This window comes from Talpa occidentalis, unplaced genomic scaffold (genome assembly GCF_014898055.3).
Source record: "Talpa occidentalis isolate TD23 unplaced genomic scaffold, MPIMG_talOcc4v2.1 talOcc4.8, whole genome shotgun sequence".
In the NCBI taxonomy this organism is placed as follows: Eukaryota; Metazoa; Chordata; class Mammalia; order Eulipotyphla; family Talpidae; genus Talpa; species Talpa occidentalis.
The window spans coordinates 5525444-5642972 of NW_023605194.1; the positions used below are offsets into that span (position 1 = coordinate 5525444).

Below are 117529 nucleotides of genomic sequence, written 5' to 3' on the forward strand. Positions count from 1 at the left end.
TCTGCAGCACCGGTTCTGCAGCGCCGGTTCGTTCCCCGGCTGCCGGCGAGGGTCCCACAAAAAAAAAAAAAAAAAAAAAATCCGAGCCACACTTACTGCCAAGATCCAAAGAAAAAAATTTATTTACAATAGAGAATTTTATTTGAAACATGCATTTTTTTTTAAAACAAATCAGCAAATGCAGATCAAGTTTACGCTCTTTAAGGCAAGAGTCCCTGTGCAAGCTGTACAAGTTCATATGAAATCCAAAAGCTGCTCACCCTGGGAACTCAGGTACAAAGGGCAAGGCCAAGGTCAGCGATGTGTCTTTTATTAGAGAATCAGACCATCTCCCTGATACAGGAACGCTGAGGTCAACTTGCTATGAATTATACTAGGAAAATGCAAACCAATAGCAAGAAATTCTGATAGTCTCCTTAGAACTGCATACAATCAAATCAACTTTATTTAGAAAGGAAATACAGTAGTGCATACGAAAAAGTGAAAAGAGAACCCGTCCGCACAACGGGCGGACAGCAGTGTGCCGACGGTCATATTGCACGCAACAGTCAAGTCCAGACATTTGGTTCAAAGTTAGCTTTTCCCCATTTTGGCAATCAGTTCGTCACAGATCTTGGTGAGTTCTTCTATCTCTTTATTCTGCAAGAAGATAAAGAAAGGCTGCTGAAATCTCCTGGTGGTTTGAAATTAAGCCAATCAGAAAAGTCATTAGATTTTTTTAGGGGTCTGGGGTCCCCCAGAACACTTGGTACCTCTGAAATGCTCTAACGCAGCGAGAGAAATGACTTAGAGATGCGCAATCTAAATCTATACCCCGCCTTGCTGTGTGACCTTGGGCAAGTTACACAGTCTCTCTGAGCTTTGATTTTGTGATCTTTAAAATGTGGATGATAACATTTGTCCCTGAGGACTAAATGAGGGCTAAAATGTAAAGTCGACCAGCACAGCGACCAGCACATGGCAGAGCGTTCACAAGCACCAGCTCCCTCCACAGCCCCGTTGTCTCGCACTGGTAACCCACTCTCTAAGGGGGACCCTAAGGGGTGACGTCCATCTGGACGGGTGGGGCTTTGCTCTCAGGAGAAAGTTCCATCTGGCTCAACAGTCAATCTCTGTGGCCCTCTCCCAGGGGGCACCAACTTTCTGGTAATCCAGGAACATTCTAGCAGCATTTTGACCTCTAGCTAGCTGGAGGTCCCCAGGGTGATGAGCCTCAACCACAAGTCTGTCCCCTGAGGCTGTACGGAGCCCCCAGAGATCTGCTCTGGCCTGGAGCCATGTGTCCCCGTTTCTGGCTGGTGCTTGGCAAGAACTGGAGTTTCTTAGGGGATGTGAAATTCATGCCTCACCTCTGTCCTGCCCTAGCCCTGACCAGCTTGCCTGAAACATGACCTTCCAGACACTATGGCTCTCAGAGGCTCCGTCCTGAGACGCTGAAATGCCCCCTGGGAGATGCAGCTCTCGAGGTACACGGCTAATCCTGAAATTACCGCTATTACCGTGACTGTCACTGCAGGGGTTGATTTTTCCCATCTTCCTGTGTGCCGCTCTCCATTCTAAACACACCCCAGGCGCTGTGGGGTCTCTCGCCTCGCAGGAGCCCCTCAGTGGCGGCCCCATTACCACCCCACTTTCCACTCAAGCCCAGAGAGGTGAAGCTTTCTGGTGCGAGCCTGTCTTTTTCAGCAGCCCTGTGTCTTTTTCAGCCCGAGAGGAATAGAGCAGGAGTGTGTCTCTGCATGGACCCCGGACAACGGGGGTGGAGCATGGGGCGCAGCCCAAGCAGGCACAGTGGCTACTCCCCAGGGGCCTCAGGAAGGTCCTTCCATGATCAGCCAGATCATTTTCCGGGCTGGGGGAGTCTTCAAGGTTTTCAGGATTAATTCTCCAACACTACAAACCCAGAAATGGGGGGAAGTGTGAGGCTTGCCTGGGGTCATCAGGGATGGTGGCGGGGGTGCAGTACCGGAGCCCCCAGGTCCCAGGGCTCAAGACACCATTGGGGGAGGTGACACGCCAATCCTGTGTCAGCACAGCCACACCACGCTGGAACCTGGCTGGAAGCAGGCCAGCCGAGGCCCACTGGGCGCTGCTGGGGTAGCAGAGACCACACAGGAGACACCCTGGCCTCCTGGCCACCCCTCCCCCCACAGTGCCCATCAGGGCCCCGGGGTGCAGCACGGCTGCCAGCCCAGGCCTCCATCTCTGACGAGCGCTCAGGGGACTCCTAGATCTAGTAGATGAACTGGAACAATGTCTGGAAACAGCTGGGGGCCTGGCCCTGCCGCCCTACACTCTTCAGACAACCCCCCCGCGCAGAAGGGGCTCTCGTTAGACACGCAGGGAGAGGCGGTTACAGACTGAGCGCTAGATGGGAGACCAGGAGACCTGGGGACAAACTGAGGGGCCTCAGCAAGATCTCCAGCCCTTCTGTCCCTGACAAGGTACAATCTCCCGGCAGTCAGCTGTCTTTGCTGGGGCCCCCTCGGGGGGACCCCACCCACTCACCAGCAGGCAGGCTGCAGGCCGGGCTAAGTGCTATGTGTCTGACACACAGCAGAGGCTTACTGGATTCTTGAATGTGGGCAAGGAATGAAAAACAGCAGTGAGTATCCCAGGCAGGAGGCCAGTCTCGGGGCTGGCTCTAAACCGTGTCTTCCGACGGGGGAGCTCCTGTCTTTGGGGGCTGCTGGGAAGCCCAGACCCCCCCACCCCATTACCTTCTGCTCCAGCGTCCTCTCCAGCGCATCTACCCGCAGCTGCTCCTTCCGCAGGCTGGCCTGGTAGGCGGCCTGCTCCTGCTGGGCCTTGCCCCGGACCTGGGCTATCTCGGCGTTGGCCCTGGTTAAATGGGGTGGGGGTAAGGAGAGCCCAGAAATGGTCAACATTTCCTACAGACACTTTCCTCCTCCCACCTCTGGCCAGGGGGAGCCCTCTGGGTCCAGCTCCCACCAACAGGGGCCTGAATACAGGGGCCCATGAGAACCCACATCCTCACGGTGCATTGAGGGGTGCCCTGGAGGGGCAACATGCATCCCTCACTTACCAAAATGAAAGCTAATTGGGAGCACAGGCTTATTGCACAGAAGAAACGCAGGACATTATCCGTCCGTCCGGAGCCAGCCTGGGGGCCCCGGGAGCTCCCAGACGCCCTTGCAGGGGCCAGGGGCCAGGGTTACCTGTCTAGCTTCTCCTCCGCGTGCACCTTCAGAGCCTGGTACCTTTGCTCTTCCTTCTTCACCCGGGACAGGTACTCCTGCGCACACTTCTTCAACACCTCTTCATTCTGACACCACAGAGGACGGGGCCGAAACCACAGAAGACACGCTGAGCGTTGGGAACCCCAAGAACTCTGATGTAGTCACATCTCTACCAGTCGAGGCCAACTTCTCAGCCAGCAAAGACAGGCTTCTGGAAGGTCCCAGCCCCGCCCAGCCTGCTCCAGCCTCTCCACCCACAGATCCAGCAGCCTGCTGAGCCCCACCTTGCGGAAGCCTTCCAAAACCTCCTTCATCTTCTCGTATCTCCTGAAGAGGTCAGCCAGGGACTTCTCCACAGAGTTCAGGTCGGCCAGGGCTTGCTCCTTCTCCAGGACCAGCTGCTGGACCGTCTGGTGGGAGACGGACTTCTCCCTCTGTTCGTCCTCTGGCAGGAGACACAACAAAACCATGCAGCCCGTGGAGTCACAAGCTGGTTTCAGGGGCCAGAGAGGCCTCGCACACCACACCGCTGACACAGGTGAGACATTTCAGACTCCCCAGCCCCTACCCCCACCCTGACTCTGCCTCTGAAGCAGCAAAACCCACAGCCAGCACCCCATACCCGGGCCCCACAGTATTAGATGGATGGAAATTAGCCCCTGTGCTTCCACCTGCTCCATGCAGCCCCTTGCAGTTGACCCTGGAGACCCCAGAGATTCTATTTGCTTTGACAGTAGGAATCTTCACTGCTGACTTTAGTGCTGAGCGAGCTTAGAAAGTGGGTGGACTGGGCTGGGAGCGGGGGTAGTTCAAGGTCTCAAGACAAAGAGATGATCTTTGGAAAAGAAAAAGGTTTCTTCATCTTTAAGCCCAAAGCCCACGTAACTGTCGTCCCTGATTCTACCGCACAAGAGACTGACAGCTCCTTGGCCACAGCAGGGATCTTGGCTCCAAGGAAAATGCAGCTATTTCTGTGCAAGTGAGTTTTTCAGTCTTGTACTAAAAGGGTGAAATTCCAGCCCCGCCCACAGTGGCTATTCTGTCCTCCACCTCCCCCACCTCGGCTGCCACAAGCCAACTCCCTCCCCAGGGGCTGGGAGACCACCTCACATTGCTGGGAAGGCGTTTCCTGCATCATAGCCCCCCCAGCCAGAGCCCTGTCCTCCCTGTGCTGAACTGTGAGTGGCCTCGGTGGGTGGGGAGGCACCCCACCTGATCTTTCTGGAGCTTTGGTGACAGAGGAGTGTATGTGTGTGGGGGGAAACCCCTGCTCAGAGTCCCTGGGGGAAGGAGCTCCACAGACTGTCCTTCCTCAGCCCCAGGTGCCCTGCGGGGGATGCCTGCTGCCCACACTGCCCAGGTGTCAGCTGCAGGATGGGGCCAGCGGGAAGTGGCACCAGCACCGGTAAGAGCAGCTTCTGGGCATGTGAACGGGGGTCTTTCATGCTGGGCCTGTCCCCAGCAGCCAGACTGACCAGAAGTAATGCCAGGTCTCTCTCTCCTGCTCAGAAGACTCCACCACGCTGGGAAGAACATGCAAGCGCCGTCCCCCCACGCGCTCTGCCCTCTCTGCTCCACCTGCCAGGCTCAGCACTGCTGTGCTGTTTGTGGGGAACACTCCAGAGCTCCCCAGGGCTCCCCTCACTCACTCAGAGGCACCTTCCCCGGGCACCTGCTTTGGGTTCTTTTCCTCAGGTTCCCGAGAAACGGTTGCCCCTGTGAAACCTGCAGTGAGACAGATCCTGGCACGGTGAGCACAGGCCAGGGCCCACCGTGGCTTCAGCTCCAGCCCTGATGCACTCGCTCAGAAGCTGACTCTCAGAGCCCCACGTTCTCAGCTCCAAAAGAAAGGGTCCTCACGTGTGAGCGTGCATCGGACACAGTGGGCGGCTTGCTCAAACACTACCTGCGCCCTACCCACTAGGTTCTGCTTCAGAACGTGAGCCCCTCATCTGTGCCAAGCTCCCCCCGGATGCTGAGGCCGCCGGCCCATGGGCCACGCTGGGAGAAGAAGGCCTGCACGATGCCCGCTGTCCCTCTAACCCTGCCTCTCAGAGCCACTGCTACTGGGCGGAGGTGAGAAACCAGGTGCCAGAGTCTGCCTGCCCAGGTTCAAACCCTGGCTCTGACACTTCCTGACTGTGACCTTAGGCCAGGGTTTTAACCTGTGTGCCTCGGTCTCCCCCTAAATTGATGTCACAGAGGGTGGCCGCTAGCACAGCGAGCGAGAACTGCCAGTGGTCAGTCCCCCAGCTGCTTCAGACCCCAAAACAGCAAGTGGGTGTCTCAACATGTCCCTGGTAACCCAGTAAGGACATGCAGGTTTTCAGCCTGCGTTTTTGCTGCTCCCTCGGCTCTCGGCGCGCGGTACGGGGCACGTCCCGGGCCTCTGTCAGGCCGTGGCCACGTGTCGCCAGCTCGGGAAAGAAGCAGAGTCCACCTGACTTCTCACTGGAGACCGGCCTGCCTCGGGTCTCCTTCCCTCCCCAGCCAACCCTTCTAAAAACACTACTTCCCGGAAGACCCAGGAGGCGAGAACACTCCGGAATTCTTATTGTAAATTACAAAGGCAGTTCGTGTCTTCAAGTCAGGAAATGAGCAGCAAACCAACAAAACAATGGCCGGGAGCTGGCTGGGCCTTACCAGGCAAAACACCATCCAGCCCGGGGGGGATGCAGCAAATACAGAAAGCAAAAGTAACAAAAATCAAAAAACAAACAAACAAGGGGTGCAGGGGGTCAAATCAGGGGAAAAGCATTTACTTACCAGGCTTGCCTGTGTGTTTTGCAAGCAAAGGGGAAGAAGCAACAGAAAATGGAAGCAAAACAGATAATCAGGGCAGTTGTTAGGAAAGCAGAAAAAAACAATCGCAACAACCTAGAATGCAGAAGCAAAGAGGTCCTTTTGCTCCGAATTCTAGATACTCAACATTTGAACCTAACGAAACAGGTTCTATTAGTAACATGTAATGAGGAGGGTGGAGGCAGCCAGGCTGGCGTGGAGCGTTTGTGAAGGTTTAAGGGAGTGCACCGAGCTAGGAGGGGCAGCAGGGTGGGTAAAAACTGGTCTGAACTTCAAAAGGCGAGCACATTCTCTCTGGTCCTGACTGCCAAGCAGCCTGGGGCTGAGCCCGCCTTTCCACGACACCGGCTGGGGCAGTGAAAGCGAGGCCATGGGGTGCAGGTGGGATGCTGGGGTGTGACTCCACACAGCGAGAGCCCCTCACCCGTCCAGGGAAGGTGCATCTGCCCATCGCCGTGTCCAGACCCGGCCAGGCCTCAGCCCCGCGTGGTGGCTGGCCAGGGCACCAGGACCTGGGGGCCATGTGGGCCTCGCCATGACCGGCAGTACTGACGTCGGTCGGCAGCCACGATGGGCGCCTGGCTGATGAGAACAGCTCGGCAAGTGGGTGATGAAAAGGACACTACGTCGCTTGTGAGGGCAGGGAGTGGACCCGGGAGAGGCCACTGAGCGAGGACACTGCTTCCAGCCAGGAGGGGTGTCAGAGCCACCGGGAAGCTCGAACATTCAAGAGGGGTTCACAGAACTTGGAGAGGGCACCCTCAGGTCAAACATGTACCAGGTCCCTGAGGGAGAGGGGCAGGCATGTCGGGTGGGGAGGAGTAAGCATGTGGGGGGGACAGGTGAGAGGTGGGCAGGTAGGTATGGGAAAGGAAGGTACGGGGGGAGGCTTGGGGGAGCAGTTGGGGGCTGTGTGACCATGATCCCTGGAAGCAGGTTTCCATAGGCTCCTCTGGAATTCAATGTGCTGTTGCAAAAAGTGTCACCTGGACAAACTGTGAGGACGCCTCAGCGAAACGACCTTGCTGAGTCGCGAGGACAGGCCCTGGAGCCAACTAGAGACTCTCACTCTTCTAGTTTTCAAGAGGGGGTGTCTGCTCATGGGGAAACACCAGCCGAGCAGTAAAAGATGGCTCTGGCAGCCTTCCCTAGGGGCATGGGCCTTGTACCCCCATTTCAACACCTGCCTAAATGTCACTGTCAACGGCAAAAGGACAAACACATGACTGAGATGCAGAAGGAAGCTTCCAGAGGAGCCGGGGAGGCCGGGCGGTGTTTTCATCTCCCGAGGCTCCAGGAGGCGAAGGGCGTGCTCAGCTCGCCAGACCCCGCACGCTGGAGACATAAATCCTTCCTCCCACAACTTTTACCAGCTGGTCCAGTTCCAAGAGGATTTCCTTTTTGGTTTACACTCCTTTTTTTAACCTCATTCATATGTTTTCATAAAGCCTGACACCAATTTAATAAAGAGGTTTCATTGCATAGAAGCACACGCCAAGTGGCCCATTCCTAGGCACACCCGGAGGTTTCTCTCTGAGCTCTGGGGACACGGCCTTCATGGTAACAAAAAGCCTGAGCTCTCTGGGCGGAGGCCTCGACTCTTGCCTCCTCACTGTCCCCCAGGTTGTTCTCATCTTTCCTGAGATGAGCACGAGGTGAGGCTTGACACCCACGTGCAGTTTGCATGGAGCTGGGGCTTTTCTCTGGGTCCTTAAAAACAAAATAATTTGAAAACCTGGCATCGTGGGCCTAGCAAATAGAGAAGCAAACACAAACGTGTCGCCCTAGTGTCCTAATGTCGTTTCTGAAAAATGATCACTAGTGTAAAAAGCCTGGATTTGAACTACAAGACCTTTTCTCATTATTAAAAGACAAAGAACAAAGCCCAGTGTGTCTCAGTTGCACTCTGAGGCCTCTGAGGCCTCTATTGCAAGCTGTCAGTACTGGCTGTCAGGGCTGCTGCAATGAGAGGGATTCTGAGGCAGGGACCATGGTCAGAGGAGCGGGCTGTGGCTGGTCAACAGCAGCTGTTGGTCACAGGAGGGAGTGGGCAGGCAGGGGGCTGCCACGCGCTCTGCTAGCCTCGCGTGGACCCTGTACAGGCCGAGTGGGACATTCTGTCACTTTGGTCTAAGTGAAATTGGAATTTAGGAATTTGGTTCCCAGTCTCTCCTATGAGCAAAAAAGCTCCCAAGCATCCAAGGAGCCAACCAAGTCTCCTCCCCTTGAGGTGGACAGTCCTGGCTGGTCATTTGGCGGCCGTGGCCTCCAACAGGCAGGAATAACGCCAAGGGACATTCTAGTGGGGGGTTCCGGGAGGTCCCCAGGCTCACTGCCTTGGGTGAAGCCACCATCTGAGCTGCTTGGGTCCCTCCCTGAAGGACCTTGTGCTCTGAGCCCCCTTCTTCAAAGCCCACCCCCCAGTTTAGAAGCCCTAGAGTGGGCCTGAGCCCCCCGAAAGTCAGGACACCCACCTATCATTTGAGCGATGGTCTTCTCGTACTCAGCCACTATCTTCCTGCAAGAGAAGTAAAAATACATTGGAACCATGACAGGGAAAGGTTTACAGTCTCACAAGGGGTTCCTGACCAGGCAGCAGAGGACACGTCTTGCTTGTCCGGGTTGGTGACTTCTACCATCTCCAACCTCAGGACTCTCTTTGCACACCAAGCAGGTTCGTTTTCCTAGTGGGTGATTCTGAACACACCACTCACCTGTGTAAAACCTTCAATGCTTCCCCACTGTCCACTGAGAAAAGCCAAGCCCTCAGCTTGGCAGTCGACACCCTTGACAACCTGGCCTGATCTCCCTTCTTCAGCATCACCTCGAGAACACAGTGGTTCAATGCGAATAAATGACTTCTTGTTTGCTCTGGGCTTTCTCACCCCACACCCCTGCCCATGTTATTCACTCCCCTCCCCATCTCTACTTCTCACAGTCTGTTTCTTCAAGGTCCAATTCAAATGCCATCTCTTCCAGGAAGCCTTCCCTGATTCCCCTCTATAGAACTTAACATTTTATCTGAATCTTCTTCCCAAACATCTCATACATATGGCATCACAGTACAAGGCCTATGGCTCCTTCTTACTACCTGCAGGTTTTTATTTTTTCGGTGGGGGGAGAAGTAGCACTTCACGGGTAGCCTCAAGGAACAGCAGCTGCACAAACCCATGCAGAACCCTTGCTTGTAAGGTGGCCTCACCGCTGCCCCCAGGGGCAAGGACCAAGGAGGGAAGAGGTCCCCCTCCAAAGTCAGTTTTCTGGAAGAACCTTCCTGGGGGTGCATCTGTATTATCTAATAATTGTTCTCCACGAGAGAACCAAGAGGTGCCAAACAACAAATCCAGGGCCCAACGACAGCTGGCCCTGCCTCCCTAGCTGTGCAGCTGGGCGAGCTGGTGATGGGCACTGGGGGTTCGTTCAGCTGCCTCCCAGGTGTAGTGAGCACTACCCCAGACTCTGACCTTCAGGGCTGCGGGGGGTGTTAACTGAGGTGAAAGGGGATTCTGCAAAAACACGTTCTGCAAAGTCAAGCAGCCTGGCAGCTGCTGGGTGTCTGCAGCTTCTCGACCATGATCCCCAGGCCAGGGCCTCACCCCAGGACAGATCCTCTAGGGTTATCTCTGAAAATGACCCCGAATGAGAAACAGGGAGGCCACACCTCTAAACCCATCGCCCCTCTGGGTCTAGAGCAGGGACAGACGTGTGCTGTCAGGATGCAGGGAGACAGGCGCCCGGAGCTAGATCAGCTCTACTGCATTTCCACCTCATCCACAGGGGTATCGGAGCGCAGGGCCATTTGGGAAACCTCCCAGGGTCCTGGGGCCACAAAGGAGCAGAGCTAGGATAGGAGTTTAGGCACTGAACTCTGGAGTCTTTGTTCATTGCCCTCAGGCTGCCTTCAGGCACTGTGCTTTACAGCCTTTTACAGAGGAGGTAAAGTAGGACCCGAGCCAGGGAACCGGCCCGGAAGCAGTCAGGCTCCAGGGGCAGGCCGGGCTGCCACTCAAGCCATGGAGATCCGTGAGCTTCATTAGTTGGTGCCTCTTGAAGCCCCACCCAGGACAAACAGCACCTCCTGGAGGCTGGCATCCCCAGGATGTCCTGCTCCCCGAAGCCACCCTGTCTCCTCCCAACCCTCCCACCGCCACCCCCAAGATAAAGAGGGGAAAAAGATTAAAAATAATGCAACTCTAGGGCCTCAGTTTGAATGTGAAGTACCACACTAAAATTAACCTCCAGAAGTGGTAAGAAAAACAGCAGCAGAAAGAGAACAAACAGGAGAACTTTCAGGAAGAAACCACTTGACCTAGAAAATGGGACAGGATTGCAGAAATAGTGTGCCTGTTACTTAGAACAGGAGGCCAGGATGCACTTGATTCTGAGGCTAGACTGGTACCTGTGTGGCACAACCCATGTGTGGTGCTTCGACCCATGTGTGGTGCTTTAAAAATCCATCCGTCCCCTTACTCCCAAACATCGAGCCTGAAAAGTGAAGTCTATCATGGATTTTCAACGGTGCCAGGTCTTCCCTCTTGCTAAGTGATTGGTTCTGTCTGGCCCACCTCTCCTCTCGCTACTGGAAGTCCCCTGAGTTAATGCAGCTCGTGCTGAAGAAGGTAGGAGTGCAACAAACTGAACTGTGGCTGCAAGAGCAGCCCTCAGATCCAGGTGTGGCCAGGGGCTGGCCAAGGAGACCAACTCAGCTGGCCAAGGTCAAGGTGAGGGCTGAAGGTGCTTTCAAAACACCAGTAACATGAAAATTTTAAAAAGCACATCCCCAGGGTAACTTCTAGAGTTGGCTTCATAGTTCTTTTGTTTTGTTTTTAAAGATTTATTTATTTTTTTACAAGAACCGGTGTACAGGCCAGATGTGCGGGAGGGTGAGAGGATTCACCCGAGACAGAGTGGGGAACAGAACAGACAGACCAACTGAAATACACTGCTGAGGGGAGCAGCAGCAGACAGGAGAGGTCTGCCCCACCATGTGGGTATCTCTGCGGTCGGCAGGGATCGAACCGGCACTGCAGAGGCTGCGGACAGCTCCACAGCTCTGCACTCAACCGCCTGCACCACCAGAGAGGTCCGGATTCTTAGTTCTTAAGATGATGAATTGAGGGAGAAAAGAAGTATCAGATGGGATGAGGAGGAGGCAGGATGCTGGGGACAGTGGGAAGAGCTTGGAGTTTGAAATCAGAAAGATGGATTCAAATTTATGTTCTTCTAAGTCGAAGCCTGAGGCCTGACTCAGCGAGTCACCCAGCCTCTCTGAGCCTCCACTACAAGCAGCCGGCGAGCCCTCCTTGCCAGCTATCGGGGGAACGGAGGCCGTGCATCTCTGGCCAGAGGCACGGCGCGTGGCACGTGGTAGGCATTTAATGCACGGCAGCCCTCCTCTTTCTATTACAAATGTAGCAAATGAAAACAAATTCATCACGGGGAAGTTGGGAGACAACCTAAATATTTATCCACTGGCACTGGAGAAATGAATATGTGAGGACTATTAGCACCAGCTAAACAATGAGGTCCAGATGTATAAAAGTCTGTCCAAGACAAGCTGTTACATTAAAAAAGAGTGCAGGATAATGTATACTTGCACGTTCCCATTTGTTTGGGGAAAAAACGAAGCTATCTAGATACAGTCACACATCTGCCTTCAGATAAGGGGAATTCTTGGAAGGAGACCCCGGAGCAGGACCTGAGGGGCGTGGAACCCTTGCTGGGGGCGACGACTGGTTTCATGTTCTATACATGTTTATTTGATTGCAGTGTTCAATTCGTGTGTGTGATGCTTTCATAACCGTAATATACCAAAGATGCTCATAGGAAAATAGGGACCGTGAGTAATTAAGAAAAGACAGCTCGCGCAGAGGAGCGCGCCCCCAGCTCCAGCTGTCGTCAAGCCACAGGGGAGCCGGTGCTTGTCACTGACCTCATTTCCATCACTTCCCGCCGGCTTTCTTCGTATTTATCTTTCCACTCTGAGACCTCTCTCTCCTTGGTTATGATCTGGTATGGGGGGAAGAAGAGAAAGGTTAGCTCCAAGGAGTGAATTTACATCTGAGCAATTTGCGGTCCAGGACCAGGAAACATGGACTAAATGTAGAATGAAAACTTCCAACACCAGCCAAGACTGTATGCTGAGAATTTCCTCTGGCAGAAGACAGCAATAAGCCAGGCGTCAGACATTCACAAAGCCCCTCTACCCCGGAGCAACTGAAAGGCATCTTCTTTTCCTTATAAACCAAATAAAGCCATAAAGGCTCATTATGCAGGACTGGGAGGGCGATGCCACTGTCCCTGCAGAGGGGGACAGTCTGTGAACCCGGGGAGGTGTGCTTGTGGGTGGGGGCAGAAGCAGATCTCAAAACAGGTCTTTCCCCAGAGCCGGCCCTCCTGAGCCCGGGGCCGCACCTCGGCTCTGGCCATCTGGAGTGCAGAGTCCAAGCTGGGTTGCTGGAACAGGAGGCTGGTGGGCTTCTCCACCTCGGAGGCCCCGATGCGGGAGTACAAGGCGCTTTTGGAGATGGAGACATCCGTCGGGTGAGCAGCCTCTCTCTGTGGAATGATTTTGCATTAAAAGAAAGAAAAAAGAAGGTTAACAGGAATCTCGCAAGAGAGGGTCACATCCACGCCCTCATGAATGGGTCACCGTATGGTTTTGAAACAAAGAACATCAGAAGTATGAAGCGATGGTGAGACTGATGAGTGGGGCGATGCTGGGCACGATGGTGGACATCTGCCCCTTGGCACCGCACGGGCAGACAGAGGGGCTGGTGGCAGAGCCCCCCAGACTCCCAGCACCGAGTCCAGTGCGTCTGGGGCCTGCTTATCACTGCCACTTATCAGACGCCAGGCTTCTGGGCCCAGCGCAGGGACCCTGGTCGCCAGCCAGCAGGCTCTACTTCAGAACAAAAGCCGGACGGCGAACACAACGTTGGATGCTTGTCTGCATCTGCCTCGTCTTTAATAACCACAGAGCTGCTCGTTTTTGTGAGTCTGTCCTCGCTTCAATTTGGGGCCATCTGGTTAGCTCCGTTTAAAAGGATACGAGCCACACAAAGTTTAAAGCCAAGCACAGTTGTCAACCAAGGTCACCTTCAACAGCTAGTTTCTGGACGCCAGCCAGCCAGAGGTGGGTCTGTCAAGTCAAAGGGAAGACTGAAAACTGGATGAGGAACGATCTTCATTTAGCTGAGAGGATGCTCAGCACAAGGCCGGATTCCCCAGCCCCACCCCAGTCCCACTGCCTCAACAGCTTTATAGCCTGAGGATGGACCCCTCCCTTCTTGAAGGAGGAGGGGTCTGCCGTCCCCTCCCCCACCAATGCACAAGATGCTCAGCAATTTCCAAGACACTCGAGATGCAGGGTTAGGAGGCCCCAGCCAGCGCAGGGGCGGTGTCTAGTTCTACCGCCAGAGAAACAGCAAACCAGCCACACTCTCAGTCCTATTCATCACCCTGCCGGTGCCGCCCTGGCCGCCAAGGGGCTGGGCATGTTCAGCTGGACGGGAAGCAGTGGTGGGTTAACTCGCAGGAAGTGGCTGCTTCTTCCTTGGGAAACGGAGAAGAAACCGAGCAGTGCCCAGAACACCACAGCGCAGTAGAAAGAGCGGGCGATTCAGGAAAAGACTGACGTGGACTCATCCTGTAAAAGGCGGCAGGTAGCGGGGCAGCGCCACTGGTAACTAGGGTGGGGGGAGTGGAGGGGGTAGGGGCGGTGGGACTTGAGGCGGATTTCTCTTTTGGGCCACAAGGCCGGGCCTGCTCGCCCACCTCCAACATCACGAAGGGGACCAGGAGGAGGGAGACGGCTCAGAAACCCTGGGCGGGGGCTAATGGATAGGACTGGAGATGAGTGAGTTAGGCCCAGTTAGTCGGACACATGCAAGCTGAACTGAGTGGTTTGCTGGTCCGGGAGCGGGCTTCTGTTGCTTGGGCCTCGCTGTCTCTGCCTGGCCTCGAGTATTTTGGCTAACTCTGAAGTGGACCCCGAATCGCTACTGCTGGGCAGAGAGGGGAGCAGCCAGACCTTGTCCAACCCTACAGACACACTCACGTGTCCAGGGGAGCCCACTCGTCATGCTCGGGTCCTAAAGGAGCCTCCACTAAAGAACATTCGGCCAGAACCACCTCCACAGTGACCTCCCAGAAGAGAGATCGCAGCCCAGCAGGTGCCTGAAGTGCCCTCGAGGGTCTCATCACTCAGAAATGTCTCAGGACAGAACTGGAAACCCATCCTGAGGCATCAAGCCTCAGCGTTTGTATTATGGAGAAAGTGCATAAAAACAAAATTCTGAAGAGGATTTTAAAAAAGCCATTCTTGCCACTTTTTAAGCAAAATAATGCATTCCTTTAAAAATTAGAATAAAATTTCAAAATGGAAAGAACACTAGACACCATCGAACTCATCCTGGACCTCCTGAAAGAAAAATGGGGGGTCTGAGAGACCCGGCAGAAAGGTTTCCAGGAACAAGGAACAAGGTTCAGTTCCCACCCAAAATAAACCAGCTCGGGCCTCCCCGGTGGTGCAGCGGTTGAGCGCTGGGTTGCGAAGCTGCCTGCAGCCTCTGCAGCGCTGGTTCGATCCCCGGCTGCTCCCAGGCCACCGGAGGAGGGTCCCACATGGCACGCAGACCTCTCCTGCCGCCCGCTGCTCCCCTCAGCAGTGTCCTTCGGTCCTTCTGCCTGCTCTGCTCCCCGCTCTGGCTCTGGTGAATTCTTTCGCCCTCCCACGCTTCTGACTGTACCCAGTGCTTGTTATATATAAATAAATAAAAATAAATCTTTAAAAAAAAATACATGATCTTTTAAAAAACAAAAACAAAAACAAAATAAACCAGCTCCCTGAAAGCACAAGAGAAAATGAATAAAATTAACTTTCTCCTTCGGGACAGAAACCAAACATGCTCAACGCAGCTTAATGCGCTTCGAGCTACTCAAGATCTTTCACAAAACAAGGAGAGAAATTGGGGGGAGGTGGGCAGTGAGAATCTTCCACGTAAATGGAAAAGGATAGGACCCTTTGCAGGGATTCCTATCACCCTCAACCCTGGCCATCTGGTGTTTCAATAAGGAACAGATGACTTCAGAATTCATCTGAACTCCTGTCGAGCATCTGCCTGCTAAATTCGAGGTACACGCCCTGGTTTTCCCTTACAACCAGAAACTGTTTTACCCGAAATGAATAGGTTTGTCTCTCATTGATTTAAGATCAAACTTAGAGATCAAGTTTTGCTTGATCACTTAATTCCCCATCTGCCACTATAAATGGGCCAAAAAGCTGCTAGAATCACAAATTCAAATGTCAAATGACAGCGACTCAGCCAGCACAGGCCTTTAGAACGAACTTCCAGCTCCTTAATTCAGTCTCCCAAGTTTCCTTTAGGAGCCAAGCCTGACGAGACGTGGCCTCCCCGCGAGGACCCTGTCACCAGGTGACACCTGCAGACCTCATGCCTGGGGTCCTTCTGACCTTGCAGTCAGGAGCTAGGGGTCCTGTCACCTGCCAGACTCAGTCTCCTTGTGACCCTGTTGCCAGGCCTCGAGGGAAGCCTGAGCCCAGGGCAGGGCCCCTGTCCCTGAGGTCCGGGCTGGGGAGAGCAGGGAGGGGTGCACAGGGCGAGGACCAAGGGCAAGGCCAGTCAGGAGGCTGTGGCCAGCGGGGCTGAGGTCACAGAGCATGGACACGGGCTAGACCAGGCAGGGGAGAGGCTTCAGCCCGGTGTGCCCCTCCAGCTGACAAGGGGTGGCTCTCAAGTCCAGGCTGGCCAAGATGAGGAGGCACCACCGGCCACACCCTCCCAAAGGGTCAAGACATGGCCTGGCCTTCTGAACAAGGCAGCAGGCGATTTCTGTTCTCGAAATAGACTCCGCCTCTGACCTCACGGCTTTGGGGAGTCTTGCTGTTCATGTAGAGTTGGGGGAGCCACGTCTGGAGGAGACAGAGCCTGTGACATCAGCCGCTGGCCAGCCGCACAGGGTGCCCATGACCTGACTCCCTTTGCCTGCTGACATACCGTCCAGGCACCCCGCTCTCTCTCGGGGACGCAGGAGGACAGACACTAGGGACGACACCCTTGCTTCCGGAAGGTGCCTGTTAGTAGCTCTTCTCTGGTCCTGAGCTTGCCATGTGTGGGGTGGTTATTCTTGCGTTATCCAGACACTTCTTCGTCCTTACGGGGGGGTCCCAACTCAGAAAGGCCAATGGTTTTGGGGACCCCCAGCAACCTCTGCTACTCATGCAAATGAAACTGATCTTCCTGGAGTCGTCCACCCTCTCGGAAGTCACACAGACAGGGCACTGGGTTCTCAGTAGCTCCTGGTTTGTGTCAGACTTCAGGCAGCTGGACCTTGCAGTGATGGGGTGATGCACCCCCAAGAGGACACAACCTGACTCAGTTTGGCCAGAAGCATGCAGGAGGAAAGCAAAGAGGAGGTAACAGCCCGCCCCCCAGCCCCGATGGGGTTCTCCTCACTTCTGCATCTCCTGACAAACGAGATGCAGGAAAGCCGTGTCCCTCCACAGCTGGCCCAGCAAGAGCAAACTGGAGACACAGCTGCTGTCTTTCTACGCGTCAGCAGTTCCAGTGCAAGGAGGGCCCTGGAGAGTCGGTGTGACCAGGATCCCACAGGCACCTGCTGAGGCTGAGCTCGAGAGCGTACCCTCGGCGGCCCGGCCTCAGGCCAGGGCAGCTGCTTCCCACGGGCCACAGTCACGGTGCTTCATAGGAAAGCAATACAAGTTAGGACCGTCGGGAAAGTGTTCCATGGCCTCAAGAAAGTCCCCACCCCCCCACCCCCCGTGCGATATTTCTTCTAACATGGCCGAGGTAGGTGGGAGGTCGCTCTGGCCCACACTCAGTCGATTCGTGTGACAATCTTTACTAAATCAAAATGGGCACACATGGCCTCAGAACAGGCTCCCAGATAGCGATCAGCTTCTGGCCAGTACGGGCCTGCCCACCGCCATCACGGAGGTGGTCTCAGAGGCAGGGCCTCTGGGCAGGCGGAACACTCTAGACTCAATCTGAAGCCCCAACACCACCTCAAATGCATGGACAGGAGTTCCCCAAATTTATAGTGGCCAAACTTCATTATCTAAAAATATCAAGAAATAAATCTAATGGGGAAAATCCTTACTGTAAATGCTTTCTAAACTGAATCTTCTCAGAAATTAAACTCAAGTCAATGGGTCGGCAATAAGAACAGGGACGGCAGCCATGTATGACGGTCTTGTCCCCGCCTGGGGCCCAGCGCTCCCCGCCTGGACATCCACGGGGAGGGCCTGTCACTGGGAGATGTCTCTGGGACAAGGCTCCCCTGCGGCTCCGAGAAACCACATGTGGGCCACCCCCCAGGGAACCCTTACCAAGGACGGGAGATGGAGAAACCACTGGGCCCTGCTCCAAGGACATGTCACTTGGGACGACAAGCCAGGGCTCCCATCTGGAGACCCAAGTTGCAGCTCCAGGCAGTGACTCCATCAGGCGTCAGGCTGGTTAGGTTCCCCCACCTGTAAAAAGCGGGGACCTCCGCCTACCGAGGAGAGATGCTGTGAGTTTCCCATTGGGCTATGTGCAAAAGTGAAGATCAGCTACCACGGCAGCTTTGTTTACGCGCCTACTGTGTGCAGCCACGGCGCTGCTCTCGGCAGATCTCCGCGGTCCAAGGAGCAACCTGCCAACTCGCTGTAGCTTCCTTCATCTCATGACGGAAAACCTGAGGCTCAGGGTGGTTTATCAACTCGTGCCCAGTCACAGAGCACACGGGGGCCCGGTTCTGGTCTGACGCTACCCTGGACCGCTGCACTTGGGGTGGGAACAAGGCAGCCCCTCGAAGCTGGCAGCCCAGAGGGCTGAGCTGAGCCTCAGGCCACACGCCATCTTGCAATTCATCGACATTGCTGAGAAGCAGCACCCCAACCTAAGAAGCCAGGAAAGGACGCCTGCCAATGTCCCTCCCCACTTGAGCACACACTGCGGTGTGTGGGCTGCGTGGCCCGCGGCCCTGTGACAGAAAAGATGTTTCACGGGAACATCCCGTGATGTTCCCTGCTCTTCTGCGTGTGTCTTTTCCAAGCTCCGGCAGCCGGTCAGCTGCTGCGACAGGGGCCATCTGGCCAGCAAAGCCCAATGACTGCCTATCTGCCCTGACAGGGAGGGGCTGGGAGCGCCGGCCCACGTGGCTTCACTGTTCACTAGTGATCAGGCTCCACCTCAGCAGGGTTAGGTGATAACTTGTAGGAATCAGAAAAGCAGCCACTCGTTTTTGTTGGGTAGAGAAGCAAGTGATTTTCTATAGAAGCCAGAAGGAAATCTCACAGGCGATGATGACCTGTTTGTCCCATCCTGACAAGTCCGTGATGGACTGTGCAATCCTAACCAGCCTCCTTTGCCCCGACCCTACACGGTTTCTTGTATTGTCCTCCCTCCAGCCAACCTGCCCATCCTGCTGGTTCCCTCATGGTGGAGTTAGGGGATCTTAGACAGGTGCTCGGTGAGGATCTATGCCCCAGGCACGCCTTTAGCTTTCTGGAACATTCCATTTTGTGGCACCCCGGCCACACCTGCCCGGTCAGCGGTTAGCAAAGCAGCTTCGGACCACACAACATTCTCAAGAGGCAGCAAACCGGTCGGTACCTGGGTGTCCTGGCGGCTGCGGGAGGCCAGGGCAATCTGCCGGGCCAGCTTCAGGGCTTCTATCCGCATGAGGGCAAACTCTAACTCCTCCTGCCCGCGGGTGGGTGGCAGGCACGCCGCAAGGGAGACGCAGCCAGACAGGAAGGGAAGGTCCCCCACAGCCGAGAAATGAAGGTGCCACGTGAATGGGCATGACAGGTACTCAGAGAAACACACGCTCCGGCTCTTTCACAACCACCTCAGCAGATCATGAAATAAGTGTTTAATTTCCTTTGCTTTTTAATGGCCCTTTGGCATGAATGCCAGGAAGTAGCAGGCAGCAGAACAGGCAATGATTTTTAAAATGGCATCAAAAATGTTGCCTGCAGAGTTTGATTGGATGGCTTTCCTTTTGTTTGTTGAAGGTAAAGACAGCTGGCAATGCCTGGGGTGCATTTGCATCTCTCTCAAATGTTAACAATCTAAGTTTTGCTCTCAACATCAGAGTCTAGAGGTTATCGAATTAAGCTGTCAAATTTAAAGCACAGAGCTGCAATTGTTCTGGTTCCAGATGCAAGAATGAGGTGTTTTCTCAAGGGGCGTCTGAGATGCCTCTAGCCTCATGGCTAGGATGACCTAATACCTCGGTTCTGTGAATAAATCACAGAAACTGCTCTGGGGGCAATCAAAACTTCTGGAAAACGACCATATTTGGGCCCAATTGCCAAACCGAAAGACAGCTGGTCTGTTCCTCAGCATCTCTGTCAGTTTGGCATCTTGGATCAAGAACGCTACGCTTCCCCGTCTTTGAGGGGAAGGAAGCTCGTTTGGAACGTTCTTGGCAATGCCTCATTAAGTCCTCACCACATTTGGGCTGCAGAGGTTCATTTTCTACTGAGGTTTTGACAAACTCCCCAAACGTCACACGTGGGCTACAAACCTGGAGTTTCTGAGCAAATACTGGGGGGTTCTTTTCTGCTAAGTCGGGTTCCAGATAGTCAAGTGCACCACAGAGAGAGGCTGGATGAGCCAGCCTGCTGAGGAGGGCGTCAGCAGAGGCCAAGGAGCCCTCGGGAGCTGTCTGAAGGCCGCAGAGGAGAACACGGAGGGAAAATAGAGGAGAGCAGAGTGATAAAGAGCCCAGGCAAGGACCCGCAGCTACCTGCTGGACATTTCTGCCTGAAGGCTAAAGAGAGTATCAGTTAGGTGCTGGCACTTCCCTGCTCGCTGGACTAGTCCTCACATGCTGAGGATGGGCCTCGTCACAGTGGCAGGCCCAGCCCCCACCCCCAAAGCACAGACTCAGGGCCCACCCCTGCCCCACCCTCCAGCCCTCACCAGTCAGCGGGAGGACAGTTACCATTTGCTTATTTATTTGAAAATCTCAGTGGGTGGAAGACAGACTAGTTGACATTTTCTAGACATAACCTAACTTGTCAACAAATACCTCCAAGAATAAATATCAAAGGAAGTAAGGTTGTGGTAAAGGTCGTTTTCTAAGACATGAGAAGGGGATTTCAAATGGAACAGTGTCTCCCTGTGGATCAGAGCGACTGCAAATCAGAAGCCAGCCCCGTGGGAGGAGACGTGCAGGACCCCTAGGTCCTGTGGGGAGGCCAGAGCACCTAGACTCTCCCTAGCATCCAACTGCCAGACACATAGTAGGCACTTCATGAGCACTCCAGTGGGGAGCTACACGAATGTTCTGCTAACACAGACTAGTGAAGTGATGACACACTAAATCAGCAACCCCAGGCCCCCCTGGGGATTGCTAGGAGGGAGGGAGAAGAAACAATAAAAGTCACCTAGAAGGATGGACCTGGGGGTGGGGGCGGGTGTCAGCTCTGGTCCAGCTGCTCTGCAAGGTCCCACACGGGGTGAGCTGCCAACTAGAGGGATTTCCCATCACCCAGGCCCAGAAAACCAACTGTTGTTCAAACAGAGAGTGTCCCCTGGTCTGCCATCCCCTGGCCTCTGCCCAGAGCAGGGACAGTGGCTGAGGGTAGCTCAGTCGCCCCCAGTGCTCAGGAGCAAAAAAGGGGACATAAATAATCCTGAAAGCAAAGAAAGCTCGTAGGGCAGAATGGAGGCTTTCTCTGGAAATTGGTCCAGAGTGGGATCTCCTAGGTGGGCTTCTGGGTCTTGGGGATGGGGTGGGGCCCCATGAGAGCACCAGGTAAGTGCTGCTGAGGGCAGGACCCCTCGTGATGGGACCCAGCGGGCCCTCCGACCCCCCTTACGGCCCCCCAACCCCCTTACGCTTTGACCCCACTCACAATTTCAATCGCTTCTGAAGTGGTGCCCAAGGCCATGGCCTCCAGTTCTTTCTGGGAGGATTTCTCTGGCACCTGCATGTGTGGCTCTTGGCTGGGGGCCAGCCCTCGTGGAACGGGATGCTGGACCGGGGCCCCGGCATTGACAAGAGCTTCTGTCTCCTCAAAACTTGACCTGAGGAAGTAAAGGCCACCTTCACTCTCCTCCTCAGAAACCTGTGGAGATGGACCAGGACAGCCCCGCTCCAGAGGGGCCCTGGACATCCAGGGCCGGGCTCTCAGGCGCCAAGGGCCCGAGGAGGGGCTGGTGCAGCCTGGCCCCAGGGCCTGCTGACATGGAGAGGTGGAGTCCCAGGCTCCACCCACCAGGGCTTGCTCCGGAACTAGGCAGAGGCCAGGCTTGGCTGTGTGCCCCAGGGGAAGTGACCAGGTGTGTGCCTCAGCCCTTGTCTGTAAGGTGGAGACGACACACCTTGTGAAGAGCAAGTGAGATACCGCGTGTGAAGGACTCAGCTTGGCCCATCACACAGGCTGCTTCTGTGAGGACACCCTGTCCCTCATCCTCCTGGGCAGATTCTGGAGTAAGTTAGGGAAGTCAGAGCAAGAGTCCCACTCCTGCACTGTGGGAGGGACAGGCAGGAGAGGACAGGAAGGCCCCAACTCAGGGACACTTCACCGCACAGAGGTGGCCCTAAGGGCTCGTATTCACCCCCCAATTAATCACAAGTGTCTCTCGGGCACATTATGTGCATCAGGTCCCGGGACAAGCGCTTTGCTCATAGCATCTCAGTTTACCCTTCAATGGTTTCAGAGGACCGGTACCCCGAGCCCAGCACACAGCTGTGGGGTATCAACGAGAGCCCCATTTAACTGTCATGAAATCCCTACAGGGTTGGTTTATTTTGACCCTTAGTCTACACAGGAGGAAACTGCAGCCCGGGAGGGTTAGGTGACTGGCATCAGCTCACACAGCCAGGAAGGGCTGGGGTGGGTTCTGGGGCTCAGTGAACATCACATGTCGGGGGCCTGCAGAGGGGCTCTTGGCTGAGAAAGGTGTTCTCCTTAGTCCAAAGGGCCGTGGATACCAGAGCCCTGGATGTGTGTCCACTGCTCGGGCTGCCTGGGCATGTGCTTGGACTGGGGTCAGGACAGCGGGCCAGGGCCCGGGGGGACAGCTGACCCGCTCTGAAACCCTCCCATTACGGAAGCCGTACCCTGAACATGGCGTCGGGGACTCGGACATCCGCACAGGGGGAGACTTGACCGGGCTCTCCTGAGAAGTGTCAAACATAAGGTACAAGGCCTGCTTCTTCGGGGCGTCATCGTCCTGCTGCAGGGATCAAAGTCACACGTCAGCTTGGCCACGGCTGGCCTGAACCTGCCACCGAGGGGAAACCAGAGCATTCTGCAGGGGCCAACAGCTTATCAGGGACAAGCGGGCCCTTCTCGCGAGCCACCCAGAAGAGGAGAAAGTGGAGTGGGCTGGGGAGGAACAGCAGGAGGAGGTCTTGGAGAAGGATGCTTATGGGCACTGGTGAGCTGTGTGCCGCTCATCTATCCGGGTTGCTGAGGATGAAGAGGGTCAGGCAAGGTCAAGTTCGGGTGTTGCCCAGTCAAATGGGGAGGCTGAGCACCGTGGCTCGGCGGTATGAAGGGCACAGTCATTGGGGGTTGCTAACATCCAGCAAACAGTGGTTGAAGCAGCAATGCAGCAGCCACCACCAATGAAAAGAAAGATAAAGGTAAGAGCCCAAGTTCAGCGCCATCTGATGTTCTGGCAAGGCCTTCGGGCACTCCGCGCCTCAGGGGCATCACTGGGCAGCGGCACAGCACAGAGGAACCAAATGCCCGGTGGCAGCGGATATGAAGCCAGGGAGACAGCTGCCCGTCTTGACCACTCAAAATGTAAAGGGGCGGGGAAGCTCACTGCCTGAAGAGACAGCCTCAGTTACTAAAGCAACTGATTTGAGGAACACAGATTATGGTTCACCTGAAAATCAACCAAATTAGTTCTTCCCACCTTTTTCACAGAAAACTCTGACTTCTTTATCAATCTAGGGAATGAGGTCTGCAGGAAGCCAAAATGCATCTAGCATCTTCTCCCAGAAAATGCCACCAAAGTGGACTGAGTGCAAACCCTCTCCCTCCCGGTTCCTCTCAGTGCCCATCCAGAATGCTGCAGGCACGGGGAACTCCGGATTCAGGCCTGAGCTCCCAGGAGCACTGCACACCGCAGGAGGACAGCGCCTGTTTCCAGAACAAAGGACAGGGAGGGAAAGCAAGTGTCCTACAGGCCCCAGGCAAAAGACTTACAGGTAAGGAGGAGCCGATTTTCTCCATATATTCAATTTCATAGGAGTTTCTGTAATCCAACTCTGCAGAAGAAATAAAAGGAAAGGTCAGCCAGAGACAAAGACGAAAAGGTTTGGGCTGGGCAGGGTGGGGCCTGGGACAAGGCTCTAAGCCTTGTGAGAATGTGCACCAACTAGAAGGTGCTGGGAATTGAGGAGGTGCCATGCAGCTATTTTCAGACAACCGGTCAACCTCTGGCTGCCGAGGGGCTTCTGCTGTCTGGGAGCACGTGAGGTCAAGGAGTGAAATGTCAGGCCACGCACAGGTTTGACGGGGGACGGCTTGGGGCCTTCTGTGCCCAGTTTTCAGGTTGGAGCGTAACCTGGGGTTAGTTTTCTCTGGCAGTCTGCTGTGCGACACAAGCATATCTCCCCACGTCCCAATGAAACCTTGGTGCTGGGCCATGGTAGCCCCTTTGAGAATTCAGCTCCAGCTCTACTCAGAAGCAAGGGAAGCCCAGCTACTGCGCCTGCGCTGGTCAGAGGAGCTTCGTGGGTCACCTGGACCCTTTCCTAAAATTCCAACAGTGCTGACAGGACAGGCCAGTCCAAGTCATTTCCAGATACCAAGACTACTAAAGTCCGACTGGGTGGAGAAAGGGCCTCTTTCAAAATTTTTGTTGACATAAAAATAAATAGCAGTTCTGATTTAAAGCCCTTCTGTTTCTACATACTGTTGAAGACAACCCTTAGGAAATTTAGGAAATCTTCTTTAAGCGAACTGTAGAATGAGATCCTTCCTGGAAGACTGTCTCAAAGTCTGCAGGGCATGTGTGGTGGTGGCTGGATCAACTCTAGCCTGACCCAGGCGGGCAACTTCCAGCAGTCTCTGCTCCTCCTGGTGAAGCAGACATATCCCTCTAGCGGGCACAGCCTGATGGCATGAATAAAAGTATGAATATGTATGAATAACTAGAAAGATCTTGGGTGTCTGGACAGTTCAGGCCCAACTCACGCATCACTCCAGAAGGACAGAGACTAGAGCACATGCTGCCCATGTGGGACCGGAGTCCAGTGGGTCTGCAGCTGTCATGTGGGCCTGTCCCAACTTAAGACACAGAAGCAATTGTTTATAAAAACTTAATTTCCTCGCACCTTAAAAATGAGAAGTAGGAGAGGGCCAGTAATGGACACACTGATTTCTAGGGCCTTTTCCAGATATATCTCTATCAGATCTATTATTTTATTGTCCTACAAAGACTGTATGTGAGGCAGTAACAATGAATCAGCTGCCTCCTTCTCCAAAGAATCATTATTATTGCCAAGTCCCTACTTAACCCCAAAGCATACTCCATCACGGATGCACCAAATAAGCTAAGGAGCACTGTCCAGTTTCTGGGAGACCCTGGGGCCTTGATTAAGTGCCCGGCTTTGGTTACCACCTCACCCTAGCAAAATCCCTCACATGGAACCTTAGCTGGTTTCCTGGCAGATGAATCTGGGTGAGTCTGAGGTCAATGAGCTCACTTATCCGCCTTCTTCCAGCTGCCCCAGTGCCCCCACAAAAGGCAGCATGGACAGTGCAACAGTGAGGAGGTCTGGGGCCTTCCAGAGAAGCATCTGCATCAGCTCCACGCAGGTGCTTCAATGCCAGGGAGCTGACCCTGCTGAATTTGACCTGCAACTTCCCATCAGAGTCACTCGGGGTCTCATTTATAATTTACAAAATGGCCCGGACAGATGTGCAGAAAAACAAAGGCCTCTGCTTATCATCTAGGTGATCACCAGTACTTTGAGGAAACATCTGCGTGAACTTGGTTTTCAAAAATCTCACTCAACTGCCTAAATCCTAAGCTCAACGGGATGGCTTGGAGGGGGGAGCCCCATTCTTTACACCACACCCCCTGCAGTTGGCAGGCCAGGAAGTGGCACTGTCCCCACTTCTAAGAGAGGTGGCCACTCGACAGAGAAGGTACAGTCAAGCTGAAGGGCCCAGGGTTGCTCTGTTGTTGGTGATAACTTTATATGGGGCACCGCAGGGAGAGGGCTGGACAGCCACACTCATCTGATTCTGGTTGCTAGTTTTTGGGGGACCAGATGCTAGTTTTCTGGGGTACCAGAAGGAGCCCTGGGAGAAGCCAGGAGGAGGTAGCTGAAACCAGATCATGATTCCCAGGACGGGGAGCCAACCCACTGTCCTCTCCACACCTCCTGACTGATCTAGAAGGGAGTTCAGATGCCTGTGCTCTGCAAGAGGAAATGGACGACGACGTAAGGTAAAAGCCCCACCTCACGTAAAGGTAAGAGGTTGCGACCAGGTCCATCACTGCTCGTTGCTAGCATATGTGTAACTTTTAACCTAAGTGGTGAGGAAAGAAGAGCCTTCCGGAAGGAGACAGGGGACTGTCCAACACCCTCTGAATGTCTGTACCCCAGGGGCAGCGCCAGCCAAGTCCCAGGTTAGGTGATGCATCCAGTGGGGCTCCAGTTCCAGATGTGTGCACAGAGGCAAAAAGGTGGGCGGAAGAAAGGTTGAAGCCAAGTCCCGTGACTCCGGGGTCAGGATGGAGTGAGAAGGTCACTGTGTCTCCTAAAGGCCCCAGCCACAGGGCTGACCCGAGAGCCCACCAAGGGCTCCCTTGTGGGGGACGCACAGCCCACGCTTCCACCATGTGGATCATCTTTTCATCTTCCAACCGTGGACAATCATCTGGACTCCCGCAGAGCATGAACTGGATCCTACTGACCACTCAGAAACCTCATGGGCACCAAGTACACCCCCGAGAGGCCTGACCATGGAAGCCCCCACAGAGGACGCATCCCAAGTGGACGATGAGACGATCTGGACCTCAGTTACTTCACTGCCCTCCCGGTCGGGGCGGAAGCTCCTCTCATGGACCTTATGGTCCCCGATTCGAAGCAAAGAAGTGGACATGAGGTCTCCACGCGTGACCGTCCTCATCCAGATTGCCACTCAATTGTGTTTAGTTGCCAGAAATCAACATGTTGGAAAGGGAAACAGAACTGTCCCAGTCCAGAGTGCTGGACCGATGGCCCGGTTCTGGGTCACGGCTGGAGACGGGCCAAAGGGAAGGGCCAGGAGGGGGCGTCAGAGCACCAAAGGGTCAGGCATGGGGCTCATCCCCCCAGGAAAGGCTCTAGTCATGCTCATCAGCTTTCTGAATGAGAGAAAAGACAGGCGGATGAAAATGCACAGCTTCGGAGAAATCAGGGTTAGTGTAAAAAGTAACACTTTTAAATATCTTAGTTAGCCGAGCCTTGCTGGGCTGCTTAAGCCACAGGTCAGGTGGAGAGCTAAGAACAGACACCCAGAGGATGAAGATACTCAAGGAAAGCAACGTGCGGGGGCTGGTCCTCCTGTGAGCAAGCTGGGGTGATCCTTGGGCTGGCACGCAGTGTGGCCACCCTGGGAACCAGTCTTAGGGCTGATGATGGGGGGCGGCACCAAGAGATCCGGCGCGGTGCCCTCCTCCAAGTGCTGGGCTTGAATGATCCACCCTTGGAGCTGTTCTTTAAAATCGTGGGGGACACGAGTCACAGACAGCCCAGGAAGAGCGTGCCCAGTGACGCATCTACACGGCTGCTCTCAGCTGGTCAAAGACAACCGGTTTCAGGCCCAGCAGCCTCAGGGGGTGCTCTGGGGGATGGCACCACAGCACAGTTGGCTGGCTCGGTCGCTTCTTCCCCGGCCCTGGGCTCCCTAGGGGCAGTGGTGGCAAGGCAGGGTGGGGGTCTGGCCGGGCATGGGGTTGCTTACCCTCCGAGGGGGAACTGAACTTGGTCTCGTTCACGAAGGTGGACAGGTCCGAGGGCTGCGGGTAGTCCTGCTTGTCGGCCTCCAGGTCCACCGTCATGCACGCCCACTTCTGGCTGGTGACGGCCAGCTTCTCCTCGTCGGTGGCGTGCACCACGGCCGAGATCACCGGCGGCGCTTCCGGGGTTGCCGCTGGCGTGGGGTCCTGCAAGGAAAAGGGAAGCCGTCTCTTTTTTCAACCAGTCCATGTCTGAAACTGCACTGCCCCCCACGAGCCCGGGCCCCTCTCGCCAGGGCAGCTCCCTGCCCAAACCCCAGACTCTGTTCACCAGGGCCCCAAGAAAACCTATTCTTTGCCTGCACGAATGTCCTTTGCTGCTGTGTTGTTTTTTTTTTCCCCAGGCAGTGACCATGGGTTTAAAAACAACCAGAATCTTACGTCTTGTTTACTTTTGAAAAAAAACAAGGACATTTTGGCCACTGGTACTCTCATGGCTGCGGCTGCTTGTTAAGCCCACGCCGTGCTTCGGGGTCACCTGTGAACATCCAGACAAGCCTCACACCTGCCGCTGGAGGGGGAGACAGGGGCTCGTCTCCATTGGCACAGAGGGTGTGCGGCGGAGCAGGGCAGAGACTGGAGCCCCAGGCCCCCTCCCCGGCCGATGGCGCCTTCTCTGCAGCACCCACTAGGGCTGGCTGGGGCTTCGCTGGCTCAGATGGGAGGTGGGAGGCGCGCCTGCTTTACGACCTGGCACCCACACTGGGGAACCACCTTCCGTGGTTCGCAGAGGCTGGACACACGGCATATATTTGGTCGAGGAAGCAGTAAGAGGGAGACAAGGACACACAGGAGAGCCCAGGACGCTCCTCCTCAGGGAAGGGACTTCCTTCATCTCCCCACCCCGACGTGGGTTACAGCCTCCAGCGCTCTCGACGGTCAGCTCTTTCTGCTTTATAGCCACTTATCTCAACTCTCCCTCAACTTGACATTCGTGAACATCCTCAGCAGGATGGCTGGGCAGAGGGGACCAGCCTGGTTCCTACTGCATCGTTTTATCTGGATACACCCTGATCTTCCCCAGAGCGAAGTGTCTCGCACACATGGAGGGATCCCCTCATGTGGGAGGCAGGAGAGGGGGCTGTCCATGGTGAGCAGAAAGGAAAGTCCCTCAAGGAGTGGGGAATAAAACCACCCAACCCCGGTGGGCGATGAAGTAATAAATCCCACGGGAGCATCATACCTGAGAAGGCGGATCAGACAGAGGAGACCGTTTTGGCGACTTTTTCACCCTAAATGTGTCACTGGAAACAAAACGGAGAGTGTAAACACAACAAACAGGTACAGAACATTCCAGAAGCATAGAGCAGATGGCAGCCACAGCCCCTGCTGAGGGCCTGCACCCTTCACCACCCCACAACCTGAGGACATGTGCAGACAGCCCAGCCTGGCGCTATGGCGTCCCCAGGGAGAGCTTCGGTGGCGGGAGGAGATGCCATTTTGGAGAGCTGACCCAGAGAATGAGGCTGTTTAGCCAGATGTCCCTGTTTTAAAAGGAAATGTTTTGGCGTGCACAATCACGTATCGGGATTCACCCAGGAACGTCTGAACCAGCTAAGGCGAAGGAGGGAGTGAGGTTCTCGACCCCCATGAACAGGATACAGTGACACAGAAGTTAACGATGGAGGAACCCAGCAGAACGGGAAGGAAAGTTCTGGTAGCTTCCTCCCCCTCAGGGGTCCAGCCCTCTGAACATCTCGGTGGGATTCTGACCAAAGGCAGGGCCGGGGACGGTTCTGAAACTAGGGTAGAACGCAGCCCATGGCGCGGAGTTTGCCACGGCGACCGTCTTTAAGTGTGGATCCAGTGTGCAAGCACACGTGGGCAGCGTCTCAGAACTTTTCAGGGAAGAGGGTGTTTTTTTCTCTTCTCCTGACCACAGTTAACACTTTTCACCTCTCAAAGACCATTGCTGAAAACAGTGACTAATGAATGTTTCAAAAAATAAGACAACTGGATCCTGAAGGGCAGGGTGGAATTGAATACAAGAATCAATAGACTCGGTGACTCAGTGGACGCCCCTTCAGGGGAAGCTTCTGGAAGAAGGTAGTGGCGTCATCCGTCCAGTATGGAAACAGCAGAGATGGACTCCCGCTCAGGGCGTTTCCATAGCCGGAGAGAAAGAAACCTCTGTGCTGCCTTGTTCTGGAACCAAACAGATGGGATTCACGACCCTTTTATCCCTTTATCTTTCACACAAATAATGGTGGGGCTGGGAGGGCAGGAAGGATGTCAGGCCAGACCCCCGGCAGGTCAGAAGGGGCTTGTAGTACAGGTGGTTCCATTCAGCTGGCTGGGCGGTCAGGGCTCACCCTACCTGCCACCTGGCCCCTGCTTGGGTCGGGATCCTCTGTGGGATGGCTCTGCCCCCCAAAAGAAGGGTCTGGGGGAGCCCCTTACCTTAGATCCCACTACCTCCCTGCTCTAGACATAGGCCAATCTGGCCCTCAAGCTCCTTCCTCATGTTTTCTCACACAAAGCACCCCAACAATGGCATCGGTCGTGGAAATACCCTAAGTGGTTATTTACAGCGTCGATGGCATTTGCCATCTGAACCGTGCGATCACAGCTTGCAGCATACATTTATTCATGCATATTAATATATAAATGTGTATTTTTAGCTTTGTTCATGAGTCTAAAATAATTGAAGACATCCCTGGGGCAGAAGTGAGCCTGAGAGAGTCAGCCCTCACCCGGGTCTGCGGGTGCCTGCGACCAGGTCAGTTTCCCTGTAAGAAGCAGGGGCAGAGAAAGGGCCACCCATGAGGACCCCTGGGAGCTGCCCATGAGGTCCCTCCTCCTGGGGGGCAAGGCACAAAAGTGGCCCCCTACTTCCACCCACAGCTGACAGGCCAGTACCCAGTCTGATCCTGAGCTCCACTTTGGGGTGACCCTGCATTTCAGGGGTCTCCCAAGAGATTCCCTTAGGGGCAGCCCGCATAGGTCTGCTACGCACATTTGCAAGGACAAGCCACGCAGACACCACGGGTGGACAGACGGGGGGGGTGTTTCATGCAAAGCCACAGCACTGCTGAAAGCTACTGCCCAGGAGTCCAATTTAAAATGCAAGAATGGAGTGAGCGCTTAAAAAAAAAAGGTGGTTTGGGACGAAGACACCCAATACGGAAGGGGGGGTGTTCCATTCCGGGCCGGCAGGCAGAGTTCACGGCCACATTCTCCCAGCCAAGCGGTTGCACGTATGCTAATGGCTAGAAACAGGAGAAGCCTCGGCTCCTGGGAAGCCCCACGCCTGTCTTTCCCAGCCCGCCACAGAAAATGTGAGTAGCAGCCGTGGAGAGGAAATGAAAAGAAGGCGAAAACCAAACAAAAGGGCAGGATAAAGCACATGGAGCGTGAGAGGCAGAGCCCATTAAATTTACTTACAACAGAGAACACACAGACATCACATCTTCAACCATCCTAAGACAAGAAGACAAAGAAAAAGAGAGACAGACAGAAGGAACTGACAAAATAGATACATCTGCAGGCATCTGGTTATTGTGGGTTAGGATACAGCAGCCGTCCACAGGGGTGGTCAGGGCAACAGCCCAACGGCTGGCACCTTCCTCTCTTGGTTCCATCACCCCATGGAGTGCTGGCGCTCAAAGAGCCTTTAGGGGTCCAAGCCAGCAGCGCTGGAGGGGAGACCTCCTCCTCCTGTCCTCCACGAGCTCTAATGAGAGAAAGGGCTGCACAGGCCTCTGTGGGGAGGGTGTGGGGAGTGGCTACAAGTTAACTTTCACCCCCAAAACGGAATCTTTGCGCTCTGGGTGTTTCAGATTTTTTCTTTGAACCTTAAAACCTTAAATAGATTCTAGTCTGGCCCACAGTTTGGGGCCCTCCACAGGCCCCCAGGCAGCGGCAGGGTGGCTTAAAGCACCTCTCCTCAGGAACCCCAGTACCTCTCAATGTGAAATGCTCCAGGGACCCCAGAACGGGAGATAAGCAGGCCGCCCTGAGTCCACTCCCGCCAAGTCGTGGCAGGGGGCCCGGCAGCCGTCGGCTCTGCTGAGAGGCCCAGGAAGTCGGGCGTCCAAAGGCGTGTTAAATGCTGACTACATTTAGTCACGTGAGAGTGAGGGCAAAGTCTTCAGGCATCTGGGGAGCAAAGTCCCGAGGCGGCCCTGAGCCCTACAAGTCAGAGCTGGGGGTGGGAGTGGACGCTGGCGTTTAAGGACAGTCTCTTCGCAAGCGTCTGTGGACCACAGACCCGACTGTGGACGACCCCCGGGGGGCTGTAGGGTTAGCCTCTCCTTTTCCCTTCCACTGACCTCTGCTGGACCAAGAGAACCTGTGGGCTCCTGTCTGCAGAGATAACTAGAGAACAGGGTGCGGACAAGCGGGTGTTTCTCCGGCACTGGGGCCCAGGCAGCCAGGGGCCCAGGCTGGACCTGCCGATCACTGGGGTCGCCTTCTGGGAGGCTGTGTCGTCCATGGGCAGAAACCACGGCTATGCATCTGACACGATTTTAAAGGGCTTATCTCCTAGCTTCTAGGCCATTCTGAAAGGCAATTCTTTTGCGAATCAGGGGCAAAAGTGAGGGGCCAATAGGGAAGCTGGCCCTTTTTTATGGCCTTGTCCACACTTCCCTGGAGCTGAGTGTCAGGTCTTTAGCTAAACGAAAAGCTTTACACCAGTGACCTACTTAGGCAAAAGGCCAAGGATTCTAGGCCCAAGGGTCATGTGGGTGGGGAGATGCCCCCATGAGGGCCTCAGAGAAGGAGAGCAGGTGTCTGGCCTGCGTGGGACTGGCCAGACATGTCGTCACAGTAAGTGGGGGGTGGTTAGGGTGGCCCAGGCTGTCCAGGCCCTGGAGTGAGGGTTACCATTTGCACCCCTGAACTTACGTCTTTAGGGGCGTCTTCTTCTTCTTGGCAGGCTTGCTCAGCCCATCCCCATCCACTCCGCTGGCGTCCGCGGCGCTGGCTGGGATCTCAAAGGAGGCTGGGGATTTGGAAGGTGAGCTGGGGGTCTTAGAGGGTGTCTTAAAGGGCTCCACGGACTCATCACAGGCGTCCGGGTCAAAGCTGTACGACTGTTGGGGCAGTTTGGGGGACTCCTGCATTTTTGAGGTGGAAGAAAAGGGGTTAAAATTGGGGTCGTCCCACTTGTCAATATCAAAGGTATAGGTACCTTTAGCCATAGGGGTGTCGTTGGGCTCGGCAGGGGAGCCGGTGGGGGAGGCAGGAGTGTTGTCCAGTTTCTCGGGTGTTTTTTTCATCTTTGGCCTCCGCAAGGGCATTTTGGCCACCGGCTTCTTGCCTGGCTTTTTGGTAGGTGGGGGGTTTTCCTGCTGGGTGTCCCAACTGCCCTTGTCCTCAGAATAGTCAAACTCCAGCCTCACCGAAAGCCCTTTGGCTGGGGAGTCCTCCTGCCCCCCGCTATCGGATGGGGGCACCTCCACTGCCTCCGGGGCCGTGTCCAGAGGCAACGCTTTCCTCCCAATGGGGGGTGAGTTCTGCACGGCGCCACCTCCAGAGGCCGGGGGGACGGCCTCTTCCGCAGCTTCTGAGTCCGGAGGGCAGGCAGCCTGGGGCACGGTGGCAGGCTCGAGGGCAGCCTCCTCCGACGAGGCGGGTCCAGAACCTTCCGCTTTAGCTGACTCTGCTTTTGTCTCGGGTGCTAGGGCGTCCTCGCTGGGAGGGGGGCTCTCCTCGGCTGGCTCCTGGTGTGTCTCCTGCACAGGGGGTGTTTCTGGGGGCTTCTTGGTGGTCTGTTTCTTTTTTAAGGAAGGCGGCCTGGGTTTTTTAGTTCGCTTAAGGGTGCTGGAAGCGCTGCTCGAGCCCGTGCCGTACGCGTCCGGGGCCGGGGCCGCGGCATCCGTGTGGCCTGAGCAAGAAGCACCATCAAAGTCGCTGGCCTGCAGGCTGAGCGAGCGGGACAAGGCGGACTTGGAGATGGGCACGGAGTCCGTGGACTTCCTCCGCGCGCTCGCTTTGCGCTCCTGGCTCTTAGAGTCCGAGGGGCGAGGCTCCAAGGTCTGAAAGGTGTCGACCAGCTCGATGCTGTCAAAGTCCAAGTTGTAAGTGCCGCTGCTGGCTATGGGCTTGTCTTCATCGAAGACGGCAGAGAAGGAGTGCGAGGGGGGCCGGAAAGGGCTTCCTTCCAGGGAGCGGCTCTGTGGGCCATCGGGGACGGGGACGGGCTCAGGAGCGCATCCTGAGGAGAGGGAGACAGAGCCGTCACTCAAGGACACGGGACGCTGGAGCTCGGCTCACTGCATGCTGGAAGGTTCCCCTCTAAACTGGGCACCCCAGCCCAGCCCTGGCCGGCACGCTGCTCCCACCATTCTTAGTGCCAGACCCTGCGCGGGCTTCACCCTCGGTCGCCCCCACTGGAGAAGGGGAGCCTTAAGGGCCATTTAAGGAAGAGCTCAGGTCATCCTGTCATCAAACACCATTTGCCAGGGGCCCAATGGGGACCAGGGACTATTATGGCCGCTGGGGATTCAACAATGAAACCAGAGACAGGACCCTTGCCCTCCTGGACGTGAGTCCCTCAGGGAAGAAGAAGATCCAGGAGCAAGCGCTAAACATCAGGTGGGCTGAGGAAGTCAGGGGAGGGAGCGTCACAATTTTAAAATAAGGTGATTTGGGCCAGGTCCTCCAAGGAGAAGCCATCTCAGCAAGACCAGAAACAAAGTCAAGGGTGAGCCTGGAGGACAGCTGCGTGGAAGCGTCCTTAGCAGAGAGAACAGCAAGAGCAAAGGTCCTGGGGTAAAAAGTGGCCTGGAGGCTACAGAAATGTCGAATGGCCGGTGCAGCTAAAGCAAGGGAGAGGGGCAGGGGACACAGATGGAGAAAATCCAAGTAAAGCATCATAAGCCTGCGCTTCCTATTCGCTACATCATCACCAAGCCTGCTCTGGGCCACTGTGAGGAATGAGGGGGAGCTGCCACCCCCAACCCCCAGCCGCAGCCTGGAGTCCCTCCCTCCAGCCCTGCCTGCCCCTCCCCTTCTCATCTTGTCTCACTTTGCTGCCTCCTCCCAACTTCTCTCTGTCTCCAAGGCCTCTGCCCACCCAGGAACCACTCCCTCTCCCAACCCCTGCAGAGATTCCAGGAGCTGGCCAAACCTCATCCACCACCCCTGACCCCACCCGCTCCGGGCCCCTGTGCACCAGGGGTGGCCTGCACGCATTTCTGGGTTCGCAGCTGTCCCAGGGAGTTAGCATGTCGGACAGAGACTGGCCAGTCAACCAAAAACATGTTGCTAGCAGAGGAGGCCAAACGCCCCAGAGCAGCCCGCAGGCCTTCGCGCAGGAGAACGAGGGACAAGGATGCGTGTGTCCCTGGGGACAGTTCCCAAAGTGGGTAACGTGGACAGGAGTTAACCCCCCACCCCCACCCCACGGCTACAGTCGCCAGATGCAAAGGCCACTCCCTGAAATGTGAATCTCAGAGAAATGAATCTGCTTTTTAGGATGAGTATGTCCCAATTCCCAGTGATTTGTCGTTTATCTGCGATTCAAGTTTAACCAGGCGTCCTGTCTTTTTAGTTGCTGAGCCTGGCAGCCCCATTCTTAATTCCCAAACCAAACAAGGTTTGGGAAATAATCAAACCCAATCTGGCTTCTCCCTGGAGTTTCTCTCAGGGAGGCCCATGCCACCATTGCAAATCGCAGGTGGTGGGTATTTTGTGTGGCTCTTTCCAAACTTTGCCTGAAGCCCTGGGCAGAGGATTCCTGTCCACGAAGAGCTACCAGGTGATGCCCATACCAGGGAACTCCAGGCCTCCTGAGCTCGGGGGCTGGCCTGGTTTGCCCTTGTGCTGGATGTGCCACAACTCTTGCAGGCTCCATAAACACCCCTGTCACTGACACCCCCTTCTGGAAGTGCATCTATTGGCCAGTCGTTATCGAGCCTTCCTCTCCCTTTGCACCCAGTGCCACCAAGCCCCACTGGGAGCAGATGGCCCAGAAGATGGCGCTCTGCCCTGAAGGTCTCAGCTTTGCTTGTAGCTCTTTCTCCACGAAACGATTCCTTCATCGTCTCCAAGGCCCTCTTGCTTCCCTCCCAACTCAAAAGAAGGGGTGTCCCCCCTTCTTGTTAAAATCAACTGCTTTCCTATTCCCTCATGAACCCCCTCCTCCATCAACAGTTCCTGGTCTCCCTGCCCGAGACATGGCAGACGGGCACGGAAGGACCAGGGATGCAGAGGCCCAGGTGCCCTCAGTGGGCCTTGCAGGAAGAGGGGCCTCAGCCCAGCCCGGTGTTTCCAAGCCCACAGCCCCCTCTGCCAAGCTGCTCCGGGCCTCCACCGCCCAGAAGGAACCTGGGGCCTCAATGTCAGGCGCCCTGGAAAGGTGCAGCCTCAGCAGATCCTCAGCTTAACCATCTGCTCACTGTCTCCCCAGAAGAAAAGCTCTCTGCCTGCTCAACGCGCCTTTCCACTTTAGAACTGACGTCTCCTAATTAAATCATCGTGGGCCAGGAAACCCGATCTCACTGTTTCTTAACCTCCAAACTACGGCCGTGCAGACCTAGTAACTAGCGCCACCCTGGCTCCAGCTTCTAGTCAATCTGATGCCAAATTCAGCATCCTGGGTCCACGAAATGCAAAGCTTAACTAGGAGGTTCCTGGCTGTGTTAGTTGCTGGGGTTACCAAACAAGCAGACAAACCCCGGGCTTAGATAACTGACAGACATGGCTCTGTCCCAGCTCTGCAGCTCTAAGACCACAGCATCCACAGGGCTGACCTCTCTGGAGGTCTCTCTCCTGGGCTTGCAGAGAACCATGTGTCCACGCGGGCACATCCTGGAGTCTCCTCCTCTTCTCACGGGAACACCAGTTCCATCAGATTAGGGCCCCACCCCCATCACCCCGTTTCATCTTAGTTGCTCTTTAAAGGTGTCTTCAAACACAGTCACCCGAGGGTTAAGCTTCATCATATGAACTGGGGAAGACCTCCAGGCTGCCCACAACACTAGCACTAGCTGTAACATTCCCAAGCTAAGAAAACTGAGGGGTTTGGAAAGAGGAGGACTTTTTAAGCAAAGGGAGAAAGCCAAAAAGGGGGCAGCTGATGCCACCCAACGTCTGTCACCCCCTTCTTGAGGGCTACAGCACTTAGCCGTGCCAGGCTGTGTCGAACTGGAGGCTTCTGCTGTGTCGGTGCCTCCCCCCACCTCCTCCCTCAATGAGCTCACCCTGGGCAGGGACCCAGGGCCCAGAGGCCCAAAGGTGTCACGGCAGGCGCCCAGCACCTCCGCCTTAAACCAATATGTAAGGGGAGGCACAGCCTCCACCCTCTGTGCAATGAATAACCAACGGCAGCCGATCATGTTTATTCTGGAAAAGGTCTTCGTTTTAATTAGCTCACAATACAAATGAGGCGTCACCTCCATCCTCATGTGGCATTCTGCGGACAGCACAGAGCGAGCCCCCGATGAATCCAACACTTCCCTAACTTGCCCATCTAAGACACACCTCACTCCTCCTGGCGTGGGGCTCCGAACCCCCATTTTCCCAGGTGCCACAGAGGGCTTCAGGAGCAGGGAAATCAGGACTGGGTTGCTTACCTCACCCACCTCCTGTCAGATCCTATCCTACTTCTTAAAATCTCCAGGGGATGGTTTTAATATTTGGCCACAGAAATGATTTGGAGGGTGAATGTGGGTTGGCTTGGCTGAGCTTCGATTACCTGTGTCCGCAAGGTGGAGGTGGGTGGATGTGGCAGGCAGGAAGTCCAGGTGGGCCCTCAGCCCCAACGGGACCAGCCTCAGGGGCTGGAGGTCTTTGTGAAGGTGGCGTCACCCACCCCAGACCCAGATTTTCTTAAACATCCTGCTGGGCCCAGGCCCCGAGCCTGGTGGGTCAGTGCCCGGTGCTTCCTGGGCACCTGCTCTTCTCTCACCTGTCTGTGCTCTCAACCCGCCACTCAGCTCCCGATGGCTAAGGAGGGCCCTGCGCTGTGTGGGTGCCGTCAGCCATCGAGCACGGAGACCCCTCAGAGGCGGACACATCCTCTATGAAAACATGTTCTCCCACCGGAACCCATGGATGGGGCAGCCGGAGGAGGGCTTTGTGGGGAGGCAGAATGTGACGTCACCCAGGAGTAAAGCTGGAGCGTGTGCCGGGTCCTGACGGGCCTCTGGCACCCCAAATGCCACCTCTCTGTGCTGCTTTGTTAACTCTTGCTCCCCGTCCCTCACATCCTCGCTGTCCTGCCTGGGGACCCCGCAGCAGCACGAAGGCTCCCCATTCAGAAGTGGTGGGGAGAGGGACACGCTGGGGTCATGGGTAAACATGCTGTGATGGGGACCCCAACCCAGCCTTTCAGCTTCTGTGTTCTCATCGTCCTTGTTCCCCCTGCAACATCACTGTGAGCACAAAAAGGGCAGTTCAGGGAAAGAGCTGAAGAAGACAGCGTGGAGACAGAGGACCGGCGTGACCGCGCTGCCCCAGGCCCAGCTCAGAGGTCAGGGCCAGACAAAAGCGGCTGAGACCTTGGCTTGATCAGCTCGGCGACTTTGACCGAAGTTCCTTAACCGGTCACCACCCGAGCACCCCCTTCCCAGTTACTACGGAATGAGAGGCATGGCCTCCAGTGGTGCCCATGGCAAAGAAAATGCTGCCAAGTGGTGCCCTTGTCTGTTCTTGTTATCAAAAGTCAGCTATAACAGGCCAGCACTGGGGTCTGCGCTAGCCCCCTGTCCTCCCTGGGGTAACAGGCCCTAAGCCGTGTAATGTGGGGTGCCAGCAGCCTGGGATAGTGTCAGGGCTCGCTGAGCTTACTGCTGAATGCAGCGAGGTCCCCAAGCTTGACCAGAGGGTCCAGAGGGCCCGGGTGCTGGGCTGGGCACCTTGGGTGGGGACATGGAGAATCTGGCAGCTGCCCATAAAAGAAAACACTCTCCTACGCACAAAAACGGACAGTTTATTCACAACTACATTTGACCTAGGGGCCACGATGAATTTGTCATTTGGCCACTTTCCATGAAAAACAAAGGGCAAAATTTTCACAATGATACAGGAAAGGAATTTTTTTGATGCTCTGTTACCAGAAAGAAAGTGGGATTACAAAGCTTTCTGAAAAATGGAAGCAGCCCTGACTTCTTCACCTTTTTCAAACCAAATAAATTCCAGTAATTACTTCTCAGAGCCTAGCACCTAGACTGCTGTGCCGTGTGGGCCTCCAGGCTGGTGGCGGCCAGGCGTCGCCCCAGCAAAGGCAGCTGCTCCCCCTAAACACAGGCCCGTTCTTTCTTCCCAGTCCCAGGGGTCATCTCTGCTGAGCCATACAGTCCCGGGAGTGTCAACCCTTCCCAAAACAATGGTCTATTTAGAGTCAGGGCAGGTGAAAAAGAATGCCACCCATTTCTTTCTAAAACCAACATGGGGCCTCCCCAGTGGCGCAGCGGTTGAGCGCTGGGTTGCAAAGCTGCCTGCAGCCTCTGCAGCACCAGTTTGATCCCCGGCTGCTCCCCGGCCACCGGGGAGGGTCCCGCATGGCGCGCAGACCTCTCCTGCCGCCCACTGCTCCCCTCAGCAGTGTACTTCGGTCCTTCTGCCTGCTCTGCTCCCCGCTCTGGCTCTGGTGAATTCTCTCACCCTCCCGCGCTTCTGACTGTACCCAGTGCTTGTATAAATAAATAAAAAAATAAATCTTTAGGGGGAAAAAAAAAAAAAAAGGCAGTGCTTAAAACCAACATGAAGGTCAAAGTGTTATTTTATTTTATAGTCACCCTGGCTCCTGGCCAGGTCCAGTACAAATAGAGGCCCGGCCTTCCACCTGCTCCTTCTCCTCCCACCCAAGCTCCACCCCTCACCTGCGCTGCCTCAAGCACAGGTATGTGGACACCCACCTGAAGGTCCTGACCCTGTTCTTGACTCCCTGTCCTCAGCTCAGGGTGCAAACCTGGGCACGGTCAACCTGGGGAGATGGACCAGGAAAGGGCCAGGCCTGGGACATGGCTGCTCCAAGTTAACCAGAGTGTGATCTTGCAGAACAGCTCTGCACCCCACCATGGAGCTGTGCATCCCACTATGGAGTCATGGCTATGACCTGTGGGAGGCTGGTGCATGGGCACCACCCACCCCTAACTGGCCATTTCGAGCAGCTCCATCTCCTTGCAGGCCTGCGGTGGCCTTCCACACTAGGGCAGTCTGCACAGGAGGCTGCACGCTGAGAGCAGCAGCCAGGTGGGTGCCTGGACTTGGGGGACAGATCTGTCCCACCCTCCAAGCCCTCCCACCACCTGTCATCACTGCTTCTGAAAGGGACAGAAAGGCCTGTGTTTTATGTCACACTGGAGGAGAAAGGATGTGGGAAACAGAAAGGAAATCAGGTAACTGGAGCTTGATGAGGAATAAGCGAACCTTCCCCGCACAGACTTGGCTCGCTGGCCATCCGGTCCAGTTACACAATATCTACATGCCCAAGCCACGGGGGGATGTTCTTTATTAAAAATGCAGGTCCACCCGGGCTGGCCAGATGCAGGGTTCTCACAGGCGGGAACCAAGGGGCAAAATATTAGAATCCAAGATAGAACCTTCCAGCACCCACTTCCCACTCAACACTGCTTCTGAGTGTCAAGCAAAGACAGCTCGAGCTAAAGGAGTGGTTTCTGCAGAGGACTCCCCCAAATTTCTGCAAAACAAAAGAGACTCTCAGCTGTACCTGGCTGCACCTGCTGACCAGCAGCTTGCACCCACATCAGCCCCAGCCCCCTCGGGCGGGACCCTCCCACCCCAGGAGTCCCTCTGAGCCAAGGGCTGCTCTGGGCCTCCGCCATTCCGCACCGAGGCCTGACCCTGGGGTACCTGGGTTTCCTGGTTCTTCCGGGGGAGGCTGTACGCTGACCTCAGGTTCTGGGATGACTTCGGGGGGCGGTGGGGGTGGGGCTGGCGGAGCTTTGACAGGGGTCGTGGACTCCGGGGTCTCAAACGCTTCTTCAGAGTCAGAGCTCCTGGAGGAGAGAGAGGGGGAAAGAGAAGGTGAGGAGGGCCAGGGCTGCCTCTGCCCAGGGCTCAAAGCCCAGGTTCCTCAGTGGTGTGGATGCGACCCTGCCTGGGCCAGGGCATCAGGCTCGCGACCCTGCTGGGGGCAGAAGACAGACACAGGGAAGGCCATTCCACAGCCTGGTTCCCCAGCGTGAGTCTCACGATCCCCAGCTTTGTGCCCAAAAGATCTGTTCTCAAAACACACATCTCTGGCCTCAGTGGCAAATGCAGCGGAATCTTCTGGAAAACTCTGGCACACATTATTTGGCTCCCATTCTGCCAAACGGCTGTGGAGGCACTGCAGGGAGCTCTTTGCAGTCTGGGGTCCCAACACCCCCACAGGATCCCCACTGGGTGGGACTGAGCCTCATGGGGCTCCTCCACCTTTCTCCCACGATGCCGCCCCTTCCCCTTCCCTGGGCTTGTCATTATAGACAGCCACTTTCTAATCGTGGCATCTTTTTCCTGCACGGAGGCCAGCGGCCCTTTTCATCACGGCCTCCCAAGCCCGCACCCGCAGGCGGGGCATGAAGGAGGGAACCAGTCGGCTGGAGGACGTGCCAGGCCAGGGCACGCTGGCTGGTCACCCCCGGCACTGAGACAGCCCTCACTGGGCTGCTCTCCAGGGTGCTCTTCACCCAGAAAAGAGGCCCAAAGCTCCCCCCAGAGGACACCACACCCAGGAATAAGGGGAGGCTGCTCCCCAAACTGAAGCCCTGATCTGGGCTCAGGAAACCCAGAGCAGACAGCTCTGTCGCCCTCTCTGGGGCCTCCATCTTAAGCCAGATCAATGAGGCCTCCCCAGATCACCAGGCCCAGGTTGTGTCCTCAGGCCAGCAGGCTTGAGATGCCCATTGCATGGTCCTGGCCCAAACCTGCTCTGAGGAGCCCAGATGCAGAGACACAGCAGCAAATGCCTCGAAGAAGGTAATTCTCGAGGGTGGCAGGGGAGCTCTGCTGGCAGAGCACCCAGTGGGCAAAACCCAGGTGAGGTCGTATATTCAGAAGGTGTGTGTCAGGGGAGTATGGAGTGGAAACACTCACACTGCCGAGTCCCCCAGGGTCAAAGGACCAGCATCTTCCAAAGCCCCTCTGCCAGCCAGTGGTGAGACCCGGGATGCAAGCTGTGCCACCACCCCAGCCAGGCCTGAGGAAGAAGCCGCTAGAGGATGCTTTGGAAAGTCAACATCGATGCTGCTTTTACCACCGGTGTGTCAGTGACTCACACCATCAATGCCAAAGACCGCATGCCTACCCCCTAACCCAGGACCTTGGCCACAAAGCCCCCCAGGGGACCAAAGAGGCGGACAGAGATACCAGAGCTGCCTCCAACAGGATCCAATGCGCTGAAACCTACACACGATCAAATTTCATGCGTCAAGACTAATTCATGCAGACACCACGGGGGCCACGCTGACTTCTCACAGACTCGCTTTAATATTAAAGGCCATCGCTTGGCTCCAGGGGGAGAACTGAACCCCCACTCAAATGACAAGAGATCTGGGTACCTGAAGTTTTGCAAAGTCTGCTTACCGGTATGAAAAACCCAAGAAATTACACAGAACAAGAGGCTGGATCAGCCAGACTGGGAAGCGACAAGGAGCCCACTTGCCTTTCTCCATTGCTCTCCTGGACGAGCAGATTGGGGTCCCCGCTGCTGGTCACCGTGGTCCACATCCACCGGGCCCATTCCACCGGAGCCCACATTCTCCAGGAGGCAAAAGCCATCTCCGGGGAAGAACAGCTTCTCCTCCCCTCCCCCCAACTCCAACCCCTAACTCCTCTGTTAGTATCTCTGGGATCTAAATCTTCTGATGTCCCAAAAAAGTTAGCAGCATCACCAGCCAGGGAGGGCGTGAGCTCGCCAGCATCCGGCAGAGAGATGGAGGGGAGGCTGCAGGCTAGTTCTAGTCCGGAGGTTTCTGCAACCCTGGGCCCCACGATGCGCCGCTTTAGTGCACAAAGGGCCCCTGCTCCTTCCCAGCAGCACAAGCAAGCGACAGGGAGGGCCGGATGTCCCCGGGTTCAAGCTGCTGAATTCCAATGAGGTCTCCCCTGCTGCAGCTGCCCGGGGCACACCTGCTCCAGTGCGGAAGGGACCACCATTCACACCCCCACCCCTGCCCCCTGGGGGAGGCAGCGCCAGGGAGGGGGAGGGCACACCAGGCGCCTTTGTGGGTCTCTGCGTGTTTACTAGGAACCACTGCTGCGTCAAAACATCGTGGACCCCAAGAACACCATTCACTTCCGGCGCTGCACGCACTGTTTCCTAGTTCCACACCCTCTCCCAGGAGTGGAGAGCAAGTTAATTAGAGGAGGCGGAGGGCAGCTTTTTTAATTAGCTCCTTTTCCCCTATGGAGTTTCCCGGGGGCTTAAAAACACTTCCAAGAGCGGGGATGTCTGCCGTCCACCCACAAAGAGCCCACACATCAATCCAAAGCAGCATTTTGAAGTCCGATGCATGAAAGCAGTTCCCATTGGCTGCCGCCTTTGTATTTTTTTTCTACAACAAAACAACTATAAGACACTAAGGCCCCCACACGCTTTCAAAAGGAATGAAAAGGAAATGAATTCCATTTGCTACAAAGATGTATCCACAAGAGAAATGTGTCTCTGCAGTCAGCTAAAATACTCTCAGTAGCTGAAAAAATTATTTACCAGGACACGCATGTGCTCCACTCACCAGCTCAGTAAATACGCAATTAGATGCAAGACAGTGAAACACACGCGTGTCCAAAGCATGAAGAGATTGCTCGTAAGGGTGTTGAGCATGGCGCCCTCATTCTCAGCCTGAATAGCATTAAAATAAGTGCCCCATGTTGACCTGTTGTCGCGTGTCAGACACTGAGCTAGGCCCCCTGGACACCTCTGTGGTGTCCACTTCATGCTGGCTGGACAGCAACCTGGGCAGAGGGCACCGTGACAGCTGGAGAGGCGGGTGACCGCTGGCCACACTCAGGCAGCAAGGGCAGCTGGGTTCCCATGTCCAGGGTAGGTCCCTAAAATCTGTGCCCTTTTCATTGACATCAGTGGCTTCCACACATTTTTTGCAACCGAACTGTGTTTCCAAATGTACCTTATATGAAATTGCTACGCTTTGGAAGAAGGACTTTCATTTTGTTTAGATGCTCAATGTATCACAGACTCGTTAAAAAGTCCATCCTTGAGGGGGCTTCCCTGGTGGCGCAAGGGGTTAAGACACAACCTATGAAGCTATCTGCAGCCTCTGCAGCATGAGTTTGATCCCGGGCCAGGGAGCTACCCACATGGCGCAGCAGACCTCTCCTGACTCGCCCGCTGCTCCCCTTAGCAGTGTACTTGAGTCAATCTGCCTGTTCTGCTCCCCACTCTGTCTCTGGTGAATCCTCTCACCTCCCACACCTCTGGCCTGTACCCCAGCTCTTGTATGCATAAATAAATAAATCTTACAAAAAAAAAAAGAAAAAGACCAAAACTTAAAAAAAAAAGTCTATTGTTGAGAACAACTTAGGTCTTTGGAAGAACTGGAAAATCCACGCGAGGGTCGGGGAGGGGGGTGCTGGCCAACTCCCTCCTGGCCGCAAGCTGTCGGGAAAGTCCTGGCACCCAGCAGGGAGTCACGGCCACAGCGCCTGCATCTCAGGGGCTGTCCTGGGCTCAGGGGACCGTCCAGGGGGCCGAGAGCGGCCTACCCCACAACTAGATGGATGTGCTAGCACGAGGCTGTGCTGCTGGGGCCCCATGTGGGCCACGGAGAGAAGGAAGACAGAAACGGGCCCGGGGCACCGAAATCCAAGCAACCCCACCCGCCCAGGAAAACTTAAAAATTTTTTTTTTAAACTTTTTCTTGGTTTTCAGAATCTCTATAAGCTATGAAGTTTGAAAACCTCTTTCTGTGCCCTGCAATGAGGAAGGCGAACCCCTCACGGATGACAAGCTGTGTCACAGGAGGGAATTTGATGGAAACTGTCCCCAAGGATAGACATTTTAGCAGGAAAATGTGGCCAGCCAGGCCCTGTTAATCTGTGGTTTGGGTTTTGTTTAAATATGAGCATCTATGGACAACAAAATAGTGTGAGATCAGCACCCACAAGTACATCATATGATGACACACAATATAGTTCAACAGTGTTAAGTATACAGTAAAACTCGTAAAACAGACACACATATGTATCTGCATGCTTTATGAACAACAAGAAAGTCACACATGCTCACACACGCACACACACACACTCGCCTGAGCACACGCCTCCTGCTTAAAACAATTTCACCAGGCTGCTCACTTTTTCGAGCTGACCGCAAAGGGTCAGGCTTGAACTGACCCACCCTGGACACAGCACAGGAAGCTGCTCCACTGCTCCAGTTAAAGGGGAGGAGGGGATTTCAATTCCGCTGACGGCCGAGACGCTGCATGGACGTCAGGTGACCCAGAGTCCCCATCAGGAGCTGTCATCTGTGGACAACAGCAAGGAGAGCAGCAGGCCAGGCTGCTAGAATTTGCCAGCTGACACCTTAGGGAAAGTCAAAGCAGATGACAGCGCACTTAGCCCAAGACTCCCAGCACCAGAGTCTGTCGGGTTTGGGGGCAAGTCCTATTTTCAGCGCTGAGCAGCTGTCCACAGAGGCCAGGCTGAGAAGTCGCCAACTCAATGGCCACCCACAACTGGCCGCCTTGAGGCTAGGCCACCCCCTGCAGGTGAAGGGGGAGACACACACAGCTTGAAGAGTCCTGCTGAGCCACTGCAGAGCGAACAAAATTACAAACGGGAACCAATGCTGGGCAGCCACAGCACATGGACTTTATTGAGGGGCTGTGGAGGCTGAGGACCAGGGTTGAGGACACAGCTGGGAGCATCCGGTGAGGCCATCTCTTAGTCAGAGGAGGGGAGGGAAACCTAATAAATAAGCAACTCACCCAGAAGCACCAGAATGGGGGAGACAGAATTCCCCCGAAAGGCAATCAGAAGGTGGCTGCATGAGAGGGGGTCCTCGAGCAGAGAATGGCCATCTCAGACCCCCTCCCTGATCTAACCACGAGAGCTCGGGCACATCACAGGAGCTTGGGCGTATCATGGGACCTGCGGGCTCTCAGCGTGACCAACGTGGGGATGACAGCAACCGTCAGGAGTTGCTGTCCCTTCCCTGCAGCCCCGGAGAAGGCGGTGCTCCCAGTCATGCTGGGCTGGACGGCCTCCATCCTGATGCCCCACAGGGGAGTGGTCCAGAATGGGGAGGCTGCTGGGGCACGTGCAAGCGGGGGGCACATGGAGGTGCATGCGTAGATGCCCCATGAGATGCCCCCATCCTCCCAGTTCTGAGAAGGACTGTTGACCATTGCACAGGCGTTTAGCAAAAGAGAAGCGGCTCCTCAGCGGCTGAGGATCTCCCTGGCTGCGGGTCTCACTGTGGACAGTGAAGCACCAGCACCCGTGTCCACCATCCCACCGACGTGGCCCCTGTTCTGCCTCTCCAGAGTAAAACCAGGCGGTGACTCTGCAAGCCCGACTCCTTGCATGAGTAACTTCCACTGAGACCTTTAACCTCAGATTCTTGAAAATCTAACTAGAAATAAAATATTTATGGATGCTAGTGAAAAAAAATATAACACATGGTTGGGCCTCCCCGGTGGCGCAGCGGTTGAGCGCTGGGTTGCGAAGCTGCCCGCAGCCTCTGCAGCGCCGGCTCGATCCCCGGCTGCTCCCCGGCCACCGGAGGAGGGTCCCGCATGGCGCGCAGACCTCTCCTGCCGCCCGCTGCTCCCCTCAGCAGTGTACTTCGGTCCTTCTGCCTGCTCTGCTCCCCGCTCTGGCTCTGGTGAATTCTCTCACCGTCCCGCACTTCTGACTGTACCCAGTGCTTGTATAAATAAATAAATAAATCTTAAAAAAAAAAAAAATATATATATATAAAACACATGGGCTCGAGAAAGACACCAGGAGGCGACTCCGACCGGCAGTCGTCAGAAGTCCTCTCTCCTCCAGGCCCTGCTGCGTTCTAAGCCACGGGACAGGCACACCTTGGCCTGCCAGGTGAGACACGGCCAGCCCTGACTACAAGTGTCTCTGTCCAGCCAAGGCAGGGGACTCAGGCTTTGCTGAAGTTCCTGCTCTTCTGCACTGATCTGCAGACCCACGAGGCGCATCGCAGCAGGCCCGTGTGGACCAAATCTCTGCGTCCCCTCAGATCCACGCGTTGAAGCCCAGGGCCCAGCAGACGACCCTGAGCCGGCGGGGCCTCTGCAGGGGTCAGGCCGGGAGAGCAGGGCTCTCGTGTCTCCTGCGTCTGTGCCCGAGACCTGCCCTGTCCCTCCCGCCCCGGGAGGTCACGGGAAGAAGGACTGACAAGGAGGCTGCCAGAGGACGGCCCCGGTCCAGGGCAGGGCACTGCTGTCCTCCCCTGCGTGTCTGTCTCTTTTGTGTTTATCTCTGTGTGTCTCTGACTCTGAGTCTCTCTCAACCCCATCTGTCCCCGAGCCTGAGCATCTGTTTGTTCCCTCCCCGCCGAGTGTGTGCACGCATGTGCTTGTATGTGTGCACGCGTGTGCTTGTATGTGTGCACGCGCGCTCTCCTCGCTTCTCTCGGTCTCTCTGTTCTCGCCCCCTCCAGTCAAAAAGAGGGAAAAGGTACATTTGGAGGCTGCCCTGCTAACTTGAATCCTGCACGTTCCATCAATAATTAAAGCTCATCTGCTCTGACTTTATAATTCATCATTTACAATTTTGCCTTTAAAGTGCTCCTTCAGAGGCTTGCAAATTATTATTAATAACAGCACTGGAGAAAGGCTCGGCGGGCTCTCCCTGCTCCCTACACTCATCTCCTTTTAATGTTTCAACTCAGCATAAATACCTTCCTCATACAGGCAGAAAAGTCATGGTTTTTAACAAATAAACCCACACCTTGCACAGGCTGCAGCCAGCTTGCTAAAGCCCTTGTGAGCTCCAAGCAGCTGCGCTTACCCATCACAGGGTCTGACCCCCCCGGGCCAGGACGCTGACCTTGAGGGAGGCTACGGAGATCCCGAGGTTCTGCAGGCTGAGAACATGCTTCTTTGTTTTTGCTTTTATTTCATTTATCTGAAAATCGGTCCTTCTTGAGGCCTGGAGTACCGAGAGATGCCCCAGCTGGAACTCCCACAGGCGAGCTCCCCAGCAAACCTCTTTCCCAACTTGCTGAGTAAAAGCCAACATGTACCCACAGTGGGTCTCAATGAGTTTCAGTCACGACTGTGGATCTTTTTAAAAAAGATTTATCTAAAAATTTATTTATTTAAAAATCTTTTAAAATTTATTTTTATTTTTTCATTCATTTAAAAATCTTTAAAAAAAAAGACTCAGGCGTGGGCCTCCCCAGTGGCGCAGCAGTTGAGCGCTGGGCTGCAAAGCTGCCCGCAGCCTCTGCAGCGCCAGTTTGATCCCCGGGTCCCCGGCGAGGGTCCCACATGGCGCTCAGACCTCTCCTGCCGCCCGCTGCTCCCCTCAGCAGTGTACTTCGGTCCTTCTGCCTGTTCTGCTCCCCGCTCTGGCTCTGGTGAATTCTCTCACCCTCCTGCGCTTCTGACTGTACCCGGGGCTTGTATAAATAAATAAAACTTAGGGGCCTCCCCGGTGGCTCAGTGGTTGAGCACTGGGTTGCAAAGCTGCCCGCGGCCTCTGCAGCGCCGGTTCGATCCCCGGCTGCTCCCCGGCCACCGGCGAGGGTCCCACATGGCGCGCAGACCTCTCCTGCCGCCCGCTGCTCCCCTCAGCAGTGTACTTCGGTCCTTCTGCCTGCTCTGCTCCCTGCTCTGGCTCTGGTGAATTCTCTCACCCTCCCGCGCTTCTGACTGTACCCAGTGTTTGTAATAAACAAACAAACAAACAAACAAATAAATAAAACATGCCTCTATAAAAAATAAAATTAAAAATAAATAAATAAATAAATAAAACTTAAAAAAAAAAAAAAAAAAAAAGACCCAGGCGGAAGTTGGATGGGGAAGCGTGAAAGCTTTGCTTTTAAAGCTTGAAGTCTAGGGCCTCCCTGGTGGCGAAGGGGTTAAACACCGCACTGTGAAGCAATCTGCAGCCTCTGCAGCAAAGGTTTGATCCCCAGCCCGCCAGGGAGCAGCCCACATGGCGCAGCAGACCTCTCCTGCCTCGTCCGCTGCTCCTACTTTGATCAGTCTGCCTGTTCCCCACTGTCTCTGGTGAAGCCTCTCACCCCCACACCATCTCTGGCCTGTACCCCAGCTCTTGTATGCATAAATAAATAAATCTTTTAAAAAAACATAAAAGCTTGAAGGCTAGAAAATCTTTAAAGCTCAATTTCTACCAATGTTGGAAACAGTACTTTTTTAACTAGGTAAGCCTTTATATATATATATATATAAATTTCATTATAAGCAGCTTTAGATTTACCAGAATTGCAAAGATGTCCCTATATTGCACACTCAATTTTACAGATGATTACCATCTGACATTAACATGCACATTTGTTTTAACTGATGAACCAATACTGACACATTTAATTCACTTCAGTCCATACTTTATTTAGATTTCCTTAAATTGAATTCTGTCCTTTTTGGGCCCTAATATTCTATTCAAATACAAATTAAACCTATGGCTCAAGTCTCCTTAGGCCCCTGGGTCATGGCAATTTGTCAGACTTTCCTTGTTTTTGAGATGTTGACATTTTGGGGAGTCTGGTCCCTATTTTACAGATTATCGCTCAAGTGGGGCTGTCTGTACAATAAAGCAGGGAGCTTACACCTGTGGTCCCTTCTTGCACTCTCTTCACAGGAGCAAAAGGAAAACAATGGCTTGTAAACACAGGCTAATTGCAGGGAAAATGTGCTCCACTCTCAAGGCCCCCCTTCTTCCTGGGCACATGTTCACACCATTCTCTCATACATAATGCAGCAACTTAGCCTTTGACCCACTTATTAAAAATTCTGAGCTGATATAGTCTGAATTAAAGCACTTTCTTCACGAGTAACACGTGAGCGCTATTAGCCGGGTCCCCTTGCAGAAGCAGCCAGCACAGCAGTCACCAAATATAAAGATAAGTCTCAACAGATCTGGCTCCAAAATTCATGATCTGCCACTTGTGAGGGGGCAACTTTGGACGGGTTTCTTATTTTCCCTGGGCCTCAGTTTCCTTGCCTCTGGAGTTGGCAGCGGGGACAGAACCACGTGGGGCTGCCTGGCACTGGGAAGATGTTCACTGTCTCTGTCCTTAAGCCGTTCAGGTTCTGCAGTGCCAGTCGGAGAGCCTTTCTCCTTAACAGGATCGCAGCACAGCCTGCTCACACTTTCCCAAGTGGCCCCTTTGACAGGACAATCATAGCACTGATTTTGGCGTTGACTGAGCAATGGAAAAAGAATGTGATTTTCTGGCTCTTCCCACACATGCAGCACCCCCATCCTGGCACACAGGCACGCCTGGGCTTGCAAGAGCACACGCACACATGCGCACACACACACACACACACACACACACACACAGAGCTAAGACGGCTGTGGGTGAGGAATAGTGAAATTAAGCAATAAATTCACTCGAATATTTCCTGAATTAATCCCCAGCCACGCAGAAACTACAATCAGCACAACAGAAGACGTGCTGACACGCGGAGCTGCAGGCTGGGAGCACGTGGACTTGCTGCTGCGCCTCCCTGGAAAGGAGGATGCTCGGGGAGGAGCCTGAAGGAAGGACCTAGCAGGCCCCGAGGTGGGCAAGAAGGCTGCCATGGGAGCTCTGCAAGGTGAAGAACCCAGGGCTGGAAGGAGGGACTGGATGTCAGGCCCCCAGGGAGGGCAAAGTGGGCCAGGAGAGAGCCTTCCACGGGCTGGCACAGGGATAGGCTCACCTTCTACAAGGTGGTCAGTCTGGCCTGGAGGCAGGAGGGTGTGTTGGAGGGCTCAGGCGGAGATGGTCAGACCAGCAAGGAGCTGCTGAGTCCAGAAGGAGCTTCAGACCAGCTGGGCGGGACTGAAGAGGTAAGAAGGGGCCTGACCCGAGAGGCCAGCAGAAGGCCCCGCAGATGCGTGTCCTAGGATGAGCTGAGCTCCCGGGGGTCACTCAACACGTTCTGGCAAAAATAAGCATGTTTTTGTTTTGTTTGTGTGCATACAGGTCTTGTGTGTGTTCAGGGAGCTTGTGTGACGAGTGTGGAAACACACAATTCAGGTATCGCTTAGCGATCGGGAAACATTCTGAGAAATGCAGCGTGAGGCTATTTCTAGGATGTGTGAAGGTCATCAGTGTAATTACACTGACCTGCTACCCACCAAGGCCACAGGGAGCCACGGGGCCACCACCCAGGCCTGCCATGGACCAAACAGCCTGCTTGGTACCTGCCAGGGTGGGAGGGACAGGTCCCCAAGAGCTCAGCTCAAACCAAACCCAAACAACACCCACTTGGAAGCAGTTCTTCCCTTTTTTCTTTTTAAAGGTTTATTTATTTATGCATACAAGAACTGGGGTACAGGCAAGAGTTGCGGGTAGATGAGAATATTCACCAGCGACAGAGTGGGGAGCAGAACAGGCAGGCTGACTGAAATCCACTGCTGAGGGGAGCAGCGGGGAGACAAGAGAGGTCTGCCGCGCCATGTGGGTAGCTCCTTGGCTGGGTATCGAACTTGTGCTGCAGTGGCTGCGCACAGCTTCATAGTGCTGAGACTTAACTCCTGCACCACCAGGGAAGCAGTTATTTTCACTTGCACTATGACTGATACCAGGAATAAAGTCGGTTTTTTCAACTCCAAGAGGCTGAACCGTCTTTTATTCTGACTGACTCAATAAAAACAAAAGTATCGGAACTTATATATGCAAGGCTGATAAGCAACCTCAGATTTCAGTTATACCTCACAGAGCTCCAAAGAACAGATACAGTTTCCCACATCAAACAGGCAAATTGTCTCAAGGTTAAGGGTTTTGTGACAATAACCCAGTTGAGTTACAGTAGAGTCTCAGAGCTGACCTTGTCAAGAACTACTGAATTCTATGATCAAAGGACAAGAACAAGGAATAAATCCCACAATAGGCACCTGGCTATTTATATCCCTCATGCCTTCACGCCCTCCGGCTTACAAACATTCTTTCTTATTTTTAGGACGAGATGTTAAAGGTCAGCTTTGTGCTTTGATTTTTTTTTCCCAAATCTCTTGCATCAAAGTTTTCCATTATCTCCAGGTTCCTGCTATTTAAAAGTCATGCTTTTGGTTTTAGCCCGAGTTTTAATGTTTAAGTTCAATGAAATAAGTAGAAGCTGATCTCCTCTGTCGTCACACGGTGTGTTGATGGGCTGAGCATTAGAAATAAGAGGAAACAATCAAGGGTTGCACCTGGGTTTTGGCTCCTGGACTTCGGGGAGGGGGCCTGGTGCACACAGGCGCCCTCAGGAGGAACATCCAATTCTCTCCAAAACAAAGATGGGAAAGTTCTGCCTCTTGCCAGCTCCCCTGCAGTTCCGTCAAGAGCCAGCCCCGGGGTTCCCCTGCTCCGCATAGTGGGGGATGCTACTCAGCAGCCAACGCTGCCAACCGGCCAGCTCAACACCAGGCTCCAGATGAAAACCCAGCAACCAAATCCCCACCCCAGCCTCGAAACTCAAGAAAATCAACATCTTACAACAAAGATGTCCGTGATGGAAAATAGTGAAGGAGCTAAAAGTTGCTCAGATCAAGAAAATAATCAGACCCTCAAGTACCACTTCCAGACAGAGGTCCCCAGGCGTAGGCCCCATCTTCACCCCAGGACTGGAAAGCAATGCCTGAGGAGGAGATGGAAGGAGAGGAGACTGCGGGGCAAGGAGTCTCAGCAGTCGTGGGGGCCTGTGTGGGGGGCGGCAGGGGCGAGCTCACCCACCATCAGCTCAGCCCTTCCCAGATCCCAGACAAGAGAAACCGTGGACTTGCTCCTGCTCCCCACGTGGGCCCGCAGAACTCGCCTTGCAAGTTAAAGCTGCTCTTCCACTTCACAGGCCTTTCAGGTTTTCCTGTTATAAATAGTCAGCCCAGGGATAAGGTTTCCTTCCACGCAAGCTACCAGCATTTCAGGGCTTCCTTCAATAGACTTCACTGGAAATTCTGCTATATTTTTCAAAAAATGATGATCGCATTTCAGGAAAATTTCATGTATCATTTCTTTCCCTTATCCTTGACTCAAGCAGAATTCTTCTACAACAGAGAGGGGAGGGGGGAGCCCCATTTCATGGATGTCATAACAGCAGCTCCAAAAGCTGACGGTTCCAAGTGCAGGGGGCGCTGGCGATGCCACGTGCCCAGAGCCTCAGCCGGCCTGGTGCGGGGCGGGTGCCTTTGTCCATGAGCCATTTTCATGGTGTGATCTGTCCTTAGCCAAGGGGGGCGTTGGTTAGTGCTGATCTGGGCTCATGACCCCTCTTGATCGCCCATTCACAGGCACCCCCTCCGTCTCCATGCCACCTGCCTCCCTGGTCTGTGTAAAACACGCAGGTCACAGACATGGCCCCAGAGTCGCACCAGATAAAGAGGAAACGGAGGACTTCAGCAGGCAAGGCCAGGGTGCAAGGGATAGTCACGCGGGAGGGCAGACATGAGGGCAGAAAAATGGGAGGGAAAATAGCCGTGCCGGCCGCAGCCTCAGCCCAGCCCCGGCCCACTGTCCTTCTCACTGTCGTGGGCCTTGGAGTCTGGGGGCAGCCCCACGACTGAGCTGTCGGGCAGGTGGGAAGAGCTCCGCCCCATGGGGGCCAGGGTTGTGGTGTGTGGCCCACAGAGCTGGCTCGGACACGCTCTTCCCTCACCTGTTACTAGAACAGTAGGTCGCCAGGCACCGGGAGAACAAACCCCTCTCCACTTCCCCCGTGCCCGCCTTCCGCCAGGCCGGGCTGTCCCTTACCTGGTGCTCTTTCCCACAGACCTCGCCGCTGTTCAGGCTCCAGGGCCCGAGCGGCCAGGCTCCCGGGGAACAGCGCAGAAGCTTCCAGCCCCGCGTGGCCGCCTCTTCCTTCCCTTCCCGGTCCCTGACCCCAGGGCTCTTCTCTCAAGCTCTGCCTGCTTCCTGAAGGCCCTGATACTCAGAATTGTGTCAGGAGCAGCCTCGCCTCCCGCGACACCCCAGTTAGGGCAGGAGACACAGCTGAGCGGGGCTCCGGGGCGGTGAGACAGCACCAGAGGCCCACTCGGGGCGCCAGGAGGTTACGAGGGACAGCCCCAGGAGCCAGCGCCCGTGGTAGATCAAAGGTGATTTTAAAAGCCACGAAATCCAAAGCTTCAGGTTTTTGCCCCCAGGCTTTGTTCTGGGTGTGTATGTGTGGGGAGACCTTGTTCTGAAGCTACCTGACAGTGAGCCCTGAAGGAACCGCTCAGCCACCGAGATATCCTCCTCTCCGGGTCAGATCACTTCCAATGAAGTGGCCGGCTCAGGCCACAGGAGAACGTTCTGGGGGCTGCTCTGCCCAGGGATAGCCCCCTGGACCCCAGCTCTTTGTCCCAAGACATGCCTGCTTGGCGCACACAAACCCCACCCATTGTCACCCCACTCCGGCGGGTGCGCCCAAGAGACCGGTGGCCCCATGCACGCCCATCCCCGCCTCATACCCCTGCCCACACTTCTGCCTTTCCCTTTCCCCCACAAAACAGGCGTCCTGAGAGGCTGATTCTCTGAGCAACCCCGCCCCCCAGGAAATCATCTTGGGGACCACTCTTTCTCCCCTGGAGCATGCCAGGAAAAGAAGTGTCACAGGATCCTCTTCTGAACAGGGCTGGGTCGGGAAATTCCATGCATGACCTGCAATGAGTACAGATGTTTTCCCCAAAGTAAAGCCAGCCTCTCCCTCATTCCTGGAGGGAAAATACTTCCAGACAGTTCTAGGCGTGTCCCTTTAATGCAGAACAATGTACAATTAGCAACTTCCACCAGGGCCCCATGAAAGGCCAGGAGGGGCAGTGCTCAGAAGCCGGGCCCCCTTTGATCCAGGCTTGGCCTAAAGTGCCAAACACCCAGGTCTGATCCCCATCAGAAATGGCTCCTGCACGGGGACTGCAGAGCACAAGCTCCTGGCACAGGCACCGTGACCAGGCTGGCAACTCCCACGGGGACAGTCTCGCCCTGCAGGGCACAGAGAGCAGCTCCATGTGCTCTAAGTGTCAAGCTCCAATCTAGACACATGTATGCTGTCACCACGGCTGGAGCATGAGAGTAAGACCCTGGGGCACCAGTCACCACTGTGGTGGCATTCCAGGGCCACTATGCTGGAGCTTGGGGCGCTTGAACCCAGGAAGTCTCACCAGGCATCAGCTACTTAAATGCCAGGGGTTGTCCAGCTGCTGCTGAGCTTGCTGGTCCTCAAGTGGGATCAGCTCTTTCTTGGTCTTTTCTCACCCAGGATCAACTAATGTCCACCACCTGCCGCCTTGGAGAGGGAACTCTCAGAGCACCTTGGGAAGATGGAAGGAATCAGAAGGGACACCATGGAGCAAAGATGCCAGCTAAGACTCAAGGAGACCTGGGCCAAGGATCACTGTCGGTCATTTTTTATCCCTAAATAAACTATACACTCCACTTCCCAAAGAGACGGAGAATATGCAGACGATGCTATGTCACTGCCCAGGGAGGATGCCTCCGGTCGACGCTTACCAATGATCAAGTCCACGCTGACAAAAGGTCTCAGCAAATTGAAAGTTAAAGGGAAGCCTGACTTGGAATAAGGACTAGCTGGAAAGATCTGGGCCATATTCACGAGTGATGTGTGTGTGTGATGTCAGGCAACCTGATAAAAAAGGCCTCTGCGGTTTCTGATGTCTCCAGTTCTAAGATTCTCAGACTCTGAAACTCCACAAACACGTGCATTAAGGGTGACTGGGTGCTGGTAGCACGCTGGGTCTGGCCATTGCCTGAGTTGTCAGCCTCATCAGGACACAGAGCTACGGTGACCTGCCTCTTACCAGGCTCCAGGGCCACCTCCCTCCATCCCCCATCACCAGCCCACACAGCTCTGCCCCGGAGCCAGCGGCTGCCTTGCCGCTTCCATTTAAGGAAAACACAGAGGACACAGTGAAAGCAGCAAACCCACAAGCCCTTCTAAATCAGGAGGGTTGGCAGGTACAAAACCTGCGGGAAATCAGCCATTCCACAGGCCATTTGCTGCTCAGCCACAGGGTGCACCGGGCGGAAGACCCACCTTCCCTGCCCCAGGAGTAGTTAGTTGTCCTTTGCGGAGATTGCAAACATGGGAATAAAGGTAGTTTACTGTTCCCAGTCCCACCCCTGCCCCACTGGAAGCCTATGCAGTGCTGGCAGCTGCTCCTCAGCCAGCAGATGAAGGTGGGAAGAGACCAGCCAAGAGATGAACCGAGAGGAGCTGAGGGCAGAGGGGACAGGAAGAGGGGAGCTAGCAGGGGAGAGGCTTCAACTGTCCCCAGAGTGACCCGCTGATGGCCTGCACTGCTTCTTTCTGGGGACACTCCCATAAGAGCACCCAGACGGGGGCTGCTTCCTTTAACCAGCGGCACAGGCAGGACTCCAGGGGCCGAACGGTGCTGACAGCAGGCAGGGTGCTGAGCCAGCAGGCTTTGAGCCAGGGCCACAGAACCTTAATGCCCGAGGTCCAGCCAAGCGAGCCTCCCTTGCCCCTCTGAGCTCCCCCAAAGTAGGGCTGCTCAGCACTGTGCAGGATGGGTGGTAAGATGTGTCTTTTTGCTATAAGACATTCATTCAACAAATTGTCAAGTACCTACCATGTGCCAGTCACGGTGCTGGATGAGGACATGTGCACACCTAGCAGAACACTTCTGCAGGTGGTTTACATTCTGGTGAGAACAGTTATGCAACAACCATTCAATAAACACTATTTGTGCCAAGTTTTACAAAGAATTCAAATAAGAGAACACTACAGAGTCGGGATGTCCCACAACAGCCACTCGCCATGTGTGGCTCTTTAAATTTAAATTAAACTAAAATTAAAATTCTGTTTCTTGAATATAGCACCTACATTCTGAGTGCTCAATAAGCACATATGGTGAGTGGCTACCATTCTGGACAGGGCAGACTGCAGGACCTTTCCACTGAAGATCCCAGTGGACAGCCCTGAAAAATAAAGGCAGGAAGGGGCCTCCCCGGTGGCGCAGTGGTTGAGCGCTGGGTTGCGAAGCTGCCGGCGACCTCTGCAGCACCGGTTCGATCCCTGGCTGCTCCCCGGCCACCTGAGGAGGGTCCCACATGGCGCGCAGACCTCTCCTGCCGCCCGCTGCTCCCCTCAGCAGTGTGCTTCGGTCCTTCTGCCTGCTCTGCTCCCCGCTCTGGCTCTGGTGAATTCTCCCACCCTCCCGTGCTTCTGACTGTACCCAGTGCATGTATAAACAAAACAAACAAACAAATAAATAAATAAAAAAAAAAGCATGCCTCTATTAAAAAAAAAAAAATTAACAAAACAAACAAACAAATAAATAAATAAATAAAACATGCCTCTATTAAAAAAAAATTAAAAAAAATAAAAAATAAAAATAAAGGCAGGAAAACCTGCCAAGAATCTAAACTGGAGGAGTCAGTCGAGCCAGCAAAGAGCAGGTGTTTCCTAGCTGGTTGATAGCATGTGCAAAGGCCCTGGGGCAGGCAGGTATTGCATGTTCAGGTGACCAGTGGCTGAGAACTGCAGCTCAGTGGAGGAGAGGCAGGGGCCAGACCTGAGTCCATGAATCCCAACGGGGGGTGGGGGTGGGGGGACAGTTTAGACTAAAAGCAATGAGGGCCTCCCCGGTGGTGCAGCAGGTTGAGTGCAGCGCTGTGGAGGTGTCTGCAGCCTCTGCAGCGTGGGTTCAATCCCAGCCAGCCAGGAAGAAACAAAGACAGAGGCCCAGGCGGACAGCTCAAGGGCACTTGTGTTGATAAAGGGTCATGAGGTCTTGCGGGTCGGGCTCCAAGCCCAATACCAACCTGCTGTACAACTGTGTCAGCAAAACCCAATCCCCACCTACCTTTGTAAATAAAGTTTTACTGGAACATGGTCTTTGAGTTGTCAATGCTGCTGCAGACAGCAGTTGTTGCAGCAAAGACCATGTGCCTGCAAAGTTTACAATATTTACTCTCTGGCCCTTTACCTAAAAAATTGTCTAAGCCCTTGCCATAAGTCATCTAGAGGTGCTGGTCTCCCCAACCATAAAATGGGGTAGACGTCCCAGCCTGGTAGGATGATGGAACATAAAATCATAATAGGACACACCTGTCACACAAAATCTTCTGCTGAATCTAAGTCTACTCAGCCAGGCTCAGAGGAAAAGCGTCCCCTCCTAGCTCCGACACTGCAGCAGCCAGGTCCGAGTCCATCTTTGGTGATGGCAAACAGGACAGCTACAGAAACAACCGCTGAAGGGAGTGTGGCAATGAACAGAACCAGCGCCATCGGAGCCGGGCGCAGGATGACTGGACTCCAGCTATTCAGACCAAGTCAGTTCCCTGTGGCCAACCCGTCTCCCCCAGACTCTTGTCCACCCCAAGACAAAGGCATCAGCCTGTGAGCAATTGCTTTTCACAGAACAATTGTTTGCACTGCCTAACTCCTCATCATTAATCTTAAGGGGAAAGGATGGAATTGTTCAACATCTTTTGCTTACCCCGGAACACTGCCCCGGCTCAGGCAATCCATCTGGCAAGAACAGCCAGTCATATTTCAGGCTAAAGTGGTTCCTAGGCAACCAAAGATAGAGAGCCACAGATCGTGGAAAGAAACCTGGCGATGGGGACAGGGTGGCCCGCTGACCTGGATGGAAGGTTCTCCCACAGCAGCTCAGTCAACATCCCAGTCCCAGCTGCTCACCTAGCCTGAACCAGTGCCTTGTCCCAGTGCCTCAGCAGGGAGGGGGGGCACTCCCTGTTGGACAAGGGGTAGCTACAAGGTCTCAGAACATCGGGCCCTGGGCTTGCCTTAGAGAAAGCCTGCAGGTGAGTCAAAAAGAAGGGAGTGAGGGGCCAGGATCTCTCTAGAACAGACACCTGGCTATATGCAGGTCACAGCAGTGATAGCTGAGGAATGAGTACCTGCTATGGACTCAGTGGCTGTGTAAGAGGAACAGTGAGGAACAACCTCCAGGCCAGTGGGTAGTGCTCATTGCCAACTCAATGGTAGAAGATGGAGCTTTCTGGACTCCACCCCCGAGGTGGGGGGGCTAATGGTAAATAAGGACAGCGCTGAGGCTTTTTACCAATGAAACTTCAGGGGCAATGGAACAGTTAGATTGCTGGCTTTTTGCAGATGAATTATTGGTACTTTGGCAATTGTATACAGCTGGGGTTTTGGCAGTTAAGCCACTGGTGAGGAGGGGTGTGTGTGCAGAAGCTGCCTCTTACCATGTGCGGTTTCGGTTTGGACCTTGGTCTCTGCTCAGCAGATGCTATCCGGGGCAGGACAGACTGTCTCTGGCCATGTGCCAGCCTGTAAATATCTCTCTTTTTCTCACTCCCTGTGTAAATAAGTCCTCTTATTGTTGTTTCACACTGTGTCTGGTTTTTGGTTGTCCTGTAGTCTTAACTGTGGATGGGTCAGGCCCCTGGGTTGGCTTGGTTTCAGCTGTGCCCCTCACCCCAGATTTACACACTAAAACTCTAATCCCCACTGTGATGGTATTAGGAGGGGGGCCTTTGAGAGGTAATTAGGTCCCGAAGGTAGAGCCCTCTCCTATAAGAAGAGACAGGAAAAAGCTTTCTCTCTTCCTCTCTTTCTCCCCCATGTGAGGACATTGCAAGAAGGGGGTCACCTGTAGATTAGGAAGTGATTTTTTCACCAAAAATCAGATCTGCCAGCACCTTGATCTCGGACATCTCAGCTGTGGGAAACAACTGTCTATTGCTTAAGCCCCCCAGTCTGGGTATTACTGTAACAAACTGATTCAGACAGCAGCCAGGAGGTTCCTTTGGGACTCAGGCAACTGCTCTTCTACAGATAACTCTGCAGCTTGTTCAGTTTTAGAGGGGAAAAAAACTACTAATTTTGCCCAGAGATATTATCAAAGTGATATCCTTTTTCAGGAACTCTGACGTTGTCTGCAGCTCCTTAAGTGACAGGAACACCATCTTTGGATTGTTGCAGATATGGCACCTCACCCCTGAGAAACCCTATAAAGCAAGTGGGGTAAAAACAGTCACCAGACTGTCCCAACAGCTCCCAAACCGGAGGAGAGGTAGGGGAGGGTGGGAAGAACCACATACCCCACAGTCTAATCTGTGATGGCAGATTTGGGGAATGTACCAGCCCCCAGAGAACCACTCATCCTAGGGGCTAATGCCAAAGATTTCCCCCTAGTCCTGGTCTTGCAGCTACAATTCTGAGTCCACCTGCTTTTCAAGTCCCAGACCAAAGGCAGCGGCTCCGCCCCAAATGTGCTCCCAATTCAATGTCCTGGTCATTGCCAATTTCAGACCTTTCTCTCAGTCACTGGTTGGAATGTCCCCAACTTTGCATTTGCCACTGTTGTCAAGCTTCTCCTACCTCCCCCATCATCAGGGTCTCCAGCTTCATCCTTCTTCACGTCTCTCCATTCATCCTGGCCCTTCTTCCATGCTGAGCCTCACAGTCCATGGTGGCAGAGGTCTCCCTATTTACAATTTGTCTTTTAAAGCTGAAGACGTGAGGAGTGCCACAGAGGGCGCTAACAGCCCAGCTGCCTGTCAGTGGAGGCTGTGGGTCTGGGAGAAGCTGAGGGAGCCAAGGGAATGGGTCTCGAACGACACAAAGGGAAAAGTACTTAATGTTACTTGGCTTAGCAGAAGCTGAGCCACAGAGGATGCTGGGAAGGCAGGAAGAGCAGGTCTAATCAATAGGCACAGAGCACGCCCACCCAGCCTCTTCCTGTGTGCACAGCCCACCTATCGGTGCAGACGAGTATGAGTTTTCTGCAAGAGAACTCGCTCCCTGCCACCCTTTCTCTATTTGGAACAATGGTTTCTGTTGTTCTCAGAACTTCACCCTAGGCCAGAAAAGGCAGGCAGCTGGAAGTGGTTCCTCGTGGCCCAGGATGAAGACCTGGCCGGCTCAAGGCTTCTCATAGCTTTTGTCTACAAATCACTGGTTTTAAATGGAGCTTCTGAGCCAGTCAGTCTGGGGCCTGAGATCTTGCATTTCTAGCAAGCCCTTAGGGGAAGCTGCTGAAAGGGGACCTCCCTGAGGGGTAGAAGGGGCATGTCCACGCCTGAACCGCCATCCCCTGTCCTAGGTCCCCAGGTCCCACATGCCTTCCAGCTCCTCCAGCTGCTAGACTTCTATTCCCCACAGGGGAGATACAGGATCTCCATCTCCCTGCCTCCTTATCTCAGTAAGCTCCTGTGCAGGATGAAGCCAGCAGCCTTGGCTACAAAAGCTGCCCCAGGGATCCCAAGCCTGAAATCTGAAGAAGTCCTAAAACTAAAAAATCTCCCGCAGACACTTCTGAATCCTGCCCACCTTCTAGCTTTCAGTTTTTCTCTTCCCAAGGCCCTCCCTGAGCCCCTGGGGAAAGGCAGGCATGTCCGCTTTTGATTCCAGTGGGCTGTACCCCAGCACACATGTGCACCCTGAGCTCATCTCCAGCCTTGCTGCCCTGACAGCATCCTCTTCCCAACAGTTTTGTGCCATGGACCACGCATAGTATCCATGTGCACGTGTTCTCAGGTGCATGGAAATACACAGAATCACAAAAGACTTGCGCCATGTAGAAAGAGGTTCTCTTAATAGAAATTTTCAAATCCTCTAGACAGGAAATGAACAAATCTGTTATAGCCCATCAAGTCCCAACAATCCAGAAGCGGAGATGGAATTTCAGAGAACGGTTGCTAGGAAGGGCACCTGCCCCGAACAGTTCTCTCCATTTTTGAAAATGGAAAATGTTAGGGATGGAACGTGGACTTTGTGAATGAGTAAGTCTGCAACCCTAAAGATCTATGTGTAGGAACATTTCGGAAGTGGTAGTTCCAGGGAGAGAAGCCTCTGACTGGGGCATTCGGACCAACCCAGTGGTGCAATATTAGACAAGCCACTGGCATCACAACGTGACCCTTCAGCCTGAAGTTTTATTTAAACGCGAGAACCGACTGCATAGGGCTGAGCCCTGGCAGCTTGCATCAGACAGCACCTCTCCAAACTCACGTCACAACTTGGCGAGAGGTGGAGAGTGGGGGGCTTGGAGAGCTGAATCTCCAATTGCCCAAAAACACAGTCTCCCACATTAGGCAGGTTGACAGGTTGGAGGCAGGACAGCAAGCCAACTAGTGCCAAGCTCTGATGAACTGACTTCCAGCTCACAGACTTAGAAAATGGGTTAAAACTGTTCTTTTCCGCTCGGGCTTGCATCCTTCATGGAGTCCATGTGTTCACACACCGAACAATACTACTACACGTGAACAAAAACGGGGCAGGCGGGGTGCGAGGCTCACGTCACCACAGATAAAATCCTCAACCACGCCCGCCGCGTCTCCATTGTAAGATGGTGCTTTCTCCCGCTCCAGGGGTGACGACAAATGATTGGGGCACACCTGCTCCTAAGTGTGGTTTGCTGCCACAGAGTAGGAGGCTGGACAGCCCGAGGCTCAGCCTCAAATTACATCAGCGCCTCATTGAAGCCCAGCGCGGGGATGAGGGAGGAAGCCCCACATGGCACCCCAGCCCTACTACAGCGCGCAGACCAATCCCTGGGAGCGTGTAATCTACACATCAGTGACTCATGAACCTGCCACATTACCACCCCCACCCCAAATCCCCGGAAAATACTCTTCTCAGAAACATTCTTCTCTTTGGGAAGGAGAGCAGGTAAGGCTGGGATGTGGGGGCGCAGGCTGGACGCAAGCCCGACTTACTGAAATACGATCCGGCAGCCAGATCTATTCAATAAGTCCCATCCCCCAAAACAAGCCTGGGGAGGTAATGCAGACCACCATCCAGAAATGGCCATTCTAACAAACACCCATCCGGGATAAAGGCCACTTCGGGAGCTCATTAGCTCTGTGGTTTAGAGAAAAGATCCAATTCCTGGATCAATGCTTAGCCCCATCCTGTGTGGACCAACGGACCTGGACAAGAGGGTTCGGCTGGTTTTACTAATAGCGAGAGGCCCTGCTGGCCGGGGCTCAGCAGGGAGTATATGGACACTCACACTGACCAGACCCAGCGTCCACCAGCAACGCTCCGCGCCATCTGCCAGGACATGCCGGGCTCTGCCCCCCAACTGCTGTCTCCATGGGCGCCAAGCTGCCACTCTAGGGCTCTTCTCGAGAGGCCGCTGTTGATGCCTGGCCCTTGCAGGAAATACCACTGTGCCAGGGGGTGCAGAGTTAAGATGCTGAAGGCAGGTGAAGCCCGCAACAACCATGCACCAGGTTGCTGAGCCATTGAAACCGAATTCTTTGCAGGGGGTCCTTTCTGCCCTGGACAGTATTATCCTACGACTCCAGGTGTTCATTCCAGAGGGGCCCTGCGATGCTAGAAGCAGCAGCCACCAGGTAAAGCATGCAAGGCTGCCCACCTCCCCAGGCCAGCCCTGGTGCCAGGCTGCACGGGCATCCGGAGAGGCCACACTAACAAAGCCCGCGGCCCTCCTCCTCCGGGGGCTCCGGGCTGCCCCGCGGCGCACTTACATGGCCTCGGAAGCCTCCAGGCTCAGGTCGCTGGCGGGGACTGGCTGCAGGGACTGCGACCCTCCCATCCTCGCTGCGCCCGGGCGAGCCGCCTAGCCGCGAGCCGGGCCAGCGTCCTGGCGCGATTCCTCCCGCGGGCGCCCGGGGCGGGCCGGCCGGCGGCCGGGGCTGCTGCACTGCGGAGGGGCGCCGCTGCGGGCATCCGTGGCGGCGGCGCGGGGACTGGGGCTCGCGGCCCGAGCCGGGGCCCGGGGCGCGCGCGCGCGCGGCGTGGGCGCGCGTGGAGCCGGCGCGCGCGGGGGGAGCGCAGGCGGGCGCGGCGCGGTCCCAGCGGCGCTTCTCTTCGCTCAAAGCCCCCGGCAGCCCGGCCCCCGGGTGCTCCGCGGTGATGTCATCGCCGCCGAGCAGCCCCGCGCCCCGCTCCACAAAGCTCCGCGCCGGCTCCGGAAACCCGGCGGGGAGGGCGCGCTAAGACCCTCCCTCCGCCGCCCGCCGCCGCCCCCAGCCGCGCCCAGGCCGCCCGCATTGTGCGGCTGCGAGATGCAAATGCACTGCGGGAGGGGGGCCCCGCCCGGGAGGGGGGCGCACGGGGTCTCCGAGGTGCTGACCGAGGAGGGAGTGGGGTCTGCGCAGCGCGCCTGGCTCTGCCCCTCCAGGAGGAGGAGAATGGGCTCCCCCGCCCGCCCGGGTCAGGGGAACGGGGCGCGTCTCTCCGCTGTCCACCTCTGCCTCCCTCAGGCCGCGCGCCAAGCCCTGGAGCAGGCCCAGCCCTGTACCGGGGAGATGCCACGACCGACCTCGTGCCCCCGACTGCCAGCCAGGCGGCCAGCAAGGCCCTGCTGCCCACACAATGGGGCCGGGGATGGGACTAGCCGGGAAAGACGCCCAGGCCCGGCTACCAGGTCTGCAACACCATCTCTGGCCACTAGATGAGTTTTCCAGAAGCCCTGTGCGGGGTGTTCACCCTAAACACAGAGGCCAGGCAGACCGAGAGCCGCTGTCGGGTTCCCAGGTCACCTCCAGGTGTACAGGGAAAAGGCAGCTTGTGGGACACGCCATCAAGAGCCCAGCTCCATGGTTCTGAACACTGGGGGGGCCTGGAGGAATTTGCATGCACCCCCCTCCCCGCTGGATGCTGGTTCCCTGAAGGGCACCAAGCCGGACAGCTGGGTCCCCACCTGACCTCTGGCTGGCTCAGAAATCTGCTCCCCACTCTGTCTCTGGTGAATCCTCTCACACCCCACCCCCACACCTCTGGCCTGTACCCCAGTTCTCAGATGCATAAATAAAATAAATCTTTAAAAAAGAAAGGAAAGAAAGAAAGAAAGACACCCTTAGGGCTCCTGGCCTTCTCACTGATTTCATCTCCTTACAGGTTCAAGAGGTTTGGGGGCACACCTGGGAACCCAGCCACCCGCTCCTGTTCCCCAGACACTGCAGCTACAGCGGAAGCTCCAAACTGGCTCGTGTCTGCATTAAAGTGTGAAGACAGCGTGTGAGGGGCAAGCTGAAGACGCTGCCACAGTTCCCCAGGGCTGCTTTACCCTGCAGTGCAGGAAGCCTACGAGGCATCGCAAGTGTAGACAAAGGGCAAATAAAATAAAAACAAAACAGCTCAAAACATGTTGAAATGTCCTCCGATGTTCCGAGTCTTTCCTAAAAGCTGTGGCCAGGACGGGGGACGGGCGCTCGGGGGCTGTGGCTCTCCACACCAGGACAGTCCTAGAGCCTCCTGGGGCTGACGTCTCCTATCCGTGTCAAACAAGGTCAGAAAATCAAAACTCTCTCCCAGGGTCTCTACCACATGAGGCTTCTAGGACATAGGATGTTTCCTTCTGCATTTGAAAGCTATGAAAATAGCTCATGCTGGTGTCAGTCTCACAGGGAAGGTGATGTCAGGAGCTGGCCCCAGAGGCCTGCTCGGAAGCGCCCTTGGGGAGCCATCACTCACTGCCAACCTGGGTGCCTCCTGTCTCTGGGCACCGGCTCCTGGGGTTTGTCGGAAAGCAGCCCCCTGGGGCCCCTCTGTGATTAGGAGCCCAAGGAGTCCCATGTACCCACGGAGCTGAAAAATTCTTAATTTTTGGGGGAAAGAGACCCCTTCCCTGGGTCCGGGGATGGCCTGCAGCCAAGCGTGACACTAGGAATGTGGATGGGAACAAAATGAGGACCCACCCTTAGCGGGCAGGGGGTGTAGCCCCAGGGAAGGCTCTGCAGTGGGACCGGGAGCCTAATTGGTGTTTAAGCAGCACTGATTTTCTCTCCTCCTTCTCCAGAGGCTTTCCCCCCAAGGACGGGACTGTCAAGGAAGCCAGGAGGTGGTACAGGAAGTACTTGCACTTAGAATGCCAACGAGCAACAATTTAGGGCCAGTGATGGCGGGGCACCATCTCACCGGTGTTGAGGTGACCAAGAAAGAACACAGGAGACAGACCATCTGAGAACCTGGGCGGTGATGGAAAGACGATCCACACGTGGCAGGTGTGGGGCATCTGCTGATGCAAGACCCCGCCCCCCACGCAGACCTCAGGGTTCTTGCTTTACACACAACTCCAATAAACCTGGTTATCTAGAAATTCAGCCACAGAAAAGGGAAAGCTAAAAACGTGGGGAGGCAGGCTGGCTGGGGCAGGAGGGCTGAGCTAGGGACTGAATCCCCAGGGCTCCGTTACTGAGGCCAACGGGGCCTGAACACTGATGAGCAACAAGATTAGAGACCAGAGCCTCCCCCGGGGCGCAGCGGGTTGAGCGCAGTGCTGTGAAGCTGTCCACAGCCTCTGCAGCGCGGGTTCTATTCCCAGCAGCTGGCCAGGGAGATACCCACATGGTGCGGCAGACCTCTCCTGCCTCGCCCGCTGCTCCCCTCAGCAGTGTTTTCTGTCGTCTGCCTATTCTGTTCCTCGCTCTGTCTCTGGTGAATCCTCTCACCCCCCGCACCGCTGGCCTGTACCCCAGCTCTTGCATAAATAAATAAATCTAAAAAAAAAAAGATTAGAGACCGTGTTCCCGTGACTTACTGCAGCACGCGTTGGAATTGCTCTATTTCATTATTATGGTGGTTAATTTAACCTGCATTGTTCCTACTTTATAAATTAAACTTTATTATCCCGGAGGATGTAGGTATGGACAGGAAGAAACATGGTGGGTATGTAGGTAGGAGGGTAGGTAGATAGACAGACAGATAGGGTTTTTGTACTATGCAAGGGTTTAGGCATTCATGGGGGTCTTGGCATGTATCCCCCCAGATAAGGAGGGGCTGCTGTAATTAGGGTTACATTAGGTCACAAGATTCCCTCACACTGGGCATCAGCCCTTATAATAAGAGACACACAGCCCGGCCCCCTCCCCTGCCTGTGAGCACACAGGAGGGGGCCATCAGCAGGCCAGGAATAAGGCCTCCTCTGGGAACCCAGCCAGGCCGGCCACCCAGCGTGCAGATCTCCAGCTTCTAGAGTGTGAGAAAGAGTTTGTCGTCTGAGCCCCCAGTCTACCGTGTATTTGTTACAGCAGCTGGAGCTGACCAAGCCAGGCTGCGAAAAGGGGAAAGACAGGAAACTAGCCACATCAGACCGAGAACGCCCCAGACAACAGCAGCCCCCCCGCCACCCCAACACACTGCTAATTAGCCCAGCACACATGCGCAAGGAAAGTAGGTCAAATCAGACACCTCCATCGCAGGCTCTAAGACTGGGAGGCGGCGGGAGCACAGGGCCTGGGTGGCGTCCTGCTTCTCCAAGCCGCCGGACTCGAGGACCACGAAGCACACCCTGAGGATGACTGTGGGCAGGGAGGGCGGCAACCATCCCACCTGCTCTTTGGGGCGTCCCTGTGGGCCCTGGTGGTGTTATCACCACACGCTGCACACCTGGCCCTCCTCTGAGGAAGTCCAGCCCCACTAAGTCACACACCGCGTCACACACCCTGCGTGGCACGGCCTGAACAGCCCCACGCTGAGGCAGGCTCACTGCCCACCCTCATCCCCTGCGAGCCGGGAGCTCTCTTGTTGGTCCCAGCTCAGCAGCCACACGTGACAGGAGCCGAGAACAGCAAAGCCGACCGGCCAGGGACTGGCTGCCAGCGAGGGCGGGGGTGGGGCTGGCACTGTCTCCACCCCGGCCTCACAGCCAGATCCTCTTCATGACCCTCAACCTTGCTGCCGAAGCTCCAAAAGTTGCCTGCTGTCTTCCAGGACATTCTCGGCTCCCTGGGCTGGCCTTGATGGTGTCACCTGCTCCATCCTACATTCCAGTAGGACTAGGGTCTCGCTGTCCCCTCACTGCCCTTCTCCAACCTCGCCAGTGCTCTCAGTTCCTCCCTGAACCAAGCACCTGCCCCACTGGCTCCGGAAAGGGGTCAGCAGGCTTCTCCCTGCTCTGCCCACTGTTTGGGGAGCTGACATCAGGGGTTTCCTGCTCTCCCTCCCATGTTACAGCTTCACTTTCCCTCGAGTCTTGTCTGGTATCTCTGCCCTCCAGCATGCACGTGCCCTCCACGCAGCCTGGGCTCTGAGACAAAGAGAAAGGGCAAGGCTTGCTGGGATCCCCCATCTAGGCCACAGGTGCTCTGTTCTTTCCTCTGACACCCCACTGCTCACCCTGGGATGGCTGAGGGGGTCTCGTGGGCAAAGGACAAACTCAGACAGAATCCCATCTTTTCCAGAAGATTCTCTTGCTCTCTCCTTGGAAATGGTAGTCTATGTCTTCCTCACCATGTTTATATGAGCTCTTTCAAGTTCCTCCCAATCAAAGACAGACCAAAGGCTGCTTTTCATGCAAAAAAAAAAAAAAAAAAAAAAAAAAATCCTTTCTAGCCTGTTATGATAGAAGATGAAAGTTGAGGATTTTAATTTAGACCCAGGAAGTCCGCCCAAAATGTGCTAGAGAAGAAGTTAGTAAAGAGAGATGAGATTCACTTTGATTTTAAAATTAAGAATTCAGGATACATTTTTAATCTGGGATGGGAGGGAGGGAGGGAGAGAGACAAAGGGAGGTTCTGAAAGTGCCAGAACCTCCCAAAAGTGAGTGTTGAGAAATCTCATCACACATGAAAAAGAAATCAGTAACAGAAACATCATGTTCAAGAGTAAATAAGATACTCAAAATCCTTCTTTCTTTACCAACTTCAGTTCTTTTGAGATGGAAATGATAGGAGACACTCTTGGGATAAATTCACAGAAAATCTCAAGAAGAATGTAAGCTTTCAATTCAAAACAGTAAAAGGAAATCTGGATAGAAAATGTGTGTAAAAGCCAGAGGGGGTGAGGTTAGCCTGGAAGCATCTACCTACGCCTTTGCTGGGGTGGCTTGCAAACCTGGCTCTATGTCTCCTGGCAGCCAAAGCAAAAGGGGAAGCAACTATGGTCAGTTACCTGACTCATAAAATCCAGCATGTTAAAAAACAAACAAACAAACAAAATGCAATTCCTCAGATGAGCAGCTATTCCTGGACACATCTTTAATGTGCACCTGTTCCTCTGCGAGGCCACGGTGTATCGGTGGGTGAGGTCTTCCTCTATGTCTTGCCACCAGCACAACATCCAATTTCTTATGATGACTTCGGCGAGCAGATCAGCAGCTGCTCAGCATCTCCAGCAATCAGAAAGCTGGGGCTGGACTTAAGAGTTGCCCCTTACAGCAACTTCCCAGGGTAACAAGGTTTCTAGAGGGGAAGCCAAGTCAGCACCAGGAAGATGTCCTTCAACAAAGCGGCCATGTGTGGCCTCAGCCCTCCTTCAAATACCCTTCATGGCCTCATGGTCCATGCCAACTGGCTCTCACTGATTACTGGGCAAATATAGGAAGCTGCCGCCACCACCCCCTAAGGCAAAAACCACAAACTTCGGGGAAATTCAGGATCCTGTGACGTCAATGAAACTAATCCTGAGGAATTGCTCAAAACCACTTTGAAGTCGCTGAGAAATGTCACTTCACAAGGAGGAAGAAGGCAGCTGCCAAGGTCCCAGAACTAAGAGGTCTTCCAGAAAAAGCTGTCAGCCCTTGTGTATTTACAGAAGGTGACTTCCTACCTGAACACTGGCAGAAAAATATGGCCAGAATTCCTTGTTCATCCCAAGCTTTAACATACGGTTAGCATTTAAGTCTACAGTTTGTTAAATATAAAATAAATCACTTTCTTATTTTTTGATATCCTTTTTCAAGGTTAAACCCTATTTCACAAAATGTTGATTCATTAAGTGGATTCACTGTAAAGGGCCTTTTATCAAATGGGTTTAGAACAAAGACAAAAACCAGCAGGGTGGTTCAAGGCAGACATTTGGCCAAATAAAACTCCAGCCTCCCAAGCACAGGCTCATACTTAGAAATAAAGTCAAGATTCACTCACACCTGGGAAGAGAGCCCAGCCGACTCACCGGGGTCAGGGAACTGCTTCTGTCCAGGATCAAAAGCACAACCTGTGTGATCCATCTTCCTTCTCAGGGAATGATTTCCAAGAACAGAAAATTCCATGAACATTAAGAAAAGATTTCAGTCCTTTCTAAAGAGCTTAACCATGATGCTTAGTTTGGAAGCTGATGTGCGACTCCACTGAGCTCCTCCACAGCGGAAGTTTACTGGTTAGAGGCCGTTTTATACCAGGGATCAGAGGCCCTTTAAGGAGAACACGCAGGTGAAAAATCAGGCAGGTTTCTGAGGCCGAACTGGAGAAACAGGTTGAGAACTGCAGGTTCCACCCAGCTGCAGCGGGACAGCGGGGGCCCCAAAGAGACCCCAAAGAGGCCCTGCAGGTGGGAATGCTTCCAGGTGAAAATGCAAACAAGCAAATTCAGAATCTTGTTTTGGTCCCTCCTTCACTGAAGCTGAGAGTGCGGTCCGGGTGACATCCCCTCGGCCCTTGGTCTGGGGTGAACTGCCCCCAGCTGACCAGTAGTGACCCAGAGCCTGGCGCGAGGCTGCCCTACTTGGGAGCAGGCAGTGGAAACCAGGGGAGGCCCGGAACCGCTGAGTCAAGGCTCCGTGACAGAGCAGAAATCCAGAACAGTTGGGCCAGAAATAGCAGCCCGGAGCAACTATTGATAGCATCGTCAGCATCGAGTCTGAGGGAACGAGTGTGTGTGTGTGTGTGTGTGTGTGTGTGTATACGCCTGTGTGTGCACACGTGTGTGCTCCAGGGGCCCCCGAACATTTCCCTACTTTTATACATTCCCGAGGCCTGGTCTGTGTGCTCCCCCCACACCCCCCTGAATCACCCCAGCATGCAGTCAGCTCATGACTGCATCTGAGGATAAGGAATGATTTCCCCCAAATGTTCAGGGACAAATGTTCTTGTCCAGGGCCTCCCTGCTGGCGCAGCAGTTGAGCGCTGGGTTGCGAAGCTGCCCGCAGCCTCTGCAGCGCCGGTTCCATCCCCGGCTGCTCCCCGACCACCAGAGGAGGGTCCCACATGGCGCGCAGACCTCTCCTGCCGCCCGCTGCTCCCCTCAGCAGTGTACTTTGGTCCTTCTGCCTGTTCTGCTCCCCGCTCTGGCTCTGGTGAATTCTCTCACCCTCCCGCGCTTCTGACTGTACCCAGTGCTTGTATAAATAAATAAATATTTAAAAAAAAAAATGTTCTTGTCCATACGAAGACGATCTGATCCGATGGCCGCCTCATCCCGCTGACGTACAGAAGTGTTCACAGGACATTACCAGGCTCCTAAGAGCTTTCAGAGGCTGGTCATTTATACAAAGTTGGGTACAGAATAAATGCACGATAAGTGCATATTTTGGGCTCTTCAAGCGATGAATCCAGAATGAGATGAAGGTTCCACTTGACGTGAGCATTTCTGCAGGACGGTGACCACGGCCTGGGGATGACCCTACGGCGACCCTCAGGGGGACAAGGCTCCTGTGTTTCCAGAAGGCTGACATCTCTCCGCTCTGGAAGACTCCCCCTTTCAATTTCATTTGCCTGTTTCTTTGCTTTAATGTCTCCACGGACCAGCTGGGGTTCCCATCCCTCCCAAGAAGTGATGCGTTTTGTCCATTAACTGAACCTGAGAAAGGCCACCAGGCCCTGTGGTTCGGTGAGGTGGGTTGAGACAGAGGCAGCAGCAGGGGCACAAGGAGGACAAGTCCACCCCTCCTCTGGCCTCTTAGCCAGGAGGAAACACGCATCTGGGAGGAGCCCCGAGGGAACTGCACCCCTCCCACCTGAGCCCAGCCTGGGCAGCTAGGGGGAGCAGGGATACAGGGCCCAGGGGCTGGGGGGGCGCTGCGCACGGTTTGTGTGTACGGATTGTGGACTGCACTTCATGGAGTCATCCACTCTGTAAACATCCAGTATTCTTTATCTTGTTGTTCTGACTTGATTTGCTCTCATAATCCCCTTGAAGTCCCTCCATTTTGCTATAAATGGCAACATTTCATCTCTCCTTTAGGCTGAATAGCATCTCACGGTGTGGCCAGACCACATCTCTGGATCCAGCCCTCCATCCAGGGCGCTCAGGCTGCTCCGCATCCGCGCTGGCCTCAGCCACGCCGCCGTGAGTACCGGAACACGGAGGTTTTAGAGAGGATGTTTCCATCTTCTTCGGGGAGATGCCGAGAGGACTGCCGGGCTGTTGGGCATTTCCATTATTTGTTTAAATTCAGACCACTTTCAAGGTCAGCCTTTGAAACAGAGAGAAAGGCCCCAACCCCACCCACAAAATTAACTGCTGAGCTGCCACTGGACTTGACAACGGCTGAGAGTGAGGGTGTGCATGATTTTCAAGGGGTTCATTTCTCTGATTTGGGTGGGTGTAGGGTAAGTAAAGCATCAGGCTTTTCTGCCCTCCCACCCTCAGGATAGATGACGGATCCCTGCAGTCCTGAATGCATGCCTGATGGCGGCACCTGGAGCAGGGTGTGGGCCTAGGGAGATGGGATTCACCTGGGCTAAGACTGGGCTTGTAAGGGCGGCGTCACGGGGACGCCAGCAGAACAAACGGAAGAACCACAAGAGCAGCAGAGCCCGGAGTAAGTGAAGACTTGCTGGGGGCTGGGAGACCTGCCAGCCTCTCAGCTCCCCAGCACCCCTGCCTGCCGCGTGCCTGGTAAATCCCAATAAAAGCCTGCAAAAGCCACCGAGGGCTCCAGGACTCCTCCTCCTTTACCCCGTCTGCTCGGGTCCTAGAGATCCTGCCCGTGTCCTCCTGCCCCTACCGGGGGGAAACCGAGCTAGGTCTCTGCTCTTTCTCTCCTACCAGGAAAGGCCCTAGCTCCTGAGAGAGGTGTTCAGAAGAGGTGGGAGCAACCCAGGGGTGCACACAGCACGCAGTGCAGGTATGTCTCACCAGCAACCACGTGAACCAGGGCAGCTGACCTCCCTCGGGTCCGGCTGCAGTTCAGGGGTCCCTGCTCGGGGTCCTGGGCAGAGCTCCCCCATGGGCACCAAGGAATCAGCTTCCTCATGTGCTTCTCCTCTCTCATCCCTCCTGGATCTCAGGCAGCTTCAGCCACGGTTCCTCGTTCCCAGTCCCGAGGGCTAGCTGTCCCCAGTAGACAGAGGGGTGTCAGCTCTGAACAGGGATGTTTGCGCAAGCTCATGCCCTGCCTGCCCCAAGTGCCAACACACCAGGCTCTTTGCCATGAGTCCCGGAGGGTCCAAAAACCCACAGTCGGCTGGGCTGCTTAGACTGAGTGAGGGCTTTTCCACTCACGTTCCTGGAAATTCTATGTCATCAGATCCCCAACCTGGCTCCAGCCTCTTAGAGCTCAATCCATCAATCACTGACAAATGCTCTCCCGACAGCGCGGGTGGGGCCGGGTGTCTGCGAGGCGTGGGGGCTGCCGACGGGCCAAGCTGGAGAGGGAAGGTCTGAAGAAGCCTGGCCACCGAGTGGACAGTCCCTCCCAGACAGGCTCTTCGCTCCTCCCCACGGCCTCCCTCAAAGTGACCTCTGCTCTCCCTGAGGCTTGCTGCCCCTGGTTGCCGAGGGGCGGGGAGAGGGGGCCTTGGCGCTGGAGACGGGGGAGGTGCCACCATCCCTACCGCAGCCTGAGCAGGCGCCGCGGGAAGCCAACCGCATGTTTGCAAGAACAGAACATCTGTTGACTCCACAAGAAGTCGTGCCTGGGGATTTCTTTGTCAAGACACCAGGCCCCACTGCCCCAGTGCTCCCCTCGAGGGCCTGAGAGGGTTAGACAAAAGCACAGATTGGGGTGGGGGTGCAGGGACAGCTGCCTGTGCCTTGAACACACAGAGGCTGCTGCTCTGACATGGGACCCCGGGCCGCAGCGGAACCAAAGGAGGACGCATCTCCAAATCACCAAGCTGACGGGGCCTCGGATTCAGAGAAATGACGTTTTCATCCATGCATTTTCGAAACCTGCTTTGAAAACTTCAGAGACCTACCTAAGGGGAAAAGTACAAGATTCATCTGGATCCCTGGGTCCAGGCCACGCCCTGTGGCAAAAAGCCACAGAAAGGGAGGCACTGGCCAGCCCCTGCCTTGCAGGGACAGGGGTCCGGAAGGTGATGGAACCAGGGTCCTGCCCTGTTCTCTCCCCTGGGCCAGGACACAGAGAGGTCAGTCCTGGAATCAGTCCTGAGACCACTTCTGCCTGCAGAGATTCTTTAAAAATGCAAATCTGGGCCTCCCCGGTGGCGGCGCAGTGGTTGAGCGCTGGGTTGCGAAGCTGCCCGCGGCCTCTGCAGCGCCGGTTCGATCCCCGGCTGCTCCCCGGCCACCGGAGGAGGGTCCCGCATGGCGCGCAGACCTCTCCTGCCGCCCGCTGCTCCCCTCAGCAGTGTCCTTCGGTCCTTCTGCCTGCTCTGCTTCCCGCTCTGGCTCTGGTGAATTCTCTCACCCTCCCACGCTTCTGACTGTACCCAGCGCATGTATAAACAAACGAACAAATGAATAAATAAATAAATAAACACGCCTCTATAAAAAAACAAAAAAAAAAAAAATGCAAATCTGACCTTATCTCTGTCCTGCCTTGGGGCTTCTCAACCCTATTAAGATAAAGCCCTAGGAGCCAGTGGCCCAGAGGCCAAAGCTGAAACAATTTGCACACCAAAATACAGTATTGGTTTGTAACCCTTAGTATTTCTAACCTCAAGTAGAGTGAGACAGCAGGGAGTGCACACTACAATAAGCAAGTGATGGAGCAAATAAACAAACGGGGGAGAAGAGACAAATTTGTGCATAATTCCAAATAACTTATGTGGGTGCTCCCCCTAAAAAGAGGGGGCATGTAACTCCCTATTTCTTGCCTGTGAGCTGCACCCAGTGACTTCCTTCCAAAGACAACAGCACAGAATAGGGGGGGACACAGGGACCTGACGGTGGAGACTCTGACAACAGCACCTCAGTCAGGCCATCGAGGTCAACATCAACCACCATGAACCCCAAGGACAGCATGTCCCCTTGGTATGTGATGCAAATGGCACTTGACCTCCTGGATCTTCCCCCAAGCTCCCAAGCTCACCTTAGAAATGGGTTTGGTCTAATCGGGAGAAAATCAGCAGACAAATCCCAGTTGTGGGGCCTTCAAAATGCTGACCAAAGCACCTCAAAAGGGGGCTCAGAAGATGTGATGGGGAAATGGAATGTGGGGTCCTGGGATAGAAGAAGGACATCCGGGTAAAAATAAGGATGTTTTAATAAACTATGGACTTCAGTTAACAACAGCGAATCAATCCTGGGTCATCAGCTGCACCCGATTACCAGACTATTGTTGAGGCTAATGACGGGGGACACCCGTGCTTGGTGCATGGCGAGGTGACATTCAGGAAACGCACCCCGTTCTCTGCCCCCATTGCTGGCAAAGCTCTGAAGCCTGAGTGACTCATCCTTAGTGAGAAGCACCCTGGACACAACTTTTGTTCTAACAGTCTTTGACCCAGTTCTGACCGAGAGCTCCTGAAACCCTTGTCACCTCCAGGGTGAGAGGGGTGTCCTGTGTTCTCACAGAGTGACCCCGGGAGGGCTCCTGCTCACTGCAAAGACCGAACCATGATGAGAAGCTTGGAATTTCCAGCCCCGGCCCCCTCTCCAGGGAAGGAAGAGAGGCTGGAAATGGGGTGATGACTCATCATACCCCCGTGATGAAGCCTCCATAAGGATCCCAACAGCACAGGTTTGGGGGTGAACATACCCCATACCCATGTACTCAACCTAACTCCACAGGACAGAAGCTCCCACGTGGCGAGTCCCCCAGATCTCACCCTGTGTGCGCTTTCATCTGACGGTGCGGCCTTATCCTCATCAACCCTTCCAAAACTGGTCACCCCGGGCCTTTCCCGGGGTTCGTAGGACCCGAGGAGGGGGGGCAGGCTCCCTCTGGCACCAGTTAGGTTCAAACTTGCACCAGCACCAATTAAGCCTTGGCAACAGCTGGTCTGGAAAATGGGCCTATCAGGTCCACTAGTGTCCAGGTTGGAGAGAAGCTGTGGGAGACCCGGCACCAGCACCTTCCCATGGGTATCTGAAAGGGTGCGGGGTGTCTTCTGGGCCAGGTAGACAGGGTCAGAACTGGGTTATGCTGTGGGACACCCAGCTGCAGTCCTAAAGAATTGCTCAGTAGAGGACGTGCCCCCACCCCCCACAGGTTTGGTGACCAGAATGAAGTTTTCTGTGTGGCCGTAAAGGAGACTCACAGGAGGCAGAAGGGACGCTCTCCTAACTCAGGGATTCTCTGCATTATCTCCTCAGTTTTTTGTAAATTTATAATGTTTCTTAATAGGAATATATTAATAAAAAACTCTACCAAGGGAAAATGTCACAAAGCCCCCAATCCAAAACGCGACCCACAGTGCCCAGCGCCGGGGCCCTCACTGCCTCTTCCTCCTCCTCCTCTTCTGGCTCTGGCCACTGATGGATGGACTGAGCTGGGGTGGGCGGTGTGGGTCCATCTGCCCACATGCTGCACCCCACTTCTGGCCCACTCATGACCACCTGCTCTGCATCTGTCTTCCCCAAAGGGTTGTAAGCCCCATGAGAGGGGCTGCTAATCCACTGCTCAGTGCCCAGCCCAGTGAACCCCAAGTTCACTCTGGACGATGGAAATTGAAATTCAGAAGTGACAAAGTTGGCTCCTGGGAACTAACAGGAAGGGAGTGATGACCCAGGAGCACCTTGTGTGACAGGTTTTGAAAGAGGAGACAGGTGACTGGACCCCCTGCTGGGGCAGGTGCACCAGGGAGGCTCTCTGACCTCCCCGACCTGCTGCGTCAGAGAAAGGGGAAGGGAGTCTGTGTGTGTGATTTCACCAAAAACCTACTCGAGCCCTTGGTTAGCTTGGTTCATTTTCATAAATCGGGGTAAAGCTATATATAGTGGGTTCACCCTTCTTAGCTAGAGTTCCATGAATTCTGATACAGTCACGTGACTACCACCAGTACCCAGAAACAGAACATTCTCGTGACCCCAGAAAACCCTCCCTGGCCCCAGGCAGCAATCCCCTCCCCAGCACGCAGTCCCTGCACTACGATCTCCAGCCCTCAGGAGATGCCTTTCCAGAACATCCCACACATGCAGGCACAGACGCAGCTGCTGAGCTGTGCCCTTTGTACCTGGCACCTGCCTGTAAGATCCACAGTCACATGTGGCTGTCTTGAGACTGGGCTGTCTTGAGACTGGGCTGATGGGCAATCTCTGGGTAGCACAAGCCTACTCGAGCCATCCCAGCCCCCTGGGCAGTGCCCATTGCACACCCAGGGCCCCCCGCGGCTGTGACATGGTCCCTTGAGAACAGGGATGTTGCAGCTGCGTGTCAGCGAGTTCCTCCTGTGAGCAGCACTGCCAGGCACACGGCAGTTTGTTTATCACTCACCAGTGAACGGGCATTCGGGAGGTTTCTATTTAAGGGGCAGTTATGAAGAAAGCTGCTATAAACACCCGGGCTTTTCAATGGCTCTGTATTTTCATCTTTCGTGGATAAATACCTAAGTGGGTTCTCTGGGTCATGTGGCAGATGGAATTTTAACTTTGTAAGAACCTAAAGGGCAGCATATTTAAGGAGACTGATTTTACTTTTCTTTAGTGCATTTTTCCAAAGCACCTCCTGTGTCCCCAGCACCGCGCATGCTCACGCTGCCTCGCCCCAGAGAGCAGGCTGCCCGCACCCTTCCGCCCGAGCACGAGGCCCCGGCTTGCAGCGGACCAGGCCCTGCTGAACCTGGGAGAGGTGGGGTCACCCCCCCTGCTCTACCTGAGGGGCTCCAGGTAATGACCCTTCTCAGGACCAACAGTTGCAGGGAGATTTCAGGAGACAATGGGCGGGAAATAGCTGACTGTGCCGTGGAGACTTTCCAGATAAGATGGGCCGAGGGCCACCTGCACCCCCACCTCTGTGCCCAGGGACACAGAGGTTCCTGATTCCTCTGATACAGCTGTAGCAACAGGGACGTCTGCTGAGAAACGTGCCCTTGGGTGGCTTCATCACGGTGCCGAGGTCACAGAGTGTCAGCGAGTCGCACTGGCGCGTGAGCCCTCCACGGAGGCAGCCACAGGGGGCCCTGGGTGGCTGACGTGACGCTGCAGTGCGTGGCTGAGCTCAAGGGCATTCTGATTTGGCAGTGGGGGGTCATCCCCTAGCTCACTCTTCCCTCGGCTTAGCTGTTGCACCTCTGTCCCCTCACCCCAGGGAGCGGGACCACCCCAGGGAGAGGGACCACCTCAGAGAGTGGGAGTCCTGTCAGTCCATGGGCTTCTCCTTCTTGACACACCCACTTCTACTTAGTCCTTCACAGCAAAATACTGTCCAAGGGCCTCCCTGGTGGCGTAAGGGGTTAAGCACCGCACTATGAAGCAATCTATAGCCTCTGCAGCACGAGTTTGATCCACGGCCGGCCAGGGAGCAACCCACATGGCGCAGCAGACCTCTCCTGACTCGCCCCCTGCTCCCCTCCGCAGTGTACTTTGGTTAGTCTGCCTGTTCTGTTCCCCACTGTCTCTGGTGAATCCTCTCACCCCCTGCATCTCTGGCCTGTACCCCAGCTCTTGTATGCATAAATAGATAAATCTTTAAAAAAAAATGCTGTCCAAGAACCCTCTTTAGGAGACTGTCATTGCCAAGCAAAATGGCCTAGAATGAGAACAAATGCGTGTGCAGAAGTGAGCCCTGCATCCTTGCTGTGACAGGGGGTGTCACATGTCAACTCCCCTGGCCCGCATACCCAGTATCTGTTCCTACCGCAGGCACGAGTGTTGCTGTGAAGGTGTATTTTGTGCGAGATGGACACTCACATCCGTAGACTGAGTAAAGCAGGCCCCACCCCATGGGTGGCTGGCGAGCAGGGGTCCACCTCAGCTCAGCCACAGCCCAGTGACCACAGACAAGGCACCACAGGCCCAAAGGGCCAACACCAGCTCGGTGTCAGCCTGCAGGCAGCTGGCCCCGGCCTGGGCAGAGACCACGCGGCCAGCCTCCCGGGGCACTGGCAGTGGCAGCGGAGGGCACAGTACCTGCACACGTTCTTGAGCAGACCCTGGGAGGAGGGAGCGGAAGAGTCTACTCCATCACCGGCTGGGGCAGGAGGCAAAGTCGCATGTTCTGAGGCTGGGCGAGCGCGGTCCACATGGGCAGCAGCCGGGGAGGCGCTGGGGACACAAAGGGGACATTATTCCCAGGGGAACTCAGCTCCTTAATGGCACATTGCTCAGGGCCCCTTGCCCCACCCAACCATCCCCACCAACATGCAATGGGCTATTTAAAGACCCAGCACCCTCCTCCTCAGGGCTCCCCACCCCACCCCGGGCCTCGCATGGACCGGTGGAGGCCCGACCTCCACCGCAGCAGCCCGGGCTGGGCCCCGAGTCCTCCCCCCACAGGCAGCAGCAGAGCCCGGGGTTTTTGGATGGAGGCAGCTGACGTGTTCAGGCCACTCTTAACTGTCTTGTGTGATTTTTGCCTCGGAAAGGGGACTTTTATATGATTATTGCTAATAATTTATCCACAGGCAATGCAGCAGTATGAGCTTTGCAAGCTCCCCCAAAATTCCAAGGTGGAGAAAAATCCAGATGAAAGGCTGGCGGGTCATTAGGAACCAGGGATATATTGGGGCCCTTCCCCACTCCCCGTCCCACAGAGGGGCCTTCTGTGGGTGAGTGCCCCCTGCTGGACAGACTGGGAAGTGCCCTGAGATCAGGGCGAGGCCCTGGCGGGAGGCCCTCCCCACTGGGACCTGCTGAACACCGCAAGGCCAAGCTGCAACCGTGATGGCTCTACCCCGGGCTCCACAGAAATGGGGAGAAAAACAGGCCAGAGAGTAACGACTGGGCAGGACACAGAGAGCAGAGGATGGAGGAGGGCAGGGGAGGGCAGATGCAGCCGGAGCGAGGGAGCCGCAGCGGGAGCCCGGCCTCGCTGTCCAAATGGTGACCGTGACAACTTGGACAGTGGCCGAAATAATTTGTTTTGTGACGGAATGACTCCAAATGACTCATGCAGGCTACCCACAGTGTTTGAGCTCCCGAGACAGCCGTTTTCACACGTTGGAGGCCTACATTTTATTCATATTCATAAGCAGTGAACAGGCCGTTTACGAATACAAACTCCTCGTCTAAAATTTAGCTTTCTCAGGAAATCACCCTGGCCATGCTCCTCCTGTGCCCCCGCACACCCCAGAAGGTTTTATTTAGTTCCATGCAAATTGAGGAAAGTTGCTGAAGTTTGAAGTTCCGCCACTTGAAGGACGTTCTACCCAAGCGCAAGGGGAGGTTTTGTGTCTTTGAAAACACTGGCAGAGGGCAGGGAGGCGGGGCCCTGTGTGGCCTCGGAACAAGGCCAGCCTGGCAGGTGAGGGACAGCAAGAACCACACTCACCCCCTGAGGACACTCCTAGGCCACTCGACTGCCCCAGCCCCTGGGGCTCCGGCCCCAGGGTCCTGCCTGGAGTCCGGCCTCCACAGCCTGGTCCAGCCTGGAGTCCAGGCCTCCACGAAGCCTCCTCAAAGCCACGCCTGCTCCTAACAACCTTCCCTATATCACCCTGACCTCCCAGGCCACACCCTTCCTGCACTGGCTGGTCCCCAACTGCCATTGCACCAAACAAATGACTCAAGAGCTCTTTTAAGAAAGGCGCTCCCTCCCTCCTGGCCTCCGGCCTGCTGCTGGCCCATCCCCAGAGGCCCCAGGGGTCAGGTCCCAGGGAAACACTCAGTGACTCACGCCCAAGCGCTGACAGGCAGGCACCCACAGATACCTCCAGCCCCAGATAAAAGCTCTCTCTTCCCTCCTAACCCTCCTCCTCCCCCAAACTTCCCCAGCATGGCTAGTGGGGCCACCTAGCCCCGGAATCGGAATCGGGGATTGTCTGTGACTTCCTGCTAACTCACCTCCAGCCCCCACCTCCCATCATCACCCCTTCCTGCTGAGTCATCCCCACTCCTGGAAGGCGTCCTCCCTGGCCATCTCTGCACGCCCAGGCCTGCCATGTCCCTGAGCAGGGCTCCGGCCTGCTGGCTGTCCTGTCTGCCTCCCAGAGCCCTCATGATCGTCCCCCACCCCCCACAGCCACAGAAAGACCCAGCTCTGGTTTGATCAGCCCTTCCCTTGCCCAAGGCCTCCCCAGCTGCTACAGCCTTTGGAGGCCAAGAGGGAAACTCCCTGGCCTCACACACTGGCCCCCAGGATGCATCTCTGTTCCCTCCCAATTTGTCCTCACCTTCCTCTCCCTGCCTGAATCACAGCCAGCCTCCCCAAGACTCCAGGTGCACTTTTTCTTGCCTCTGTGTATTTATCCAAGCAGATCTACCCCCTCCCTCAGACCTTCTGATTATTCCTTAGGTGCCACCTGACAAGGACGCCCCATTGGGGTAACCATGCTCCCCTGGGCTGGGGTCTGACCTCTGAGGACCCTGTTTTCTGCTAACATGTCCTCTCCAGAGGCCCAGCCGAGGCATCTCTCCAGCCCCACACAGAGCCTGGCCACAGAGTTGGTCCTCACTCGGAATCGCAGAGTGCAACCACCTGAGGCAGGACCAGCAGAATAATTTGCCTGCAATCAGAATGCAAAAGAATGCAAAGTGAAAACGCAAGGCCCGGTGCACCCAAAGTATCAAGCATTTCAAGTCAGCAACAGCAGAACATTGAGCCAAGCACAGGGAGCATCTGAAGGCACTGCCCTGGCCATGTGCCCATGAGCCAGCCTGGTTCTAGACCCCAAGGAGCTGCTCAGCTGGGGCCCCTCAATGCCCTGAGCTGCCAGAATGCAGGGTGGCCCAAGCAGAGCAGAGGAGCTGGGAGGAGCAGGGAGGTACGGGGAGCAGCAGGGAGGACGGCTCAGCCTCTCTGTCAGCTCCTATCTCTGCTCAAGTCTCCACGACCAGAGGCCGCTGGTCTTAGGAGCAGCCTCAGGAGGAGGGCCCTTCCCAAGACTGGGGTGACCTGCAGCCTCAGCAGGAAACCAGCACAGAGATGGTGTCCGCCCAGCCCATTCTACAAAGATGCTCTGCCCGTGATCTCCCCTGGAAAATGGGGGGTGGGGGGGACAGTAACGGCTTTCCTAGCTGTGAAAGTCCACGATCTCCTTTCTCATTTATCTCACCATCATCGTTTCCGAAGCCTTACTGGAAAAACAAAGAAACTGGACTCAAGCTTTGGAAGATGAAGGAAATGTTGATGTAACTTAAGCTGTTTTTTAAAAAAGAAGTTGACAAAAAGAGGACACATAAAACCACAGCACTTGAAGCGGACAGCCATGACTTATTGATGAAGGCATTCTGTCTTGCCAGGCGCAGCTGGACAGGCCCTCGGAATCCTTCTCGACACAGGTCCCTCGGGTACCACTGCTAATGGTCCGAGTTTGCCATCCCTGATTCAGTACCTCGCCAAGGTCCCGTGAACAACGACAGGCTCCACTACCCACTCGGATGCAGCCTCCACCCCCAGGACCTGAGGACACAGACGCAACCTGCCCCGCGCCCAGCCTTACGGTCCCGCTGTCGGGAGACGCTGTCAGCGATCGGAGCCTTTTGATTCCCTGTTGGGGGCTTTTGAGTGTTTCTTGGCAGATCCGCACTGAACTGATAGCAAATTTCATTTCAGAAATCAGCTGGAGTTGCCAAGTTAAGCCCCTGTCCAAGGACAAACAGCAGAGTGACCCCAGCTGTCACGGGGGTTGATAAGGGCCCCAAGATACAGCCCAGCAAATCACATTCTGTCGGGTCAGATGGGCGACAGCCCCTTATCTCCCATTTCATAGCACCATCTGGAAGGTATTAGCACACAGCCCTGCCTCGCTGGTCTCTTGATTTTTTCTTCTTGAATCCCCAAGGGCTCACGATCATGTAATAGAGCAAGGCTAAGGCCAAAGGCTTGGCTCGGGCGGAAAGTGAGATGTAAGGCAGAGAAAGGAAAGTGCTTTGAAATTGCTGCTTTGGACAGCTAAGCTTGGTCGATCGGAGCACTGGACCATCAGCTCGGAGGCCTGGATTTGCTAAAACGAGCCTCAGATAGAAAATATGACACGCACCTCGGAGAGGCAGCCACCACAAAGCAGCCAAGGCAGAACCAGAAGGTGCCCCGAGACGCTTGCAAGTGGGCTGAAGACTCCACGGTGGGTACACGGAGACACAGGCATGGCTCAGAGATGCCCAGGTCTGCTTCCAGACCACGCCAGAGAGCTGACATTGCAACACATGCATTTGCTGGTCTCCCAGGATATAACAAAATAATAGTTACACTATAGTCTATTAAGTGTGCAATATAGCATTACATATTTAAAAAATGTACATCATATTCAATTAAAATGTGATTTACAAACACAGAAAAAATGCTAACCATCCTCTGAGCCCTCAGTGGGTTTAATCTGTGCTGGGGGTGGGGGGGTCCTACCTCTGTGTGGCTGATCAAGCTGGGGGGGCATGAAGGCTCGGGTGCTCCACAATTTTTTTTTTTTTTATAGATGCATGTTTTATTTATTTATTTTATTTGTTTTTGTTTTGCTTGTTTTGTTTATACATGCACTGGGTACAGTCAGAAGCGCAGGAGGGTGAGAGAATTCACCAGAGCCAGAGTGGGGAGCAGAGCAGGCAGAAGGACCGAAGTACACTGCTGAGGGGAGCAGCGGGCGGCAGGAGAGGTCTGCGCGCCATGTGGGACCCTCCTCCGGTGGCTGGGGAGCAGCCGGGGATCGAACCGGCGCTGTAGAGACTGCGGGCAGCTTCGCAACCCAGCGCTCAACCGCTGCGCCACCGGGGAGGCCCGCTCCACAATTTCTTAAAACAAGACAAGAAGGAAATCCGCCTCCCTGATGGACTCTTCTTTCACAAAAGATTTCTCTGCAGCGCGTGATGCTGTCTGACAGCATTTTACCCTCAGCAGAACGTCTTTCAAAGCTGGAGTGAGTCCTCCCAGACCCTGCCGCCTCTGGATCAGCTACATTCACGTGATCTTCTGAGCCCCGTGGTCGGCCAGAGCAGTGAGCACACACAGCTCCCACTGATCGTTTGCCTTTTTAAGTGGGCACAGTGCAAGGGCGAGAGCAACAGCAAGGACCACGGAGCAAACAGGTAAATAGTGAATTACCACAATGTGACAGGGAAAGAAGACAAGCTGTTGGCAAAACAGCCTGGTAGATTCGCTCCCTGCAAGGCTGCCTTAAACCTCCCATTTGTAAGGAGACACAGAATCTGTGAAGTGCAATAAAACGAGGCCTGCTTCGTATTACACCAGCCCAGGAATCACAGCAGCACGTGAACACCAGCCGGCTGAGTGGCGAGTGTTGACAGCCCCAGCGCTCTGGCCTCCAGACGCCCCTCGAGGACTCGCTCCACAGTTAACCCTGCACGGACCTGCGGCTCCTTCCCAGCACATGCTCACCCTCTTTCCCAGCACAGAGCCTGTCTGTGCTCTGAAGAGAGAAACTGCTTTCAAGCTTGTCCCAAGCAAAACTTAATCAGGAAGGAAAACATTTACTAAAGGAAAAGCCCGAAACACCGTCCCAACACTACACAGGAGCCTTGGCCTGGGCCGATCATCCAGGGGACTCCTTCCCACCGCCAGCTCCGGCAGGCCTGGGCGCCTCCTCCTGGGCGCAGGACGCCATCCGGGCCCCCACACCCCACGGGCTGACAGAGATGGGGGTATGAGGGCAGAAGGAAATTTACGTCAGCTAGTCAAGGCCACTTTTCAGAAAGTCAAATCTACCCACAGATAAAGCAGCTCAAGAGCCATGCAAAACCAAAAGGAGGACACAAGCCTGTGTGACTCTGAATCCTGTGAAAATGCCAGCGTTTCACACCTGCCAGCGGGCGATTCAGGGGCTCCAGCCTCACGGCAGTCGGCTACTCCAACTGCAACACCGAGGGCGGGACAGACACAGGCGCGCTCCCTGCTCTGCTCAGGGCACTGGTTCCTGAACTTGCACCTCTAACAGGTGCCTTTAATACGGTGCGAAGGAAGTCTGTTATTTGGAGAGGATTTCCAGAGGTCCCTTTTTGAAATTAAAAAAATAACTCCTTCACATTCTCACGCCATTGCTCCCGGTGAGGCGCAGCTGGCCCCTGTCCCGCCTGGAGGACTTCTGTGTTCACTCGGGACTCCAGGAGACCGCAAGGGAACACACCCCTAGAAAGGCCTGTGTGGGGTACCTTTTGGCGTCCCCTCAGATCCTTCCTAAGACCTCAAGAGGCGGCTCCACCCTGGGGAGATGGGCCACCCCAGGGTGGGGTGTGGACCTGAAGGCCGGGGAGGGCGCTGGGTCCCACCACCAGCCCCAGGCCCCCCACCCCACCCCGAAGCTGTCAGATCTGTGGAGACCTGGCGGCTGACATGGCAGGGATGCGGAGAGGGGCTAAGAGGGGGCCTTCCAGGTCTTAGGGCAGCTGGCTGGGTGGCGTCATCTGTTCCAGGTGAACAGGGGAGAGGGAGGCCAACGCCCAGGCTCAGGAATAGTCCTTAGAGCTGCCAACCTATTTTGTTCATTTTGATGCAGACTCTCAGCAGGACCCTCCAGAGGGAAGCGGCTGGCGCAGTTCCAGGTGTGGTCCACAGAGGGTGCAGGTCCAGGGCAGGCAAGGACGGCTCGGGGCCCTGGAGGGAGCCAGGAACCTTCAAGGCAATATGAGTCATTCTGCTTCTGATCCAATAATACAAGTCAAGGCTTGTGTTGTGAAAGTCCCGACCAGCGGGTCTCAGCTAGAGGTGATCCCTTGTCCCCAAGGGGACACTTGGCAATGTCTGGGCAAATTTTTGGTGTCGCAACTGAAGGGGGCAGGTGCTCCGGGCTTCTAGGGGGCAGAGGCCAGGGAGGCTGCCACGCCTCTTCCAATGCATGGGACCGCCGTGCCCACAGCAAAAGATGACCTGGTCTCAAATAAAAAGGGTCAAGGTCAAGAAGCCCTGGCTTTGAGTTGGTTTTATTTTCTAATCCTTCACTTCATGGTATTTTCAAAAATTCTGATCCACAGTGAGTAGAAATGAAAGAAACACAAGTCCTGCCCTCACCGAGACGCTCTGTGCTGGACAACGGCCCGGAGCAGGCGGCCGTGGGTGCGGCGAGGGACGCGGTCACACCACGCCTTCTCCGGGGAGGAAGGTGACTAGGGAAGACCAGGGAGGGAGAGCAGACAGGAGCCAGGCCGAGGGGTTGGTGCTTGCTCCTGGCCCCAAGAATCAGCCCAAGGTTTGTATGGCGCGTGTGACCAGATGAAAGAGGCCGGCGCCCAGGGAGGATTTCCCGAAACTGCGCTCTAAATACGGTCACCCAGCACCAGCCTGTGCCCACGCTCGACCGCTTATTCCCACGGGTCTTGTGACGCTTCCTCCTTCTTCCTCCACGGTCCCACCCGCCATTCCAAATTGCCCAGAACATGATCAGTTTTATGACCATCCCCAAGGAGTCAGAGGGAACTCGGGTAAGACGAAACCAGGAGGGAGTGAGCTGGAGGAAGGAGGCGGGAGGGTCCCTGGAGGTCTTTGTTGGGTCAGGACTGGAGCCTCCTTAACTACAGGCGGTATCAATTTTCCAAAGTCATAAAACCTGAGCAGAAAATCAGAGCCCCAGAGTTTTGGCAACATGCATTGAGAGTCTCAAGACTGTCAACACGGCCATTCCACTTTCCAGAATGTATTCTGAGTTGATGAGCAAAAGTGCTGACCGCGCTGTGATTGTAACAGCAGAGCAACTAGAAACTCCCTGACATCCTGCAGGGGGGTGGCTTGTCGCAGCAGGGCCGCACCTGTCCAAAAACTAAGGTAACAGTCTCCAGGTGTGCGGGTGTGAAAATGTCCGTCATCAGCTGAAACTGGCCTAAAAATGACTGAGAGTGCAATGCAGATTTTTGTGCATGTGTTTTTCTTTTTTTAAAAGATTTATTTATTCATTTACACAAGAACCGGGGTACAGGCCAGATGTGCGGGAGGGTGAGAGGATTCACCAGAGACAGAACAGGGAACAGAACAGACAGACTGACGAAATACACTGCTGAGGGGAGCAGCGGGTGCAGCAGGAGAGGTCTGCCTCGCCATGTGGGACCCTCGCGGCCGGCCGGAATCAAACCCGGGCTGCAGAGGCTGCCGACAGCTTCACAGCGCTGCGCTCAACTGCCTGCGCCACCAGGGGAGGCCCACATGCGTGTTTTGATATAGCTGTGTTCGTGTATATATAAACACACACCCAAGCACACATGCACACTCGCACACACAGCAAGCAACAGTGAACAAGACCCGAGCAAGGTAGGAGACACCCCAGAGTATTAACAGTAAATCTTTCAGTGGTAAAAGGATGAATGTTTTCTCGTCTTTGTTCAACTTGTCTCTATTTTCTAGCTCTATGCTGAGCGCATACTGCTTTTATAAACCACATTAAGTAAGAAAACATATCTAAGGAAAATGGTAAGTGCCAGGGAACAATTTCAGTTCCTAACTCAGTGAGTTTTCGGAGACAATGGGGGATGGCACCTCCCCTGTGTAGTCACACTTTCCACCATGGGCTCCAGCCCTGCCGGCCTCATCCCCCGGCAGAAGCAGCCACTGGGGCACCACTGGGGAAAACCGAGGTGCTGTGGAGAATCTTCCAGGTGACAGATATCTGCCCGCATATACTACAGGATGGCATTTTGATGTAGCTCTGTGGGATGGAATTATTTCACAAAATCAGGCACTTCCCTAACTGCTTCAGCACAGAGAACCTGGAGCAGAACCGGATGCTTTCTCAATGACACACGCTCAGCCTCTCGAGCGGCTGTGATGTAGGTGAGGAAGTATGTGACTGAGAAAACAACTGTGAATGAAGTAAGAGGGCTCGATACAGGCTGCCCCACCTTGGGGAGCTCCTCTGAGCTCCAGACTCATTGTCTATAAAGGGAGACACTGGACTCCAGGGTCACACAAGGTCAAGACCAGTCTTGTCCGCACTGGCGAACTGTCAGCGGCCACCCTTGCCACCAAAGAATCACGCCTTCATTCTTACTCTCCACTTCTAATATACAGACCCAGCACCTCCCTGGCGGTGCAAGGGGTTAAGTCTCAGCACTATCAAGCTATCCACAGCCACTGCAGCACGAGTTCGATCCCCGCCAGGGAGCTACCCACATGGCGCAGCAGACCTCTCCTGTCTCACCCGCTGCTCCCCTCAGCAGTGTATTTCAGTCAGTCTGCCTGTTCTGCTCCCCACTCTGTCTCTGGTGAATCCTCTCACACCCCACACCTCTTGCCTGTACCCCAGTACTTGTATGCATAAATAAATAAATCTTTAAATAATAATAATAATAATAATAAAATACAGACCTAGAAACATGGCCAAAGGTGTCAGCAGAGTGCAGAAATCAAGAGCTGACACGCTCTGGGTCAAAGTTTATAAACCTCTCATGTAACATAATTATAACAATTTTAAATACCCATGTACTTGTGTATATACATACACATTTAGATTGAACCATATAAAATTGCTAAAAAATTTGGGCAAATTCTCCTGGCACCATCACCTCCGGGCCTCCCTGTCTTACTTCCTCCCAAGTTACGTTCCCAGTGGCCAAGGATGGGGGGAGCTGATTCTGGGTAAGGGGAGCAATTCTTCTGCAACGGCTCTTCTTCGACTAACTGGAAGAGGCTATAAATGGCTTCTAAATTCTATGTGTGCTGGTGATGGGACTAGCGTGACTGAAATATTTTACAGCGGGCAAAAAATTTGTGAGCGATTTTAACCACCAGCTGCTGCCATCAGCTGCCGGGGCCAGCCCACTATAAATTTAGTCAGGCCAGCAGAGGGGTGATTTTCCACTGGAATGTCGGGGAGGGAAGCATGTATCAACAAATGCTTCTCCCAGAGTCATGAGTTACCTCCCCCTTCAGAGGCCGGGCAGAGAGGGCTCTGCTCCGAAGAGGAAGATGTTCACATTCATTGAGAAAAGCCAACACCTCAGGTTCCACACGAGGGACCTGGGTGCCACACAAGCCAGTGGCACGAGGGAGAATGGAATGGGGTTAATTAGTGGTGGCAGTGGGGATGGAGATGATGATGGGGGGAGGAGGTGAGGGTGATGATGGCGGGGGAGGAGGTGAGGGTGATGATGATGGGGGAGGAGGTGAGGGTGATGATGAGGGTGATGATGGGGGGAGGAGGTGAGGGTGATGATGGGGGGAAGAGGTGAGGGTGATGATGGGGGAGGAGGTGAGGGTGATGATGGCAGGGGAGGAGGTGAGGGTGATGATGGCAGGGGAGGAGGTGAGGGTGATGATGGTGGGGGAGGAGGTGAGAGTGATGATGGGGGGGAGGAGGTGAGGGTGATGATGGTGGGGGAGGAGGTGAGAGTGATGATGGGGGGAGGAGGTGAGGGTGATGATGATGGGGGAGGAGGTGAGAGTGATGATGGGGAGGAGGTGAGGGTGATGATGGGGGAGGAGGTGAGAGTGATGATGGGGGGAGGAGGTGAGGGTGATGATGATGGGGGAGGAGGTGAGGGTGATGATGGTGGGGGAGGAGGTGAGGATGATGATGGGGGAGGAGGTGAGGGTGATGATGATGGGGGGAGGAGGTGAAGGTGATGATGATGGGGGGAGGAGGTGAGGGTGATGATGATGGGGGGAGGAGGTGAGGATGATGATGGGGGAGGAGGTGAGGGTGATGGTGGGGGAGGAGGTGAGGGTGATGATGATGGGGGGAGGAGGTGAGGATGATGATGGGGGAGGAGGTGAGGGTGATGATGGGGGGAGGAGGTGAGGGTGATGATGGGGGAGGAGGTGAGGGTGATGATGGGGGTGGAGGTGAGGGTGATGATGGGGGAGGAGGTGAGGGTGATGGTGGGGGAGGAGGTGAGGGTGATGATGGGGGGAGGAGGTGAGGGTGATGGTGGGGGAGGAGGTGAGGGTGATGATGAGGGTGATGATGGGGGAGGAGGTGGGGGTGATGATGGGGGAGGAGGTGAGGGTGATGATGGGGGAGGAGGTGAGGGTGATGATGGGGGAGGAGGTGAGGGTGATGATGATGGGGAGGAGGTGAGGGTGATGATGCGGGAGGAGGTGAGGGTGATGGTGGGGGAGGAGGTGAGGGTGATGATGGGGAGGAGGTGAGGGTGATGGTGGGGGAGGAGGTGAGGGTGATGATGGGGGAGGAGGTGAGGGTGATGGTGGGGAGGAGGTGAGGGTGATGGTGGGGGAGGAGGTGAGGGTGATGATGGGGGAGGAGGTGAGGGTGATGATGGGGGAGGAGGTGAGGGTGATGGAGGGGGAGGAGGTGAGGGTGATGATGGGGGGAGGAGGTGAGGGTGATGGTGGGGGAGGAGGTGAGGGTGATGATGGGGGAGGAGGTGAGGGTGATGATGGTGGGGGAGGAGGTGGGGGTGATGATGGGGGAGGAGGTGAGGGTGATGATGGGGGGAGGAAGTGAGGGTGATGATGGGGGAGGAGGTGAGGGTGATGATGGGGGAGGAGGTGAGGGTGATGATGGGGGAGGAGGTGAGGGTGGTGATGGGGAGGAGGTGAGGGTGATGATGGGGGAGGAGGTGAGGGTGATGATGGGGGAGGAGGTGTGGGTGGTGATGGAGGAGGTGATGAGGGCTTTGGTGGAGTGGAGGGGGCAGGAGGAAACTCTGGGGTATGGTTCGCTATGGTTATGGTTATGGTGGTGATGGTTTAATAGGCATATGCCTAACCCCAACTTGATTAAGTTACATATATTAAATAGCTATTGCTTTTTACATGTCGATCACATCTCAATGAAGCAGCTTACGAGAGAGCTACATCCCCAGGGTCACATGCTCCGGGGCTGACAGGCTCCTCCAGACAAGGCACTTGAAGGTGTGAGCAAGAGCTGGGAAGGTGGCGCTGACCCAGGCTCCTGCCGGGCTGGGGTGGCCCGTGAGCCGACGGAGGCGAGCAGAGCGCTTCAGGAGACAAACATGCGCAAAGGGCTTTCCAGGTTGGGGGAAAAAGAGCCCCTCTCTCCCCGATGGTTTGGCGGGAAAACCATTAGTCTCCCACGCCCTTCCCTTGGACAGGGCAAGGGAGGGGCTGGGGAGGAGACAGGGCTGCAGTGGCGCAAAGGAGGGACTGGTGTCGAGAAAACCATTACCTGCCGGGAGATGAGCAGAAACAAGAACCCTCTACCAAGGGCAGTGGAGCCAGGTTCTCACAGGCAGAGAAGAATCTGCGTAACTGAAAGGTGTGCGGGCTGCAAAGAACTAACAGGGGTGGATGCAATCCCAGGCATCAGATGAATGCAGAGCTGGACCAAGGGTCGAGGGCGCAGACACCCCTCACTTCCCAGCTCTGTCTGCTGAGCGGGTCATGTCAAAAGCACCTAAGAACCACCTCGAAGGGGCTGTCACAGGCCAAATCTGGGACTATCTGGGCATTAAAAAAATGTAGCTACCGGGGCCTCCCTGATAGCCTAGGGCTTAAGTCTCAACACTATCACCACTGTGGCCCGAGTTCCATCCCCAGCCGGGAGCTACCCATGGCGCCGCAGACCTCTCCTGTCTCCCCGCTGCTCCCCTTGGCAGTGTATTTCAGTCAGTCTGCCTGTTCTGTTCCCCACTCTGTCTCCCGTGAGTCCACTCACCCCCCACCCCCAGCACCTCTGGCTTATACCCCAGCATAAATAAATTGCTTAAAAATGTAGCTACTAATGCATTATAAACCCACTGAATAAAATCATAAAAAAAAGAACAGATCCACATCCATATAAATGGTGAACACACTGTGAAAGCTTTGGGAAGCCCCTCCCTGGTCCAGCAGGCAAGAGCAAAGCACCTGCTTATACTTGAAGCAAAGCAGCCGGGCAAAAGGCTGCTGCTGCAGGTGAAAACCAGCTCTCCCACCCCCATAAAGATCCAGGAGCTGGATAAAGAAGATTTAAACAATGGGTACCAGCCTGTGCCTCTCCACGGGCCTTCTTCGGAAGGAGATAAAGCCCAGCACAGCCTTCCTCCCACAGACAGCATCAGCATAGCTTCAGGTCAAAATACAGTAGAGCCACAAGTCCCCTCCCCTGTGAAGAATGATTGCGTTTGTTACGGAGACGGGAGGGGGGTGCAGCAGCACTGGGGCGCTGGTGGAGGACAGTGGAGCATGTGCACAGAGTGGGGTGTGAGGTCGCGCTCCCCAAATGATATAATTCCGTAAAGGATTGACAAGTCAAGAAAATTTTGAGAAAACATAACAAAGACTATGAAGAGATTATCGCCTCACACCTATTAGAATGACTGTTATTATAAAAATAATTACAAGCGCAGGCAAGCAAGGGGAGAAAAGGGCACAGTGCGCTTGCTGCTGGGAATGTAAATTGGTGCCGCGAGCACAGAAAACAAGATGGAGTCTCCTCGAACAATTGAAAATAAAACTAACATATGATCCATCAAATATATATATATATATATTATATTTTTTACATCGGTGACTCACTGTTCCTATCTATATGAGCGAAACTCCAATGTGTGTCTACTGGAACAGCCCTCACAGTAGAGCTGCAGATGGGTCCCCAGGTTTGAATCCCCGCGCGGACGATCTGATAACTCTTTGTGTGACCATCACGGACTTACCCCAGTTAGCAGCTATGAAGACAGGCACTGGTGCATAGATGAGGGAGAAAACTCCTCCTTAGAGTGTAGTGCCAGCGAGGCAAGGTGAGAGGAGTGAGGAAACCCCCACGTCAGAGCCACAGCTCGGTAGGGGCCTTGGGGGACAGTGTGTGACTCGAGCAGCACCCCAGTGGAGTGGGCACACGCCCGACAGTGGGGCCGGGACCAGCCTAGGGGAAGCCTCGAAGGTCAGGCCCAGAATCTGCTGTCTGGAGAGCGATGGGGGGTCGTCAGAACTATGAACAGAGGAACGACAGAAGGTTCTGGAGACATCGCTTGTGCCAGAGAGGAGGATGAGCAGAGGGTCAGGGCCAGAGCGCGTGGGACAGAATCTGAGCATTTACAGAGGAGCCGGGTGGGTGCACAGGGGCTCAGCTCCCCACCCAGCTCCAGCGTGGGAGGGAAGGGGACAGGGCCGTTGAGGATGATGTGAGTTTTAGGATCTAGTTGGCTGGAGAGCTGAATTATGAGCTGCACAGCTCACACATGACACCTCAGACGACCTCCCGCTCTATTTTTGACTGAATATTTCCCTTTCAGCGAAGTCCGTTGTTCCGTTTATGAGTTTACATCATTTTAAGTAACAATACCAGTGAGTCCGGGCTTTAACAAGCTTTACTTTTTCCTAATAGAGTGAGGAACAGATTACTCTGAAATTCTCCAGGAGATCCCCCAGCTCAGGCAAAGCCCCCGGGAACCATGCACCCCACTTTGCAAAGCTAGCACAGCCCCACCAGCCCTGCGAAGAGAGTCCGCATGCTCACATCTGCACCCCCTTTTTTTCCCATAGAAAAGCTCCGTCTGTCATAAATCAGCAAAATGGAATCTTTTGAGGCCTCACATCTCCATGTGCTGCTGATCGACTGCAGCTGGGCATGACCCCGCTGGCAGAGGTTAGAAGCAGAGCAAGTAACATATGGGGCACACGTCCCCTCCTCAGCTCCCCTGGCCTCCTGGGACCCAATCCTCATCCTCCGGGGTGCAGCACAGCTACACAGCAGGCCTTCAAATGATGTCATTTTGTTCAACGCTGTTTTGTTAAAACTTTGATGAGGGAAAAAATCAATTCCTGGCCAGGGTCACTGTCTGCCTACGTTCTTCCCACGCCTTTGTGAGTCTTCTCAGAGGACACTGGCTTCCTCCCACACCCAATGCCGTGCTGGGAGCTTCACTGGCCTGCCTCAATGGCCCCGGTCTGAGCGGGCGGGGTGTGAGACGCACAGACATGGAAGGGCGTCCTGTCCCGGGTGGGGCCAGCCCTGTCCACTGAGCTGCTGGGAGAAGCTCTGGTCACCCGTGACCCGGAACTGAATAAGCGGGTTGGCAAATGAATAAACGGATGAATACAATGTGAGTAGTGTTTCGAGTCTTTACTGAGAAGTCTGGTGATTGTTTTGGGACCAGAAATTCACTGCAGGAGCCAAGTCTTGTTTTTATTAATGTTCTTATCCTCACATCGGTTCTGTCACTGTCCTTTGACTTAAAGTTGCTGCTCTGGGCCTCCCTGGTGGTGCAAGGGGCTAAGTCTCAGCACTATGAAGCTATCCGCAGCCTCTGCAGCACGAGTTCGATCACCGCTGGCCAGGGAGCTACCCACATGGCGCAGCAGACCTCTCCTGTCTCACCCGCTGCTCCCCTCAGCAGTGTGTTTCAGTAGATCCACCTGTTCTGCTCCCCACTCTGTCTCTGGTGAATCCTCTCATCCCCGGCATCTCTGACCTATACCCCAGTTCTTATATGCATAAATAAATAAAATAAATCTTTAAAAAATAAAGAGGGCCTCCCCGGTGGTGCAGTGGGTTGAGCGCAGCTCTGTGAAGCTGTCTGCAGCCTCTGCAGCGCGGGTTCAATTCCTGGCCAGCCAGGGGGAGATGCCCACATGGCGCAGCAGACCTCTCCTGCCTCGCCCACTGCTCCCCTCAGCAGTGTCTTGGGTCCGTCTGCCTGTTCTGCTCCCTGCTCTGTCTCTGGTGAATCCTCTCACCCTCCTGAGCCTCTGGCCTGTACTCCAGTTCGTGTATAAATAAAAATAAATCTTTAAAAAAAAAAAAAAGAAAAAGTGTCCACTTCCAGAACCTACTGGCAACCTAACATGAGGACTCTCTCTACTGGAGTTCTTCTGCTCTTGGAGGTATGGCCACCGGGCCCCAGCTCCGTGCCCAACCAGGAAAATGATGTGGGATGAGGGTGGCCCAGCATCCGCGCGGGCAGGTACTGGACTTGGGCGGGGTGGCCACTCCCAGGAGCAGAGGAAGAAGGCGAGACCCTGCAGACTGATGGACCTGGCCAAGGTCTCAAGCATAGCATTTGTATTGTGGATGATAACATTTTAATCCATGCGACAAACTGTCAACATTTAAATAATAACAATAAAATTAATAAAAATAAAAGGTAATGGCAAAAGCAGGTAAATTGCTGGGGAGCTGTATCTGCCAGGCGTTGTGTGAACAGCTTTGCACACCTGGGCTCATCCAGCCTGAAGAGGGGGGAAGGGCAGCGGGATCCGACCTGGGCCCGAGCTGTCCCTGGGGTGCCCTGGGCTGGCCGGAGCTGCGAGCAGGAAGATGATACCCGCAGGCTCTGTGGGAAAGAGACCCTACAGCCCCTGTCAGGGAGAACAGAGAGAGCCTTTCCACTCCCAGGTAAAAGAGCCCAGAAATGTAAAGATTCAACCAATCAAAAAACTTTTTTTAAGTCATAGCTACTCATATTTGCATAGTTATCTTCGTGCTTTGCCAAATGCTGCCTTGTATGATTCTCCATCAGCCCCACGCAGATGGCAGACAGCTTAGTTGACAGGCCAGGCGACTGAGACTCCAGGAATTAAGTAACTTGGCAAAGAAACAGCAGCCGGAACCCAGGCTCCCCTGCCCACCCCGTCCCCGGGCAGGAGCCCACGCTGCTCCTGGGCCCTTCCTCTGAGGCTCCCGGTCAGGCCAGCCCTGGAGAGGCACCAGGCTGGAGGGGTGCTGGGCAGTGGGGAACAGGGAAAGGCGCTGCCCTAGTCCCCCCTAGATTCCCAGGCAGCTAAATGGATGAACGGAGGAATGAAGGAAGCAAGAGGCAGAGCCACGGGAGCAGGCCGACGGCAGGGAAGAGGCCCCCGGCCCCACGGGAGACGGGCCTCGGGGGATGTCCTACACAGAGTGAAAATGGACCATCTGCCAGTGTCGCTTGTGAGCTGTGCTTTTCATATTTGGGAACCACAGCTTTAAAGGTGGCAAACGTTTTAGGACACTGTGGGTAAGCCATGGTCTCACCTGCCCCCACCCCCCACGGTCCCGGAGGCAGAGTGGGGGTGGGGGAGGCAGCATCTGGGGCAAACCAGCTGAGCCTGAACTCCATGCCAGCGGTAAGAGCTGCTCAACTTTGTGGAAAGGCTCCAGAGCCTCAGTTTCCCCATCTGTCAAGGCTGGCAAGAGCAGCCCCTGCTGAGGGGGGAGTAGAGAGGCCTGATTGAGGCCAATGAGGTAAAGGTTTCCACAGCAAGAGGCAGGGCACCCCAAAGCAGTTCACAAAAGACAGCCTGGTAACACAGACACAGCTGGGCGTGCTGCCTTCCCCGCAGAGCTGCTGAATGTGCTTTGTCAACGTTCACAGGCGCTCCTGCCCGCCTCCCAGGCCAGGTGTGTGCCCTCGGGTGTGGGTGCTCAGGTATGCGCTCTGGCTGCACCTTCGCCTTGGGCTCTATGTGAGCATCAGCTGGGGTCCTGCGAGAGGCGCCCACACAGGCAGCAGCAAGTGAAGGGAAGGATGTTTATGGGACCTACTATGTGCCCAGCACCTCGCAGACTCTGCCACAGCAAGCAATGTGACGTGTGTCATGAAGAGCAACACGTGTCATGAAGAGCCTGCGGGTGGGAAGGCGCTCCACCAGGGCCCCCCTGAGCTGAGCTCACCCGGCCTCCCCTGCCCCAGATCGCATCTAGACGGGACCGCAGATCTCATGTAGACGGGGCCCCAGCTGAAAGCAGCATCTCTCCATGAAGCAGACTGAACGGTGATGGGTGAAGCAGTCACGTGGGGCCTGCCCCAGTGAAAATGTGGGAGCAGACAGGAAGGACACTGGCTTGGCTCTAACCAGGGGGCAGCTGAGCAAGGCTCTTCCCCATGCAGGGCTGCAGGCACTGCCTCCAGAAAATAAGGATTGGACTCTTCTGTCCACACCGTCCCTTCCAGCCCAGTAATCTTCTGATCTGAAAGCCCCCAGGCTCTAGGGGTGCACCCCCAAGCCTGGCTGAAAACTGGCCTCTTGGAGGGGCCATAGGCAGGGCCCACCTTGGCCCATTCGGCCTGGAGTCTTGGCCAGGGGCCTACATAGGGCACAAGGATGGGAGGCAGGGGGTGACCTGTTAGCCCGTGACTCCAGCCCCCCCAGAGAGCTGTCGGTGGGAGGGGAGCACTGAAGAACCTTCTTCAGGAGACTTAACCACGTCCACACCTCAGGGTGAAAGAGCGCAAGGCTTGGGGTTTATGACAAGCTCAGTGGGGAGGAAGGGGTTTCCAGGAGGGCCAGGCAGGGCAGCTTTGCCATTGTTCTTTTCAAAAGACCAAGAAATAAACCCATCCAGGTGCTGGGAGAAGCCACGCAGTCAGGTGAGCGGTGACAGACTGTCCCCTGACCGGAGCGCACAAAGCCAAGGGCAGATGCCTGCAGAATGGCCAGCAGCTCAGCAAGATCCCAGGGTGCTTCTCCACAAAGCCTGAAACCCACAGGCATCCGGGCCCCACGGGGACACGGGAAGGGAGTGATCATGGCGTCCATCACGGGGGCGGGTGGGCAGCAGCGACCGCATACAAGCGGGCAGCTTATGCACCACCAGGGGGGCTGACCAGCTCGGCCCACTGGGCAAGGTGCAGACTCTCTGGGAACCCCATGAACCTGTACTTGAAAGAAATAACAGAGCAGGAGATGCCCCCAGCCTCCCAGAGGACATCTTAAGCCACGCCCAGCAGAACAGACCTCACAGAGGCCATTTCTTCCCACCCACACCTACCTAAGCTGCAGCTGAATTTATAAATTAGGCACAGGAGCGATTAAAACCAGTAACTAATGCTGAAGCAGATCAAGCGCCACCATACACTGTAGCAGCAGCGAAGGAACCCTGCAGGCATTCCAACACAGGATCTCTGTCTCTCAAATATCTTACGGTGAGTACAACTTCAGACCGTGCGTGACTGCGGACACTGAAGCCGCCCTTGAGAGCACAAAGCCTCTGTAAAGCAGCCTCGATCTCACAGTAGGTCCCCAGCAAACAGCAGGGGTTCACTAAACACCTGTTGAACGTAGGTGCCAGGGAAGCAGCAACAACAGGCAGATGTAAACTGTTCGGCCACCCGAGCTGTCTCGCTGCGTTCGAATCCAGGTCAGCCCGTCAGCCCGCCTCCAAAACACTGCACAAACGCCTCCGGGGTTCTGACAAAGATGACACGAAAGTTTAGCTTATTTTTTTCCACTGGGATGAGTCCTCGGTATCTTACAATGGTCACAGATGGCCCCGATGTCAACATCTCCTGGGAAAGTCCTTCCTAACCCGGGAGGCAGTGAGGTCTAAACCCCACAAGGAGCAAAGGCAAGTCCCCCAAAGTTCCAGCGAGGAGCTGATACGGAGGGTCACTGACCCGAGAAGTGGCCGCTGCACAGCACTGGGCACCAGGAGACACGGCAGGCGCGTGGCTGGCCCCAGCACAGCCTGGGAGCAGGAAGCAGGGAGCTGTGGGGTGCAGGTTCCTGGGCCAGGTAACTCACGGGGTGGCGCTTCAGCCAAGGTGTGCAAGATAAGATGGGAGAGCAGGAAGTGCGGCAGGCGGCCGGAGAGCGGGAAGTCACTGGAAGCCAGAGGACAGGAGGGTGTTCTGGTCACGGAAGGAGGGAAAGATGCCCCGGACTTCCTGAGGCTCTGCCTGAATTTGGCATGGCATGCGCCCTCAAGGCAGGCAGCGTCATGGCACGAAACCAACCTGGTGCCCTCAAGGAGCTTAAACATACCCAGATGACAGGGACACCCGGTGGCTCCTGGTCTTCCAGGACCCACGTGGACAGAGCCACGCAGCGAGGCCAGCGGGGCCTACCCACACGAGCCAGAGGCGGCACTGCCTTCTCGTGCCCTGCCCTCCAGATCTGCTCTCTGAACAGAATCAGCGCGAGTCTCCTCATCTTTTCTATTTATTTATTTTCTCAGGAAAGTACAAATGAGCAGATTTGGAAAGGGAGCCTAGACCAGCTTCTGAGTAAAGACAACTGCTTTGACCGGCCGGCCTCCTCGGTTCCACCTAAAAATAAGCTCTCCGGGATGTTAGGAAATCTGCCTCCCCCAAGATAAATGCCTGCGGTCACACAGAGGTAAAAATACTGCATCTGCATCTGCACAGCACTTAACATTGGCCGAGAGACCTCATGGTCACGATGCCACCTGCCCCTGCCCCCACTTTTCAAGCCAGGCGGGCAGGCAGCAGGATCCACACTGCCAGGAGACGGTAATCGTGACTCAGTGACGGCAAGCGGTTTGTTCAAAGTCACCCAGCAGGTCAGGGTGGGCAGGATCTTTGTCTCTAAGCGCAGAGCCTTCTCCACGCTGTCTATCCCCAGCCCAGGACGGTCATTTTGGGAACGTGGCTTCCTCTTAGTCGCCAGCTCTGGATACATTTGCTAAAGGACAAGGGACCAGGGAGCGGGGAGGAGACGGGACGAGGGAGGGAGCCGCAGCTGATGCTGCACAGATCCGAAAGGAAACCTCCAAGCCAGATAACGGCTCGACAGCCCCCGGAGAATTCCCTCCGTCACCCCACTCTATTTTTAGAGGCACTTCCTTGCTAACTTTTGTTTCCCGGGGTCGTCTTTTCCAAGCCCTTCATTTCTCCCGAATGATATCATAATCCTTGGGATGTTTGGTCATCACAGAGAGTTGCTGTGGAAATGATTATTGGTTACAAACAAAGGATGTGACCTCAGTGGGGGGAGGCAGACAAAAATCCAGCCACCAGGACAGATTTCACATGCTGAGGGCAGATTTCACAGGTCATGGCGGGAGAGGCCGGGGCACCCAGACCAGTCAGTGACCATCACCGGCTTCCTAAACCTCCTGATCATCTGTGCAAAAGTGTGGGGCTCACTAAGGGCACATCACAATTAATTCAAGAAACAGGGAGATCACAACACACACACACACACACACACACACACACACGGTGTCTCCTAGCGCATCCCTGCAGCCCTGGGCCTCACAAGCCCAGTGGCCCTTCTCTCACCCCCCAGTTAGAACAGGTCTCTCCAGGCTCTCCAAAGCCCCCAGGCCCTCTGGAACAGAGCCGCTGGCAGTTCGGGTGAAGAATAACAGGCCAGGTGTCCGCAGGACCTGGGTTCGAGTCCCACCTTGACCTGTGACCCTGATCAATGTCCTAGACTTCCTCGTCTCCGTTTTCAGTGAAAATATTCTGAGTGTGCAAGGACAGTGAGAGAGAGGGGAGGAGAGGGAGAAAGGATGGTGATGAAGGGGGGTGCCCAGTGGCCAATTTCCTTTGGTTTCCAGAGGGAGTGAGCTGGGCCCCAGTTCCACAGGCGCCAATGCCCATGTGGGTCCCATTCCACGGTGCCAGGACTACCTGACCCGTGGGCAGGAACTTTGTTGTTTTTATTTTTTTTTTTTAAAGATTTATTTATCTATGCATACAAGAGCTGGGGTACAGGCCAGAGATGCGGGGGATGAGAGGATTCACCAGAGACAGAGTGGGGAACAGAACAGGTGGATTGACTGAAATCCACTGCTGAGGGGAGCAGCGGGCGAGGCACGCAAGGTCTGCTGCGCCATGTGGGTTGCTCCCTGGCCAGCCAGGGATCGAACTCGTGCTGCAGAGGCTGCAGAGAGCTTCATCGTGCATTGCTTGACCCCTTGCGCCACCACCAGGGAGGCCCTGGGCAGGAACTTCGGATGAGGGACTAGTGACAGTGCAGGAGCCAAAGAAGAGGCTGTGGCAACTGAGGGCGGCTCCCAGGGAGGGCAGACCTGACCTAGGCCCGGCTCCACCTGTCCTGGAGGAGAAGGCCCCATGGGGGGTGGGGGGCACAGCCTGTGAGAGGGAGTCCCAGGGGCCCTCCCCCCACCCCACTCGCCTGCCCAGCACAGCAGGCCCCATTCTCTGGGGGTAATCCCCACCAGACCCCGGGAGGGCAGAGCTCAAGCAGCAGGGACACAGGTCACTCTCCAAACCTTCCCTTGTACAAAGTCCTGCCTCCCACTCCATCTGCTGTCAAAAGGGGCACCCCACAAACATCTTGTAAGTCTGGAAATACACACGTGAATCTGAATGAATGAAAACCACTGAAGAAACTCCGCCTCAGGACTGGGGCGCAGAGGAGACATTTCCAAACAGCACGACAGCCGCTTTGGAGGGTGACCCCCCGAGGGAAGCCCAGCGACAGAGGAACAGAGTTGTCCCCCGTCCACAGAGCCGCCCCTTCCTCGGCGGAAACCAGACTCGAACCTGCGCTGGACCCCGGAGTCCCCGCCCGAGGCCGTCGCAAGCGCAGCTCACGCGCGGGGCGCACACCCACAGCCTCGCGCGCCCCGGCCCGCGCCCTCCCCGAGCTCCGCGTCCGTCTCCACCGCCCAGTGAGATCAGGGCGGGGGGGGCACGATTTCCTCCCCACGTCTACTTTAGGGGTATCTTAGCCGCCAGGCGTGTTCCTGGCCCGGCACTTGACAGAGGCCGGGACAACACGGACCCCGCGAGGGTGCGCCGCGCTCGGGAGCCACAGCCTGAGCGACACCCCCGCGCCCTGGGCCGTGCGCTCCGGCGCGTCCCCGCGCCCTGGCCGGACGGCGGGCAGGGAGGACGCGGGGAGGGGGGTGCGGGGGGGGGGCTCGGGGCCGCGGGGCGGCGGGTCACGTGCTGCGCCCCAGCCCGAGCGCGCCGGCCGGGCTGACGTAACTCCTGGAGAATTTAAAAGTCCCAAACTCGAAGGAAACCCAGCGCGGAGTCTCCGGCTGACGCGCGCCGCAGCGGCCGGCCCGGGACGCCCCCGCGTGACCGGGCGGGACCACGAGAGCCGCCCCGGGCCCCGTCGGCCGCGCGCCTCGCCCCGGGGCCACGGCGGGCGCCCCAGCCCGGTCGGGGGCCCGGGCACAGGCTCGGACCCCAACAGCAGTCGCGGGCCCCCAGGGTGGGCGAGGACCCGGCACTGACCTGGCGCGGGCGGGGCTCCCCGCGGCCGGCGCGCGCCCCGACCATTGGCGCAGACCCGCCCGGTGCCCCCGACGGAGCGGGCCTGGCAGCGCCCGGCCCCCGCGCAGACCCGCTCGGAGCGGGGCACGGGGCGCGTCTCCGCCCCGTCCCCTCGGCGACCCCGGCTGGAGCTCCCGCCCGGCGCCTTTGTCTGGCCGCCAAGGTCCCGGGGCCCGAGCGCGTCCCGCCCGCGCGCCCCCCCGCCTGCCGCGCGCACTCACCGGCTCGGGGCCGGCCCGGCGGGGCCGCCTTCCTCCCGGGGCGCGGCGGCCGGAGGAGCCCGAGCCGCCGGGGAGCTCCAGGCCCGCGGCGGGGCGGCGCGGAGCCTCCAGCGCTCGGCCGCGGACGCAAACTTTCCCGGGGCAACGGCGCAGGGCGGGCGCGGGGCGGCGCGGCTCCCCGAAGGGCTCGGGCAAAGTTGCAGCACAAAAGGCCAATGATTGGGAGAGCGCGGCGGCGGGCCAGGCTCCTCCCCCAGCCCCGGCTCCGCGGCGGCCGGGCGCAGCCAGCTGCTCGGGGGCCGCCGCGCTCTCCGCCCGGGCCAGGAATGCGCGGGGCCCGCCGCGCCCCGGGCGCACCCACGCGCCCCCAGCCGCCGCGCCCGCGGGACCCGCAGCCCCACGCGCCCCGGGCCGCCCCGCGCAGGGCCCGGCCGACTCCTCGCAGGAGCCTTGGGTCATGGCCCCTGGTGACAGCGGCGCGCTTTTCCACGGCGCTTTCCACCGCGCGGGGCATCGCGGGGAAGGCGCCCGCGTGCGACAGGAGCGGGGCGCCGAGTACCCGCGGGCGACCCGGCCTCTGCGGTCCCCGCGCGCCCGCTGGGCGTCGGGAGGAGGCCGGGAGACGGGCCTCAGAGAGGGCTGGGGGTGCAAAGGCGCCTCAGTTCCTAGAGCCAAACTCAGACCCTTCTTTTTGTCCACCTGCCTTGGCTAAGGCTGCTCCGCCACAGGTGCTTAGAGGGCGCTGCGCTCTGCAGTTTGCAGAGCTTGTGGCCGGCTAGTCCCGGGCCGTCTGCACCCTCTGCAGCAGGCAGGGGAAGGCAGACCGCTGTGCGCCCTGGCCGCTCGGGTGTGTGTTTCTGTTTGGTGGTGGTTTGGTGCTGCCTCTTCCTCTTCAGGGCCAGGCTCGCTAACATTACCTCAGACCCCGGAGTGGCACTTACCTTAATATATCACCTTTCTCTGGCAATTTCTATATCTAGGCCCCAATCAAGAGAACCCTTGGAGCCAGGCCTCCTATAAGTTTAGGCCCCAGAAAGCTTTGCTATATTTTACATACTCGGGACCAAAGGGCGAGAGATTCATAAATGACTCAACGCTTCCTTCCCTCCTCTTAAAGGAACACATGTGCAGGGCTCAGTGGCCCCAAATGTGAATTCTCTGTAGAATAAAGACTTTTATTGCCTTGCACCATGCGTCTATGAGTCACATTTCTGATGGAAATTTAAGTAGGTTCCTTGTTCACATGTTTATCTGGGACTCATTGGTATAGTAGGATGTACCCATTTCACAAATGTGACAACTGAGGCCCAAACAGGCTGATTTGTTCAAATGGACCCTCAGCTACTAGTGAAGTGAAAACTGAAATGCCCGGGTCTTCTGTGTCCTGTGCCCTAAACCCTGGTCATACCCACTTATGGTTGAAAAATACAAACAGGGGCCTCCCTGGTGGTGCAAGGGGTTAAGACGCAACCTATGAAGCTCTCTGCAACCACTGCAGCATAAGTTTGATCCCCAGCCAGGGAGCTACCCACAATGGCGCAGCAGACCCCTCCTGACTCACCCGCTGTTCCCCTCAAGCAGTGTGCTTCAGTCAGTCTGCCTTTTCTGTTCCCCACTGTCTCACCCTCCACACCTCTGGCCTGTACCCCAGTTCTTGTATACATGAATAAATAATTTCAAAAATTAAAAAAAAATACAAGCAAGCATACCCCACTCACCACATTGAAAGCTCAAGCATTCCTGTTTGGCAAGGAACTAAGATGAATTTGAGGTGCCATCCGCTTCTCATGAAAGAGCCCCTCCCTTGTTCCCAGATGCTTACCTTCACCACGCACGAAAGAACCACTATGCTTAATTGACATGGCATAGGGAATTGACAGGAAAGATGGAATGGAGGTTGCTAACCAGCAACTTAAAATAGGGAGAGTCTCCAGGCAGACCCCCTTATAATCACAAAGGTCCCTGGAAAGGGAAGAGGAAGAGCCAGAGGAATGGGTGGCTATAGAAGCAGACTCAGGGAGATGCCCAGCTGGCTTTGCAACTAGAGTTAGGGCACCAGGAGCCAGGGAACGTGGGTCGCCTCTCCCGCCTGAGAAGGCAAGGTAAGGGATTTGTCCTGAGAACTTCCAGAAAGAAACAGCCCCGCTGATGCCTTGATTTTAGTCCAGTGCAACCCATGTCCCATGTCTCACCTACAGAACTATAAGAAAATTAATTTACATTGCCTTAAGCCACAAACGTGGTCATTAATTACAGCAGCAGTAGCACTGTATACTTAATACCGTGATTTAATCTCCCTTATGCAGGGCTTTCTGAAAATATCTTGGATTCTGGGTATATTTGCAGAGCCTAAGATCCTCCAGTGCAGGAGAAACAGGACTGAGAAAAGCTTAGACCCCCCCGCCCCCCAATGAAGTCTGAAGTCTTCCCAAGATCAAGCATGATGATTTTGTGCTGTCAGCTCTCAGCAGAGCCGTGATCCAGGGCGGGATATACTCACTAGATAAATCAAGGGTTCCCCACATCACAGGGGACCGAGGTTCACAGCCTGCCATCTTGCTGAGATCCACCCACCCCAGAAACTCAATCAATCCACACAGCCCCTTCCTAGCCAAAGTCAGAGGCTGCCGGGACAGTAAGCCTGAAATCCCCACATGTGGCTCCTCCCCAGCCCCAGACCAGGGTAACCACACAGCACAGGTACAGAGGTGGAAGACGCAGGCTTGTGCCTCCGTCTTGGGATGCCCGGGATCTACAGAAAGAGATGCACTGTGGGCAGCCAGTGCCTTAGCAATGACACCCATGGCTGAATCTTTACACTGTAAGGATTTCCGTGAGTACAAGGTCAAGACCCCCACAGAAATGTGATCAGCGTGAGTGTTTTCAGCAATGCCTGCCTGGGAGCAAAACTGTTAAACCATCTCCAGGGTCCTCAGGTTTCTGAAATCATCCTCCAGGCTACCTGGGTGACACCCACAGCACCTGCTGTCTGCCCGTCTTTGGATTCACATAAGATTTTGTTTACAGAAAAGAGGGGAAAATAAAATGACTTTATCAGGGAAAAAAGCTTTATAGGAAAAAAATCCTAGAATCCAACTTGAGATCCCACGAGGAGAGTGACACACCCGGCCCAACGGCTGGGGGCTGCCCGAGCAGGTGTCTGAGGGAGGCCTTAAAAAACTTAAGTAGAGAGAAGAGTGTGCCTTCGCACCCTGAACTGGAATAAACTGGAAAATGAACAAACACAAATAACTGTTTCCTGTCAAAAGTATTTAGGGTCTTTATTTGGAAGGATATTGTGATATTTTTGTGACCAGAAATACACGACGGGGACTTAACTCTTGTTTATATCAATTAGCCTGGGGTCAAATTGGTTTCGTCCTACATCATTTTGCTCAAAGTCGCGGTTTCCTCAATGCTAAGTGAGGACTCACTGTGCCCGTAGCGCGTGATAAGCCTGGATTGTCCTTCAACCATGTGTCGTGAGCCCGGCTGGGTAATAGCTCCGTCTCGGGGCTGACAGACAGGCACAGGACGGAGGAGACACAATCTTTGCCCTTGTGGAGAATACCTTCTGGAGAGTACTCGTGGTCACCTGCATTAATTACCAGGGACCACGAGGACTTGGTGCTATTTTATTTTTATTTATTTATTTATTTATTTATTAAAAAAAAAAAAAAGATTTATTTATTTATTTATGCAAGCACTGGGTACAGTCAGAAGCACGGGAGGGTGAGAGAATTCACCAGAGCCAGAGCCAGAGCGGGGAGCAGAGCAGGCAGAAGGACCGAAGTACACTGCTGAGGGGAGCAGCGGGCGGCAGGAGAGGTCTGCGCGCCATGGGGGACCCTCCTCCGGTGGCCGGGGAGCAGCCGGGGATCGAACCGGTGCCGCAGAGGCTGCAGGCAGCTTCACAACCCAGCGCTCAACCGCTGCGCCACCGGGGAGGCCCGGACTTGGTGCTATTTTAAACGGTAACGTCCATGAGCTTTTATTGAAACAAAATGTGGTCTCCTCCAGGTAGAAACTCCAGCCTTCCCCAGCTCTGACACCTGGAGATGGTTGCCCACCCAAGCTACTGAGTGCTGAGTGCTCAGTGCCATGTGCCAAGAGCTGAGCGCTGTGTGTGCCGGGAGCCATGTGTGGTGCGCTGAGTCTCCCTATTGGCCACTCGGCCCCCTTCCCATGGCCCACCCACCACCCTTCTCCTGGCACAAGAGTCCTGCCTCTCCCCAACCCTGTTCCTTGAGGCATCTCTCAGGTCTTCACCCACCAGAAACCCAAACGCCTGGCCCATCCAGGAGTACTTAGGGACAACCTGGGCTATTTTCACCCACTCTTCGTGACCACATCAGCAGAAGAATATGCCTTGGGGAGCCCAGGGCCCACTCCAGGACATGTGCAATCAGCTCTCGCGTTAGTGATATTCCAGCCACTCCCCTAGTGAACTCTGAGGCTGCTGTTTTTCTAGAAGGTATCACTGCTTTGGGCTCAGTCTTCACATTCCACAAGTCTGTCCAAGCAGCGAGGTACATTCCTGAACTACAACCCAGCAAAACTTATCAGAAAGGCAAGAAAAGTATTTATACGCAGAGTTCGGGGCTCCAGAACATTCAGCCTTTACCTCTGCCCATGCTAAGATGGAATGTCAGTCTGATCTGAACCCAAAATATAAACCCGAAGTGGGGATAGGCCGCTTCCCACATGACTTTCAGCCTCATCCAGAATTTCTAGAGGTGGCATTGAAATTGTCCTTCAGCACACTCAGAGCCCACTTCACACACAGGCCTGCATTGCTTGGACTTGTTCTGCAGGGGCCGCATTTGAACTTGGTCTTCTAATTTAAGTCATGAACCAAGAAGGAAGCAAGTCCTGCTGTTCTGCCTTCCTGAGCGGGAAACAATCATCTCCAGGAGGCAGAGCTGGGTGTCTGCATGACACCAGAGCAATGTTTAAAAAAGAAAACATTTGGTAACAGCACCATGGTACTGGGAGGGCTGGATGGGCTGGGGTGGGGGCTGGCTGCAGGACTCAGGTCCAACTGCAGGACAGTAAGGATCACCTCTGTGGCTCATCCCAGCAGGCAAATACACATCTAAAGGCTGAGTCTTTGACTTGCTTCCCTGGCCCTTAGACCAGCGGTTTGCAAACTTTGCTGCACAGTGGACTCACCATGGGGACATGTAAAATTCCCTATAGCCAGGCCACAGCCTATATCAGTTAAACCGGAAACTCTGGGGGCAACGCGCAGGCATCAGAGTTTTTTAAAGCCCTTGGGAGATCTCAGTGTCCAGCCAAGGCTGAGCACAGTGCACTGGGCCCTCACCACTCCCAGGGTAGCCGTGAACCCAGCAGTCTCCCAAACTCTAAAGAACACAAAAGTTGGCGAGCTCCTGGTTCTGATGCCTGTTTGGACTCGACAGGTCTGCGGCAGGACCCGAGACTGCCTGTCCTGGGCTCCCACACACACCGGGTGTGGAGTCCCAGCAACGGCATTGTGAGGGGCACACCCTCTCCGGGCTCTGAATGGGCAGTTCAGCCACCAGGGGACCCTTGGCAGCATCTGGAGACTTCTGATTGTGATGACTTGGGAGATGTGCTGAACACCTGGCCTGCCCAGGACGGTGCTCCCCAACCACTACCCAGCCGCAGTGTGAGGAGAGAAACCTTCCCAGAGCACCCAGCCCAGGGCCTCTGTGTGGGAGGCCTCACTTTGGGTGAATGAGTGGAGGGTTTATACCCACAGTGATATTGTCGTGTCGCTGGACTGACCTGGCCAACAGGTTCTTTCTCCTTTGAGTAAATGACCTCAGGGACCCACCCTCTAGCCCTGGAAAAGACATAATTACACTGGATCTTCATGAGGCAGATGCTAATTTTGTACTCACTTTACAGATGAGGAAATCGAGACCTCAAGCCATTAAGTAAATTGTCTAAACTCCTGTGATGAATAAGTGACAAATTTGAGCCCAGATCTCTTTGGCTCAGAACACCTAAGTCTTGGGGATGAAATCCCTCTGACGAACTGATTTGTTTACCTCTGACTTCCAGTTGTGGTCAGGCCTGCAAGCACTCGAGATACTTGGCGGGTGAGGGAAGGCTCCTGGGGAATGGGAGGGTGGAGAAAGTTTCCCAGGCACAGCATTTGCTTGAGCCCCTGTGGTCCCCGAAAGGCAAGGCAGACAGAGGGGGCACCTGGGGACAGGCTGGGGGTCTGTCTGTCAGACATTTCTCAGCCCCGCCGGAGCTCCTGGCTCCAGTCCTTTAAAGCTGGGCTGCCGCTGCCTTACACCTTCCCCCTCATGTTTATGCCAAAGGAAAGGGATTTAGAAGTGAAGACATAAAATAGCCTTCACTGGACTCGGGCAGCCCATGCGTCAGGGTCAGTAGCAGTTCTCAAGAGCACGATGCAAAGGGAGCATCTGAACAGCCGAGATTCCCCCTCACTGGGGGTGGCGGGGTGGGAGGGCGACAGTTCTACTCTCCTTTTTTAACTGGATCGTTACTCTCCACTGAAGGCAGAATATAATCCAAAGACCAGGCAGAGACATCAATTTAACAGCCTGGGAGTTTCTAACATGTCAACTTCCCATCTCCATGCAAAAACGAAACCCTGCAGAGGAGCCTCACATCTCCCACGGATTCGTGGCCCAGCTCTGTACTAGAAGCCAACGGTCGTAACTTCTGATGCTTTCCAAAATAAATCACCCACAAGGGCACCCTTGGCGGGACGGAGAGGAAACACAAGTGACAGTGGAACTTTCTCCTGTTTAGCTCTGATTCGAGACCGCCCTGCCCCTCAGCATCCACACACGCCCCCAATCCTGGTGCATCAGAGTGGCGAGCCAGCTGCTCTTGTTAGTGATTTTCCTGTAATCCGACAGCAAATACTATCGGCCACAAGCCAAGATTAGCCCTGGCACAGAGGCTGCAGCTAAATTCATTTTGCAAAAATAACCTGGAGCAAGTCTTCTGGGGTTAGCTTTCTCAGACACACACCGGGGACCAGATTACTTGACGCCCGTCACCTCCAGAACACGTCTGTAAGGTCAGCTCCTAGCAGGCTCCCCTGGGCACAGGCAAAGGTGCCACTTGCTCATCAAGAGTCCGGGGCTTTGTTGAAAAGAGCTTGTGGCCGGAAAAACCACGCTCACCGTGAGGCCGGGCGGGGACTCCCTGAGCAGCTGTGTGGCCTTAAGGACATCACACGCCCTCTCTGCGTCTCAGGCTTCTCAGAGACCCGGGCAGAAAAGGAGATTGGAGGTCCTGAAGGTCCTTCTGGCTTTGGTATTTCATGACTCTGAATGCCCGAGCCAGCGCGAGGTGGGACCCATCCCGGCTGCCAGGGCCCCGGAGCCAGAGCAGCCTCTGCCGCAGACGCCCCTCACGGGTGGCCAGAATGCAGCGGGGCCTGAAACGAGACCTCAAACCCCAGCTTAGCATTCTTCTCTCCCCCAACTTCCCCCTTTCTGCCAGCCCTGGCCACACATGCTTCATACCAGCTCCTTGGTTGTTTGCAGGGAGGGGCTGGCAACACTGAGCCCTATCCTTTTCTCCAGGAGGGCGGGGATGGGCTGGCAGCTCAAAATGTCGTGCCAAGATGGTCAGCGCCATCAGGTCCCATGAGAGGCGCTCAGAGCTGGCACGTCCCTGAGGGCGCCCCGCTGGGCTCACCCACACCAGCACTCACTGCCTCCCACAAATGTTAGGTTGCAGCCTCTTCGCGGCCTTTCTTGGCAAGAGGTTAACCCCAAAGCCCTAGTTTCCACAAGGAAGAGAATGCTCCCCCCACCCCTCTGTGCCAGATGGCTTGACCTTGCTTGCATCAAATACAAGATTGCAACACTGAGGTCACCCCCTGGTGGGAGGCTGGTGGCTCTGGGATGGGAGGCAGCCAGAGAGGGCAGTGGCACATTCCACAGACTCCAGGGCGGCAGATGCAAAGGAACATCAGGTAATTTCAACTCGCCCATGTGTCCAGCACAAGTGCTTACCAGGAGCCCACCTCGCCGTGTCCTTCTTCTGATGGGAACAACAAAATAATTGCCCCGACCCCAACACGGACGTGTTTCCAAGCCAGGGCAGGACTCACTAAGCTTTTTACACGTGTCATTTTACATGTTATCTCTGTAATTCCGCTATGTGGAGGACCCCCCCATCATACATATTTCTCAGCTGGGGAAACAGGCTTACGAGGCTCAGGGGTGCACCCGGGGTTCCAGCGCCCACAGGCAGAGCTGGAAGGAGACCCGGCCAACTGTCTGACCTGGCTTTCAAGGACAGGAAGTCTCGAACTCCCCTGAGAGCGAATGGGGTTGAATGATTCAGCAGGTGCTTAAGGGGTGCCTGTGTGTGCCACTCTGAGTATCAACTTCTGGGGAACCAAGAGCCCCAAAATTAATGTTCCCAAAGGAACAAGATCGGGACTGACTTTCTTGGCCAGGGGCAAAGACATCCCCTCTCCAGAGACGACCGTCCATGCCACCTGAGCAAACACCTGGGACACAGGATCAGGGGTCACAACACCCAGGCCTGATCCCTGAAGGCATGACGTGAGCAGGCAGGAGCTGGTGAGCAGCCTGGTCCCTGAGCTCGGGGCTGGGAGTCAATAAGCCCATCTCCTATTTACCCCAACCCTCTCCCCAGAGGGGGACCCTGTGTCCAGAGCGTCCTGGATGCTCAGCTCCTTTCTGATGGGAAGAAGCCTAGGCGTGACCACCCAACATGGGGGTGAGAGTTGTGCTCCAGCCTGCCCAGCAAGTACCCTCCCTCCTGCCTGATTTCACCCTCAACCTCGTTTCTGTTGCCTCCTCCCCTCGCCCTTCTCCATCAACTAGGACAAATTCAGGGTCCTGCTTCCCTTCCCCCCACCCTCTGGGGGTGCTGTTGGCCCAAGAGAGCTCAGCACTGACACGAGTGCCCTGGGCACTGCCACCCTCTTTTGGCTCAACCTGCCCACCCATCCCCAGGGCACAGACATGCCCTCCCCTGAGATGTTTATTCCCAAACACCTTCTGCCTGATTTGCAAAAGGAAAGAGCAGAATATCAGTAATCAGCCCGTTCCAGCACCTTCCCTAGAACAGAATTCTTGTGTAGTCTATGTTAGAATCAGCAGTCTGTTAAAATATTTAGTGCTGGATGCCTTAACAGGACTGCAGAAGAAAGGGAAGGCTGGGGTGCAGTTGGCAGGGGACTCCTGGCACCACACACCCATAATCTCTTTCCCCTGTGCTAGCTTTCAGAACAAGAACAGAAGAGATACAGCGACTGGAAAACCAGTCTCTGTGGTGGACCCATTTTGGCTCCCTCCCAGGCCTGGGGGCAGGGGAAGCATCTTGTAGATGTGGCCACAGGGGGGTGCTCAGCGAGGGTTGGTGCTAGACTGGGTTAGGGCTAGACTGGGTTCTTCAGGGCCTCCTTACCAGATGGATGTGCTTAGGACAAGGATCCCACCCCAGGACATGCCAGTTTGTTGGGGGTATTATTTCGAGCTGAAATAATACTATAATTATAATTACAGTACTATAATACTCTTGAGAAGAATGAAGATTGGGTGTATTACAGATGACTCTGCACCACCCCCCCCACAATGGCTCCTTGATGCCTGAGCAGGACCCTTCCACACCAGAGAGAATGTTTTTCAGCAACACTAGCCTCCCTCAAGCTACTTCTAGGCTCTTGAGAAAGGTCCACAGAATTCTGAGCGCTAGAATCAGTGGCAAGTCAGCTGCCAGTTAGCGCCTTCCTGCCTTCCTACTCCAAACTTCCGCAAGATACAACTCTCAACAGCCTGTGCACGAATGTCCATTTCTCACACACCGCTGCTGAAACAAAGCCGAATCCAGGTCGAATGCAGTGGCTTCCGCCAGTAGCAGTAATGAGAGGTTCAGGGACAGGAGCCAGGTCAGTCTGGACACATTCATTTGGAAAATCACCATCTTACCCTGAAACTGGCCCTGGATTTCCAAGTGGCAGGGAGCAGCTCTCCCGCTGGGTTCAGGGGCAGCGAGATGGAGGCCACCGGCCCGAGGCCCAGAAACCCAGAGGAGCTGGAAGCCAGCACCTGAGCCAGGAACGGGCTCCACTGCCCCCTTTGTGAGGGCACCTCATAAAGCAGCCTTCCCAAGTGATGGGGCGTTCTTCCAAAGGACAGAGTCACCTCTAAAGGAATTTGTTTTAATGATGGAACACAAAAGGTCAGCATATAAAGGCTACATTTAAAAAGGTCCTCAGACTTTTACACATGATGCCTCACAATGAGGGAACTGTTGATGATAATCTCCACCCACGTGGTCTGGACCGTCCACCTCCTACGTGCCCTGGAACCTGGAGCAAGCTCCCTGCAGGCCCAACGGGGTTACTGGAACCCCTTTGACAGGCAGAAATAGGGGCGCAGGATGGTCAGAGGGCTGCGGCTTCCTGTCCTGGTTGCATTTCATATGGAGACCATGAGACCTTTCTCCCTCTTGCTCAATCCCAGGGTGCTCTTCAAGAAATACATTTACATTATAATAGTGGTTATCATTTTTAAAATACATATGGCAAGCATTACATGCCAGGCATATATCAGATATTATAATAGATGCTTGGGAAATTTTTCAATTTTATCCAGATTCCAACCCTACCAAGGAAGGGCAGTTTCCCCCATTTTATAGACAGGGAAAGTGAGGGTTGGAATGTTAGCTGCTTATCTAAGGCAGCACAGCCAGGGCGATGCTGTGGGGTGTGAATGGGTCTTGACCAAGGCTACTGTCTCCATGGGGAAGAAATTGCTCAGCGGGTGAGGAGCACCAGACTTACAGCCCTGCAATGGCCAGCATTTGTCAAACACAAAACAAAACAAAAACAAGTGTAAAGTGATGAAACAACCGATACCATCAAAACGAGGGAATCTTGGGGGTGCAGAGGGACACGCTGGGGTCCTGGCTTCATGGGCCGGAGACACTGCTTGGGCAATGTTTTTCTTTTCCTTAATTTATACACTGCAATCATCCTCTAAAACTTTACTCTGAACTTCGAAGACAGGGTGTCACAGCTGGTAATTGTGGAGGGAGGAGGGCAGAAAAGGAAGAAACAGAGACAGAGTGGGAACAAAGCGTGGGAGGAAGGGCGAGAAGCAGCCAGCCCTGCTGTCAGGTGGGGCCAGGACTTCCTTGGCAAGACGCCCCTGCTCTCCATCTCAAAGCTCCCCCCATTCCCACCCAGGATCTAGTCTCTGTCTACACTAAGACCCTGAGCATCTGGGAATCATTTAATTCCTTCAAGAAGCACTAATAATTGAAAATGACACCTTTCCAATCGTTTCACCAAATGGAAAAAGAAAAAGCAAAGACCCCCTGAAATAAACATTCAGCAAAAACCAGCTGGGCGATGTCCAGAGCTGTGTCTGGCTCTCCATGGTGCATAAGCAAAACACCAAAATCTAGACTTAGCATTCATGTGGGAGAGTCAGCTGGGGCAAAGTCGAACCCACTTCAAGCCTCTTCTAGAGAAGCTGAACAGACAGGGAGGCAGTCTGCGGCCTGGGGCTGCTATGGCAGAGACAAGACAGTGGGCAGAAGCCAGCGAGCCGCCTGCCAGCTCCTGCTGCCCAGAGCCGGTGCCCACGGGCCCCTGGGTGTGTGGTGGGGGTAAGCAAAGCCATGGGCACCCCGGCCCACCAGCAGTGCCCATCTAACTTCAAAAGTCGGGAATAAAGCCATAAACATTCTTGTGTGTGCCTCCTGCATCTGCATGTGTATTAGACTGAGTTATCAAACTATGCTGTCAGGAGGGTAGAAAAGAGATATTTTCTTGGATATTGAATCTGATCTGGTGAATCAGTTCTATTCAAGTCAGCAGAATCTTCAAAATTCAATCGCTGCATAGCAGCTCGTCAGCAGACGACCAGGGTTTGCTTTGCTCTTCTCTGTGGCGGCTCAAACCATATTTTTATGTTGCATTAGAAGGCAACATGGCAGCCAGTGAGAGACACGGAAGATTTTCAATCAAACAATCTCCACTTCTTAACTTGAAGCAGATCTCTGTGGGCTGCACAGCAGGGACCAGAAAGAATTCACTTTCTGCCCTCATTAAGGATTTTTTAGCAGACACAGATTTCAGTAGTAGAAGAGACAGATAGCAAGTCAGGTGGGAAGCCCCACGGCGGGATAGTCTCCTCGAGGACAAGCGGTAGCCACTCCATTTGCTGCACGGGGAAGCCCTGGGCTAATGTGATCGGGGACCGCCCGACCACCCAGCTCAAACATGCCCAAATTCAGTGCCCTTAGAGCAACTCTGCCAGGAAGGTTGAGTCGTCACTGCCACTCGACAAGTGGAAAAGCTGAGGGCATGTAACCGGATGGGGCCTGAGCTGGGGTGTGAGTCGGAAGCCCCTGCTCTGAGCTTCAGCACCACCCCAGTTCCCCACAGATGATACTGAAGTCTGCAGCCCACTTGCCCCAGACCGCTGTTGAATTTCACCTGCTCGCGTAACAACTGCCCTCCCAGGACAAGCGAGCACCTGGCCCTGACCGGACACTCTCTGAATCTGCCCAGGCCCAGGGAACAGCTCCTTGGAGCCTCCCAACTTCTACGTAAAACCAGTAGCAACAACGTTGGCAAGCAGAGAGTCGGGGGGCCTTTGGGGTCCCCTTGAAAAGGGGTGGTCTTCCTGGTTAACTGCCCATCTGTGAGCACTCTGTGAGGGGCTAAGGTACATCCACCCACACCTGCGCTGGGGCTCACTCCAGATGTGGGTGGTCCAATCTGAGATGTGTTGTGAATACAGTCCAGTTTCCAAAGAAGTAGAATGACACTTAAATAACTTGGATATTGATTACATGTTGGGATGATAGTATTTGTGATCTACTGGGTTAAACAAAATATATTACTAAAATTAATGTTACCCGTTTCAGTTTAGTTTCTTAACGTGGCTCCCAGAAAATGTAAGATTACTTTTGTGACTCATGCTTATTTCTGTTGGACCAAACTGCTCGCTACCTTCCCGGAGACGCCTGATTATCTACTAAGGGTCAGTTGGAATCCGCTGCTATTTGCTCAGGTGTTGTCATCCTTGTAATTCCCCATAAGAGAGAAGCGAGAGGTCACCCCAGCTGGCAGGCTGGAGGGGAGAGTCCCATCAGAATTCTTTCCAGAAAGCTCTACCAATGCAAGGGCGGGAGACCCTTCCCCCCAGATCCCAGGGCACAGGAGAAGCCCGCCCTCTTCATGCCCTACAGGGCCAAGCAGGTTCTGGAACAAAATGATCTAAACAGAAATAGACTGGAAGCCACAGAAGCAAAAGTCATAAATGTGATTTAAAATTGTTTTGGAAGCCGGGTCCTCCCCGGTGGCGCAGCGGATTTAGCGCAGCGCTGTGAAGCTGTCCGCAGCCTCTGCAGTGCCAGTTCAATCCTGGCCAGCCAGGGAGATTCCCACATGGCGCGGCCGACCTATCCTGTCTCACCCGCTGCTCCCCTCAGCAGTGTATTTCGGTCCTTCTGCCTGTTCTGTTCCCCGCTCTGTCTCTGGTGAATCCTCTCACCCTCCCGCGCCTCTGGCCTGTACCCAGTGCTTGTATAAATAAGTAAATCTTTAAAAAAAAATTTGTTTTGGAAGCCACCTTAAAAACATGAAAAAGAGGCAACGCACATCTAAGAAGTGCGAACCTATTCCCCTAGGTGGGATACAGTGTCAGAAACCACAGTCACTGCAATAAAAAGTTAACGATGCTTATCAAAAAACCAGGAAAAAAAGTGAAATTAAGTTCATAATTAATATTTAATCCACTATATCCAAATATTATGGTTTATGTAGAATCAATATGAAAATCATTAATGATATGTTTTATACTTGCATTCACACCAGGTCTTCACTGTGCACTGACCCTCCCAGCTGACCTCCAGTCACTGCCCAATGGGGTGGACACCTCTCAAGTCAAAAAGTCCATGCCCAAGCCCTCCACTGGGCGAAGCGAATAGAAACACAACGAAACTGAATGTCCACCACCCAGCATCCCATGACAAGGCAATTCCAGCTACTGAGATTGACGCTTGCAAAGAGTTCTGACCGTAAGGGGAAACCATGGGTGAAAACAAACAAAAATAATAAATAGCAGCAATGATTAGGTGGTGTGGTTGCGGATTTTTCTCTTTTCCTTTACACTCTTGGATACCTTCCATATTTTCTAACATTAATTTAGAAATTATAATTTGAAAACATAGAAAGACTGAGCCTTGAAATACTACTACTCCACATCTGGTGCTGAGCTCTCCAAGAGGGCCACACAACACCAAGAAGGAGCTAATGTGGCCATTTGTAGGAAGAGGGAAGATTTTCCCAATGAGACATTTAGACATTATTTCTACACCTTCACCGGGAATGTCGAAAGTACATGGGCTAAGTCAGTAGCGGGGACAAGCACCCGGGCAGATTAAATTGGCATTTGTTCTGTCAGCACAGGCCCACCTCTCGCTGCCCCTGAACTGGGGGACTGACTTTGTGGGCAGGAAAGGCAGCTGGGGTCGGTGGAAGTGCTCAGATGCGAAAAACAGGTGACCGTGCATTCCTTAAGCATGTGCATCATATGAATCAAATGTTTATGAAGTGCCAGCAGCTGTTTGGTAGAAACGCTGGCCAGCCACAGGTACTAATTTAAAGTCCAGCCCTGCCCCACTTGTGTGTATGCACATGTGCACACACACACACACACAAACACACCACCAGAACTAAGGTCTAAGGATACCACAAAACTTGCTCCTGATGAGTCTATATCCACAATATCTCCATCTCCCCCAAAAGGAAACTCCCAGGCAGCAGCCTGGGCACAAGCGTAGGTGGCATCTCCCGTAGGACAAACAGGCGTCACACTGTGGTGAGCAGTGTGTTCACATTACGTCTGCCCTTTGTTCCGTGGAGCATGGCTGCTGCGGGTGATTACACATTCCTGCTTTGGAGATTAAATCTATATGAACCCTTTGCTTCAAAAGGCAATAAACTAGATTAGTGGTGGTGTAGGGTTCAGGGAGGTGGATGGGGGACTCGAGGCACGATGTCTCAAGGAGTGCAGGGTTTCTTTTGGGGGGCAAGGCAATGTCCTAAAATGGATTGCAGTGGTGGTTACACAGCTACATGAACACACGATGGAATGCAGCCATGGAACTGGACGCAATAAACGAGTGAATTACATGGTACGTGAATTACATCTCCATAAAGCTGGTTTTTTTTTAAGGTAATAATATTAGCTCAGGTATGAAAGCAATTCACTCAATCCCTTTTGTAGCAATGGGGCTGTTAGCCAGCTCGGGCACTTGAGGCCAGTATAAAGAGTGGGAACGGCTGTGTCTTTCTTCCTAAGGACTCGCGTGTAAGCAGTATGAAGTTTTCCAAGCCACCTTTTCACTGACCTTTCTGCTCCTCCTGAGCTTCTGGCCTCAACTGAGATGACCTCATCAGAGGCATCTGGAACATCCTCCTCAGGAACAGAGGGCAACGTGGACGGGCCAGGCCCAGGGCTCTTCCTAGGATGATGTCAAGAGAATAATGATTAGAATAATTGATGGGCTCGTGTGCATTCCAGAAGGGCATTTCTCGCCAAGTCCAATAGGAAAGGTCCACGTCCCAATTAAAATGTCACCAACCCCCCGGGAAACAATAAATAGCTGCAGGTTGTCAGTGGCTTTGAGATGCTCTTGAATCATCTCGGCTTCTCCACATCAATAAATCCAGAATCAAAAGCACACGTATCTGAACGCCAGAAAACACACGACTCACTGTAACCTTTGACACAGAGCGCGGTGTCGGCCAGTAAACCCTGAGCGCTTTTCCAACAGTTTCGGTCAAGTGAGTTCAAGAGCAAAGAAAAGGAACAAGATATGTGACCCAAACAGCACCCCCCCGACCCGTTCCTCACACGCATTTCCAAACCTTAGCACACCCGAAGATTGTAAGCAGGTGAATTGAAACAATTCCATATGGAAAACTCAGCTTTTGAAAAACTGCCATCTCTTTGACTTTGAAAATTGGGGTGGGGCTGCCCCTACGTTTCCATGGGCATTTATCCCTGTAAATACCTTTCGGTGTGGCGCGCTTCTGCAGCCAGGTTTGGCAGCTTCAGGTCCCGAGTTGCGGCAGGTTCTGGAGGTGAGGAGACGCATGCCTTCTGGTCCCCCGCAGGAGCAGGGTGCTGGGGGGCCGGCTGCTCCTCAGCCTGCTGGCGCCTGGCGGGTCTGTCCCCGCACAGAGTGGCTGCAGCCTCCATCACTGGAGACCCGGCAGCACAGCCTGGGTCCTCACGGCTGCCTGGAGGCACTGAGGCACCGGTCTCGCCAGAGAACATTCTGGTAGTACCTGTCTCAGCCAGGTCATCAGATACACGTGCCTGTGTCTCAGCTGTGCCCCAAGTGACGTCACCCTCTGCTTCCCTGGCAGCTCCCCGCTGGGAGCCGGGCTCCAGGGGGGTTTCTGGCACTTCCCCAACAGGTGGCTCAGGGGCGCTCTGGCTGCCCAGGGCATTTTGCATTTCCTTGATGCAGGCAGCACCTGTGTGCACAAGTGGGTCAGGGGTGCAGGGCTCCCTGGCAGCCTCAGGCACCACTGGAACGTGCTCCTGGGGAGAAGGGGCTCCCTGGGCAGGGGCGGGCCCTGCGAGCAGGTC

At 54.9% G+C, this 117529-nt stretch overlaps 1 protein-coding gene across 4 annotated transcripts; it reads right to left on the bottom strand.

Moving 5' to 3' along the window:
- Window positions 1-294: 294 nt before the first annotated feature.
- Window positions 295-116358, bottom strand: TACC2 (transforming acidic coiled-coil containing protein 2). Of its 4 annotated transcripts, XM_037497393.2 has the most exons (17): window positions 62499-62583; window positions 39785-39930; window positions 31868-33179; window positions 28203-28263; window positions 26965-27166; window positions 23209-23270; window positions 22110-22225; window positions 20899-21070; window positions 19563-19703; window positions 18644-18733; window positions 12417-12560; window positions 11935-12011; window positions 8477-8520; window positions 3485-3645; window positions 3180-3286; window positions 2721-2841; window positions 295-639 (listed from the first exon to the last, which is right to left on the bottom strand). In XM_037497393.2, exons 1-17 carry the CDS (start codon window positions 62564-62566, stop codon window positions 574-576), a joined length of 3090 nt encoding a protein of 1029 aa, XP_037353290.1. In that variant the 5' UTR covers window positions 62567-62583; the 3' UTR covers window positions 295-573. The 4 variants fall into 4 exon arrangements, with proteins under 4 accessions (XP_037353290.1, XP_054546678.1, XP_054546677.1 ...); XM_054690703.1 differs by lacking the exons at window positions 18644-18733; window positions 19563-19703; window positions 62499-62583 and adding exons at window positions 77893-78027; window positions 116280-116358; XM_054690702.1 differs by lacking the exons at window positions 18644-18733; window positions 19563-19703 and having other exon boundaries at window positions 22110-22222.
- Between the last annotated feature and the right edge of the window lie 1171 nt (window positions 116359-117529).

What these genes read in the sequence shown, in the direction of transcription:
- TACC2 (XM_037497393.2), bottom strand. Translation starts at nt 62,566, where the DNA reads ATGGGAGGGTCGCAGTCCCTGCAGCCAGTCCCCGCCAGCGACCTGAGC. An exon ending in TCCAGATGGCCAGAGCCGAG is followed by an intron (nt 12,012 to 12,416) that starts GTGCGGCCCCGG and finishes CCCCCATACCAG; the next exon opens with ATCATAACCAAGGAGAGAGA. An exon ending in GACCATCGCTCAAATGATAG is followed by an intron (nt 3,646 to 8,476) that starts GTGGGTGTCCTG and finishes GTCTCCTGCCAG; the next exon opens with AGGACGAACAGAGGGAGAAG.